Raw genomic sequence first — 104,532 nt, forward strand, 5'->3', positions numbered from 1 at the left:
ACAACCTTTTGAAAGATCACGATCACACACAAAAAGGTGGATTGAAAGATCAATCTGCTTTAGATAGAGCATTCACATAGCCCCTGCACTTTCAAAAGAATGGGCCAGAGACCAAAAATTGTAGCGCCATGAGGACTGGCTCTTTTGAAAGGAAAGTCCACAGAGCGTCTACGCTTTTTTTGTTTGAAAGACGTTAAAAAAACTGCACTCTTCCTCCCCTGAGAGAGGAAGAGGGGCTGCCAGAAAAATGGCCACATTCTTTCAATTTCAGATCAAGAGAGCACACTGCGCATGTAGGATGCTCTACGGGCTTTTTCAGAAAAAGGAAAGGACTTGATGGTGCCAGGAAAATGGGACGTGGCTGGAATGGGATTGCTTCTCATAAGAACATATGGAAAAACAAGATGGAATTAGCAGGGAGATGACAAGGTCTGGCTGAGGGCACTTCCCTATCTGGACCTATCACCTGAGCCTCTCACCCACCCACATTCCCTTAGGGAGGATGGGGGCAGCTAAAGCTCCGACTCACCTCCTGATTCATACCAAAATGTTGCTGGCTGTTCTACATCAGGGAGTGAAGGGAAAGTGCCCAGTTTGCTGCATTCCTCACTCTGGCTGGGGAGCACAGGGGACACGCCTGGACCTTCCCCAGCCACGGGACATGCACCCCTCTCCCCTGGCTGTGCCCACTGGAGGTGCAGCAGCCAGAGAGGGGCACTTCTTACTTGGCCCCAAGCTGCTTCAATGAGAGAGGGCTGGGTAGTCCCCTCTCCCTGGGGCAGCCCACATACTGAATCCCTCATTCCCAGCCCCACCCCAAAGCAATGATTTAAATAAAGCACACATATTTTTATTTTCCAAAAGCCAAAAATTTAGTTAAGGACTGAGTAAGCCCAGGTAAATCATTTACATTTATTGTCAAGCTCTGGGACAGTCAAGAGGTTGCACTGCATCACATACATCCAGAAGCTGCAGAATATTTGCAATTTCCTGCCTAACAAAGTGCGATTCTCTTCCCCAATTCTGAACAGAGCTTGAATGGTGCTCATGTGCATAAAGAAATGCCCTGAAGTCAACTAATAATATACATGGCAAGGATGGCTTTTCCCTCCTTCCCCAACAAGAATGTATCCAAGATTGCAGATGGCATTTGACATACACGTACAGCTCTCTAAGCAGAGTTTACATGTGTCTAACTTAATCTTCATGAGGCATGAGCAAGAGTTAGAGTTTTCCTGGCTCCTGTCTCAGCTACACAGGCTGATTTTTTTTTTTTTTTAAACCAGCGAACAAAAATCAGAGGTCTCTCTTTTAAAACTCAAAGGTGGTCTTTTTTTTTTTTTTTTAAACAAGAGGACTGTTGCAGATTTAAACACTCTGGAGGATGGGTATTGAGAGATTCTTTCTGTATCCATTACCTGCATGTTATATTTCACTTTATTTAGAAAAGGCTTGTCATTTATCTGCTGTGCAGGCAAATATAGTATGTAAAGTATGGGAATTTGCTGTATTGGACACAAAAGAAATGAAGGGAAATACAAATTGGAAATAAATATTTTGTTTTATTAACACTCAAAGTGCCATCATCTATAGTCATTCCATAGTTCATAAGGTTACATCCAGTAAATCTCTGCACCATAACCTTTCAAAAATGAATAAAAATTGGAAGAAAAAGCAATCTTTCATTGTGCTAATTCTTGCAGGTCCTCATGCATGATCAACCTAAACAAAGATGTGTACCAACCATATACAAATTTCATATAAACAAAGTCATTGGTCAAACAAAATATAAACATGGCTTCTTTTACATCCAATATTTAAAAACCCAACAAAACAAAAGTCATTTACTATCAAGAAAAAAAACAGGTAAATACATACAAAAAGTAAAAAAAAAATTTGTTTTTTATACATTTTTACAAGCACAATTTTGAGAATGTAACAAAGTCAAAATGTGCATGAAAAGTGGAAGCAACCACACCGTACCAGGCAATTAGATGGTCCTTTGTCTGACAGAGTATACTGGCTCTTTCCCTAAACTATGGACTTAGAGAGATTCAACAGCATGAGAATTTTTACTTGGTACCACTTTAAAAAATAAACAATTTTTATTTTTTAAGCCACAAAAATGTTAATCAAATTGGAAGTCAAAAGTTTGATTGGTATTCCTGAAAGGAGTAAGCCACTTTTTTATAGCATGTTCTGAACTTCTCACATGCCAATTAATCAGCAATATAGTAACCTGCTTTATCTTTTCCAATACCAGAAAATCAGAAAAGGAAAAGGGCAAAGAAAGAGAAGCATTAAAACTACATGTGACAGAAAGGACAGGAAATGGAAACATCTGACTTTTCCAAGATTAACCTTGTTTTCCCACATTTTTTCAAGTAGCTCTGAGAATTCAAAGATTGCTTTCCCCTTTTAACAACAGTATATTTTCTCAGTATCACTGATACTTCAAGCTTTTTGGGGGTTTGCTTTGTTTTTTACAAAATTCTCACAAGAGAAATCACACTGTTGTCCCTCCAGAGTGCTTTAACATACTTTTAAGTACCATTCATGCCCAATTTTGGAAATACAAATACATTTTGAATGATTAAAAACAAAATTAAAAAAATATTTTCTGAACATCAGCCAGCTGAAAATATATTTATCTAGTAAATTATCTCTCGAAGCTTTTATATATTTAATTATTCTAACTAAACATAGTACCCTTAAAAACAAGTTCATAAAAATGTAGAAATGAAACTGTGTAATAAGACTACTGGAACATATTTGCATGCACGCACGCACGCACGCACACACACACACACGTACACACCCACACAGAGAGTTTGTACACAAAATTACAAGTCTACTTTAAACTTGGGAAAGTTATGAGCTACATTATGGAACTAGTAAGCAATGTTCAACTCCTGAGTTCCTCAACCAAGATATAACCATATGCTAATACACTTTTACATTAGATATTCCATTTAAAGCAGCAACAGCAGCAATGCAGTTACTGATAGCAACATCTCAAAAGTAATAAAAAAACATACATCCAGACAGTAGTACATTGCACACATACGTGATTCTCATACATCCATCAATTGGTCAGAGTATTAAATCAGTGTACAAATAAAACATTTTCAAAAATGTGCAAAAAAGTCAACATCAATAGAAAAGAACACCTTGGTGTACATACATTATAAAGTGTGCCCAGCATTCAACTGAGAGTAAAAACATTTACAGAGAGAAACTGATAGATTAAATATAGAGAATTTAACAGTTACATAAAAATGTACATTAGATTTAAAGGGCAAATTTACACATATATTCATAGCATTGTGAAAATTAAAAAGCTTACTTTCAAACTTCTCCAAGTCTCCCATGTTTATTTACAATGATATTCCATTAAAAGAACTGTATGTCATCTGAGAGGGCAGACACATTATAATAAACCATGTACAAAGTATTAGGAAAAGCTGAACACTGAGAAACTGACACAAAACATGCAATGCTTGTTTTCATACCCATGTTTATATATTCACAGAGGGTGGGGAAATTTTTATCCAATTTTTTCCCCATTAAAAATAGAATAAAACCTAAGGGCTACTCAAAATGATTTTTCTGAATTCTGTCCTTTCAATATGAGAGCTCAACCTAATTATGTCTTTTGTTGTTACAGATTTTCCTGAAGATATTGCTAATGGTAGAACTTAAAATACGATGAAAAAGGAGTGAGATTTGGCTCTTAAATTAAAAGGATTGCTTCCCCCAACATCCTCTGAAATGTTGTTTGCTATGGCACTACGAGCAGTTCAGATCAATCTACTTTTTTTGTGGTTTTCGTTAAATGAACCCAAGCTCAAACTTGGTTATAAAGAATAAGTCATAGGAAAAGAATTTAGTCACCAAGTTTTGCATTATGTTACTGATGTCAATAAGATTGTGTAGAGTTTTGTTCAAAACTTATCATTTAAACACTGAAATGAATTTTGCGTCTCAGAACAGCAACAACAAACATCTAAATCTATCCTTAAAAATGGGCAGTACTGATCTTACCTGTATTAGTACCTGGTTTATTCTCGTTAGCAAAAGCTTTCTGGTAGATAACAAGGAGTAACAGTACTAACCTATGAAACACCACTTTTGGCTCTTGCAGAGGGGACAGAAAAACTTTGGTTTTTTACGTGATTTGACACTGCATACTTGTCATGAATACAAGATAGGAGTCCCCAGCAGTAAGAAATAGAATTGGCAGTAACACCTTTGCTAATCCAAAAACACCATATGGACTTGCATTAAACTACACAATATATGCTTTTTTATATTCATGATAATAGTTTAAAAAAACTAGACAATTAAAAAGCTAACAAACAGTTCTAAACAATCATAGAGCTTACCAAGTTGCTCAAGTCTCTGAAGCTGCAGTTTGATTTTGCTCAGTTTTGGCTGAAGGAATGGCTTTACTACACCGTACTGTGACTTCTGCTCCTAGCAGGAAAGCTTTCATTCAAGACAATGGCAGGATTAGGATTATTTAAAAGTGGAGAACACAATATCGTTGGAAACAAGGTAACTCATTTGAACTGTTTGCTAATATGTTAAGACACAGAAAATGCCACTACACATTCTTAGGCAAAACAACTTCCTTTATTTCAGTAGAGCACCACATATAACAACAAGTGGCATGTCTAAGCCTATGGTCTCTGGCAAGTCTGTCTTCAACCGGTCTCAGTTTTCCAATTTGTAAAATGGGGATAGCACTATCCTTTTTGCTGAAATGTTTGTACAGTACTCAAAAAATGGAGAGCACTAGAGGTGTTGAGTATTTTTATCATTTAAATATTGTAGTAAGCTCTCAGCCTGTAAGTCTGCTACAAATACTAGTTAAGCTACAACTTTTGATGCAGTTAGAAAGTTCTGTCCTCAAACCTTGCATATACTTGTAAAGACTATTTTGGTGGCACCAAATGATTAGACAACCATGTGGTTTAAATACGGTTTCTATATAAGCAGAATTAAGGCATACAGATAAAAAGGCACTAGCTGAAGTTATTTTGCAATATTGTAACCAAAAGGACAGTTTAACTCAATTAGAAACACACCCTGAACTAACAGACAAATCTTCCCTGAAATAAAGTGGAAGGAATTATTTATGCAAAAACAAACTGATGGCATTTGAGATTGAACCATACTGCTGCTGTATGTGTGCTGCAACTCGTCACAATTCTTCTTAAAATTATCAAGATCCCACCAATTTCTCCTCAGACAGGACTGAATTCGAACCAAAACCCACTGTTTGTTTTTACACCCAACGGAGTCTCTGCCAGCCAGCTATTATACATATTTTTCTTCATTTCTACCAGATAGAAACCAGCTTTTTAAAAAAAAATACACAGAAAACTGCAATTTAAATTAGTAAGCTTGTTTGACTGCTGAAGTACAAGCCTATCTGTTATACAACTCAAAAAGAATTCAGCCTGCCAAAACTGGAGTGATTAACTCTCTACTGAAATCAATTTACAGACAAGTGGTTTTTCCTAAAGAGGTACAACAGAAATAAAGACGGTGTAATAAAACGAAGTGCCAGATCAGTAGCTCCTGATTTGAAAATATGCATTTCTACTCTCTCAATAAACCCTGACACATTTTCTGTAAGCCCAGTCCTGCTTTGGTTTTTACAGAGGAAGAGACTATAGCCCTGTGACAACATTCTGTCCCACTCACATTCTCATAATTAGATGGAGCGTTCAGTTAATGATTCTAAAATGCCCTCATGTTGGTTGGTAGGTTATCCAAATTGGTCCAGAGAAATCTTGCTTCGTGACCCTCATCTTCCATGAGACTAATTATGCAGCTCCATGCACCTTTGGAATTACAGGCACAGATTTTATTATAGTGCTGGTAGCGTGCTGGATACTTTATGAACATGTAGGGATCTACTGTACCATTATTAAAAGCTGATAATGCAAAACCCATTTTACCCCATATGACCCTACCAGGTTTCCAAAAATGCAGCATGCAAGGGGATGAATACACAGGCTGCTTTTCAGAAGGCAGAATGTGACTAGCTTCAATAACTACTATTTCTGTTTCAACATATGTAACTTTATTATATACAGTAATTATTTAAAGGATGGTACGTTAAGTGGCTTAGGTCAGCTAGCAGGTTCTGCCAAGGGTAAAAAATAGTTCAGGTCTTCTCGTGATTCATTTGATGAGCTTTTAATCATAAACAAAAGTGGTGAAATTAGTCATCCTTAAAGGAGGTACTATATTGCCTCATTGGCTTTTGATATGTCCAATAATTTACAATCCAGGTTGAACTATATTTTAATGGGAAAGCTATGCCTAAAGGTTTTCCAAGCCTTACGTTATACTGAAAGCTGACTCTTTTCCTAATTTCAAACAAGTTTACCATTGTCAAGATAGAAAGCAAACTTTTTAAAAGGCACAAAAGCAGCAGTCCTATTTTTTTGTTTTTTTCCATTCACGGCTAGGAACTGACACTGCAGCATAGAAAAGCCAATTCTGCCTTGCAAACAGCATATATTTTTAGAAAATTAGATTTTGAAAATGATCATGCTTCAGAGTACCACTTCTTTTATAAGTACAAGAGTATCTTTAAAGTTTCCGAGTGGTGCAGTTAAACTTAATTAAATTTTCTCTTTGAAGTTCATTTACTGTACTTTTTGGTAATAATTTTCTTACATTTTCAGGTATCACTGTCCATGATTTTCTACAGATGTACATTTTCAGCTTGGTGTTTGGTACAGTCGTATATCTGAAATTCATTTCAAATGAATTAAGGTTTGTAAACCATTATTCCACAGCAGAACCTCAAAGTTGTAAACATTTCAGGAACAGTCCTTGCGCATAACTCCGAAATGTTCAAAACTAAGAACATGTTTTGGTGGTTATTTCAAAAGCTGACAACTGAACATAGACTTAATATAGTTTAAACTACTGTGCAGAAGAAAAATGCTGCTTTAACCATCCTAATTTCAACGAAACAAGCAGTTTCCTTACATTGTCAATTATTTTTTTAAAAACTTCTACTTTTTTAGTAGTTTACATCTAACACAGTACCGCGCTCTACAGTATGCTCCCATCAATGCTGCCTGACAGCATACAAATGACATGATTGGTTATAAACAAGTTGTGCAGTTGACAAATGAGTTCATGACTCTGGTGTTCACAGTTCTGAGGTTCTACTGTATTTTAAAGACAGTCTCTATATAACTCTCCCACGCTGTCTCACCTGTCACTAAATTTTGATTATGCCACCAAAGTTCATGCAGATTTTTTCGACCCGCTTCTTACACCAAGTGACAAAGAAGCCAAATAAGGTGAACACAAATTTACTTTAATTTTGGACCAGGAGTCTTCCCTGATTGAATGCTCTGTCTCATGCATGTAACCTTTACACTACTGCTTACCGTGACCACCAAAATGACCAACCAGATTAAAGCCACAATAATCAATTACATAACACAGACAACTGGAATAGGCCACGTGCCCAAAACATTGTGGTAGTGGTCCCAGTAGAAGAGTAACTGTTCACCTACTACAGGTAAATGGATTATGATAATTCCAAACTCCTATTTATGCTGCTGATAAAGAACTTGTCAACTAAATGAGCAAAATAAGAATTCAGAAAACTCTAGAGTCACTGTCTTGTGAGACAATTTCTCATTGTATGCCCAATACATTAATTCCTTATTTTTCATGCACCTCAAGCTTTTGATAGCCCTAACAAGGAAATAAAGAAGAGTGGACTCATGGGACCATTATAAAAACCTTGTTAAGCTGGCTTGACATCCAAAGCATCAAATCATTCTGTCTGTTGGTAAGGGGGAGGGAAAGAGGCAATCAGTGAATCAACCAAACTAGCATGAATCAAACAGCTACAGTGGTCAAAACTTACTTCCAAACTCTCTCACTCAAATTCTCTATATTATATACTTTTCATAAAGCTGAGAGGACTTGCCCTCTCCCTCTGAAGCAATGTCACCGTTCGATGCATCTCGCCAGTATTTTCCAATGGAGATGTTCAAGGAGTGTGTGACTGTGTGCCAGAATTTTAGTCTTTTATTGCCCTGCTGTAGGAAAAGATGGAAGAGATGAGTAAACTTTTTATGACTGAGACCCAGCATAATTTGATCACTGCGGACTGTGAAAATGTAGACAGCTATTGAGGTGCTCTGTTCCTTTTCTGTCTTTGGTCATTTTTAATGCAAAACTAAGCACAGCCTATTGTGCTGCCACTCTTTGATTAGACATCACATTCAAAATTCAGTGCTCAGGTAATATTTCTTTATCACACATGCAGCATTAAAAATTGCAGCTTTTCCTGTATAATCTTTCCCTGATGTTCCTGTGTTGATGGCTTTGAAGGATTTCCCTAGGGAAGAGACATTTTAAAGTTTTTATCTTCACTGTGCTTGAAAAATATGACCAAAGAAATCTCTCTCCAACTGACTTATCTAACACCATTGGAATTAGACAAGGAATTAAAATTTTATTTCAGAGGCTTTTCTAAGCATCCTAATAACTGGATTGTGTTTAAAACAATTTGAGAATAATTATTATATTCAAGTGCATGACCTTGGAAATACATTCCTTCTCAGTCTCTGGCAATTGTATTGAATCTCTTACTCCATGCAGTTCATACTGATAGTTAGATGATGCATACAATAGGCAAGGATTAGTCCTTTACAGTCCAGTGGATGATAAAGGACTTTCTCTCACCATTTTGTCTTACCATAATTAAAGGTAAGCAACCCTCACCCAAGTTAAGGCAGGCCTATCTTTCACATCTGCATGGAGTAAGGATACTCCTGACTTATTTCTTTTCAACTGCTGATCTTTGTGGGTTTTTTTTAATTTTCTTCATTATGGAGACTCAGGGGGGAGCTGTGCAGTCCCTAGGAGTTTGGATCCATAATCATTGATTTACCTGTAATTCTTGTTCTATGAAAATAATGGAATAACTCTATACCAGTTCCCACCATCTACTGAGTAAGGGTTATGTTCTTGCCTTATTTCCTCTTAGTCACATAATTTAAAACCTCAGCGGCAACTACCTACAGTAAAAAGAACAAATCACAGATAAGGACTGCCTTCTCCCTGCATCCTAGCTGCTTACGTATTTCTCCAAGACAGCTGGTGGTGTTAACAGTTACACAGTTCTTAACAGTCCACATCAGATGTCTGTTTCCCCCTTAGTTAAGGAATGAATATGTACTAAAGTGCTTTATCTTTGTGAATCACACCAGTACATTATAGAAGCAAAAGGTTCTAGGTCCTGGTGGGGGAGAAAGAGACCCTTATTCAAAATACAAAAATTTAGATTCTTGCTTACAATCTAAGTGAAACAAAGAATCAAGAGAAATATGTTTTCTCTCTTGTCTTTTTTCTCCTTTTTTGTAAAAAATAAAAGTGCAGTCAAATAGAAAATAAATGCAGTAGATGCAAGCTGAGTTGAGGCAGGCTGTTAGTGATAATGTGCAAATGTGTGTCTTAGCAGTTCATCTGCAGATGGTCGCAACTTGGCCTCGATAAAAATCCGCTTGAGGAAATCCCGACCATGGTCTGAGACATGAGGTGGCAGCTGTGGATTGGTTGGCTGGGTGGCAATTTTAAAGATGGCAGCCATTGCTTCATACTCTGCCCAAGGGGGTTTCTCAGTGAGCATTTCTACCACCGTGCAACCTACACTCCTGAAACAGAGGTGAAAGTAAAACAGCAAATTACAAACAGAATCATGTTCTCCCTCTGTTGTAAACACAAACTACAGCATGGCAGCTTACTGAAATGCCAGACATTGAAAGTTGTTTGAGTTGCAATATTGCAACTCAATTTCAATTGGGAAGAAAAAAAAAAACAAAAAACAAAGCAAAACTTATCACATGTATTACACATTATTTGAAGGTCATGCTAAGCACTGCAAATCACAAATTATGTTGGACTCCACATGTCAGCTAATCAGCTAACATCTCCTGTGGAAGTTGTTTATGTGATTTGCTCATGTGACCTTGGAAACCCTCTTGTGCCTATAATTTTCCACAAACTGAGAACTTTGTTAGGGACAGTAAAACTCCACCCACCTGCTTCCAGGTCTTTCATACCCTCTCCCATTTCCACTGCCTATAGCTGTCTTGATTTCTTACTTCATTTTTCTAGACTGAATTTCTAACAAGGAATCTCTAAACAAGAACACATGCTCCCTATGCTATATAGATATTAAACAGATAAGACTTTGGAAAACAAGTAGTTTATTCCATCATTGCTTTAAACCCAATATAAGAATTTATGCATGATTTTCTCAACTAGTTTAATTCACAATGTTTCTCTTCAAAAATAAACCCTAGGGGTATTTAATTTTTAGCCACTAACAGAGAGGCAACAGCATGATTATTGGGCAAGATCTGATAATGTGAGATCAGAAAACACCTTTGATGGAACTGGTTTTCAATTTCACCCTCATCGTAAAAATCTACATCTGAGTGGTAAAGTAAATGCTGGAACTCCTAAAGAGACTGAATTTTTGTCTTCTGGTTAGCCAGTGTGGTGAGATAGAAGCTTACTTTTGCTACTGTCTTGGATATGTTTTATGACAGAATAACCATCAATCTGGGTGTGAGTCTCTCCTATTTCTTAGCAGTTTGTCCTGAATCTGGCAACCTCAGCTGTTAAACTGTTGCTGTGTCTCAATGGGTATCAAAACAGTGGTTAATGTCTTACTTGGATATAAAGTATACATATGCGTCCAACATGCTAGCTACTAGTCACATGTGGCTATTTGGCTTGAACAATATATATACTTTCAGAATAATGTAGTCAGTTCACTACAGCAGTAGCCACAAGAGCAATAGCTGTGTCCACAACTCGTTGGACAGCACTGCCTCTGGACCCAGGGTATCACCTCCTGAATTTCTGTTCAGATGCAGTGCTTGGACCTGATTCGTGAGGGTAGCAGGGGCTGGGAACGCTACACTACAGAAGAGATTCATCCTGGAGACAGCAGGACAGCCTTGGGAGGATAGTGCTGGAGAGAATGCACTCAACCTTTCTTGGCTCTGAGAAGGCAAATTAATTTGCTGTAACTGAAAATATTCCTGTCTCTTTGCACTTCTGTAAGGCCCTAGCTTCTGTCAGAATCAGACACCAAATTATTTAACACAATGCCCGATACTTTACAAATGCTTAAGTTGACGACACTCATTACAATGCAGTAAGGACTACTTAACTAATGAAAATCATAACATTTAAAACCATGCTGCAATAGGCAGTGTCCCCCCATTTCCCAAGGGTATATAATCTGTGATGCTGGTCAGCTCATTAGCAGGTCAGTTTGCAAGGCAGTCTTGAAATTATCACTCCATAGCTTCATGCACATTAAAACCTAGTCTCAGAGGTGTAGCCATGTTAGTCTGTATCTGCAAAACCAACAAAGAGTCCTGTGGCATTTTAAAGACTAACAGGTTTATCTGCGGACGGTATGGGACGCCGGCTTGTAAACACTCGCCAGCCAATGTTGTAGCTTGCACATATGCAATCTGGCATTCTGTACCACGAACGTTGCCGCTGCCATGTGGCCGAGCAGCTGCAAGCACGTTAAAACTGGCACCGTGGGGCTGTATGTAATGACTTGTACCAGGGAACTGATGGCGCGAAAGCGAGCGTCGGGTAGATAAACCTTGCTGTGATAGAATTTATGCATGCCCCTATGAACTCTATGTCCTGTGTGGGGTCGATCTTTGACTTCGCAAGGTTGATGACCAGGCCCAGCGAAGAAAACGTGTTTGCTGTTACGCGTATCATGCGTAGTACCTCCGCCTTCGAGGCCCCTTTCAGTAGGCAGTCGTCCAGATATGAGAATATAAATACCCCGTCTGTGCAGGTAGGCTGACACCACTGCCAGGGTCTTGATAAAGACTCTGGGGGCCGAGGAGAGGTCGAACGGCAGAACCTTGTATTGGAAATGCTCTTTGCTGACCATAAACCGGAGAAAACGTCTGTGAGCCGGGTGGATCGTTATATGAAAATACGCATCTTGTAAGTCGAGGGCTGCAAACCAATCTCCATCGTCCAGTGCCGTGAGTATAGAGGCGACTGTGATCATCCGAAAGCGTTGTTTGCACAAGTACCGGTTGAGGCCTCGAAGATCTAAGATGGGCCTCCAGCCTCCTGTTTTCTTCTCTGTGAGGAAGTATCGTGAATAAAACCCTTTCCCCTGGAGTCGCTCCGGCACTCTTTCCACTGCCCCTATAAGCATCAGGTGGTCCACCTTGTGCTTGAGTTTCGCCTCGTGGGAGGAATCCCTGAGATGAGGCCTGGGCGGAGGTCTTGGCGGTGGGAGCGACTGAAAGGGGATCACGTAACCCGTGGCTATGATCTCTAGTACCCACTTGTCTGTGGTGATCTTTTGCCATTGTGAGTGGAACGGTCGGAGGCGATGATGGAACATTAATTGTGGATGACATTGCGCGATGGTAATAATAGTGCAGCCCTCGACCTGTCCGTCAAACTTGTTGCCTTTGGGCCTGCCCCGAGGATGCACGGCCTTGTTGGGAACGTCGCCTAGGAGTTCTATACTGTTGTTGCTGTTGATGCCGCCCTTGGTTGTAGCCCCGTTGGTACTGAGCACGCTGAGGTTGGTACGGGTATCGCCTTTGTTGAGGGTAATACTTTTTCTCTCTGTATGGAGGGGTATAAATACCCAGGGTTCTGAGTGTGGCTCGAGTCTTTACTGGAATGAAGGACCGAATCGGTCGACTCTGCAAACAACTTCTGCGTGTCGAAAGGGAGATCGACAATTTTTGCCTGCAGATCCCTCGGGATACCCGATGTCTGGAGCCAGGATTCCCTGCGCATGACCACTGCCGTAGCCGTTGAGCATGCCACCGTGTCCGCTACATCCAGGGCGATCTGGACTCCCGTCCTTGAAGCTGCATAGCCCTCTTGCACGATGGCCTTCAGCACCGGCTTCTTATCTTCTGGAGGTGAATCCATGAGAGAAGTAAGCCTGGAGTAATTGTCGAAATTGTGGTTCACTAGATGTGCTGCATAATTAGCCACTCTCAGCAGCAGGGTGGAGGAGGAGTATACCTTTCTGCCAAATAGCTCTAGCTTCTTGGCATCTCTATCTGTTCCCCCCGCTTTGTACTAGGAAGTCTTCGATCTCTGCTGAGACGATTCTACCTCCAGAGAATTTGGTTGTGGGTGACTAAACAGGAACTCCATGCCCTTCGCCGGGACAAAGTATTTCTTATCCGCCCTCTGGTTTATAGGTGGAGCAGAAGCCGGGGTCTGCCATATGGCAGTAGCAGACTCCATGATTGCTTCGTCAAGCGGGATAGCGATTTTGGACAAGGCCGGAGGCCTCAGGTTTTTGAGGAGCTTGTGGTGCTTCTCCTGCACCTCTGCTGTTTGGGATGCCTTGCGTGAAAGCCACCCTTTTAAACAGCTCCTGAAACTGTTTGAGGTCGTCCGGGGGTGCAACATCCCCGGGGGCTGTAGCCTTGTCGGGGGAGGACAAGGAGGAACCACTAGGGTAGACCTCCCTTGAACTCTCAGGGTCCTGCTGCTGGTGGTACACCCTCTCACTGGAGGCTTGCAAGGGAAAATCTCAGGGTTCCAAAATCAGCTTCCCTTGAGACAGCTGTGTTTCCGTCTCCATCCGTGAGTGCCCGCGGGGGTACTGGGTGGTCGAGGGGGACCTGCCCCTGGGTGTATGCCTGTGGTGTCTATGCCCAGCGTGATAAGGATGACCATGGCAGCACGGGCATGGTTCCTGGGATGGAGACCTGGACCACTCTCGAGGCGCATACCCCCGATGTCTGGGGGAGCGAGATCATCTGGATGACTGAGACAATGGTGAAACTGGTTTGTGGTAGTACTCCAGAGGGTCAAATCCCAGAAAGGGCGAGGGTGGCCCGAGCCATGGTGACGCTGGTTGGAGGAACGGAGGAGGCGGCTCTGGGTAGGCCGCGGGAGACCCATGTCTCCTGGTTGGTGTACGCAACATAAAGGGGAGGACTTGTTGAGAGCAGCCCTGTCCAGAGAAGGGCTGCGGTGCCGGGTTTTCGCTGCTGCCTTTCCCCTCCCCTGCGGGGCTGGCTCCGCCCCTCCCCGTGCCAGGGATCTCAGCCCCGCTGTCGGTGCCACACTCAGCACGCTCATCTGCAGTGCCGCGCGGGTGGTCTCCGGTGCCTGCAGGCTACGTGCCTGTTGGCCCTGCACTGTTGGTGCCGCGGGGGTCTGTGCTGCTTGCGGCGGTGCCACCGGTTCCGGCGCTTGCCTGGCCGCCGCTCTGAATGCGCGGGCCAGCTGCTTAGTAATTGGAGGCTCAGCCTCTGCCACGTGCGCTGCTGCACTGCCGCTTGCTTGTGACTGCGGCTGGGGGCTGTGTGCTACGCCCGTCCTGCTCGCTGTGACCGCCGGCAGGGATTGGGCTGGAGAGAGCTTCCTCCGTTTCTGCATCGAGGGGGTGAGGGACACCACCTTCCTTTTATGGGGCCCTGTGGGTCCCTCCAGTTGAGGCCTCTCCGGCACGTCTGGCTGGAGGGCCTTATCAAACAGCAGCATTTTCAGCCGCATTTCTCTATCCTTTCTGGCTCTGGCCGTGAGCTTTGCACAGAAGGAGCATTTCTGGGTGACGTGTGATTCCCCCAGGCACCTAATACATTGACTGTGCCCATCAGAGGCCGGCATAGCTTCGCGGCACGACTCACTTCTTGAATCTTGAAGAGGACATTGTGGTGAGTCTTTGAGCTGTTAATAGGGTACTTAACACCTTCTCTGTGCCTGTTCCCCTCTCACGGACTCCAGCCTGCCGCAGCAGGAGGCCTACTGGCCTTCACGTCCCCGGGTTGCCTCCGCTCCTCCTTCTCGTTATTAAGACTTTCTACTTATTTTTATATATATATATATTTTTGCAATAAAGAAACAAACAATTTAACTAAGAACTCTGAAAAGAAACTCAAACTCTAAATACGCTGACTCTGGCCGCAGCCTGAGCAGATTCCATCTGCAGCCGATGGCAGTTAAGAAGGAACTGGCGGGGACCGGATTGCGCACGTGGCCGGGAGCGTGCAGGGGAGCGGAGTGCGCCGGCGCATGCGCGGTCCGGCAGAAACTGCTGGAAAGATCCGATCTGCGGCGCCGGGGCGAGCCCGACACCTATCGTGGAGCACCCACAGAGACACTCGAGGAAGAACTTCTGTTAACAGATCGTGTCTACACACAAAAACAGATAGACCTTTTGACCTGTTCCGTTGACAAAAGGGCCCTCCCACAAGTGCATCTACACAGCTTTTTTTTGTCAAGAAAAGTGCCTTGTATGTGTAGCTGCTCCGCAAGTTTTGTCTACAAAACTCTCTAGTGTAGCCATAGCCCAAAAGTTTTGTTAGGAATTTCCTCATAATTGAAATCACCTGCCAATCATGCCCATTAAGAATACGCTCACCCTTTGAATCAAACTCATTTTATCTATTCCCACTTCTGAAAGTCATTTAATGCTTCCCCTTTGCTCCTCTCTCCCCCTACAAAAAGGTGTTTTACAATTGTTGGCCCTACATTATTCTCGTTCTTGCAAGAGAGTAATATTTCATCATATATTCTGCATCCCAAGCATGTAAATGGGGAACAGAACATTGTATAAATAAGTTACGAAACCTTTTGACCATCAGACATCCAAAGTACAATGCACTTGGAAATAGCTCAGTGTCATTTCATTTAAAGAACTCTTTGAATCACAATTTCATCTCATAGATGCATTGTTCTGAATGCTAACAGAGACACAGCTGTGTTAGTGTATAGACTATCAAAACAAAAAAGCAGTCCAGTAGAACTTATAAATTAACTAATAAATAATTTTGTTAGTCTTTAAAGTGCTACTGGATTGCTTTTTCGTTCTGAATACTGCAACTTTTTCTTTTTTTAAATAAAAGCTTCAGTATTAAATAGGTTGGTGCTTATATTTTATTCGATAGCTGAGTAAACAACAGGTAAACCACCTTGTTAACATATACTAAAGACCGTCTACTCTGAGCCAGGAGAAGGAACAAAACAAAACAAAACAAAAGGACTTTTTCCCTCTCAACATGGTAGTACTCATGAAACGGTTTGGGCAAATGCTAGAGGTAACTTACAGGTAACTTTTATTAATCACTGAACTGAATTAACTGTGACATTGTCATATGTTAGTGCCCCTCTAGTATTCACAAGTTTGCTAGATGGGCCTATGTTCATGTGCACTTGGTCCAGAATGTTCTTTTGTGGTTCTCAGTCAGCAGAATTGCTGATATACAAAAAACAACCTGTTTAGTGTTAACATATTCCTCCCCCCGAGCCAGAAAAAGAACTTTGTGCCTAAATCGCTTGTTTTCTCTTTGGACAACCAAAAACACGTGACAAGAGTGCTTACGCACACAATAATGAAACTTTAATTTTTGCTGTGAAACCATCTCCTCGGGAGTAGCGCAAAGCTATCTGCCTTGCTGTCCTTCATGAGACTAGCTCTTTGACATACCAGATATCTGCTTTTCTTCCATATCCTTCTCCACTGATAACTTCGGGACTCATCCAGTATGGAGTCCCTGTGACAGACTTCATTCCCGTGCCAGAGAGACAAATAGTCTGAAGTCGCTTGCTGGCACCGAAATCACCTAGCTTCACATTACCGGCAGAATCCCGCAGAATATTTGCTCCTGAAAGAACAGAAAAATCTCTGCTTTATATTCAGTAAAAGCCAAATCAACTGCATGAGAGTGAATGGCATCAACACACATTTGGTTTAATTAGTGCATTAAAATAATGGTCCAGTACATTCCATGGCATAGAATTTACCTCTCGCCTCAAACTTTAATCTAGATTGAGCTTTCATTTAAAAAAAATTCTAGCCCTTATCACTGCAGAAAGAAACCCTCAAAAACATAACATTGTCATTTACCTGCAGCTCCAGAGTCTGAAAAGTATAGTCCTGAGGCATACCTTGCCCTATTTTTCTCAGTGAAGTCTCCATGGATGCCACAACTCCATAGCTGCATAAAAAAGCTTTTAGCTTGCCTAGCTGCCTGCAGACTGCTGACAGGATGCAGTCTTCAGTGCCGTGAGTCAGCCATGTGTTGACTCTAACCCCTCCTCCTGCTGGCAGCTAGGCAAGCTAAAAGCCTTCCTTCCCCCTGCTTTCCTCTAGCTGCACAGCTGTCAGGGATCACAGAGTGGGGAAGGGGCCACAGAGCAGCTTCAAGGTGTGCTTAACTCACATTAAAGCAAGCTGCATGCAACTTGAAGCCACGTATTTTGGGGGTTTACTGTATAGTGCATTCTTCCTGCAGTGTTCCCTGGAGCCAGAGATAGAATATAACGTGTACCAAACTATCAAAGGAGATGGAAATATAGTTTGGTAAGCTAGGAAAGTAAAAAAAAGTTTCTCACCATGTGCTGCTCCCAGTGCTTTTTTTGGTAAACCACTCCCCCACCACCCCTGCAGTTAACATGGTTGGGATTGCCGGTGGAGCTCTGCACCCCAGGGCTGCTGGGGTTTCCCTGGCCCAAGCTGGGTCTGCTATAAAGGCTCCATACCCCAGCTATGGGGTTGGTGGGATTCCACGCCACCCGGCAGGGGATCCCAGCTAGAACTGCTGAGGTGCCAGTTCAGCGTACTGTCTCAGCACAAAAGAAGCCATGATTGCTCCTATCTTTTCAAATTAGGTGTATATGTGCGTGACTGTCAGAAAGTTTGACCCTAGCTGCCACCTGCTGGGTCAGCTGTGGAGTCCCCTGGAGTGGTGCTAGCGTGGAGCCCTGTGTATGACTCTGCCAATCCAAACCCCCTCAGATCGTTCTTACCAGCTACTCTGACATGGGGGGGAAGGAGGATGGGTTTTGAACAGACATTAGCAACACGTCTTCAAAAACAAGTTACAAGGATGATTAACTTTCTTCTTTGAGTTCCTGCTCATACCTATTCAAGTTGTGATTCACAAGCCAAACCCAAGAGGAAGGGTTAGAGTCAATGCATGGCTGACTAAAACACTCAGACACTGCATCTTGTCTGGATTGTTGTACAATAGCATAGTGTGAAGTACAAGTGTATACAGTGGACCATGTAATTTACCCAAAATGTCTTCTTAAAGCCCAGTAAGCAGTGCAAGTGTTGGTAATGCTGCTAGACAATACTGCCCTCCTGTGGTCCAGCAAATTCTCTCGTTTGGCATCAGTCAGGTCCCGAAGGTGCTGGACTAAAGAGGTTCAACCTGTACTCATTAAAGCAGATTTCTCCCCCTTCTCAGTTTGCAACACTAGCATTTATCAGATTTGCAAAACATACCTAAGACTGGACTACTGAAGGTAAATCCTGATGGAACTACTTGAAGTTAAACCAATATACTGGCAAACTTTGCAACCCCTTAATTGTGTTGCAATAACTTACTATTGGCTTACGAAATGTCAAATGTTTCAAGCTCATGCTGCTTATTTGCAGTAAAGAAAGTAAAACTCATTCATCTCCTTTAGTTACCTTTAATATCTCTATGTACAATCATATTACTGTGCAAATAGTGAACTCCCTCCAAAATCTGTCGTGTGTATTTTCGGGTCACATTTTCTGTGAGTGCCCCATATGCTTTTAACTGGTCCTTAATGGAACCCTGCGGCCAAAAAAGAAAAAGTATTAATTACAGTACATTTAAGTGTGATAGAATAATTTATCCTTTAATCATTAGTAAACAAGAACTGGATTGTAGGCTATTTGTACCAGAAATGTAGAAAGGTCAAATTCTACAGCTTCTCTGCATCAGCTAAATTCACATAAGCAGTTGTATCTCAAGCTAAACTAAATGATTCACCCTTTAACGGGAGCATAATGACACACACAAACATTACCTGACAATGCATTTTAAACACAAACAATCTAAATGCTGCTGAACTGCTATACAGTTAATACAGTATTTTCATTCTAAGCATGATTCTAAGTGATTTACTAGTTACATGACAATGTTGTATTTAAACACTGACATGACACTGTCACTGAGTGTACCCAATCCATTTTATAGTCCGAGACAACAAATAGAGAGGAACGCACTGGATGTGATCCAGAGCATGGCATTTAAAACACATTTGATAAGTCTTAGGTCTCACAACAAAATGCAGACACCTGGTATTAAAATACCTCAGCTTACAACTGATGTTGTTCCTAAATATCTTTAGACAATTTTTACAAACCCAAACCCTTTGAAATTATGCAAATTTAGTAGTTTAAATAGGAACAGTATCATGACAAACCACAAAACTATCAAGTTCTTTAAAACTGCGATATTCTGATGCTGTCACCTAGATTTCAGAAAATCTCACAAGTCACTAAAATGAGGTCCTCATCACATCTAAATATCATAATTTTTCTTATGTACAGCCTTATAACAAACTAGAATGCAGCAATTACTTAAGGACACTGAAGAATACATGAAACAACTGCATATCTCGCTATTCTCATTTTTGCTACTTGTATTTTGTGAATAAGTGAAAATCTGCAGTTTTCAGGAAGCAAACTATTTCCACAAGGAAGCCAAAGACACAAAAAGAGAATGAAACATCTGTGTCAATAAAAAGACAGCTGCAAGATTTAGATTTCAATTTCTCCTCAGCTAGTGTTAAGTAATTTTTGGCCTCACGTTTTTGACTGGCTGCCACAATGACCTTGTAATTGCACCCCAACCTCCCAGTAAGAGATCTAAATCTGAGAACTCGTGTCTGATCTCTCTCCCCCCAAGTCAACAGGACTCTGACACACAGCAACAGTAACATTCCCTTTGTCAGCTTGCTAACTAGTTCAATATGGATTTTTAAAATTGAAATGCATATTTAAAAGTTGCTTAAAATCTTACAAAACTCTTTTTAAAAGGCATTTATTGCAAAAAGTAATCAGCCAAAAGTACTCAACTACTGTACAATTTTAATTCTGAATTAATAAGTAATAAATATGGTAGGCAACAGTCAAATCATGGTATAATTCAGTTGTCTGTCTTTGGTCAACCAGTTAGACATTTCCCTAACATCTGTGTGCGCTCCTGAAAAATCGCATCCATTTATGCTTGGTGCCATTCACTAGAAGTAACTGCCAGCCATGACCAATATGCTTACCCCGGGCATGTACTCCATGAATATAGAGAGTGTTCTTTCTGGGGGATCCCTCAAGCAGCCATAATACTGGACAATTCTTTCATGCAGCAGGTTTTTCAACAGCTGAATCTCACATTCAAGTGCGTTTACCTCCTGAAAAGAAAATAAACAAAGCTTAATACAGTTAAAAGATAAATTATCTAACATAACTTTTAGATTTCTGTTAACAAGACTGACTCAAGCAATGTTGAATTTGTTAATACCTGTTAGTTTCATTGCGTTAGATCTGTACATATTATCAATTAGATATAATTATATTAGTGTAACAACACTAATCATTCAACCCAGTTATTTTCACAAATATTTTACTGAAACCAGATGTCTTTTTATCATACAGATTCATAGACATGTAAGTCCTCAAATATTCATAAAATGAAGTGAAGCAAAAAGCAACATCAGTTTAGACTATGCAGAAAAAAAAAATCACTTAGATATATCTTGCAGGGATTCTTACCTTGCTGGTCTCTGGACTGTCAGGGTCAAATTGAACTTGTTTCACAGCCAGTTCTCTTCCTGTGTCAGCATCATAACATAGATACACTCTGCCAAAAGCACCCTGACCCAACAGCTTGCCAAGTCTCCAGTTAGTTGGCGCTCGCGGTGCTGAAAATAAGCATGTTTTAGTTTTTTTGTTTTTAAAGAATGAGCTTGTTATTCAGTTGTTCTAGAAAAACTGGAAAACACATACATTTTTTTCAAAAGACAACAAGAAGCCCTGTGGCACCTTATAGACTAGCAGATATTTTTGACGAAGAGGGCGTTTGCCCATGAAAGCTTATGCTCCAAAAAATCTGTTAGTCATAGAATCATAGGGCTGGAAGGGACCTCAGGAAGTCATCCAGTCTACTCCCCTGCTTTGAGCAGGATCAACCCCCCACAGTCCCTAAGGTGCCACAGGACTTCTCGTTATTTTTGCAGATACAGACTAACACAGCTACCCCTCTGGTAATTTTTCAAAAAACTGAATTTTAATTAACATGAATTTATAAAATTTCCTCCAAATGCAAATAACAATCCTGTCACTAATAATCTCTATTTTACCCATAAAGTGTGTCCAAAATTGCAAGTATAAGATACTTAAGCACTTACTATGACCTAATCTGAAAGGGAGACTAATATGTATTTCACCACTCTAGTATTTTAAAAGCACCCTTTAAAAACTAAACTAATTATCTACCGCAACTATAAAGTATAATTTGGATTAACATATACACCCAGCCACCATGCAACTTAAGTACCCCATTTACCCAAACACAAAATTTGACCCATAGCAGCAAGAGTAAACAAAGTCAGGATTTGACTTGTAAACATTTTACTACTTCAGACCCAGACATAAAAGAACATAATTAAATGTTAAGAAAATCTGTGGTGATAAGAATTGTAACTTACTATATAACTAATGTAATTCTGTAATGCTATCAATGTGTTAATGTAAGAATAAGGTAGCATGTATTTTAGTAATTTTGTCAGTTCTGATATATTATCTATTTAACAAGATTTTTTTTTAAATTATTCTTTGAAGACCATAATGTGCCTTTTTAACTTACAGCGGCTAGGAGGGCTGATGTCCATTACTGACAGGGTTGGATTGTCTATGTCACTTCCCCTTCTTCTCGTTCGGTTATCCTCATACTCTGGAGTAAAGGTGCTGCTCCCACTGCTTGTACTCAGTGAGTGATCGGTAGGGCTGAAACTGACTGGAGACCGAAAGCTGTTCCCTTGGGTCCTTCTGGCCCGTGGAAAGGTTTTACGACCTGCAATGGTGCAAAAAGATCACCTATAGTACTGCACTGTACCATGAAGTACTAAAAATATATTTGTACATATACTGCATGAAAACATAATACAATGTAAACCTTCCACAGCATATGATTGAATGTTAATATCAGTTACTGATTCAGCCTGCTGAGAAGGAATGTGTGCACAATGTCTACACGGAGGGATCCGACTTATACGAGCTTAATAACCTACTCCAAGGTCTGCAGTTCCTGTGAACAGTTTCATAATTAAGAGACTCTCTTCACATCTGGCTTGAAGAAAGTGGAGAAAAGTTCTAAGGGAAAAATATTGTCTTCAACTGTGAGGGGCTATATTTACTCCAGAAAAGTGGATCAAGAATACATGAGAGTTCTAATGGCAGGGGTCCTCACTCAGAGGGTGTATTAAGTTCAGATGAAGACAAAAGATAGTTCAGAATGAACATTTCCAGAATTATCTACCTGTAGAAGTTTCCTCCTAGCACTCATCAGTTACCCTGTGTCTACACATGCCCCTTCCTTTCGAAAGGGGCATGTTAATGACTGGGTTTGAAAGATGCTAATTAGGCGCCGGAATGAATATGCACCGCCTCATTAGCATAATGGCAGCCTCTGTGATTCGAAAGTGAGGCTTTTCAAATCGCACGCCACCAGTGGAGACGGGATCTTCCGAAAGAACCGCCCCCCCAGTTTTCAAAAGCCCTTCTTCCGATCACCAGATAGGAAGAAGGGCTTTCAAAACATGGGGGCGGTCCTTTCAGAAGGTCCCGTCTCCATGGGCAGCAGGCAATTCGAAAAGCCACACTTTCGAATTGCCACGGCTGCCGTTATGCTAATGAGGCGCTGCATATTCATTGCAGTGCCTCATTAGCATCTTTTGAACCCACTCATTAACATGCCCCTTTCGAAAGGAAGGGGCACTTGCAGACCCAGCCTTAGCGGTTGACACGCCATGAAGAATGAGGATTTCCTGTCCTTTATCCTCCCTAATGTAATTCATTATCCAAACATCTAATCTTGTTTTGAAATACAATATCTTTAGCAATTAGATCCACAGATCAATTATGCATTAATTTAAACATGCATTATTTGAGTTTTAAATTTATTGCTTTTCCATTTCATGACCTATCCCTCTCCTCTTATTATGAGAGTCAGTTAACAGGATCAACAATTTAGCTACTCTACATCACTCCAGATTGACTCTTCTGGGTAGTAAAGAAGGAGAGTGACTCATGACATTAACAGTATGGTCTGTATAGTTTGTCCATAGGCTTTTGGCAGAGAGGTCTTCCATGTACAGCTAGTCCCCTAGCTCCCTAATCCTCAGCTCTGTCCTTTCAAAGAAGCTGAAGTAGCTCAGCATCACTGAAAATCAGACTAACACAAACTACTTTAATTTAGGTGCTTAAAAGCGGATTTGTAAATGCAGATCTGCGATTAACTTTCAGCATGCTTTATATTCATGTCAGAAAGAACCACCATTTGCTTTTCTTTTTTCAACATTTTCTGATTATATTGCAGACTCTTTCAACTTCATTTTGCAAAATGAATAAATGCTGAAAATGTTGCAGTGTCCCACACTCACCGTCATTGTAGTCTTGGTGATGATAGGAAATATGATACCGTCGGGGATAAGTACCACCTTTTCCAAATTTCTCAAATATTGGGATGTCATAATCTAGGGGAACAAAGAGAAAGTATTAGCCTATGTCGCTAACTTAAATACCAGGAAAAAATAATAAACCAAATTTTAATCAAGTCTAACACCACAAATTTATTTGTTTATTTGTTTTTTTTAAAGCAATCCTACATTTAATGCTTAAGTGGACTGTTTTATACAGAAACTTCTGCACTGGAAGGCTGCGTACATAGTAGCAAAATGGCTGGCCTATTACGGTGGGTCCCATGCTGCTCCTTTGTTTGGTGGTTCAAGGTGCCACCTCTAGCTCCTCTCCTTGGGTACTGACAGCTCCACTAGTGTCCTAGTGGAGGATGGAAGGGGAGAGCTCTCCACTCCAGAGTCCAGCCTAGGGGTCCTATGGACAGTGGCAAGGTGCCTGAAATCATGATTCTTTCCCCTAGGCTAGCTCCCTCTCTGCCTCTTCAGCTTCTTAGGCTTTCTGCCCCCTCCCCACTTGGGCAAGGTTTCTCTTAGCCCTCTGATTACCCTGTGGTAACCTCTCCTCAAGTCCACAGGGAATAGTGCTCTGATAATCTTGGGTCGCGTAGATCTTTCATCTATCACTTTCCTGCTGCTCTCTGTCCCTGCTGTGCCACAACATAAAAATCAGTGAATTAACATTCAGCCTAGTAACCACACTGTTGTAGTCCCTATAAATGATAAACAGTAAAACAATAAAAACTAAACACACTTAATTAGATATCACATCCACTCAAATACACTATCATCTGCTTCTACGAAGGCACAAAAAAAATCACAATACCAGTGAAAAAGAAAATCTTTGACTTAATAGATTTTTCCTTTAGTTGGCAAGTAAGCTTTTTATAGAAAAACCTTAGTAAACAAGACTGCTATTCCAGATAGTTTATGTGGGAATTTTCTGCATGAAATGTTAAAAGCAGTCTCCTGTTTACACTGAATGGAAAGAAGATGTATTTAACTTCACAGAAAGTTTCAGGAAAGGCATTTACAGACATGCACAGAAATACTGGACATCATTTAATGTTCAATATATAAAGGTTTGTCCCACTATCCATGGCTAAAATCTCCCATTTCCCCACAGGTATTTCCAGCTGTCTGCCTTCCACTACCCCACAGGTCATTTCATGATCCCTATCATAAGCAGAATTGGTTGTACCACCTATTAACATTTCCCAGTATAAGATTCTGGTTTTCAGTTTCTTACACCTTGCCAAACTAACAATTTTGAGCTGATTTCTCTATGCTGGGTGTCTGCCTCAGATTCAATTTGTCTGGAAAATTTCTTTCCAAAAGGGTTTAGATGTTTCTGAGAACCAGGCTGAGGAAATATATATTGTTTTAAACCTGGTGATTTTTTCTTTGAAATGCACTAGAATCTGCATGCTTTGGAAGCAGTTTCTGAAAGCTGCCATGGAGTACGAGCAGATGTGTTTTTTGCCCATTGTTTTTTAAAAAAAATTGGCTGTTATAATAAGCCTTCCAAAAACCCAGTTTTCATACATTCAGTTGAAACTAGTTAGCTAGAGCTTTGCAGCTAAATATCTCTAAAATTCTATCCTCACTGAGCATGCTCCAGCCTGTCAGCTCCCAAAGCTGACCATCCTCAGAGTGATTAAGCATGTAAGAGCTACAAACAGAAGGATTTTTTCTGTACTGGCCGCTCTACAATGGGTACGGAAACTGAGAGCAAGGAGCTGGTTTCTCATGTGCTCTCAACAACCCCCGCTTTCCGTCGTTTAACCAGTTAACCATTCTGACTCAGGTCCAGCTGTCTAGTGTGGCACTCAGTCCCACTGCAGCTGTGGAGAATTGACATGGACAGCCTGGTGTGACTGTCCACTGCCAGAGTTCACTGGAAAGGGCTGGTTAACTGCTAACCATAGCTTTACCAGTACTCTTACCAGTTAATCAGTTAACTTCTGTATTTCAGGCAGAGATAACAAACACCTATCTCCCCATTTGGCTGTATGTATACTGTATACCTTATGGGTATGCCTATACACATACAGAGGCAGGTGTCAGTTTAAAAAAATTGAAAAATCTGTAAGAGAAGAAATCCACAGGCAGGAACATATAGCAAAGGGATATTCTGGTTATGAATAAAAAGACAAAGGATTAGTTCAGTCTATTGTGGGAGTCCAAAGGGATAGTGAATTCCTCACCTAGGAGGCAAACTGACAGCATGCTTTTTCCTAAAATGAAGGCCACTTGCAGCCTGTAAAGCATGGGTGTCCAACCTTTTGGCTTGCCTGGGCTGCACTGAGTGAAGAGAAATTGTCTTGGGCCTCTCATAAAATATATAATATAGATAATGTATATAAATCACATAATAATGTTAAAAGTTTATGATCTTGTGGGGCCGCATTACTAGCTGTCCAGGGCCGCATGCGGCCCGCGGGCTGGACACGCCTGATGAAAAGTATTGCAAAGATTCTGGGTGAGCAATACTCTTCAAGATATGAGTATCTTGTTAATTTAAGTCTAGGCTCTACGGTATGTGCTGTGAATTTTTATGGCTATGTCTACACTAATCCCCACTTTCAAAAGGGGGATGCTAATGAGACACTTCGGGATATGCTAATGACACACTGCATATTCATTGCAGCACTTCATTAGCATATCCCAAAGCATCTCATTAGCATCCCCCTTTTGAAGCAGGAGGCAGTGTAGATGCCGCTTATATGTAACCAGTTGTTTCGCCTACTTCTACTTGCTACTACTTGACTCTGCTTTGTTAAATAAACTTGCACTTGGTTTCATGATAAGTAAATCTAAGTGCTATGTATTTAAATAAAGCAATGATCTTAGATGAAACCTGTAAGCAGAGGTGGTTTGATTTTTTGGAAGCAGCGATTCTACGAATACCTAGTGTTGAATGGATGAGGGGAGGATGAAAAAGACACTCAAAGGGTTGGGATGCTAACTATAGACGGACACTGGGTCCTCTGAGGGCTAGAGGTGAGTGCTTCTTTGGCCCATGGCTGCTAGACTGTGGAGCTGAACCCTGTCAAGAACAAACAAGTCTCCTTCACACATTGGCTGTGTCTACACTAGCCCCAAACTTCGAAATGGCCATACAAATGGCCATTTCGAAGTTTACTAATGAAGCGCTGAAATACATATTCAGCGCTTCATTAGCATGCGGGCGGCCGCGGCACTTCGAAATTGACGCGCCTCACTGCCCCGTGGCTCGTCCCAATAGGGCTCCTTTTCGAAAGGACCCCGCCTACTTCGAAGTCCCCTTATTCCCATCTGCTTATAGGAATAAGGGGACTTCGAAGTAGCCAGGGTCCTTTCGAAAAGGAGCCCCATCGGGACGAGCCGCGTGGTGGCAAGGCGCGTCAATTTCGAAGTGCCGCGGCCGCCCGCATGCTAATGAAGCGCTGAATATATGTATTTCAGCGCTTCATTAGTCAACTTCGAAATGGCCATTTGCATGGCCATTTTGCAGTTTGGGGCTAGTGTAGACACGGCCATTGTAGCAAAATGGTTGGAACTTCTACAGTGGGTCCCATGCTGCTCCTTCGTTTGATGGTTCAGGGTGCCACCTCTAGCTCCTCTTCTTGGGCACTAATTGCTCCACTAATGTACTAGTGGAGGATGGAAGGAGAGAGCTCTCCCACTCCAGTAGTAGTGACGTACCTCAAAACCGTGCGTACCCCAAGGTATCATCACATCTACTATGTGCATGAATCTTAAGACACATTACTTACAGTGGATATAGCTGATAAGACTAACTGGGCTCAGCAGTTTTACCTACCTGAAAATTCCTGGTGGTTATCTGGATAGCTCTGTGCTCTTGGCATCCGAGATTTGGGGTAGTTGTCCCTAGAAGCGTAAATCGACATTTTAGATACTCTTACATTATTGGAGAGTCAGAGTAGTCAGACAAGCACTTAAAAAGTGTTACTGTTGAATGACAGCACTATTCCATTCTGCTGCATTTGTAGACATGTATGGGACTCAACTTCTAAATACCAAAGCTTGTATATATCAACTACAATGGATGGAACTTGCTTTGGACAGGGAGCAAACAAATGGCACTGCTCACTATTACAGTCTATTTGGAGATATGTAAAGCAGTGCCAATGAAGCCATACAGTAGTTCATGCTTTGTGGTGAAACAAAAATCGAAACATCAGTTACAGATTATTAATTTATCAAGAATTTTGTGGCCTATTTAAATACTTTTGCCAAAGAAATGTAGAGTCTTGCAACTGTTGATTTCCTTTTTCTCTCTGTGAAGCTCAAGTGATTTAATTACAAAACTTTAAAAAGCAATTCTGCTGACTCATCAAGGGGTTTTGCATATGGTCAAATAAGTTTCTGACCTAGAAATCTGTCTTTATGCAACTCCCACCCATCAAACAGGAATGGATGGGATTCCAGTCAGACAGAACAACCAATTGCAGCAGAGCACTTCCATAACCATGCCACCCCAGCATCTTCCTTTTCCAGTTAAGAATTTCTCTAGTAGGCAACAGAAGCAGAAATGGAGACACAAGCCTAGGCTCCTGCCAAGGTTTCTCAAACAGAGACAAACTAAATGAAGATGACATGAGTCTCTGGACTGGTTGAGGCAAGTTACAAAATTTCTAAGCAAGAAATGTTTTCATAGGATATTTTGTCTACCAATCAGGGTTACATTGGTTCCTTAGGACAAAAAAATAGGGTAAAACCCCTAAATACCTAATCTTTTACACACCAGCTACAAAGTGGATATTTCAAACACTCAGTCTCTCCTCTGTACCATACAAAAGCCTTCTTACCTGTAAAATAGGATATAATTATATAAATATCCTCTGAATTACAAGACTAAATGAATTAATCTTCATAAAAGCACTTCTTAGATGAAAAGTTGCTATAGAAGTGCAGAGTATCCAGCAATTGAAAGCTATTTTCTTCTAAGGAAATAGAAGTGCACCGTTATCAGAAAACAAACACCATGAGGATACATTTTTGAAGAATGGAGAACTATAATACAACTTTTCCTGAGAAGTCTGATGAGTCTTGAAACAACTTCTCAAACAACTGCAGAACAACTAATCTTTCCTTCCATTGGAAAACCAGTAATTCCACTCTCATTGAATAAGCATAACTATGTAAGTTCGTCCTGTATGCAATCTTTTGCCCCTTAGTGCTTTCAAGCTTCTGGAAAGTTCAAATCTCAAAAATTTTCAAAGAACTCTTTGTGATAATTTGACACATTACTATTTCATGTTGTTTTCAAAAACTGTACACAAAGAGATCTTTGCTTCAACTCTGAAAGCTATAACTACAACAGAGCTTGTAGAATTCAACTACTAGAAAAAGTCTGCAGTTTAAGAAGCATTCGATCTTCCCTTCAACTCCAAGATGACCACATTCAGTATGCCACTGATGTCAAGCTATATTTCAGAGTGACTGATATACCTGTTACTAAGCCAGTATTTTGGCTCACGAGACTCAAGTCTAGTTCTGAGTCTACACTCTACCTAGCATGAGGTTCCTGGACACCGAAGAACTTTCCTTAATGGTATAAACACTTGAAAAACTGTGACGGACTATACACCCATTATCGCCATTCTCAATCCTTTGTTCCATAAGTACAAAACAAGCTAGGAACTGATGTGCTTTTCCACACTTTTTACTCTTTTCTATCCATCTCCTCTGCTAGAATAGAAAAGGAATGGTGCTGATGCTCTGAGGGTAAGAACAGATAAGAGGAGGAAGTTCCTGAGGTGTTTTGGACATTGTAGCTTAGCCTTTTGCAATTTTTGGCTCCTGGCAGAGTGGACTGGTAAGACAGCAAGATTTTTGAATTGATATTTGTAACTCCATGAGCTCTTCAGTCAGTCATCAACAGTTAATTGCTGGCATGATCACAAAACTATATAGAAAAGCCAATTAAATTACAAGATATCACAAAGGGAAAGCATGGATATGTTTAATTTCTGAAGACAACATAAGGAATTTTCCATCATCTGCTGGGTTGAAAAAAGTTGCGACTTATCTGATGTCTACTCACAGCTTTGATCTATTACCCAAAACATAAGTATATGTTAGGTTTAAAATATATCATTACAAAGCTTTGATGCAAACCTCCAATTTCAAACAGGTCAATTTATACTTTGCCACAGAAGAAAAACAAATGCCTTCTTCCCAACCATGCCAGCAGACCCTATCAGATTATCTTTCAGTGTCCATCCCCTCCACATATGCATCCCCAACAACTTTACATGCCAGAAAAGATGGATTTTGCAGCATGAGTGGAAAATAAATCCATCCACAATTATGTCCTTCTCCAATCAGGAAAGTTCTCAAATATGGCTACATCTACACTACAAGATAAAATTGAATTTAAGGCAGCTAGTGCGACATTACCACTTGACTGTCTTCACTGTAAATAGCATTAGCTTGATTTAGAGAGCACCAATACCAATGTCATCAGTATATGTTGGGTGTAGTGTGAGGCTAGAATGCCAAAGTTCGATTAAAGGCCAGTGGGGAAGCGCCATGTCTTAAATTAATTTGCCTTCAGAGGTGTCCCATATGTAACCCACAATGCCCCACAGTGCACTACTCTGGCTGCTGCTCTCCACATGCACAGGAATTAGGTAACAGGAAGACAACTTCAACTGGCCCTCCACCGAAAATATTTTCAGCAACTTTCTGCCACTGGGGGAAGTCTCCCCCAGAGGCTAAGATACTCAGGCTCTTGCTGCCACTGGGGGTGGGGCTGGGAGGGAGGAGTCTCCCCCCAGCAGATAAGATTTTCAGGGGAAGGGGAGCATTTCAACCAGCTCTGCAGCCATAGACCACAGCTGCTCCCTGCCCCCTGCCAAAACTATTTTCAGGGGCTTGCTGCCCATTGTAGATGCTTGCTGTCTTTTGAAAAATCTTTGACATTTCGTTTATAAAATCTTTTTCCTAACCTTTCCTATCCTCTTTCTTTATGCTTTTACCCTCCCCAAAAAACCACAGGGAACAGTGGGTGGAGGGCCAGTTGAAATTCCTGTTTCCGTTATAAGTTCAGCATCTGAGATTTCACTGCCATACCCCGTGTTGGCAATTTCTGTGCAGTGAAGAGGGAAGACAAAAATATTTTTTCCTAGCTTTTTCTATCATCATTCTTCTAACTTTGCACACCTTCACGCAGGGAAGAGTGGGTGGAAGGCCAGTTGAGAATACGGACTGTACACAGAAGCTATATAGTGGCCTGGGACCCAAAAACCCTTTCCTCAGCAACTCTCTTTTTTCAAAAAACTTTACTATCAAGTCTTTCTTCAAGCTTTTTATTGTCTCTGCGTTACCCTCAGGGATCAGATGCAATCAAGGGGAGGGATGGGGGGATGGTCAGTGGATGACCAGTTGAAAAGGCACACACTTGTTGATATTTAGGAAATCCTTGATAATTCAGTTACAGAAGAAAGATTTCAGTTAACCCTGCCATATTTGCTGATGCCCTACCTTTTCTTCCTTCCAACTGGCAAAATGGATGTTTGCTTAACATGGGGTGGGGATGAGGGCAATGCAGGAAAAGGATGTCAAAGACCGGCGAGCATACCCAGAATGCTACAGGGATGAAGGAACTGTGGGGTAGGGTTTCACAATGCACTTCTGCAACAGTTGATACCTGCCTATTGAGTGTGGCACCAATAAATTGACTTTGTGAGGCACACATGGTAGATGAGGATAGTAAAAAATCATATTAATAAATATGATTTTATCTCGTAGAGTAGACTTAGCACATGACTGTTCTGCCAGTCTAACTGGTTCAACATGGGAACAGCCACCTATTTCAAGTTGGTGGATCTGTAGCTGATGAAAGTGTATTAATAATTTTAATCAAGTATTTATTACCCCAAACCTCCCAGTTTCCAGAGTGGCACAAAGTTACAAAACCTAAGCAAATAAAAAACCAAGCCATAATAACAGTTGACTGTTTAGCTACTTGTTTCTCTTTTATACAATTTAGAACAGAAAATAGACTTTTTAAAAAAAAAAATCAGAAATAAAAACATCAGTTCATTTAGGAAACATTAAAATGTTGTTTTATGCACAATATTTAGTCATGTAGGTGGACCTGTAATGTTCACTACATTTGTGCCAACAATATATTCTTAGGTCTTGAATGGATCTTTAACTTCAGTGTAACTATCAACTTCCAATTTACATTTGACTGGTTGATTCACAATCTGTGCAGTAGACTTAAGCACAGTACTGGTAACTCATTAGCAAAATGGAAGCTTCTTGCAGATTATGCCAATATCTAATGTGTATGTTTAATGGAGCTGTTCATGGCTGTAGAATATATTCACTTCACAAACAAGACAACAGCGGCCAAATTTAAAATAAGTCTCTGCGTGCAATAAAAGCAGCAATAACAAATCAAATTAAATTGTATGCATCTTCAAAAACAACAGGCTGATGTGGTACTCTTTGCTTCTGTGCATCAGTAACCAATTAAATCCCCGTAAGTTATACTGCTCTTCATGTGCAAATGCAGGCATGCGTGTGTTTATGTGTGCACATATCTGAAAAAAACACACCTAGAAATTGTTTCTGATGGCCAGGTTACTATGTTCTACGGCAGACACTTTCATGCAATCTACTAGAAAGAACAGATGAATGTAAGTGGTTCTTACCCATCTAAAGGGCTGTCAAGTGAAGGACAGCTTCCTGAGCCAGAATTTTCAGGACTGCTCAAGGACAATGGATCTAGCATCTAGTAAGTAACAGTAAGAGTGATACTGAGACAATCTTTTTTATGGTTGATGATTCTTTATATCACATATAGCTCAAAATCCCAACATATTCATCATAAAAACCAACAGCTGTACTGGATGCAGGTGAAGTCGTATTGCATGGAGTCCTGTTTCTTGAAAAGCACTCTGCTGCCCATCTCCCACCTCACATGAGCACACTGTTTATATTTAGAAAATAGTAAATTCCAGAAGTTATCTTACAAGCAATGTACATAGTACACACACAGAGAGGTAGGTGCAACACCTACATTGCTTGGGCTATTTCAGGCTGAATTTTTTGGGAACTATGAGCAAAAAAAAATTAAGCTACTCAATAGCACTGACAATATTTCAGAAAAAATCTGTTTGTTTTTTAAAGGAACAGGTTCAGACTTTGAAGAAGAAACTTGAAATTAGAAAAAGATGGTCACAGGGTCAGAGATGTGCCTTTTGCCGCATCTCTGACAATCCAGGTTACATGCCTTTTTGAGTGGCTAGTCCAGAGAGGATAACAGTCTACTACTTCCGCCAACTAAGTGGTTTATTCGTATAGCATAAGTGGTAGAGGCATATGCTATTTAGCAGAAGGCCCTAGGTTTAAACACTAATGATGACTCATACAGGTAGTTGTTACAACCACATATATTTTTCTTACATTTTGAAGTCCACTTGCATGCAATCTTTGCTCTTGCTGCCAAGAATAATTCTCTGTGAGCACCAGTGTACTTAATTTCTGAGAGGTGTCAGCTGACTTTGTGCAGGCCAATGGTAATTATTTTTATAATGTACAGAAGTGGTCTGTATCTGATCAGCAGACTGGTAGGCAGCGTTATCCCGTGGACAGGGCCCTGCACCAATGATTAGGACTTAAGTTCTAGTCTCAGTTAAGAAACTGACTTGCTGTGCAACAAGGCACTTCAATACTTTGTCTCTGTTTTCTCTTGCACCCTCTGTTATCTACTTAGATTGTAAATTCTTCATAAGTACTGACTCTTACTGTTTGTACACACAACACTTACATCGAGGGGGTCCTGATCTCCAAAGGAGTAATGAGGCACTAACATGGTAAGACTAAATAATGGCCTATGTGTGAAAGAGCCTATGTATCCCACTTTAAATCTTCTGAGCTATTCGGATCCCAGACACTTTTCTATTGGTATCCACAGGATACTGATATTCACAGACCAGGAATTCTCAGGTTCTAATACTCAAGTCTTCTTCCCAACCATGTCTCCAAAGAATAGAATGCAATACACCTGCCAGAAGGTGATAGTCATGCTTATGATGTTTGCAGTACTCTGCTTTGTTAAACCATCATTTAATCAAATGGAAATAAAAAAAAAAAGCGTGTTTACTTGATCCATGCTTTCTGGAATGAACTCGCCTTCACTATTGATACTAGTGAAGGATCCGTTTCGTACCACCTGGTGCAGCTCATCTGGAATGTATCCTGGGGGAGGTGAACTTCTATCACGAGTGTTAGAACCTTTAAAAATACAAAGCAGTTTATTGAGAATGTTTTGCTTGTACCGGTAGTTAAAAACAATCCCTCCCACAAAGAAGTTTACCATGGTATTTTCTGTGTGTAAAGCATAAAGTTTGCTTCTATTTCTATGTATTTTAGTTTTTAAAAGCTGACTGCTGCTTTCATGGAGCCAGATGCTGAACTACCAACAGCCAGAGATTCAAAGAAAACCCAAAATAGGCACCATCAATTAATATTTTAATGTCCCCTCCTAAAATATTGTGTCATGAAAATTTTAAGTTGACTTTAAAGCATGTTAAGTGACAAAATTAAACCCACGTCCTGCTCAATGGAAGTGGTCTCTGCTTGTGTAAAGCAGCTTCCAGGATCAGAGCTGAAGACAACAAATTAAGAATCACTAAACATTTTGAACTAGGGCTGCTTAAGAAATTCAGTGTCTATACTGAAGGACAGAGAAAGTGTCTTGGGTACTTGAGTTTTCCGTAATCAAAATTATAAAGTTCCATTGTTTTCTATATCCAAGAACAACATCAGTGCAGTTTACTTAAGAGGATTTAACAGTGATTGCAAAGAACCCTCTATCACCACATCACTATGCTGAAGGCCTTGGGACTTTGGAGAGGGCTGCAAAGCAATTCTTTGGGATAAACCCAAATTAACCTACTCAGATTATCGAAAGTGTTTGAAAGAGATGAATCTTAAGGTGCTCCTCAGCTATCTGCTGCTACTTCCTTTCTCCCCAGAAACAAACTGATATCTTTAAAGGACAAACTTACTTTAAAAAAAAAAAAAAAAATCAAACCTCAAATCCTCTTTTACATGCCTCCCTGACAGAAAGTTAAAGACAGACATATGCTTCACAGGGCTCTCAGCCAGGTTTGATAACTTGCTCCTTCACAAACACTTCTAGACTTAGGCTTGACATTCTGCACTTCTGGAATTTTTGGTACGCTTAACACCATTAAAAGTGAGGCTATAAAATTCTAAACCTGTAATCTGGGAATTCTGACAATCTACATGTCTCTGTACAAAATCTGCCTTTGCCAAATTGCAATCTAATCCCATTGCACTGTGAATTTCACATTTAGAATGCCTCATTTTCCACTGCAGGAGGCAGACATATAATTCATTACTCCCTAGCACACCAGATGATTGGATTAAGATTTCATGAGCATGGAATATTTACGGATGAAAACTCTCATGGTTGTATTGAGAATCTCAAAGCTTTACTTAAAACCCCAGCTTCTGGGGTCTTATAAGTATGTGAGTATTGCAGCTTTCACTAAAAATAAAGTAACATTTTTCAACCACGACTGCAGAGAACAACCTGAAAACATGAACCCAAAAGACTTAAAATTAACTCAAAAATGTATTATTTTGAAAAATTTTAAGCCTCTAATTCTGTGGCCTGACTCATGATTTTAAATACTGCAATCAGCAATACTGAGTGTTGTGACTGAAAAAGCAGATTTCAGCTGCATCAAACTAGGTGTGACACTTACCTAACAGAGGCCTTTATATCATATTAATACTTGTATTTATAAATATGGTCACAGTTAAAAAAATTCAGAAAGATGTGTGACTATCCAATCCCAGAATAAACTAAGCAAGCATTTAATTAATCACCAACTACCTCCTTAACACAGAAGAGTTACAATGTCATGTTATTTTCTTTTCTTTGTAAAAGGGCTATATGCCCTTCAGAGATATGGTGACAATGTGCAGAATCAAAATCCCATTCACAATTAAACTGGATGAAGCAAATGTTACTTGTTCAATCAATTCTTTAGCAAGAGAATAAGTGAAACTGAGGAAGCCTCAATTAAATTCCACAAGTTAACCTCATAATTCAAACTGTGTATAGGAGAAAAAGTTAATTACTCTGATGCTAACACAGCTGCTTCTGTTAGAGTTACTTTAGAAGCATCCTGAACAATTTGAATTGGCAAACCATATTTAAAAGTGGAATCTTGCAGTCTGGAGAACGTACTGCCATTTAAAATAAATATGGCTTTGTTCGGAGACTGAATCCTGTGCTCAGTGAAGTCAAAAAGAGTACTGACGCTAACTTTAATGGAAGGAAAGGAAGAGGCTGTAAATGAACCAAAAAAAAAAAAATCTATAAATGAACATCAGAGAACAAAGAATTAATCTATTTGCTATAATCCCAAATCTAATTCTATTACAGGGACCTTTCAAATATGCATGACTTTTTCCCTTGTGTGCGTGTGCCCCTAAACATTTAGGCAAATTAAAAAAAGTAATCTTCAATTAAAGGTCTTTTATTTTAACAATTAAGACATCACCTGACTCCTTAGCCAGAATAAATTTCAGTAAAAGTAACATGGCAACAACCAATCAATCATGTTTAATACAGATACTCAAGTACAAGTGAAGGTAATTTAAAAGGAAAATTCAGACACTAAGTCACAGGAATATTAATCACTTCACCTATTACAGACAGCCTGTTCTTCCCATCTGACACTCCAAACACTGTATTATCCAAATCTTCTAGTGATGGAAGGGGTTCCATATTATTCAGTGTGGGAGCCTAGAAAGAAAAAGAAATATTTTATATATATAATATTATAATTATAATTATAAAAATATAATATATTTTTATATATATATATATATATATATATATATATATATATATAAACCAAGCTTAATTATGTAGTACTACAAGGAGAAGAAAAAAAATACACTGCAGTTCCAAAAGCTCTTTGTTAAGATAAATGTTTCCATGATATATATCCCTTTTTTATATTATAAGGAGAAGCAAAAGAAGCTGTTTTGCTTCAAAGTCCATATAGTCTATATGCTGTTTCAGTAGTTTAGTCAAACCTTCCACAACCAGGTTTTAAATTACACTGAAATAGCAACTTGTGCTTTTGATATAATTAGGATTTTCCTCACACTCGCAATTTTCAGATTATGTCAAAAATTCTTTTAGTTTATGAGATCTAATGTTTGGATTTCATCTTGAAAGAATCATTATATGGAAATTAGCACTTATAATGTGGTATAAATCAAATAATCAAATCAGAGCCTTACTGAGTTCACAGTGGGATATGCAACAAACCTGCTGCCTTCACTATTAACATTTTCTGTGACAAATGAATTTGAGCATTTATTTTTATTTAAAGAAATGACTGAAATGGTTATTTAAAAACAGTAAAAACAGACATTTCAAGTACTACTAGCCTCTGAAACTGCATGCCATGTCGGCGATATTACATCAGATTTTCCTTTTTAATAAATGCAAATTTTGCTGGTGTATGGAAAACAAAAACCCACACATGTACAGCGCAAGTCACACAGAGGAACAGAGTGAAGCTGACCAAATGTTAAATAACGTTATATTCATAAGTAAATAAACTGAGTAAACAGAAAAACATTCTCTAATCTGTAAGTAAACGTCGATGTTATATGTTAAACATTTTATATAGAATCAAAACAAAAAGCAGTCACGGCTCCTTCTCTGTTACTACTTTATACAGAAGTGTAATTTAAGCAGGCAACACCCCACTGAACTCTTTAATCTCACTAAATACACTAAATTAAATACCTGTGTATTTCCATGTATTACAAGCAATATCTTGAGGCTCTTCATGTGAACGCTACGATCAAGCAGTTCAACAGCTTTGTCCAAATCATCCTGTGTGGTTAATGGAATCACTAGCTACAGTGAGACAGGACGAATAGTCATGTTAATACAGAACAAAAGAGTTGGGTTGGAAGTTACATCCAATATTCGGTTCATTCGGAACTCCAAAACAATTTTTTAATCAATTCATGTAAAACATTCTTACAATGCACCACTGCCATGGCTCAGTCAGGAAAAAAAATGTTAAATTTGAATTACAACTGAAACTTTGCCTTCTAGACTAGAACAGTGTTTCCCAATTTTATTTGGCCACGGAATCTTTTTAAACTCAAAAGAATTTTGTAGAACCCCTAACAGTCATACATGGAGGTGAAAAAGTAGATCGCAAATAAGCAAGGATAACAATAAATGCTCAACAAGGTCATAAGATCAACATTTACTTTAACTGCACAAATTTAAAAACAAAAATCACATTTAACAGATTTAACAGTACAGGGATTTATGGTGGCATGTAACAGGCGATTGCACCATTGCCTGCCTGCATTAATAGCACTGAGTAGCGACATCATTGCCCCCACTCTCTGGCCAAGCTGGCATTATACAGGTGTACTTATGGCAAATACAAATGAAAATTGTTTGAAATAAGATTCATAAATGCTTAAATATTACTTATTATTTTTAAAATCACAAAATGTTACTGTACTGGGATTTTCTCGCAGAACCCTTATTTGGGGTTCTGCAAAACACCATCTGGGAAACACTGGGCTAGAGCTTTGCAAAGGGGGCATTGAATACAAAGTAACAATCATTTCAATGAGAAAATGAAGGCAGAAAATTACCTCGTTATTGCTGTAATGCAAGTCCATAGGCTGTCCAAAAGCAACTTTAGCTTTAGATGCAAGATCTTCTAGCTTGATAGGCCTGGGAAACTGCAGAATCCTGTAACACAAAAGTAATTTTTGGAGAATGTTTTCAGTATTTGAAAGGATCGCCGATTAATTAATTCATTCCCATGAGCTCCCTGTTATTACAGGATGGGGGGGAAAAAAGCAGTATACAAAATACCTGTTGTCTTTTTGAAACATCACTATGCAGAATAAACAAAAAAAAGCCTATTTTGGCCATAAAAATGATAGGAACACAGTTAATAGGCATAAAATTAGGCCCTGCTGTCAGTGTTTTAGTAACTTGCATATTGCTCCTTTCTGGTGAACAGTATGTTCTCTCTAACTTTTCCATCCATGGGCGGAATAAATTTTGTCATCTGTGCCGGTGGATGTTTCTCACCGATAGAAACACCTGCTTGTGGGAGGCTGTGGGCGCCCTCTTAATCAGCTGGGTGGCACCTGAATCTCTCCTGGGTGGCTGCCAAAGCACTCAGATTACAGGGAACACTACTGGTGAGCTTACACGGCACTAAATATTCCAGAATCCTGCTTCAAGTATTCCACAACAGGGGTTTCTGGTAAATTTCAATAACTTCTGTTTGACAGAACTCAGCAGAGCAGGGGAGGCAGCTAACACTGAGGCCTGAGCTACATTTCATTATACCTGTACCACTGAGGGGCCTGAAATCCACACCCCTAGCAAAGCAGTTATACAGAATGTAACCCCTCCCACCTCCATGTAGACAGTTTAAAGATGGTTTGAGAGCTTCTCCCCCTAGTATAGCCACCAGCTCTTGCAGAGATTGAATTATTAAGCGAGTGACAGATGATCTGCAGTTGCACTGACATGAATTGCTAGTGTCCACCCAGTCCTAAGAAAAACAGGATGGAAGCTAGGAAGGGGCTGACCAACACAGGAGTTACAGTAACATTACCACCTTCATTTTGGATAACAAAAATTTTCTAGAATCAGGAGTGCAGTTTAAAAATACCAACCACTGCCTTTTTGAAAGATGGGATATACTTTAACTGTTGAGACCATCAACATTCAGTTCTTCTTAGCGTAAAATTCCCTTACATTTCTAAAATGTGGCTTATAAACTCTCACTGAAGATTTCCCATTAGCTGAAAACTACCACAATTAAAGGATCCTAAACGTGTGCCACTCTCACAGCTTCCGTTACACCTAAATATCTTTCATGCAGAGGCTAGCAAATTGTTTCAGCAGAAATGGAACAAATTTCTGTTGAATGGCCTCCCTCTTTTAAATTACTGATGCAGATACAAACCACAAATCCTAATGAAAATTCTACTCCAATTTTATTGATATTGCACTGGAAAATTAACAATTGCCAATAGCCCCTTTTATTTGTGTGTTCATTAACCAATATACCAGTAACAATAGTGGTTTTGATGGGAGAAAAGAACAGAAGCTAGATCATTAAAAAAAGTGTCTCTTCTTTCTCGCCTTAATCAATTATGCATTCAGAAAGCTTGGAACTTCACCTACTACAATAGTCCCTTGGGATATGGGAGGGCTGTGTTCCATGCAACCCTTGCATATCCCAAATTTTGAGTAAGTCAAGGGGCACTTGGGCGGTGAGTTAGGGCTGAGGAGTTAAGCCTGGGGTGGGGTAGGGCTGAAGGGGAGGCAGGAGAGTGGAGTTGAGCCAGGACGTGCGCAGTTTGGAGCAGGGGACTGAGAGCCCCGTACATGGGTTGGGGCTGAGCTGGGGCCACAGGGGATGGTGGGGAATTATGAGGCAAGGTGGTTTTAGCTCCCCTAGCTACATGCAGCTACTGTCTGGTGACCAGTAGCACAGGCCTTTGTGTGTGGGGGTTTTTTTTTAAAAAAGGAAAAGAGAACTATTGCGTTTGCTATTGTTAAAAATGGAGCTCTCTTTCATTATCACTGGTTACACAGTTCTGTGGATCCACTCAATGTGCAGCAGCAGTCAAAAAAGCTAACAAAATGTTGGGAATCATTAAGAAAGGAATAGATAATAAGAGAAAATGTCATATTACCTCTATATAAATGCATGGTATGTCCACATCTGGAATACTGTGTGCAAATGTGGCTGTCCCATCTCAAAAAAATATATTTTGGAATTGGAAAAGGTTCAGAAAAGAGCAACAAAAATGATTAAGGGTATGGAATGTCTGCCATATGAGGAGAGGTTAATAAGACTGGGACTTTTTAAGCTTGGAGAAAAGACTATTAAGGAGGGATATGATAGAGGTATATAAAATCATGACTGGTGTGCAGAACGTAAATAAAGGAAATGTTATTTACTCCTTCTCACAACACAAGAACTTGGGGTCACCAAATGAAATGGATAGGCAGCAGGTTTAATACAAACAATAGGAAATATTTTTTCATACACTGCCCAGTTAACCTGTGGAACTCCTTGCCAGTGGATGTTGTGAAGAGCAATCCTATGGCAGAGTTTAAAAAAGAACTAGATAAATTAATGGCAGATAGGTCCATCAATGGCTATTAGCCAGGATTGGCAAGGAAGGTGTTCCTAGCCTCTGTTTGCCAGAGGCTGGACATGGGAAACAGGGAACTCATCACCTGATGATTACCTGTTTTGTTCATTCCCTCTGGGGCACCTGGCATTGGCCACTGTCAGAAGACAGAATACTGGGCTTGACAGACCTATGATCTGACCCAGTATTGCTGTTCTTATGTTCTTGACACTTCAAGCCCACAAATATGAAAATAAAGGTCCTTGCTCTAAAGAGCTCATAATTTACACAACAAATACGACCAGAACATGAAGGGTTGTGGTTTTTGTTTATTTTACTTTTAGTGTATTTTCAACAGTTCAATTGATGACCATCTCTGCAGGAAGGCCTAGGGAAAGGGTGGGCAATAATTTGATGGAAGCCATTCCAAGAATCTGTAAAGTAGTCAAGGGCTGCACTCTTCCATGATATCAATGGAGAAGGTATGGAGTCTAGCAGCATTAACAGGGAAATAGCAATAAAATCCATAAAACAACAGAAATGTATTAAAATAATTTTATCTTCTCCTGCCTTACCTTTTTTCACCTCGGTGTTCAAATTTGACTCTAACATCATTCTGTAATGAAAAATGAATTATACATATAAAAAGCCATAATAGCAACCAGTATAAATTATTAGTGTTGGTGACAATTCCTTACTCAAAAAACCCCCATGAAAATGCATTTAATATTATCAGACATTTTGTCTAATTTTTCAAGGGCCCATAACATTTATTTATACTCTCTTCTGGCTTACTGAACATTCTGGCAGAAACCAACACAGACAAACGGAAGACAGTTTCTTCTGCTAAGATATTCCAGAAATCCACAAAGATCAAAAGGATGGTTTTGGAGTAAACTAAATGTGTGAGAGAAAAAAACATGCTAATTACCAACAGCATGATAGTGATATCAACATTAGTGATGTCTAATTAAATATGAAATTGATAACCAAGCAAAAACAAGAGAGAATTTCCCGGACATAAAGATTGGTTCCCACTCAAGTAGTCTCTAAGATTACACACAGTTATGCTCTTCTCCTCTTTTAGTGTCCTGTACATTCAGGCTCCTAACTGAAGCACCTAGTGTTACAGATAAAAGGATACAAAAAAATAGTCTCCACACACTTTATGTTGCATAAACTTTCCCCTTTTCACAACTGTTAACTATCCAGACCTTTCATCTTCAGAGGTGAACAATTTAGCAGCTCTTTGAACCTCCTAGAGGCACACAGAAGCTCTTATTCTCCCTTCTCTACAGTGGGAAGTTTCCTCTATTCCCCAGTAGCAGTGCCTGTGCACTGCACAAAGTGCCCAGACAGTGAATGAGGGATTGGTCATTTCACAAAGTACACAGGAAAGAAGCTCTTTCTTGCAGATCCCTCCTGCAAACCATCTAATGTACATGGCACTGAATATTCTGATGGTATCCAGCTAATAATTCCCATCTATGACATTCTCTAGCACTATTACCCATTTTTGCTAGCCAGCAGCAGTGATGTAAAAGAGGACTGTGTTGTCATGCACACATGCAAGGGGGCAGAAGGACAACTGTGTAGGCACCCTTAATGTTTGATATTTCCTCACTTTTCTGCATTTCTGGAAGATTTAATGTTGTTTAAACAGTTTTTGTGGTTGAGCTTCCTAAGTCTTAAATAAGTGACAAAAATTATATAGTGTGGAACTATTTGTAAGATGGCACTAGAAATATTACACACACTATGAATTGAATGAGGCTGGCTGTCGGCATCTGTATTTCCTAAACACGAGTGATGTACATTAATTGTTAGTATTGACTTCCATAGCAGACAATTATCTTGCTGAGGATCAACATCAACCTAACAGGCCTATAATGCCCCGCCCCCCTTTAAAAAAAAAATCTGGCACACCACTAGTTTTCTTTTGCTTTTCTGGAACTTTGCCAGAACTCCAAGCCTTACTGAAAAATCAGCACAAATGGGCCTCATGAGCTCTTCAGCCAGATCTTTTAAAATTCTTGAATGTCAGATATTTGGACATTCTGATTTGAAAATGGTTTGCTTTAACACCCTCCAAAGATATCAGTGGATTGGAAAGTATTACTACATGATGAGACCACGTCATCTGTTGTTTTCGAAATGAGCAGAAATAGTTATAAAACATTTGGATTTTTTTTCCTGCATTATTGACAATTCTACCATTTTCATCTACTAATGGACCAATACCACTGTCAGGATTATTTTTGTTTCTTTTATATTTTTAAAAACCTTTTTTGTCTTTAATATAAAAATCACACACACAGCTTCCTTAATTTCCCCTACAAACAGAGCCATGTTTTTTAATCAGCACAGCCTACTTCCTTGGTTATGACTCTGGGCAACTATTAAGGTGTTAAATGATTCCCAGTAATCATTCAATTTTTTTCCCCAATTAAATTCTTCCTCCCAGTTGATTTGGCTCATAATTGTTTTCACTGTTGTCAAACTGGTTTGGACTGACTTCTGCTTGCATTTTATAGATAAATTAAATCAAAGCTACCGCTGATTTTTAATTCTGTACACAGTTCCTCTTTATCTATTACGACAAAGTAGAATAAAGAATTACCCTCATATTTGCTGCAACATCTTTTTTAGTAGGAAAAAGTTTTTTAGGAAACTGTCATCTATAATGTTAGGACTTACAATGCTGTTTTTTTTTTTTAATTCTGGCAGCATGAGAACAACAGCACTTCATTCAAACTGAAGTCCCACATGATCACACAGCTCTTTTCCCTACACACAGTAAGTAGGTGCATAAGGAGGTCACTGTCGTCTTCTGTAGTGTGATTGGGAAGTCTGTAGCAGCAACTAGTACACCATCTTGTGCTTTCTCCGGTAGGACACTGATCCTTAAGAACTCCGGTCATTTTCTTCCAAGCTATCAGTGACTCAGAAACAAATACTATCATTTATGACAGAAGGCCACTCCTCCTCCACTTTTGCCCATTCAGTCCTTCCTGCATCGGAATGCCCATTGCTTTTAACATTCCAAAATTGAATGAATTAAGGTTCCTCTGACAACTAAAATCACATTTATGTTTATAAATAGAGAATTCCAACCCCAGTTCCTCATTTGTTCCAAGTTGAAGACCTAGGCTTTCAATCCCCCCCGCCCTTCTTCCAAATCTCATCTCATCTATGTCCCATAACCACTTTTGAGGGTCGTTTGGGCACCGCAGATGACTTCCTGATCGACTCACTCCACCTCATCCTGTCCTGTGCAGCTCTCTGTGACTCGCTCACATTCAAGTTTGTCCACTCTTTGATGTTACCTTCCCATCTCTTCTTTTACCTGCCTTTCCTTCTACCACCAGGTACTGTGCCTTGCAAGATGGTCTTTGAAAGGCCTGAGCTGATGACGTGGCCGTACCATCTGAGCTTGCGCTTCTGCACCACAGTGAGCAGGTCATCGTGTGGGCCTATGACATGCCTGATCCTGTGTCGTACTTCTTCGTTCGTGACATGCTCGATATAAGAGATGCCCAAAAGCCTCCTATAGCATCTCATCTCCATGCTTTGGATCTTTTTCTCCAGTTCTGCTGTAAGGGTCCACGTTTCGCAAGCGTACAAGAACACTGAGATGACCAGTGAGCGCATCAATCTTACTTTCGATCTCAGACTGATGTTCTTGTCCCTCCAGATGGGTCTAAGTTTTGTAAGCACTGCTGTTTGCGCTGTTCTGGAGAGGACTTCTGGTCTGGACCCCTCATCTGACACGATTGCACCGACGTACTTGAAGCTGGACACACATTGAAGAGCTTGTCCATTCACCATTATATCCCTACTGATGCCATTGGTGTTATTGGTCATCAGTTTTGTCTTTTCTGCATTTATCTCTATTCCATAGGCTTTTGAGGTGGTATCCAGCTGTTCTACCAACCTGGCAAGTTCCTCTTCTCCTCCAGCTAATCCGTCTATACCATCAGCGAAGTGAAGGCTGGTGATGATTCTACCCGCTATGCTGACAGTTCCTTCATGGTCTTCCAAGGCGTCAATCATGATGCGCTCCAGAAAGATGTTGAAAAGCATGGGGGAGAGCAGACAACCCTGACAGATGCCCACTGTCGTTCTGAACCAGCTTCCAATGGTACCGTTGTGGAAAACTGCACTGGTGGCATTGTCATACAGGTGTTCAACAACGCGGACAAGGTTGGGACTGATGATGTACTTTCTCATCGTGGCCCATAATGCTGCCTGCCAAACTCTGTCAAAGGCCTTTTTAAAGTCCACAAAAACATGGTACAGGTGCTGTTGGTGCTGCAGATTTCTCGCAGAGAATTCTCAGGTTGAATATTTGTTCGGTGGAACTCCGCCCTGCCCTAAAGCCAGCTTCTTCCTCAGCAATAATCATCTCAGTTTGGGGCTTCAACCTGTTCAATATTACTTTCAGTAAAACTTTACTTGGATAGCTAATGAGGCTTATCGTATGATAGTTTCGGCACTGTTGGAGGTTGCCCTTTTTGGGAAGTGCAATCACTAGTGACTGGGTCCATGATGTAGGCCATTTTCCCGTCTGCCAGATCTTATTGCATATGTTGGTAAGGGCACTGATCATGGCTTCTCCCCCTGCTTGTATCAATTCTGCTGGGATATTGTCCACCCCAGCTGACTTTCCTGATGGTCTTGTTGATTTCTCTGTATTTCTCAGTCCCACCAGCTTCACCTTTCTTCTTTTTCAGTTCTCGCCGTTTGTCACAGAGGTCAAGCAGATCAGCCCAACTTAAATGTATACCCCAAATAAAAAAACACAGTAAGACCCCTAACAAAGAACCACCATGGCTTAACAGCCATGTTAAAAAGGCAGTGAGAGAAAAGGGCAGCTTTTAAAAAGTGGAAGTCAAATCCTAGTGAGGAAAATAGGAAGGAACATAAACACTCCCAAATTAAGTGTCATAACGTAGTAAGAAAAGACAAAAAAAGATTTTGAGGAACAGCTAGCCAAAAATTCAAAAAATGATAGTAAAATGTTTTTTAAATACATTAGAAGCAGGAAGCCCGCTAAAGAAGCAGTGGGGCCCTTGGACGATACAGATATAAAAGGAGCGATCAAGGAAGACAGAGCCATTGCAGAGCAATTAAATGATTTCTTTGCTTCAGTCTTCACGGCTGAGGATGTTAAAGAGGTTCCTAAATCTGAGCCAATCTTTTTAGGTGACAAATCTGAGGAACTCTCCCAGATTGAAGTGACATTAGAGGAGGTTTTGGAGTTAATTGATAAGCTGAATAGTAACAAGTCTCCAGGACCAGACGGTATTCACCCAAGGGTTCTGAAAGAACTCAAATGTGAAATTGCGCAGTTATTAACAGTGGTTTGTAACCTATCCTTTAAATCCACTTCAGTACCCAATGACTGGAAGACGGCCAATATAACACCAATATTTAAAAAAGGCTCCAGAGGAGACCCTGGCAATTATAGACCGATAAGTCTAACATCAGTACCAGGCAAATTAGTAGAAACACTAGTAAAGAATAAAATTGCAAGGCACGTAGAAGAGCACGAATTGTTGGGCAAAAGTCAGCATGGTTTCTGCAGAGGGAAGTCATGTCTAACTAATCTATAAGAATTCTTTGAAGGGGTTAATAAACATGCGGACAAGGGGCACCCAGTGGACATAATATACCTAGATTTCCAGAAAGCCTTTGACACGGTCCCACACCAAAGGCTTTTATGTAAATTAGGCGGTCATGGGATAGGAGGAAAGATCCTTCATGGATCGGGAATTGGTTAAAAGACAGAAAACAAAGGGTTGGAATAAATGGTAAATTTTCACAATGGAGGGGGGTAACTAGTGGTGTTCCCCAGGGGTCAGTCCTGGGACCGATCCTGTTCAACTTGTTCATCAATGATCTAGAAAATGAGGTAAGCAGTGAGGTGGCAAAGTTTGCAGATGACACCAAGTTATTCAGGACAGTCAAAACCAAAAGGGATTGTGAAGAACTACAAAAAGATCTCAGCAAACTGAGTGATTGGGTAGCAAAATGGCAAATGAAATTTAATGTGGGTAAGTGTAAGGTAATGTACATTGGAAAAAATAACCCAAATTACACGTACAACATGATGGGGTCAAATTTAGCTACGACAGATCAGGAAAGGGATCTTGGAGTTATAGTGGATAGTTCTCTGAAGACATCCACGCAGTGTGCAGCGGCAGTTAGTAAAGCAAATAGGATGTTAGGAATTATTAAAAAAGGGATAGATAATAAGACAAAAGATATCATACTTCCCCTATATAAAACTATGGTACGCCCACATCTTGAGTACTGCGTGCAGATGTGGTCTCCTCACCTCAAAAAAGATATATTGGCATTAGAAAAGGTTCAGAAAAGGGCAACTAAGATGATTAGGGGTTTGGAACGGGTCCCATATGGGGAGAGGCTAGAGAGACTGGGACTTTTCAGTCTGGAAAAGAGGCGATTGAGGGGTGATATGATAGAGGTATATAAAATCATGAATGGTGTGGAGAAAGTGAACATAGAAAAATTATTTACCTTTTCCCATAATACAAGAACTAAGGGACACCAAATGAAATTGATGGGTAGTAGGTTCAAAACTAATAAAAGGAAATTTTTCTTCACACAGCGCACAGTCAACCTGTGGAACTCCTTGCCGGACGAGGCTGTGAAGGCCAGCACCCTATTAGGGTTTAAAAAAAGAGCTCGATAAATATTTGCAGGTTAGGTCCATAAATGGCTATTAGCCAGGGGTAAAGTATGGTGCCCTAGCCTTCAGTACAAGGGCAGGAGATGGATGGCAGGAGATAAATCACTTGATCATTGTCTTCTGTTCTCCTTCTCTGGGGCACCTGGCATTGGCCACTGTCGGCAGACGGGATACTGGGCTGGATGGACCTTTGGTCTGACCCAGTATGGCCGTTCTTATGTTCCAGCAGTAACCCAAGGTTTCTTCTTTGGGCGGTGTTTGCCAAGAATCTCAGTAGCTGTTTCTACTACTGCTGTATTAAAGATGTAGGCCATTATGTCCTCATCTGCTTCTTCAGCACCAAGGATGAGCAGTGGTGCTAGTCTCCCTCCTATTTTTACTTGGAAGGCTTCTGCCACCTCAGGATCTTTGAGTTTTGCAAGGTCAAACTTGATTCTTGTGTGCCTTGATTTTAAGATCTTCTGCAAGCACAGGCGGAATGACATCATCACTAGATCATGATCACTTCCAACATCCGCTCCCGGAAAACTGCGTGTCTTTGCAATGTTAACGCTTGTTCGGAAGCGCTTCTTGACCAAGATGTAATCAATCTGACTGTGATGGTCTCCACTGGGGCGGTGCCAAGTCCATCATCTGGACGCCTTGTGAGGGCTGAATGTGATTAGCCAGCATGAAGTCGTTATAGCTGGCAAACTCCAGAAGTCTAAGGCATCTGTCGTTAGTTTCAGTGTTGCAGTATGGCCCACATGTTCCTTTCCAGTTACTATATGCATCCGCTCCAACTTTTGCAAATACCTTCTTCCAAATACTGAGGCTAAAATAGAAGAATACATTGACAAATGCACACATTCAAATATCTTGACAGACCATCAATTCAGGGCCCAATCTATTTAAATTCCATCGGATTACTCTGACAAGTGATGGTATTCTCATGGCCTTCTACAGAATGCACAGAAAGTGACCTGCCATACAAAATATGAAAAACTGAGGTATATGGCTTTTTTATGAAACTTACAAAAGACCTGACATTTTTTTTAAATATGAAATTTGACTATTCTAAGAAAAATATCCTTCCCCACATCCAACAGTACAGATGTATTGATCTCTTTGGGGGGCGGGGGGGAGAGAGCCCACAATCTCCACTAGTTCTCTAGCTGTCCAATGAAGTCTTTGAGAACAGCAAAGTTCACAAGATTTAGTATTTCTAAAACAAACAAAAAAATTTTCCTAGCTTCCTTATATATTTTTCTCCAGTGTAGACATCCTTTAAATCTACCATTTCAGAGCCTGGATAGTCCAATTCAGTTGTACCTTACTAAATTCAGTCTAAGGAAACAACTCAAAGAGGATGGCAGCAAACCTTACTGTTAATATCAATACCCTAAAAAAGTCAGCAAAAAAGACTGATCCAAACAAAACATGATCACAACAATTACTCTAATTCACAGACTATTGGTCTTCAAAAATTCAGTTCGTAAGTAGAAAGGAGATACGTTACCTTTACCTGACATATTTAGTGTTCAGGTGTTTATGGAGTATGTCCTGTAACATTACTCGTCACTTTTGCAACTACAAGCAAACCCCCCGTTATCCGACCCCCAGTTAACCAACATTCTGCTTTATCCGACATTGCCTAAGGCAGTGTTCGATGAAACAGAATGTTTGATAACTGGGGGTTGGATAATCTCCCCCAGCAAACCACAGCTGGCAGCACACCTTGACCAGCCAGCACAGGGGCCAGTAGTGGCTCCCTGCCTGAGTCAGGGGTGGCAGTGGGGCAGCTGGCAGCCCGCTGGGGCTCTGCGCCCTGGAGCCGGCAGCTGTCCAACCAGGAAGTCAGCTCCAGGGAACCAGCCAAGGGCAGCCAGCAGCCTGCCCCAAGCCCGGTGGCAGCTCCCCACCATGGGCCCACCAGCAGCTAACCATCAGGGAGGTGGATCCAGGAACCTGGCCCAGGGGAACTGGGGACCTACACCACAGGGCTGGCAGTGGCTCAGGACTAGCGGGGGCTCTGCACCCCGGGGCCAGAGGGGGCTGCCTGCCTAGAAATTCATGCCCCGGCCACTAGGGCTCTTTTTCCTAAGGGCTGGCTGTGGCTCTGGCCTGGGAGCAGCTGGGTTTCAGCTCCTTAGGACCAGTGGAGGCTATCCACCTGGGGAGCTAGCCCCGGGGAGCTGCTCTGCAGCCGTAGGCATCCCACAACCTGCCACAAGGAGCCAACCGCCATCGTTTCAAAAGGGGGTCCAGGCAGCCCCCATATCTGGCCTCACCCTCCAGTACTCCCCCATCCACCCCTGCTTATCTGACATTTTCAGGTAGCCAACCATCGGTCAGTCCTGATTTAGTTGGATAATCGGGGTTTTACTGTAATTTCAAAAATATGCAGCACCCACAGGGGAATAAAATCTCTCAGGCTATGTCTCCACTATAGCGACCTGTCAGCAGAAGTTACTGTCAGAAGAGATGTTCCGGCAAAACTTCTGTCAAATAGATCATGTCCACACACAAAAGCGGATTGAAAGAGCAATCCACTCTGCTGACAGAGTGATCAGACTGCCCTGTTGCTCTCTCAACAGAAGAGTCAACTGAAAGATAAGCAAAGATGGCTGCCTGGTGAACTGGAAGCCCTGTCTGTCAAGAGAGGACCCCGGAGTATCCACACAGCTTTTCTGTCAACTGACACTGTTGACAAAGGTATTATTCCACAACACGGAGAGGCAGAATGCTATCAGCAGAAGTGCTGAGTTTTGTCAACAGGCTGTTGACAAAACGCATTGTGCGTGTAGAGTCTCCACGAGTTTTGTTGACAAAAGCCGGGTTTTGCCAACTAAACTGTCAGTGTAGACATAGCCTCATTTAACACTATCTTTGAACTTGGAATTCGGAAATTACAGAAATCACAGTATGATGCACACTAGTGTTTCTTAAACTGTGTTCTGTCAACCACTTGTAGATGTGCCATGAGCATTTGGAAAAACAAACTGATGGCATATATTTTCTGTTATTAAAACCACGTTACTTCTTCATTGCTATGATGCCCGATTAACTTACTTCATTTCATTTTTGCTGTATATGTTGTTGTTTGTTGGTTTGCTTGTTTTCTTTTAAAGAAAATTTTCATAGGTTTTTCATATAAAAACACAGTAATATTAGGTGTTCCATGGTCTCAAAAAGTTTAAGAAACACTGATACACACTGTCCTCCATGTCACACAAGAATGCAGACAAGTTACCTGTTTTTTGGGTGAAGATGGTTTTGGTTTTCCTGTTTCCTGTACTGGCAATGCAGGACGACTGGACTTATGAAGTTCAACCAAATCTTGCATGATTGAATTCAAAGCTTGCTGCTCAATAGAATTCAAAGCTTGTTGATCATCTATTTGGGAATTAAAAACATCAAAAAAGGACATTTAAAAGTTCAAATAATTGGCATTTAAAAATTGACTAGGAAAGTAAACATGTTTCCTAAACTCTTAAAGAGTATACATATCACCACATTTAGCTTAATAAAACAATGCTTCATTCAATTCGTTTTGAGGAAGTATCATCATAAACAATACTTTCATACGAAGTTAATGGTTATCTTAAGTGCTTAACTTAAATTTTTTTCCAAAAAATTATAACTAGCTTCCCATAAAACTAGCACTGACAGTACAATTCACCTGGACAACTGCACGACTGCAGACTGTGTAACTAAGAAAAAGGTTCCAGAGGCTGCTTTATGTAGAACTTTTAGAAAAATGTGAGGAAGAGAGACCTTCCATTTGCCAAGATGCACTATTAAGGCAATACTTTTAGTAGCACAGAAAGACCGAAGTTTAGACTTTATTCTGGGTATCTTTTCTTCATGGAACTCTAATTAGAAGGGATTCTTGCTACTGAACCCTTGCTAACTGATCCTGAAGTAGTTTTTACAGTAGGTTCACTCTTCTAGCACTGCAACATTCTTGGGCAAAGCAGGCCAACTGAGAGTTCAAATACAAAATGGGTAACCTCAATACTTTGAATGAGGGGACAGTTAGAAGTGATCAAAGTCAGAATTAGTTCTACAGCCACATTTAAGATGAACGAACATTAGAGAATCAAAATATTTGGAGGTTTTGGGGTTGGTTGGAAGATGGATGCTTCATTACCCAACCCCACAGAGCAGTAGCTCTTCTACACACTGGTTTTGGCTCACTCCTGATGTGTCCAAGGATAAATCTACACTTGGAGGTGAAAGGAAAGAAATAATCTCATGTAAAAATATTAAAAACAGTGATAAAATGAAGAACTCCTCTCTGGATTTTCTTGATGCTGAACTAATGATCTAGCTTCAGAACAGATTCTACTACAAAGTTCACATAAATCAGCAGTGAAGAGCTCCCACTAAACTCTGAAGAGCTGCCTAAATGGACTATGGGTGCGCACAGACAGACATGCCTGAGTTCCTAGACAAGGTGGCAGCCGGGGGGAGGGGAATGGCTCTATGTTTCCATAAGGTGTGTGGCCAAGAGCAAAAGGACCCTCAGCACTGCTTGGAGCATGCCATGCCCCACACCCAGACTCCAGAGCCACACAGACTACTGTGCAGAGCTCTGGTGCCAATTTAAAGGACACTGACAACTATTGCAGCAGAAGAGGCACTGGCCGCCAAGAGTCCTGGGCCCTTTTGAACCACTGGGCAACTGCCTCCTTCCTGCACACCCCACCATGCCCATTGGCATCTGTGTATGCACGTGACTTTATATTCCAAGTGATTTAGCTATTTCAAATACAAGGAAAGGCCAGAAGATTGGCAGAAGGGAGAGAACAGTTGTATGTACTAAAGCTTGGTTATTCTTGGAAATTCGTGTTTTATGTGTGAATAAGCCCCTCTTCAGGAGAGGACAAAGTCAGACAATTGTATGAATGACCCCATCAGTCCTTCAAATGCAGAAACAGCTGAGTCTCCAATATTTTAATAGCATACCATTCATTGTAGTCAGTGCTGTGGAAGAACACTATGAAGTTATCAAAGTTAAATATTAATGGATGTATTGGTCCAATGCATAAATGAATGCCAGGTTCAAAGATTCAGTTTTATGGCCCCTGACAAGCATTCTTGTGAAATGCAATTTTGTTATAATGTAAGGAGGAAGCAAGCTAGAATAACTTGATCTTACTTAAAGAGGTTCAGGGTGAAGTCAGATGTCACCCACAAACATGAATGGTGACTCCTGAGCTACAGGATTTGCAACTGATACTCTTCATTTGTGTCATTTATCACCTTTCATCTAGATAAGTTCTCTCTTCTTTAAAATAACTTGTACTGGCATTTACAGCAGCTCAGCATTTCACTGTCACAGCCCTTTAGAGAAGTTGTGGCTTATGCTGAAAAGTAACAAGGGCTGAAAAGAGCAATACGCAAACTTGCATAATGTATAAACACTGTTTAATGTAAATGGTAGAATATAATCCAAATTTTTATTATTTAAAATTATCCAAAAGACCTTTGGCCATGAATGTCTAAAAATTAGTTAGGCAAGGTAGATGAGGCAATATATGTTATTGGACCAATTTCTGTTGGTGGCTGTGATACTCTTTAGAGTCACTGAGCTCTAGATAAATATTTTTTATTACTCATGATCACACTGAATTCAAAAAACAAAACAAGGTAAACTCTTCATTTATTTAAAGACTAGCATGTACCCAGCATTGCTCAGGAAAAATCAACTTATTGTAAATTCTTTATTTAACAATAAAAACACTGGCAAGTTCAAAAATACCATATCGCCTCTATAATACTACAAGACTTGTCATACAATTTCATATAAAAAGTACCATATCAGTGAAGTAACACCACGGCTACGTCTACACATGCCCCAAACTTTGAAATGGCCACGCAAATGAGCTCATGGGAATAAGGGGACTTCGAAGTAGGCGGTGTCCTTTCGAAAAGGAGCCCCGTCTGGACGCGCCGCGCGGCGGCAAGGCGCGTCAATTTCGAAGCACTGCGGCAGCCCGCATGCGGCCATTTCGAAGTTTGGGGCACGTGTAGATACGGCCCACAACTGCACAATTGCAAATGTTGGTCCACAATCAAGATGGTAAAAACATAGCTATCATTAGCCAATAGCAGTAATGAACTATCCCCAAAGTTTATGGGATGAGAGTGATGATTCGATAGATTCAAATCACTTAAATCTAGTTTATAGTCTTTACACTAAAGCAGCTACAACTAGGAAAAAACCTCCATTCCTAAAATTAGAAACATTCTAAATTGTATTTAGAATGAAAGAAATTAATTCACTTCAACTTTTCAGAGAAGCTCCTCTATCTCATTTTGTTAGTAATCACTGACAGATAATACTTCTGCAGTAACCTTTTTCTATTTGCATCACTACAGTTTAACAAGACCATCCCTACACATCACTCCTCCAGAACAATTCAACTACCAGTCTTCCCAAAATGTATCTATTTAAAGAGAGGAATCCAGGTAGACCACACAAAAGAGAGGGTGAGACCAACCATCTCTCCAGAACAGTCCATTTCTTAGACTAGACCAACATATATAGGAAAACACTGACACTTATTGTAATTCTGTACTTCTAATAAACCCATTTCCATTGTTCTCCATACAACCATTAAGGGGACACTGCCAAAATAAACAGGTCAAAAGTCATGGCCTGAAGTGCAGGACCTGCCCCTGCCCCCCACCAAAGGGGGAAATGGACGTGGATGGACTGTGAGCCATGGTTCAACCCAGCCCCCCCAACCCAGGAAAAAGTGCCACCCCCTCCACAAGGGCACCACAGGAGTCCCCGGTAAACCTCCCCATATCTACCAGCCCTGCTCCCTGAGCCCCCCCTACCCTAAATAACTTCACATATCCAATCCTGCAACCTCCACCACTACCCTCAATCCTGCACCCTCCACCCCGTCCTCAGTCCCCCTCCCCAACTGTTTCAGCCTCTGTCCTCCACTCCCTGCTTTCAGTCCTGCACACAACCTCCTGCTCTGTCTCCTCCACCCCCTCATTCACTTCCCTGAGTCCTACTATTTAAATAAATCACGTGTCTCTTTTTTTAAAACACTTCAGTTAAAGACCTGAGCAACACCAGGTACATCTGCTAGTGGTATAATACCATTAACATTTTCCTACTAGGGAAAAAAAATAAGATATCTGCATCTTACTACAGTACTCTCAAACAAGCCAACTGATTCACACTTGCTATTTACTATGATTTATGATGGAGTTTATGATGAGAATCCTGGATCTGGATCAAGAAATTTGAAGCACATCACTATTTGGCATAAAGTTTCCATACTGGATGTGGCCACCTGCAGTTGAAGACATCTCAGTACAGAGTCCTATTTCATAGTATGGCTCTTAAGGAACATTTTAGATGTCCTCGTGCAACGGAAGCCACTTAGGCTCTTCAATGGAACTCACTCTAAGACTGGAGGTCTTCAGAGCCTTCTCAGGTGATGACCAAGGCATCTTAAGACATCTAGCATACCTACTTTTTTGGCTTAGAAGCCTGTGTGCAGAGGGCTTCTTAGAACCTAGTCCTAGGGTTTATTCACTCATCAATATTTTGAACTCCTGGCTTTTCCAAGATCTGAGTGAAAATGTGGGATAGATTTTGCACTTATTAGGGAGGTGGGTATCTCCCAAATATAACAGGAACCAAGTCACTAAGGCTACATCTACACTAGCTGGCTACTTCAAAGTAGCCGGCACAACGTCGGAATAGCACCTGTCGCGTCTACACGCGTCGGGTGCTATTTCAATGTTGAAATCGATGTTAAGCATCGAGACATCGAAATTGCTGTTCCCATCAGAAGATGGGAATAGCGCCCTACTTCGACATTCAACATCGAAGTAGGTGTGTGTAGACGATCCGCGTCCGGCTACTTCCAAATAGCGGAGTCCTCCATGGTGGCAATCAGCTGAGGGGTTGAGATGCTCTGTCCAAACCCTGCGGGGCTCTACGGTCTCTGCACTCAGCGGCTCTTAAAGCTGCAGGGACCCAGAAACCCCGTAGCAGGAAGCTAGCAGCGTGCACGCAGCAGCCCTGCCACGCGGTGTCTCTGCACTTCCAGAGGGACATCATGGCAGCCAGCCAGCCTCACGAGCTCCCCCAGGGTTCCCAGGCCTCCAGCCGGCAGGGTAGGAAGCGGGGCCCCTCCTAGACAGGCCCTGAGCTCTGAGACCTGCTGGGGCTCTGGGGGGAGGAGGAGGTGCTGCACGTCATGGGGAGCAAGCGGCGCAACACTGAGGCATTCGCCCAACTGGCTGAGGGCCTGGGTGCCGGGGGTCACCCCTCCCGCACTCCCGATCATGTCAGGAGCAAGGTCAAGGAGTTGCGGCAGGGTTACACCCAGGCCCGGGACTCGGCCAGCCAGTCTGGGGGTGCCCCCGCCGCTTGCCCCTACTACCGGGAGCTCAGGGCTATCCTGGGCCCCCGGGGCATCTCCTCCCCCCCAGACACCCTTGACACCACGGCCGATGAGCCCCAGCTGGCCTCAGAGACAGGATCAGGCCCAGAGGCCAGCCCTGCCCCCCCACACCTACAGCCGGGACCAGCCACCCCAGCCACGGAGTGGTCCAGTGAGGAGGGGGAGCTGGTGGTGGACGTGCCATCCCGCAGCTCCAGCCAGGTATCTGCCTCATGGGCATCTCTGGAGCCTGGCAGTGCACCATCAGGTACGTACCCCACAGGGCACAGACCCCCTGAGCATGGGGCGGGGGCCCCCCTCATCCCCACAACACCCCAGCCTGACATGGCCCAGGCAATCCACAGCACAGGGATGGTGCCACAGCCACCAGTACCCAGCAGCACCTCCACCCATGGACAGTGCCGTGCCCCACCCCCAGTGGGAGGGGAGGACCACTGGAGGGGGCCACCCACAGGATCACTGCACGCACCAATGGGGGATGGATGGGGCAGGGACACAGGCCCTTGCGGGGATGGGGGTGGGCCACAGGTCAAGGCTGGGTACTCATGGTCTCCCTTTCCCCTTATTTCTGCAGCCGCACCATCCGTCATCCGCGACAGCCCTCCCAGACCACCAGCTGTCGGGGACACCGCCTGCCCCAGTCCGGGTCCACTCCTGGGGACGATACCACCGCACCACCACCTCCGACCCGGAGGTGGCTGCTGCCCTCCGGCACCAAGCGGACCTCACGGAGCAGAGGCTCCAATTCGAGGACCGGGAGGCCACCTGGCGCTGGGAGGCCTGGCGTGAATTCATGGCCACCTTTAACCGGGTGGCCGATACCCTTGAGGAGCTGGTGGCCTGTCTGCCTCCCCCCGATGTCCTCCGTCCTACGCTCCCCCACCACCCCGCCCGCTGTCATCCTGCCCGCTGCCCCATCCACCAGCTCCTCAGAACAGGAGCCACCCGGGGCCATGGACCCACCTCGGCCATACCTCCCCATGCTCCCAGCCCCCAGCCAGCCTTGCCGGTGACCCCGGCTGAGAGGGGGACCGGCCAGTCGGACACGGTGGGGGTCACGCCCTTCCACCCCCACCCTTATTTCAAATAGGGGGCTTGCGTGTGTGGATGCTCCGCATTTCCTTCCAGGGCGGCTCTTTTCGATGTTCCCTGGCGCTACTTCGACGTTGAACGTCGATGTTTGCCAGCCCTGGAGGACGTGTAGACAATAATCGTCGAAGTAGCCTATTTCGAAGTTCTTACTTCGAAATAGGCTACTTCGACGTTGTGTCCAAGTGTAGACCAACCTAATTGTAGACATAGCCTAATTGAGGTAACATGCTCACAGAAGAAAGGCTTACAGCAGGGGTCAGCAACCTTGCCAAGATGGAGTGCCGAAATTGACCTCTATGTACAGTCCTAGTGCCGGTGATACTACTTAAAGTCACTAACAGTCCTTCTTACAACAGCTTCATTAATAAATAAAGATGCAGCCCTTTACCATTTAGGTGGTGATTGGTAGCACTGGCCGGTCTTTGTTAATCCACAGGTGGCATGGATTTAACCAAGTTCCTGGCTGCATGGGGAAGGTGGTGAGGGGCTCAGCTCCCACCTCATGTGCCAATGCAAACTGACTTTCATGCCCACTCTTGGCACCCATGCTGGGGGTTGCTGACCCCTGCCTTACAGCTTGGGGATCCTGTCTATTCCAAAACAGAGGCTCAGAACCAACCCTCAACCAGAGAAAATGAACAAAAGGGGAACAACAAACTAAAATTATACTAGAAATTAAGTGAGTAAAGTGGACATGGTCAATATTCTGCCTGTTGCTGGGGGTAGCCGAGAAGGAACTGATGGCAGTTTACCTGTTCAGCCCTGTAAATCCTTAGTATGTGGCACAAAGATAACTATGTTGCTTGCATGGGCCAAATAGGCACTGCTCCCAAAAAACTCCTATCAAAAGCACATGGATGCGCACACAGTTCTGAAGCAGAGCACCCGTGGAGTCACTAGTCAAAGAAGAATGCTGACTGTGATGGGGTACCCCCCCCAACAAGCCTGAAAGAGCAAATTAGACCAATTAATTTTAGGCTGCACTGGAGGAAACATAGGGAATGCTAGGGCCTAACTGCAGATGAAGTCCAGCGGGCCCAGGGAGGGGAGAAGCAGACCCACCTTCACACCTCCAGAACTCTCCCACAGCTGCAGCAAGCTCTATGGTAGCTGCCTTAAGAGGTCAGCTCCTCAGGCAATGCCGAAGTGAAGATCGTAATCCCATAAACGCACACCATCAGTTTTGTAAGCACTACCATCACTTCAGCCCCCTTTTAGGTCAGCAACTCATGGTTCTAACACCATAAGATTTCCAGGTGCATTTCCAGGTGCACCATAAGATTTCCATCTGTAAACATGAAACTGAACAATTTAAGAATTTTCTGGCAATGAAATTGATCAAACTGGCCTGTGAATTTGATAAGGGCCCTATTTAAAATGAAGACACATGTTATACTACTGTACTTGATAAAAATAAAAACAACAACAAAAAATAACAAACCATGTTAATTACATAAGTGGCCTGGATCTTTCCACAAGGAAAGAAGTCAAGGTAACAGTTTAATTGGATTCCACTTATAACTATCTTACCCATTACGGCAGCCAGCCTGAAAACCCGAACTTCAGGGGAATTGTCCCGTTAGCATTCTTCTATTTTCTAAAGAGAAAAACAAATGAAAACACAGTGAAAAGTTAGAGTAAAGCCTTTACGCTTTAAGAAACGTACATGTGAAATAACTATTTTTACTAACTCCTAGATTTCTTGAGGGTTTTAAACCACATGTCTGAAACTCTGGAAGCTTTATTCTAGAAGTTGTAACCTTATGTATCATCATCAACAACTACAATCTCAAGACCTAATTGGGAATCTTCATTTCAGTTATTACTACCTCAACATATGGATATGAAAGGTGAAAAATCCACTATAACAGTGGTCCCCAAACCACTCCTGTTATACCCCTCTTACCCTGTCCACAATGACAGGTGGGAACAAGTCTGTGACTCTGGGGGAGGAGCCACAGACAGAAAGGGGACTAAGGCTAGGGCCACAGGTGGAGATGGGAACAGGCCAAAGTTTAGAAGAGAAGCCACCCCCAAGGATCAAGAATGGGTATGGAAAAAGAGCCACTGCTGGAAATGGAACATGGGAACAGCAAGGGACTGTGTGGCACTTCCTCCCCACCCTTTGAGAGGGCTGGACAAGGCCCTGTCACACACCCCTGAATGTTCTTCTATGCCCCCAAAGGTTGGAGACCACTGCACTAGAAGTACAGACAGCTGTATAAATGCCTTAGGAAAATAGTTGTTAAATGGAGTGAATTTACAACAAATGCCAAGATTTGGCAGAAGGTTCAGCAACTCATTCAGCTGGGACTTTGAAAGATCTTTTATATAAGGAACTTCAATTGTCGGCCTCCTTGATCACTCCCAGAAAAGTGAACAATTATATATAATATTTAATATAATATATATTACACACACACACACAAATTATAATCAAAACCTTAGATGCAAAAAAAGGCAGGAAATTCAGATTTATGGTTCACCTTAAATTTGGACCCACTACACAAATACAGTATTTTCAGAACCCATTTCTTAGCTTGTGCAAATGTGCTAACTTGCACAGATATGCAGCTATACAGAAATGTTAAAAGTCAGTCATACTAAAATAAATATTTATATTTACACAATTTCTTTTAAAAAATTACAATATAGACTCAACCTATAACAAAAATGCAAATGATCAGTTAAACACATCAAGTCAAAGCACTGAGACAAGTCAACTCTGATGGTGCTTGTACTCGTAAGCCAATTCACAGCCAAACCGTAATCCTTGTTACCTGGGAAGAGGCAATCCTAAAAACATAGAAACAAAGAGGAAGCTGTGCTAGTCTATACACTATCAAAACAAAAAGCAGTCAAGTAACACTTTAAAGACTAGCAAAATGGTTTATTAGGTGAGCTTTCGTGGGACAGACCCACTTCTTCACACTTCTTCTTCTTGGTCTGAAGAAGTGGGTCTGTCCCACGAAAGCTCACCTAATAAACCATTTTGCTAGTCTTTAAAATGCTACTTGACTGCTTTGTGTTCTAAAAACATAGAGGACTACTTTTAACTCTCAATAGCTGGAAAAGTTCCAGATCAACTGTTTATAGATACTATACATTCAAAATCACCCAGTCACCTCACAACATAGAAAAAGCCAAGTTAAGGTAATAGTAACAAATTAAACAATGCATAAAAAGTTGAAGTAAAGTATGCAGCTTCTGTTTAAAGGTATAATTATCACCACATCTTAGACCACACAAGGATCATGAAGGAAAAAAAATAATAAAAAAGGACACTTCCTAATAGATCTGCCAAAGTGAGTACCATCTTATACAATATAGGCAAGAAGTGCCTTTTTGAGTAGTGTTTATATACTATCACGTACTTAGGTGCTACAGTAACACAAAGTAACAGACCTCAATACTACAACGGAATTGGAAATCAAACATTCTTCAATATGTGGCCTCTCCCATTGATTGCAATGGCATCCATTGCACATGCACAGTGGTTAAAAGTTACAGGACCAAATGCACAAAGACAACTAACCACTCATTTTTCATTTTAATTTATGAAAACATGACACAAAATTGTATTTTTAAATGAAAAGTACAAGTTGTTTTAAGAAGAAATTTCTACACTAACTGAAAATAGCTTGCTCTCATATAACTACCTACTTCTAAATCACTCAGCTTGATGGGAATCAGAGTTCAAATGACAAGAAGAGACAAACAGAAGGACTGTGGATTTTAGGCAATGGGAAAAAAACAATCACTCTAGGGTTCTTTTCTCCCTACTAGCAAATGAGTATGATCACTGCAGAGTGGTGTTAGAGTTCTGAAAAGAACAGCCCCTTGAGCCCTTCTGCTAGGGCAAGAATCACAAAGGCACAGACTCTAGAACAGGGCTGGTGAACTATTTTTCGTATGGGGTGGGTCACTGACCAACAGGAAAAAAATCAGACAGGGACCACATAAAAGTAGGATGCAAAAAATAAACAAAACCACCTCACCACCCAGGCCCTTGAGTGAGAAAAAAAATCCTCACTGATGTGGCCCCAACTGTGAAGCAAGGAGGGGGGGGGGGCGCGGAGACTCTCCCCCTACTGTCCTCAAGCTCAGCCCCAGGTTGGGTGGGGGAATACCAAGGTTCAGGGCTTACCCCCAGGCCAGATTAACTCTTTTGTAGCCCCCCTCCCCCAACCGCAGGTTCTGAATCAATGGCAAAAATGAGGGGCTCACTATGTGGGAGAAGGCTACTGGGGAGTGCTATGGGGTTGGGAGTGCAGGGTCTGGGCAGCTGACAGAGTGGGCTGGGTGTGAGGTAAAATGCATGAATGTCCTGGGGGTGGAGTACTACCCCGCTCCCAACTGTCTGCTCACCCTGCTGTGGTGGGGGGAGACTGAGCAGGAACCCTAAGCCTTGTGGGCCAGGTCAAGGCAAGCCACAGGCTATCCTGAGGGCTGTAGGGGCTACAGATTCCCCACCACTGCAACACCTGCCGTCTACACTGCAAAATACTTGTAGCAGTTGGTGAGCTGTGCTAACTCAAGCCCTAGACTGTACTATCTGACAGGTTTGTCAAGTTAAATTAAAAGTACAAGTTGAACCTCTCAGGGGGTGGGCCAAGCAAGGGGCTGCTAAACCCAGGATTGTGAGTTCAATCCTTGAGGAGGCCATTTAAGTGTATGGGGCAAATAGACTTTAAAAAACAAAATCTGTCAGGGATGGTGCTTGGTCCTGCCAAGAGGACAGGAGACTGGACTCAACCTCCCGAGGTCCTTTCCAGCTCTATGAGATGTGTATCTCCATATATTCTATTCTCTCAAGTCCAGCACCCTCTGGACCTGACCAGTGCCTAACGAGAGAATTTGCTGTTGTCTAGCAACATTACCAATGCTTCCACAGTGTACTAGGCAAACATTTAGGTGTAAATTGCAGCTAAATAACAGCACAGAATACTGAAGAGCTAGGACTGGTGGCTGTAAGCAAGCTTTAAGGAGCCATGAGAAACTTAGCTACACAACAACGATAAGTGGTCATCCAGCTAACTAAAATCATGACTGATTACAGACATGGCCAGACAAGAGTGTGCTGACTGGAGAGGTTCAACCTATACTACCTTATAAAACTTGAGAGTATGTGAGAGAATGTCCATACATAATTTCCTTTCATTCTTTCGAATATTTTCTCTCTCCCTTTTAGGGATGCTAGAGTCCCCATACAGTTTACATGACAACTTTTTAAATGTTCAGTTGCTGGAGATATACAATTTTGTCTGCTTCATCACAGATAATAAATGGAATGACACAAACACTAGGCCAGCCTCTTTCCATAGGATCTCATGCAGCCAACACAACAGCCAAGGGGCAAACTCACAGAATTCAAGGCCAGAAGAAGCCATTGTGAGCTATGACAGGTCATAGAACATCCCTAAAATCATTTCTAGAGCAGATCTATTAATGTTTCACATAGATTTAAAAACTGTCAGTGATGGAAAAATCCATCGCAATACGTGGTAAGCTATTCCAGTGGTTAAATACGCTCACTGTTAAAAATGTAGGCCTTATTTTAATTTGTATGGATTCAACTTCCAGCCAATGGCTCGTGTTATAGTTTTCTAGATATAAAAGCCTATTATTAAGTATTTGTTGGCAATGCCGATATTTACATACTGCAATCCATCAAGATGACCTCTTGAGGTTCCTTTCATTTCTATGAAGTCATCCCTTAACTTCCTCTTTGTTAAACTAAGTAAACAGACCTCTTTGGATCTATCACTAGAGGGCATGTTTTTTAATTCTTTAATCACTGTCATGGCTTGTCTCTAAGCCCAGTTCATTCACATCCTGCTTGAACTGTGAACAACAAATCAGGACACAGTACTCCAGAAACAGTCAAACCAATGACATATTAGGAAGATGAACTCTCTAATCCTAACCCAAGACTCCCCTGTGAATGCGTCCAAAGATCACAATAAGCCTTTTGCTATCACCACCACCCTCAGCGATCCCATTCAGCTACTTCCCTCATCGTGACCCCCAACTCTTTTTCAGAATAATTCATTCCCACAATAAAGTTACTTAATAAGTATGGCCTACGCTGGGTCAGAGATTTATATAGTTGTATTTGACCATATAAAAATGCATAAAAAAATTATTCCTTGCATGTGGCTAGCCTGCCAGATCACACTGCATCTGAGACCTGTCCTCCACATTATTTAAAAGTCACCCATTTGTGTGCTACAAACTTTATCATATATTTTATGTTTTCTTCCAGGTCATTAAAATATTACACAAGAACTGATCTGTGTGTGATTCTACTGGAGATACGATTTTCCCATTTTTGAGACCAATCTGTAAGCAAGCTTTTAATTCATTTAATTTGTTCCATGTTAATTTTATATCATTCTACTTCTTAAAGTTATTCAATACCAAGTCAAATATCTTATATAAGTCTATTATGCTAACACTGTTACCTTCATCAACCACACCTGGTACCTTATTTTTTTAATGACATTACAAGTTAGACAGGATATCTTTTCTGTAAATCCATGTTGATATGCATCAACTGTATTATTTAGTTTTAATTTTTTATTAAGTCCCATATCACCCTGTCCATCGTCTGACTGGAATTTACATCAGACAAAGATACGTAACATTAGTCTTGTTAACAGTCTTCTGGAACTCATCAATTGTCCGATACCTAGCATCTTATTTATATTCACTATATACCATCTACTTCCTCTTGTTATGTTATATTCATATAGCTAGATCTAGTCATCTTGTCACCTTCACTTGCCTTCTAAACTAGTTGTTTGCCTCTTGACTGTGGCTTTTTGAGCATCTAGTAATGTATTCTTAAACAATTCTCAATCACATTTTTCTGATTAAGCGCTCCATCTCAGCTGACTTGGCTCATGACTGATTTCAGCTTTGTGAAACTGACCCTTCTAAAGTACCAAGTTCATATCTTACTGGTCTGGAGTTCATTTCATTTCCACACTATAAATGTGATCAAGTATGACAACATATGAATGCTAACATTTGTGACAGAGTTGAAAATGTTTTCATTTACTCTTTATGTTATTTGTACTTGATAAAATTACAAATTCAATCTAATTCCAACATTGTTCTTGGCCTGATTTACAAGCAAGGTCACTATGTTTGTGCTCAAATACTGCCAGACTTCAGAACACTTTTACAGAAAGGAATTCTTATTGCATATCCAAGTATGACATGGATTTAGTTTCCTGTGTCCATCATTGTCTACAAAACAGACGTTTCCCATTTTCTGCTGATGGGCAACATATTTTATTCTTAGTTTGGATTTTTGCTTTCATGATTTCGGCTGCATCTGAAAGCTAGTCAACAACATGCTGGTCTCATATTACAGAGCCTTCAAAGTAATAGCAGGTTTAAAACCAAGGAACCTCCCTCCCCACTTTCTGCCTCCCTCCCTCCTCCACAATGCAGTGTCAACCTGTGCAATGCCTTGCCGGAGGATGTTGTGAAGACAGACTATAACAGGGTTCAAAAAAACTGGTAAATTCATGGAGGACCACACAAAAATTATGGTATTTGGAGCTAAGGAAATAGTACGGACTATCAGTGTAGATGGGACTGAACTACAGAATGTAGAGTTCACATATCTGGGGAGCACCATAACATATGATTTAGACTGTGAGAAGGAAATAGTGACTAGAATAGTGAAAGCAAGAGCGAGTTTGAAGGCAATGGATAAGATCTGGAAAAGCAAAACGATTAGCTTAGGAACAAAGCTGAGTGTCTTGAAAACGTGTATTCAACAGCATGTTGTATGGATGCGAGACATGACTGACAATGAAGGATTCGAAAAGAAGGATATTGGCATTTGATAGGAGTTGTTATATAGAAATATCCTGAGCACAGAAGGGATGCTGAAGGTCGCCAGTGAAGAATTATATGGGAAGATACAGCCAAAAGAAAACCTGCTGAAGATGTAGAATAGTAACAAAGAGGAAGCCGTGCTAGTCTATACACTATCAAAACAAAAAGCAGTCAAGTCTGCTGAAGATGGTTATACAATGGCAGTTACAGCTATTCAGGCACGTTTGCAGAATGAATGATGAACGCAAAAAAATCAAGACCCTGTTATTCGGCATAATGGACAGTTTGAATAGGAGAGGCAGGCCCCACAGAGACTGGGTAGATGACATAGTAGATTGGTGTGGAGCTAGTCTACAGAAAGTAAGACAATCTGCACTGGACAGGGAAAGATGGAAGGAAATAGTGAGAGAGGCATAAGACACCAACGTGTGCTGAGCCCCTGGCTGTTGATGATGATGATGATGATGATGACGACGACGACTCTCCTCTGCCCCCTACTCCTCCACAACGCAGAGTCAATCTGTGCAATGCCTTGCCAGAGGATGTTATGAAGAGACTATAAACAGGGTTGGGGGAAAAAAAAAAACTAGATAAGTTCATGGGGGACATGTTCATCAATAGCTATTCACCAATATGTGCAGGGACAGTGTCACTAGCCTCTGGGCATGGACAACAGCAAATTCAACACTTGATTACCTGTTCTGTTCATTCCCCCCCGGGGACCTGGCATTGGCCAGTCAGAAAAAGGGATACTAAGCAAAAGGGACTGTTGATCCAACCCTGTAAGTCCATTCTTATGTTCTCATAAATATTTAATAGATTTACCTTTATCTTCACTAAAATCTTGTTTGATCACTTTGCTAAGATCCCCACCCATAAGAAGGTTTTTCTGTTTGTTTGCCCTTTGTTATTCTGCTTTTATTCTGTTTGGGCTTTTTTGTTTGTTTTTCTGACATTGCTGTTTTTTTTTCTTTTTTTTTAAAAAGCATTCTAACAATCTTGGGAAAGATGCTGAAACTTTCACTGGGTGGCACTTTTGCTAGCTCTAACTCAATCTCATGGCTGAAAGGTCAACCCATTTTTTGTGGTTTGGTAAACACGATATAATGAAAGCTCAACATATCTGTTATAGAAGCTTCAATGGATTAATTTTATTAATTCAAGAAGCTATAGCTAATGGCTTTTTAAAAACAAGCATCCTAACATTTTTTGTAAGATACTCCCAAAGTGTAAGTAAATACAGGATATTTCTGCTATTTAAATTACAGAACAACTCAGATGCACATCAGGACTGAGATCTAATTATACTATACTGTCTGAACAAAAAGTGAATACACTTCAACAGTTGTTTCTAGTTTTAGAAGCATTACTGATTGCAGCATATTCCCCATTTTTAAAACAAGAAAGCCCTAAAAGTGGCAGCATCTCTAAAATCAGAATTCTTTTATTTATTGAAAGGCAATTCCTGCCTCCCAAAGAGCTTAACATTTATAAATATTAATTTATTAATAAGAGTTAGAGTTGTTGATTAATCAAAATTAAAATATCTTGATTTAAATAATGAATCATGATTAATCACTGTTTAAATCATCCTGCTAAACAACAGAAAACCAAATGAAATGCCTTCAATATTCTGGATGTTTTTCCACATTTTAAATTATCACACAAGCTAACTTATACAGGTACTCAGTTTTTTGTTACAAATATGTGAACTGTAACTGATTAAAAAAAAAGTATTTCAATTTACCTCATACAAGTGTTGTAATGTGATCTTTTTATCATGAAAGTGCAAATTAGAAATAGAGTGTTACATGAATGCATTCCAAAACAAAACAATGTAAAATTTTAAGGACTCAAGGCCACACAGTCCTACTACTTGTCCTCGCAGACAAATCTGCTAAGACTTCCAGGAGATAGTACTGCTAGCTTCTTATTCACAATGTCACCTGAAAGTGTGAATGTCATTCCCATGGCACTTCTGTAGCATGCATTCGAAGGTATTTGCCTGCCAGATACGCTAAACATTTGTATGCCCTGTGCGTGTGTTTTGGCCACCATTGCAGAGGACATGGTCCCATTTTAAAATGATGCCCATTTGAAAAACAAAAAAAAATTGCATTAATTCAATTTGTAACTCAACGTGTTGGGAGAGAACTATATGTCTCCGATTCTGTTTTTCACCCGCATTCTGCTATATATTTCACATTATAGCAGTCTGGGAGGATCAGCCAGCACATGTTTGTTTTAAGAATACTTTAACCGCAGATTTGACAAAGGCAACCAAAGCACCAACGTGAGATTTCTAAAGATAGCAACAGCACTTGAAACAAGGTTTAAAAATCTGAAACATGTACCAGAAATCTGAGGGACCAGGTATGGAACATGCTTTCAGAAGTCTTAAAAAAAAGAGTACTGATGCAGAAACTACAGAACCTGAACCACCAAAAAAAAAGGAGAAAAAATAAAATAAACCTTCTGCTGGAGGCACCTAACTCAGATGATGAAAATTAATTGGAGTTGGTCTGCATTTATTTAGTATTATTCCAATTTTACATGAGGAACTGAGCCAAAGAGATGCTCAATTTGAGAAGCCTGTGGAAGGCCTGATTTTTCATATTATCAGCTCTTTTCAGGTTCAGAGCATAGCTCCTACTGACAGTTGAGTGCGCTAACCTAAGTGTCTCAAGTTCCCAAAACTCATTCTGAGAAACACTTATATCTCAGCCAAAGCTTTCAAAAAAAAATTTCAGCTCGAGGCAAACTCTTGGCAATGGAAATTTCAGCCTCAAGGGTTAAAGTTCGGCAAAGATAAAGGTACTGCAAAATTTGGGAAGCACTGAGCAACTTTTACTATTGGCATCACTACTAGCATCCTCAATAATATAGGCATGAATGAATTTCCTGGCCTTCACACATACATTAAGTTATGTTTATCCTAGACACATCGTCACAGAACATTCTACCACTTAACTGAATGAGGCCTACATGAGAAAAGACTCCTCCAGGTATATGTTTTGGAGAGCATTAGCCTTTTGCGTGGGACTTGATATTTTTAGAGGGGAAGTTGTATTAGCCTGTAGCTTCACAGACAAGCAGTCCTGTGGCACTTTAAAGACTAACTAACATGTTAGGTCATGAACTTTTGTGCATAAGACCCCCTTCTTCAGATTATTGCAGTATACAACTAGAATCCAGGGCTTATATAGCCAGGGGAGAGGAAAGAGGAAAAACAAAGGTTCTGTTAATAGTGGGACCAATAGATGAAGCAAATTAAGTCCTATTTGTCTACTCCAATATTCTGAAAAAGGGGGTCTCTTACTCACAAAAAGCTCATAACCTAATAAATCTGTCAGTCCTTAAGGTGCTAAAGGACTGCTTGTTATTGATATTTTTAGTCAGCTTGTTCTGGAATTGCAGGGGTAGATGCTGGCACAGCAGACAAGTCTTTTGCAGGTCTAAGAATGTCTTTGTCAGCAGGAGGGGCGATTCTATTTTGCGTAGATGGTTGAAAAATGTGTCTTCTTCTAAACCACCTCCAGAGGAATCTCAATCATAATCATCCTCTGAGAGCTCTTGGAAACTCTTAAAACCCTTTATGGCCACTGGTACTAATGACAAAATAGTCTTACGTGGAGATGTAGATGAAAAATATTTTTATGGAGATGATTCTGCCTGTTGTGCCTCTTCTTCCTCTTTGCTCAAATGTAACATTTCCAAGAAACATATCTTGAACATAAGAGGCTAGATCAGGGGTCAGCAACCTTTGAGCCAGAGTGCCAAAATTTGCCCTTTTGACCTCTACATACGGTCCAAGAGCCAGTGATACTTTTTAAAGTCACTAATTGTCCTGCTTACAACTACTTCACTAATAAAGCTGCAGAGCTTTACTGTTTAGGTGATAATTGATAGCATTAGCTGGCCTTTTGTTAATCCACAGACAGCCGGGCTTTGAGCAAGTTCCCAGCTGAATGTGATAGAGAGATGGGGCTGAGCTCCCGCTTTGCATGCTGATGAAGCCACTCCTAACAACCGTGCTGGAGGGTGGGGGTTGGTGTCCCCTGGGCTAGATATTTGAAAATCAGACAGATTTATCACCGTATGTTGAGGGAGAAGCAGACAGATCACCTAATGTTCTTGAATACATAAAATAAAGGTGGAGGTATCCAGAGAGCAAAGGGAGTTTCTCATATGAGATTGCTAAATAGTGTAGTTCAAAACAAACCTTTATTAAGCTGTCCACTACTCCTGAGTGGCACTTGTGTAAGTAATCGCTATTCTGATGAGGGGACTATATGAGAAGCAGCAAATGAGGTGAAAAGAAAACTTAAAGAAGCCATCCTCAGGAACATTATAATTTATTTAGTTAAAGAATCAGGTTATTTACAGTCAGACTGGGGATGCAAAATTCCCTTTACCTGGTTAACTGGTTAAACGGTAGATTTAACCAGTTAACCAATTAAATGAAGGGGTGGATGCTCCAGTCCAGCTGGGCTGGAGAGGCCTCCCCAACCACTACCCACAGCATGGCTGGGCTGCTCCAACTGTGCTGGAGCACCCCTGCCTGTTGCAGCCCCATGACGGTGAAGCAAACCCCTACCCACAGTGGGCAGGGGGCTGTTCCAGCCCCTAACAGGAGACCTAAGCTTACCCGTTAACAAGTTAATCATTGACATTCCTAATACGGCCACAACCACCACCAGGATCCTGGGTTAATCCTTCAGGGGAGATTTAGATGTGCACTATATTGAAGACTCGTCCAACAGCTGGGAGAGTCTATCTGTACTTCTGATCTCTTCTGAGTGGGTAAAAGGGTTGAGTCCTACCACAGCACTTTTAGCACCAAAGAACATGCTGCCAGTTTAGACAGCAGCGGTGCAATAAGCATCGCTATTTTCACAATTGGAACCAAATGCAAACTGGTGCCATATGGAGACTGGAAGTGGATCACTCAGCATCAAAGACAATTGTTAACCTGGTCCCTTGAATCAGTGCCAGAGCTTGCTGTTTCAGTGTTCCATATGGCACCAAATGGAACAATGCCCCTTAGCTAGTCTCTTGCTGACTGCTTGTGTGTGCCAAGAGATGACCCATGCAATGATTCTTTTCTCCATGGGCAGCTAGCATGTCTGACTACTCCAACAGTGTTTGATGCTGAGTTTTAAATACAAGTCTGAGGTCTTTATAATGCTCTGGCATGCCATAGTCACTGTTCTCATTGATGGAGAGCTGAAAGTCTGATTGACCTGGAAAGGGCTCCAAACTCCTGCCCCTGAGGCACCCCTCAGTCTGATACTAGTCTTACAAATTTCACCATGAGAAATAATGGCAGTCTTAACTCTCTTTTGCTTTCTATAGCTTTTTTAAATAAGATTTACAAGTTGCACACAGAGGTGATACAGCTCTCACGTAAACAAAGGCATGAGCCATGCCCATCATTTAGGCCAATTATCTCTCCTCTAGATGGACGAGACTTAAATCCCAGCTGACCAAGACTCAGTCATAATGGCCAAATATCAAAAAAGAGCAACTAACTCACTAAAACTAAATCTAGATATAATTATCTTTTTCAACTGGCTACGTGAAGCACTAAGTGTCTACAGTAACTATAATAAAAATATCAGCACTATAACTGTATCAGAAGGAACACTGTTGATCGAGCTCTCTATTAAGGGGTAGCCAAAACTAACTGAGTGGCAGCGGGGGTCATTCTGCCTTTTTTGATTTTAGGACAGGAAACAAAGGTGTTTAGGGTGCACGTACAAGATGTAATGCGCTCTACTCTGGAAAACTTTCAGGTTTTCCTGGTGCAGAAGGCACATGTGGACTATGAATGGGATCCATCCACCCACCCACCCACCCTTGGAGAAATTGTCATTCTTTAAACAAGGCAGGAGCATAACATTTAACACAAAATTAAATGGTTTGGTTAGTTAATGCTATGTCACAGTGAGCAGCACAGGGCCATTCTGAATCATCTAGAACCACTGATCAATGCAGCGCTGCTATCATTTCTAACAGCAAGCTAGCTTCACTTAGGTGAAAAAGAAGAGTGTACAAGTCCTTTCCAAGAGAAAGACCCTTGCACTACCTCCTTAGATGCAACAGCTGGTAACAGGATCATTGCATGCCATGGCAAATTCTACAAGGGAAGTCAGGGCAGCATGGGGTGCCAGAGGTGTGGTGAACCAGGTCAATATGCTGAACACACCTTGACATTCACTAGCTCATGTCTCTCATTACAGTTAGCAGAAAAAGCTCAGTGGTTTCTATGGCAGAGGATGTGGCACCACTCTATAACAGCAGGGCAGATGTAGGCAAAGCAGTTAGCCGCTACAACAGAGGGCACATAGAATACTTCCATATTGGCAGCCACAGAATGCACATTAATCCCTGAGTGTTGTCCTGTGAATGCAGGTGGTTCTCAACCTTTGTCCACAGACCCCTGGGGACTTGCATAGAGACTCAGGATTCCAAAAGGGTCCAAACCTCCATTTGAAATTTCTTAGGGTCTACAAATGAAAAAAGTTCGAGAAATACCTCATCAGAGCACACGTAAACAGAGTGCTGATGGGCCAATGAAAGCTCTCACTGCTGGGAACAACTTTTACAGTCATGGGTGCATGGTGAAGCGATAGGCATAGCGATGTTAGTGGTCACAATTCCAAATCTGGAAATTAGTGACCTATGACAACAGTTCTAACAGCTTTGTGGAATCAAACTCTATGCAACAACTATACACCACCAGCCAACCCAAGAGAGGCACAACACTTGTTGCAACAGAACTCGCCATACATACAGTGAAACCAGACTCGTTGTCAAAGAGAGCTCACAGTACACATTTTTTCCTGGAGAAACTGTCCATACTTACAACCATGACAACCAAGTACTGATTTTGACATTAGCAACTCCATTGCTTTCCAGCTTGAAAGTCTACCTACTGGCATAAATCAGGGATGGGGGACCAGTCCCAGTATTCCATCCCATCACTCAGACCTGGTCCACTACTCAATTTTATCCAGCCCTTGGGGCTGGAAGCACCAAGAACCTGCTCATTCCACCATGGGCCTAGAAGCCCCAAGCCCTGGCATGGGCTGTGGTCCACAACAGCTCTTTTGTGCAGAGTAGTGGGGGCGCGGAGGGGGCATCAATGGCCCATGACAGAAAAGAGACATAAGTGATCATCTTATGGTTCTGCAGCAGCCATTGATACATAAGTGATATGTAACACTATCAGCATTTATGTTCCTACCACAAAAAATGCAGAGGATGAGAAACAACAGTTCTACAGTGGCTTAGAAAAAATTCAGGTCTTCACTGGTGTCAAATACCTCCTTACCATTTAGAACTTAAATACCAGGGTTGAAAATGTAGTAGCCTGACAGTTTAGAATCAGACAGCAAAGGACTATGAAGAGGACTAGCAAGGGAACTTTTACTGAGTTAGCAATACAAATATGTTTTTCACATACCAGACAAAAACCAAAACATCCTGGATGCACTCAAGATCCAAATAATGGCATCTTAACTACATTACTCAACGAGCAGATCTATGGGACCGTTATTACATCAGCTGGAAAATCCTATTGTACACTTATTCAGCACTTAAAAAACCCACAAAGTCTTCTGCCTTTTGTTTTAGAGGTGGTATAAGCCTGGAATCTTTACATAACGGTTGTGTGTACACAACATTTGTCAACAAAAGCTGCTGTTGGAAGATATCTTCCAACAAAACTTCTGTCAAATTGTGGCCACACACGAAAGTGGTTCGCTCTCTCAATCCGCTCTGTCAGAGAGCAGCCAGACGGCCCAGCCACTCTCCCGACAGAGTTGCCAACCAGAAGCACAGCAGACTGAGCTGCCCAACCACCCAGAAGCCCTGTCTGTCCACAGAGGGTTGCCGAAGCAGCCACATGACTTTTTTGTCAAAAGTCTGACGAGAAAGGTGTTCTTCCTCGTGGGGAAGAGACAGAAGGCTGTTAACATAAGTGCCAAGTTCTATCGACAGTATGTCGACAGAACAGATATTTAGTGTGAACACTTTACAAGTTTTGTTGACAAAACCCTCTAGAGTAAACGTAACTCATGCCTTTATCATACCATGCCCCATATGTGGATTTGCCCTATTCCTCTGATACCCAGGATGCTCTGGAAAAAAAGCTATAAATGAAAGGCAATTTACCATTGATGACAGAGTATCTGCTGACAAAATTTGTCATGCTATTATTGCTTTCCAGAAGATAAAGAACAATTCAGATTATTCCATAAATTGACATCATGTCCATAAATTTCCCTTTTGTAATAGGCAACAAATATGAACCTCTCCTGATGATTTTCCTCCCAACACATATATACATAGTACACTGGGGACATATGCCTGTGAGGACATATACAATGAATTCCTTCACATGTAAAGAATCTTTGTTTTACTAAGAACACTCCTGTTAATACATCCCAAAATGATATGCACTTTTTTAGCAACCGCATTACACTTTTGATTCTCATTTAGCTGGTGGTCCACTCTGGCTCCCCAGATTGCTTTCTGCAGTATTCCTTCCCAGACAGTCACTTGCCATTTTGTACATGTGCAGCTGATTGTTGCTTCCTCAGTGGAGTAGTTTACAATTGTCCTTATTGATTTCATCGTATTCACTTCCATTTCTCCAATTGGTCCAGATCATTTTCAATTATAATCCTATCTTCCAAAGCACTCGCAACCCCTTCCAGCTTGGTATCATTTGCAAACTTTAAGTGTACTCTCTATACTATTCTCTAAATCATTGATGAAGATATTGAGCAGAACCAGACCCAGACACAATCCCTGAGGGACCTGACTCAATACACCTTTCCAGCCTGATTGTGAACTATTGATAACCACTCTCTGGGAATGGTTATCCAACCAGCTATGCACACGGCTCCATCTGACTTGTATTTCCCTCATTTCCCATGTACAAAACCATCACTTCTATTTAATGTTTCTGTTGTGGATTTTTTTTCTCTTTTTTCAAATATCACTATCTTACCTACAGTCTATACTGAGCATCCGCAACAGATACAACACCATCAAGATATGTCACTTCCTAGTTCAGCACTAATCGAAAACATGGAGATCACAGCACTCTACTATAAAATGCAGATGCTTCCTGTGGGCTTGAGGTAGCACAACATGGAAATATGTATCCTTGAGGCCTAACTAGCCTTGAGTCTATAAAGAAGGAGGTGAGAATTACTATTCATTCTTTGTTTTATTATAGTGCCAAGTAACTGCAGTCATGGACCAGGGTCCCACTGTTGTAGGTGCTTTGCAAACAGAACAAATCTAAGACCATGTATATAATTCATTAGTCCTTCCAGTTCAAGGATAGGACAAACTCTCCATCATTTTTAGAATAAGAAAATATCACAAACAGAAACCTTACTGCATCATTGTCAGAAATGATGCTTCTATGATTCCTAGGCAAGCAAGGAAGCCATTTTTTTCAGTTGATTTTTGTGAAAAGATTCCTTGAAGAATGATGGGGAAGTTGGTCGGCAGGACGCAGGGACTGGAATGGTTGAAAACAGTCTACCCCACTACTGGAATCTGAAGGGTTTCCATCTAAACACCAGACTATTATTAAATAGAATCATAGAACACTAGGACCGGAAGGGGCCTCGAGAGGCCATCGAGTCCAGTCCCCTGCCCCGACGGCAGGACCGACCACTATCTACACCATCCCTGATAGACATCTATCTAATCTGTTCTTAAATATCTCCAGCAAGGGAGATTCCACAACCTCCCTTGGCAACTTATTCCAGTACTTGACCACCCTGACAGTTAGGAACTTTTTCCTAATGTCCAACCTAAACTTCCCTTGCTGCAGCTTAAGTCCATTGCCTCTTGTTCTATCCTCAGAGGCCAAGAAGAACAAGTTTTCTCCCTCCTCCTTATGACAACCTTTAAGATATCTGAAAACCGCTATCATGTCCCCCCTCAATCTTCTCTTTTCCAAACTAAACAAGCCCAATTCTTTCAGCCTTTCTTCATAAGTCATGTTCTCCAGACCTTTTATCATTCTAGTTGCTCTTCGCTGGACCTTCTCTAATTTCTCCACATCTTTCTTGAATTGGGGTGCCCAGAACTGGACACAATATTCCAGCTGAGGCCTAACCAGCGCAGAGTAGAGCGGTAGAATGATTTCTCGTGTCTTGTTCACAACACACCTGCTAATGCATCCCAGAATCATGTTTGCTTTTTTTGCAACAGCATCACACTGTTGACTCATATTTAACTTGTGATCTACTAGAACCCCTAGATCCCTTTCTGCTGTACTCATTCCTAGGCAGTCTTTTCCCATTCTGTATGTGTGAAACAGATAATTCCTTCCTAAGTGCAACACCTTACATTTATCTTTATTAAACTTCATCCTGTTTACTTCAGACCATTTCTCTAATTTATCTAGATCATTCTGAATTATGACCCTATCCTCCAAGGTAGTTGCAACCCCTCCCAGCTTGGTATCATCTGCAAACTTAATTAGAGTACTTTCTATGCCAATATCCAAATCATTAATGAAGATATTGAACAGAACTGGTCCCAAAACAGACCCCAGCGGAACCCCACTTGTTATGCTTTTCCAGCAGGATTGCGCAACATTAACAACTATTCTCTGGGTGTGATTAGCCAGCCAGTTATGCACCCACCTTATTGCAGCGCGATTTAAGTTGGACTTGCCTAGTTTGTCGATAAGAATATTATGCGAGACCGTATCAAATGCTTTGTTAAAGTCTAGGTATACCACATCCACTGCTTCTCCCTTATCTATGAGTCTCGTTATCGTGTCAAAAAAAGCTATCAGGTTGGTTTGACATGATTTGTTTTTTGTTTTATCTATGAGCAGATAAATTTTATGTGCACCAAAGCATGTGCAGGTGTACACCACCAGTAGAAACACATTTTGACAGCTGTCAGTGGCTGTGGGCACTCAGCTGATCTGTTGAGTGGCACCTAAATCTCTTCTGAGCAGCCGCCCACATGCTCAGTTTACAGGGAGCTGGTGATACTAGAGTTAACTAGCAATAGTAGAGTGTCCATGGGTTCCTTTAGTGAATGCAAAGCCCCATCTGTTCAGCTGCTGAACAGGTCTGTGCCCTCTGATGTTCAGAGATTATGGTTTTTAATTCCTTCCTGGCTTCTGGAGGGTGCTTGTTAAAGGCAGACCCCTTGCACCTTGTAAAGAAATCATACCTAGTGACTAACTTAGTATATACTCGTTCGTAACTAGAGAGCAGCAGAGAAGGAAAGCCCTTCCCCTCCCCTTCTGTCACCACCTGGAGAAATTAACTTTTTCAGAGCTTCAAGAATGGCTCCTGAAAGGTTAAGTTTGTCACTTTCCCTTAGATATAAAACTGCTGATGTCCCTCTGGAGCACTGGATACATTTGTCCCCCCCTAGTCATTTTTATGGCTGCAGCAAGATAGATGGGTTTTGCCAGAGCTTGTTCACAGGCTCCAAAATCTCCTTAATAGTCATTACAATCCTGCTCAGGACATAGGAATGAAGATATAAAAAAAGTGCCTTTTCTTTGATTACTGAATTCTCTATTTCTAAGGCCCTAGCAATTTAAGAAAGCATATGTTAAAGGCTATGAAATAGTTATATGTTGATATCAGGAAAGATGAGACTCCCTTAAGAAATGAACTTGAATTTTTTGAAAGAGGTTGATGGACACTGGTCTGGGGTCTTACCATCAGTTTCTTGTCTTTCAGAAAACCATGATTTGAGGACTTCAGTAACTGGGCCAGAAGTTATGGGTCTACTACAGAAGTGGAAGTGGGAGGTTGTATGGTATGAAGTGTGCAGGAGAGCATACTAGATTATTATGATGGGCCCTTCTGGTTTTAAAGACCATTAATCTAATTCATTCTCTTTCCAATCCTGTTTGAAAAGTGGTGGGATGTCTAGAAACCAAAGTTGTAGGTAAGTGAGACCTTTCAAGGTTATACATATGATGAAAGGAGGACACAGTTGTGGACATTATTGAGGGTGGCCCCCAAAAGACCCAATGTGGTCATGTAGGACAAGGAGGACAGTAAAGTTGTTTAGGCTGATTCAGATATGGTGGAGTGGACTGCTGCTACAGCTAAGGATAACCTGGGGCCTTGAAATGCACATACATAGTTTGGAGTGAAGCACCCTCCTGAACATGGTGAGTAAAGAGCAGCTTCTGGACCAGAAGGAGGAGAGCAAAAAAGAGTAGGCCTCATCTAGAAGTGGTGTTGATCTGAGAGAATGCCAGTACCACTAGTTCAGATATCAGCGCAAGGCCCATCTAATAACTCTCAGTATTGAGCCAGTACTGGAGATAGTGACTTCTGCCAGTATTGAAACAGCTGGAATCATCTAGATCTGATGCTTCGAAGAGTTTACTGGCCCTGAAATTGTCTCGACTACGCTAGTTGTTAAAAAAATAGAAATAATGAATCTTACTTCACGACTGTCACCTGCAATATATGTCTTCAGTATTTTTATTCCTGCACGCCACATACAGAAAATCAACAAGATTTAGTTACAAAAAAAGGGAAAGTTATCTTCTACTCTCCCTTGTAGTTTGTTCTCAACAAAACACATACCTCACATTCTGTGCACCAAGCTGGGTAGTTGTGGCTTCCTCTGAGTGTGGAAATAGGAAGTGCTTAGGGCAGCAGCACTAAGCCTGGAACAAAATGCCTCTCAGTTTCTGCATGGAAAAAGCAGCACCAAAAATGTACACATAGAACTTTTCTTTAAATTTTACAAGTCTAAGAAAGTTCTGCTTCATAAACATTCAACAGCAAAAACATTTTAAAAACTAAATTTAGAGGGGCTGGCCACTTGAAACATTTACCATGTTAACTGAAGTAGTTTTAAAATACTCTGTCTGCAAGTCCTCCTGCCAATTTCTCATTTTACAAATACAGTAAACTCTCAACATAATGGACTAATGGAGGGAAAAAGGTTATCCGCTGTTACTGACAGTCCTGCATATGCCATGGTTTACCTGGCCACCCACCCTTGCCAGGCTCCCCCAGCCCCAGTCCCAGCCTTCTCCACCCCCGGCTCCAAAAAACAAAACCCTGCCACTCTCCAAAGGAGCTGCTGGACGCTGCCGCATGTGGCCAGAGGGGCCACTGAACGTCCTGGAGGAGCCGCCCCTAGAAATCCCAGGTACTCATGGTGAAAGAGGTGGCGGCTCCTCTAAGCTGCACCAATGGGAAGTCCTTTAATTTTGTTGAGGGGGGAGGGGCAAGGTGATTATTTTATGGGCCCCAGCTGACTTTGGGAACAAATGGACATCTCCCCATTCTTCCCAAAGTCTACTAAATTGGGGTCCACAAAATTGAGGGTTTACTGTACATTTTCCTTTTTTTTTTTTAAATAAATAAAAACACCTTTGTGTCTCCCTATTTCTGTCTGAGAAATCCACGTGAACTGGAAACTGAGTACAGAAAAGTAGTTGAACTGAATGTCTGAGAAATATTCTCCAATGTGAAAAGTCAAGTTAAAAAGGAAAAACATGTCACTAATGTTTCAGTACTAGTAATCTTTAGGGGATACTGAAGATTAAACAAAATAAAGACGGTCAACTGTTTCCTCTCAGTCAGATGACACTCAAGTATTAACATATGATTATAACCTATAAACACACACCAATTCCAAGTTTGTTTCCCCAATGATTCAGTACAAGTTGAACCCGTCTAGTCCAGCACGCTTGGGACATGACTGGGACCGAAAAAGAGAATTCACCAAACCACGAGAGGTCAATATTGTCCAGCACTTCTATTGCATACTGGACTCTCAGAAGATATTTAGGGGTAGATTAAAGGTAAATAACAGTACAGAACACAGAGCCAGGACTGATGGCTGTAAACAAACTTTATGGGACCACGTGAAACTTTGGTACCCACAGGATAAGTGGTCACCTGGCTAACTAAAATCATGACAGATTATGGATGTTGCCAGACCCTGCAAACTTATCTTGCGATTTGAAAGCCAAGTTTTGTTTTTCTTGCTGTATATATTTTCAGAAAAAACACTGCAAATCAAATTTTGCCCTCAGTTACACAGCAAGAGTTGACCGTGTCAATGTAACTTTTTGTTCGTATGAAGCAGAACAGAATCCATCTCTCTCATCTGTGTTGAGAAGGCACCTAAGGAATGGACAAGATCCATGCTAGTGACAATGCACAAGAAAGGAAGGGCACTGGAGTGTAAGAACTACAAAATGATTGCCCTAATGAGTCATCCAGGCAAGATGCTGATGATGATACTGATGGAGAGACTAAGATTGCAGATAGAACACTTAGTTGACGAGCCGGCAAGATTCAGGAAAGATAGAAGTACCATACAGCAGATACTGGCACTCAAACTGATAGTGGAGAAAGCCTGACAAAAGAACAAGAACATCTATGCTTGCTTCATCGATTTTCAGAAGGCATTTGACAGTATAGATCAGAAAGTGAGTTGGGCAGTGTTGGAGTCGTACGGAGTGGATAGCAGATTGATATGGCTGTTGAAGGGTACCAATGAATGTGGCGGCAGCAGTGAGAATGTATGGAGAGTGGGAAGTTGGTTTAGGATGCACAGAGGTACAAGACAAGGAGATCCAATATTTCCGAGTATCTTCGTCACACATCTAGAGAGAGCAATGGACAAGATCAAGGAAGAGGTAGAAGGGATATCTGTGCATGGGATAAGACTAGAGGTTTGCGGATGATATAGTTATCATTGAGGAACATGAGGAGAAGCTAGTGAGAACAGTACATGTGCTAAATGAGGGAGGTAAGTGATAAGGACTCATTATGAAAATCGATGAAACAAAAACAATGGTATTTGGAGATAAGGAAATAGGAAGATTAGCGTAGATGGGATTGAACTAAAAAACAGAGAAGTTCATGTTTCTGAGGAGCAAAATAACATATGATCTAGACTAAGAAAGAAATAGTGACTAAAACAGCTAAAGCAAGAGAGAGTTTGAAGGCGATGGATAAGATCTGGAAAAGTAAAGCAATTAGCTTAGGAACAAAGCTGAGCATCTTGAAAACGTGTATTCAGCAGCATGTTGTATAGATGTGAGACATGGGTGATAATGAAAGATTCCAAGAGAAGAATATTGGCGTTCGAGAGGGGTTGTTATAGAAAGATCCTGAGAATAGGACAGATGCAGGTGGTCACCAATGAAGAATTATATAGGAAGATACAGCTGAAAGAGAACCTACTGTGGAAGGTTATATGACATTAGTTACAGCTATTCAGGCATATTCTCAGAACGAATGACGAATGAAAAATTAAGACCCTGGTATTAGGCATAATGGATGGTTCGAAGAGGAGAAGCAGACCCCACAGGGAATGGGTAGATGATATAGTAGATTCGTACAGAGTCAGTCTACAGAAACTAAGCTACTCCGCACTGGATAGGGAAAGATGGAAGGAAATAGAGAGGCATCAGACACCAACGGGTGCTGAGCCCATGGTTGCTGTTGAGTATGAAACATGATGTTTCATTTAGGCTATTATTAATCATCATGTCAATTACTAATGTTAAAGTTATATATTTTCAGTCATGCAAAGTAGCATTCTGATACTAGCTCTTTGTTGACCACTTGTTCTGAACTTTGAGGTAGTTTGCCTCTTTGGTTTGAAAAGGTTGCCAACCCCTGATCTAAAGTCTAGGGGCAGGTTCCTTGTTTACGAATTAAGAGACATGTCTAAAACACTTTTGGGTGCTTTAGATATATTTTTTTTTCCTACTGATAAAAACAAGATCAACAGATAGTTATGGAACAACCCATCCACAGGTTTCTTCCTAATCCTATGCAGTTTAGGCACTGCCCCTATTCATAGTTATTAGTTCTAGAATAATATAAGCATTCTGGCTACTGTTGCAATTCTTCACACTGATCCATTGTTCCAGTATGTTTTAGAAGCCAGCATTCTCAGAGTCTTAAGGCTAGAAATTCATGCTGTACAATGCTTTAAGGCGGCATATAACACTGTTCTACTTTTAATTTATAGAGGCCACTAGAACAGAAGTTTAGGATAAGAAACAAGTTTCCAACAATGCACAGCATTAGTGGGTCCGGACCTCTCTAGTCCCTTGGCCCAGAAATATTATTCTGGCACTGTTTCACTACTTAAAGTAAATTCTGGACCAGTGTTATTTTCAATCCATACTGTGTTTAGCATTGCATCAGCAACTACCACACACCCATTTTTACAGAGTTAAAAAAATTAAATGAAGAAGCATTCTATGTATTTAAAATGTGCATTGCTGAGTTTTAACATCATAAATTAATTTCTCATTTGAAAGTTTTATCTTGTACCCAACATGAATGATTCCAAACTGATAGTTTGGGACTTTCAAGACTCTCATTCATGGAACTTATAACACGGGTCATAGCAGTGACTAAAGTAGTCTTAACCTCAATGTGAAGGGAATTATCATACATGAGATAGGGTAGTTCACAGAACTAAAACTTTTACCTCGTCAACAAACTATTAACAAAGATGCCACATTTGGAAATGGAAATTGTTTTTAAAGTGGACATCAGCCAAATGCAAAGTGGGCCAAAAATCACTACCCATTACCCCTAATCACACATGCAGGCCAGAAAATATCCACCATTTCTGCACAACAAATGGGGTTAGATTTTAACCAGGATCAAAGTTAAAACAATATACTCCCAATTACCAATCACTTGAGTACTGAAAACTATTTTTTAAAAATGTTGTAGAATACGTGTAGGGATCGTGCTTCCAAACAATTAAAAGCATCTAAATAATAAATAATAAGTTGGGGAAAGTCTTGTGCAATTCTTTCCACTTTCACATTGCCTACAAAACATTTCAATGCTCCATAAGGCTTTCTAACACATAATTTAAGGCAATATAACCCTCAACTCACATTTCAATGCAAAATCTTAAGTGCCCATATTTGCTTTTATATCAGTTATATCAACAGGTCAACATGCATAACTGTCAAACTTTCTTCGTATTTGGAAGCTGTATTTCTTTAACATTGCTGAAATTAGCTTGCTGTTCTGATTAAAAACTTAGAAAATACTTTATTGCTGTGTACTTTCAATACATAAGGGTGATTCCAGGAGTCAATATGAGGAATAATGTGGCCAAAGGATGGTGTCCAAAAGTATTTTAGATTTGTTACAGAAATTCTGCAGTACAAATAAAAGTGAGGCACTCCAGTGCAAAATAAACTAAAATTCTTAATTCATATTCTATTTCTATGGGTTCATTTTTCACCACACCACCATGAACATTTTAAATAGCGATCAGTTTATACTCTGTGTTTTGGATTTTGCCATTTCAATTTTTTTAAAATAAAATAAAGGATTAACATTCTGACAAAACTAACACAACTGAAAGATGTGCACTGACAGTGACATTAATTTGTCAATAATTGGACAGCAAAGTGATTTAAAAAAAGTATCTAAGCAGTCAGGTCTCACTTTTCAAAAATGCGTAGGGTAGTAATTCCCCAACACTCTTCAGTAAAAATACATCTGTTGCTTTCTTTAGATCCCTGAAGGAGTTTCAGTAGGGAATTCAACATTTTAATTTCCTTTCTATTGTGGTTGTCCGCAGAGTCAGATGTTCTAATTTTGTATTCATTAACTGAATGTTTGCCAGTCTCCAGCTGCTTTGTTGTAATATAGAATCTTCACTCCAACGTGACACTCTGGCTCTCATTTTCATAGATTTCCTTCATATTACTGAGAACTATCAGCATTTAGATGTGAAGCTAGAGTAACACAGCTACCGCTCTGAGAGCATTTAGGTGGTTTTCTCACGTAAATTCTTAAATTCTTTCTGCACCAGCAACCTGTCCAATAGTTTTATTGAGTACTCATGGTTTATCATCAGTGATAGCAACCCAAAACCCATTGGGGTTCCATTTGTTGCCCACAAGACATTTTGTTTACCATTGCCCATGCGCAGGATTGCCAGATTCCACTGATTCTGTCCACATAGGTTTTTTTTTCCTGCTGGTATTACTAAAATGACACACACACGTAAAGCTAGGCCATGTGAAGCATGGTGAATGTGCTGATTGTACACAACATTGACTATAAAAGCAGCATGCTTCCTCTGCATCTGATCAAAATACTGCTACAGTTCTATTGGCATACTCTGCCAATTCTAGGTTGGCAAGTGCAGTTAGCAAAACTAGTCTTCCAAGATAAAGTATCTTGGTTATGACAGTCTTGCAGCCCACTGAGATGGAGAGCCCTGCATACAGCCCATTCACTAGCCTATGTTGCCCATCACCAATTTTTATTTAAGATTATCCCACCACCTGCCCTCTTCACTTTCCTTAATGGCCACTGTTGGTATGTGGTTTGTTATTGGATACAAGTCTTAACCACTGCTGTCCCAATCTGCCCCAACAGGGGAACTCTTTGACATCTTATGCCTTCCACCAAAGCCAAGGTCTATATAGAAACTTTTGTTGGTATAACAATGTCAATGAGGAGTCTGATTTTTATGATTTGTATTATGGAAAAAACCCAATTTTTGGCACAACTATAGCCTAAGAAGTGTTTTGCCAGTATAGCTTGTTTGGGGAACCATTATAAGCTACACCAGCAAAAGCACTTTCCCCCAAGAGAACCTGTGTCTATACCAGGAGTGTTTGCCAGTAAACCTATACTGTACCAAGAAACCTTTTCTAGTGTAGACTAAACTTAAGTTCCACAAATAGGGTTTGCTCAGAAAGGGCTGCAGAACAGTAACAACTGTGTTCTCCCACATCATCATCCATGTGGGGAATTCCAACTCCCATTGCACCTGTTCTCTTGCAAAGTGGTGGTCCCTCCATAAGCACAGGCACTTTGAAACAAATTTAAATGCCATTATTCAAACCACTGCTGCTGTCTAACTGTTGTTACTGTGTTTAGCAGGAGAGCATTTCTTCTGTGTTCTTTGCTGCTGTGCATACTTTGCAGAGATACAAACCATGAAGAGGATGCTGAGAAGGAAACAAGAGACAAAAAACAAGGACAGCAAAGAAAGGTCTGCTAGAAGCAAGGCAGTGGCAAGAAGAGAAACAGATCCTCATGTAAGTAGACATTAACATACATAAAATGATTTCATACACATCTCATACCAGGCACTAAACAATTTAATCTCTTGACAAGTACACCTATTTTATAAACATACAATATTTGACAAACATGGACATGGTATAAAGGACTTCTAACACATATGTACAGGAGATGAGTTAAAGGTATGCGTGCCATATTCCTCTTGTAACCTGAGCACTTAACTTATGCGTGTGTGCTGTATTTTCAACTTTTACTGCTGTTTGAAGATAACTGCAAAATAGTTTTCAAAACCCAGAATCTTCTGGCTAGATGCCTCCTCCTGAACTGACTGACTCTGAGCATAGTCTTCCCAATAACCTAAGAAGCATACCTTAATATATTATTTGAAAATAAAGATTAGAGGACCAATGATTAGAATATCACACCTACCTCATAAGCACTTTACTTGATGTTAGTTGTATTTATGATATCGTCCTATTTGACCTAAAGCTAAAAGACTGTTGCTGAAGGTAAGAAAATTGATTAAAGCACCAAACTTGAGAGACAGAAGGGAGGTTAGAAGCAAAACCCAACTAAGAGCCCACCTCAACTACATAGTGAAAACATACTGTTGCAAGCCCAAGACGTAGGTTCTGTTGCAGACAGCAAGTCATTTAAACCACTATGTTTGAGTTTCCCTAAATGTAAAAAAGGTGTAATATTTATTAGCTGAGATACCCTGTTTGGTCCTACACAAGTCATAACAAGTACAATTTGCTCCAGAGCTAGCTTAAAAACTGGAAGATGACTTCAAAAAAAGATGCATGAGGAATATTTACTTAAGGGTCATGTGAGACCTCACAAAAGCACGTTCACAATAAGCAAAAAGTATTAAGGACAATTAGTCGGAAAACATGAGAAAAGCACTCCAGTCTTCCATGCTCTCAATCCTTCACTCAGTCCCATAAGACCAGTATTTCTTAACAAGGGTCCATGGACCAGCATCAGTATGTGAGACCTCCCCAACGCAGTTCAGGAGGATAACAAGCCAATCTCAGATATCAAAAAGGTTGACATACTGTGACCTAGGCCACGGTGGTCATTTTAGTGAGGACAGAAGCAACAAACAACTGATCATCAAGTAGTGGGATTTTCAAAACATTCACTATTTTCCTAATTCTGCTCCCCGCTGAAGTCAATAGAAGTTTTACCATTGATTTCAAAGACAGCAGAGTTAAGCCAACACTGAGTGCTTCTGAAAAATCCCACCACAGACTCCTGAAACATATGCAATGCAGTCCCTATAGGTAAGCTGAATTTAGAATCAGAAATATAAGGCTGGAAAGAAGCTCCAGGAGTCACTTAGGCTATGGCTACACTATAGCTTATGCTGGCACAAACTATGATGCTCAGGGATATGAATATATCAGTGACAAATTACACTAACTTAAGTATCAGCACAAACAGCACTAATGCTTTTTGTGGGGCTTGAAATTATTAAGCTCATAAAGCAACATTAGAGAACTTATAGTGATATAGCTATGCAACTGTGAAGTCCCATGAATGGTGGTAGGTCCAAATAGACCATCCCAGACACATTTGTCCAACCTGTTACTGAAATCTTCAAATGATGGGAATTCCACAAGACCTACTGGTAACCCTTTCCAGAGCTTAACTATCCTGATAGTTAAGAAGTTACTTCTCATATCTAACCTAAATCTCCCTTGCCGCAAATAAACCCCATTGCTTCTAATCCTACCTTCAGTTGACATGGCCAACTGATCATTATCCTCTTTATAAACAGCCCTGAAGACATATGAGGTCCCCTGTCTCTCTTCACTCCTCAAGACTAAACATCTTTTATTTAAAAACCACTCTCCTCACATTTTTGTTGCTTTCCTCTGAACTGTCTCCAATATGTCCAGATCTTAAACTTATAGCCAGAGAATTAAGGATTTCAGGGGATACTTACAGATACGCATACAAGATATTGTGCTGTGCCGCACACTCAAACTAAAATAAATAAGAACGGTCATAGCTATCAAAACAAAACCAATCTTTTCCAAAATAAGGTTTAAATATGGAATTATACCTCTCTCTTGAAACTAGAAGGGACCTTCAGAGATCATTGAGCCCAGTCCCCAGCTCCAGCCCTATCACTGGGACCTATCAACATCCCTGAGAGGTTTTTTCCCCTAATCTATTTGCCCCAGATCCCTAAATGGCCCCCTCAAGGACTAAGCTCACAACCCTGGGTTTAACATGCCAGTGCTCAAAGCACTGAGCTACCCCTCTTCAATGGCAAGTTTTAACAGTGAAAATTTCATGATTTTTACACTAAACCTACTCAGAAAAAGAAAGTTATATGGGCTTTTCTTTCCTCTTATTTTATCCTCATAAGTGGGGGGAGGGAAAAAAGAAAAAGCTCATCTAAGGGCAGAGACAAAGCTTGGAAAAATTTAAGCCTGAAAGGTAATGATGACTATTTGAAGACAGATTTATTACCAACTATGTTGCAACTAGAACCCTAGTAGTCATTCACCCATTGCTATAATAAAGTCCAATTGCTTTTGCCCAGTTTTTCCAAATTTAAGATCTCTAACATTAAGTGATAAATATATTCTACTTAATACACATGTAAGAAACACACTCTTTAATTTGCCCTCCATAAAATAATCTTTTTGTTGCTTTTTTGCTTTGGCAGGGGCAGGGTGAGGGATCTGAGTTTTAGGTTTGTTTGTTTTGTTGTTTTTTTTGGGTGGGAGAAGTTCGAAAAAATTCTGTTCACATATTATATAATATATTGCAACATTATATAAGCATAAGCCCAGCCATATTTAATCAGATCAAAGGCTCACCTAGCCCAATAATATATCTTCCGACATACTTTACAAAGAAGACTTTTCACAATACCGTGTTGAAATGTGATATAGCAAATATTACCGTTTTGAGTCAAAGGATGTTCATAGTTCACAGACTTGATATGCCAAAACAAGTCCCAGCAAAACACACTCTTACACTTAGTTTGTAACTGTAACATAATCCTATGACTTTTAAAAAACCAGCCTAAAGTCAAATGTATGGAACAAAAAAATATGGTTAACATACCACTTGAAACTATGAAATACACTGAACATTCCTCAAGAGGATTGCTACAAGCGTATGTATATAGTACGAAACTTTCGTATCACATAAGATCTGAGCCAATTATTTACAAACACCATAGCTGAGAAAAAGTTTGAACAGCAATGGCTACATGAGTGAAAAAATTTTACAGAGAGTGACTTCCTAGCCCTCTGAAGCATAAACTTCATGTTGACAAGACAACAAAGCACGCTTCTAGCAACAGCCATTTTTAAGATTCAAAGCTTTAGACTGACTTACTTTCCAAGAGATGACATGAGAAAAGCAGAGGTAATTATTACCAAACTTTAAAGTCTATGTGCCTTGCATTTTTACTTTAATAACTACAAATAAAAATTTGTACAAATATTAAATTGTGTAGGTATAAATTAAGTGTCTGTTTCCATAGCTTTAATTCCACAAGAGCATTAAACTTTTTAAAGGAAACCAGCATTACTGCGTTACTGTATAGCAACAAATTTTAAATACTGAGGAAGTTCTCTCAAACCTCAGTTGTCTCATTTACACACAATTTTGTTGTAGCCACATCAGTCCCATAATATTAGCAAGAAATTATGGGAGAGGTACAGTATCATCTCAAATTTAGAACACTAGAATTACCAACTGACCAGTCAACCACATGCCTCATTTGGAACAAGGAATCAAGGTGCATCAGACAAAAAAAATCACCAAGCAAGTACTGTGTTAAATGTAAATTACTTTAACGGAAACTTAAAAAAAAATATTTGACAAGGCATGGAAACTGTTTCTGCACTTTAACATAAGATGGCTAAAAGGAGCACTTTTCTTCTTCATAGTAAAGTCTGAAAGCTGGATTAAATCACTGTTCGCTTGCAAACTTTTGAAATAACCACCATAACATTTTGCTCAGACTTACGAATTCAGGTGTATGTAATGCTGAGGTTCTACCATAGTATCTGTGCTGAACTAACTTCTATTGGTGAGAGAGAGAAGCTTTTGAGGTTACACAGAGCTCCTCTTCGGGTCTTAGAAATTAAGTCTGACACATCCACGCACAAAAAAGAAAAACCTGTGGCTGGCTCATGCTAGCCAACTTGGGTTCACAGGACTTGGGCTGCTGGGCAGTTTCATGGCTGTGTATAGCCTGCCAGGGTCTTAAAGCCTATGTTCCAGCCTAGGCCTGGAAGTGTATACAGCAATGAAATAAGCACCACATCCCCACACACCCGCTGCCTCCTGAGCCCCATGAGTCTGAGTCAGGTGGCATAGACAAGCCATGGATTTTCTTGGCCCTGTAGACATTGACTCAGTGTCACTGTTAAGTACAAAGTGGCACAGACTGTTTAGCATAAATAGTTAATGTATTTCAAGGGGGCATTCAAGGTGAAGTGTCCCATTAGCACTCCTCCAATCATAGGAGGAAAGGAGCTGGGCAGCAGTTATTAGTGGGTTACATATTGTTGTAATAAGCCATAAATACAGAGTGCCTATGCAATCGAGAGCCATAACTAGGGAGGGGTGAGCGGGTGGCAGCTGTCCAGGGTGCAAGCCACTGCATCTGGAAATGCCACCAGAAACACCACACAGACAGTTCTAGTCTCTATGTCTACACAGATAGGCAGGCCAGAGATCACCACATGCCTTGTACTATAAGCCCCACCTCTGGCATTTCAATCCCTTGCTCTCCCCGCATTCCCAAGCTACATTCCCTCCTGTGCAGATATTGCTTGGCTCTGCCCCTGGCATCTCAAGTAAAGCCTGCTCCCACCCATGGCTAAGAGCCCTCAACTCCTCCCCACTTCCCTACACTTGTACTAGCTTCTTCTTGGTTAAGGTAAGTCATCAGGCCCCTGCTTACCCTGCCCCAGGCCAGGCCAGGCCAGAGCCAGGTGGTACAGAGTGGCTGCTACACTGGCTAGTGCCATGATGTTAGTGGCCACAGTGCTCCTCCATCTCCTTGGCGTGCTGCATCAGCTGGTACCCTTTCCACAAACATTTCCCATCCCAGAGTCTCTTTTCACATCTCTCATCTACTATTCCTGCAGCAACCATGTAATGTTTGGTTATATGAAGTAAAGGTATTATTTAAGATGCAGGATCAAAATAAGCTTGTTTTAATTCAACAGGTGAGTATGCACGGTTTCTTCCAGTCTCCTATTTAATTTTAAAATATTTCTAACTTTTATAGTTGTGAAAAACAGTCTAGATATAAATGTGATGCAAAGACGCCAAGCTGGGTTTAAAGAAAGCTCCATTGCCTCAGCGACCTCCCATAACTTTCCCAAGCAGCAGCACAATGAAACTTAGGAGATTCTGGCTATCGTCCCTGATACTATACAAAACTCTGTGGGTAGTATAATAGGGTCTCAACATTATTTGTGAATTCCAGTATTCGCTTGCCGCCAGTGGCCGCCACTTCCCTCGGGTAGGGAGCACCAGCAGCTGGGCTCCAGGAGGGAGCGGCTGCCATACAGTATAGGTGAACTTCAACATTCACGAGGGTCTCAACACGGAACCCTTGTGAATGTTGAAACCCTACTGTAGTGAAAATGAGCAACAAGGGACAGTTATATGAAGCTCTTAGCTTTGTACTTGTTAGCACCAAATCTTCCCCACATACCACTTCAATCTCTTAACATTTTCATGTCTTGAACCTCTCTTCTTGTTTGTTAGAAGACACAAACTCCTCTTGAAACCTGTCCATAGGGATATCCATTCTGAGAAACATGCACTGCCAGAATCCTATAGCAGTGGTTTTCAATCAGTGTCCTGCAACACACTGGTGTAGTGTGAGAACTCTCCAAGCGTGCCTTTAAGTGCATCACGAAATTTCTTCAATCTCCCCTGGCTGTGGCTCTTTGCAGAGCTGCTGCAAGGGGCAATGCTGACCCTCAGGAGCCCACTTGTGCCGGGAGGTAGCTGAAATGCTGCTTCCCAGCCTATACAGGAAGGCAAGGAACCCGCCCCCACTCCCTGCTCTGGCAAGAGGGGAGAGAAGGAGTATGACAGCCTGTTGGTGCTGGAACATGGTTTAAATGCCATGTACCGGCTCTAATGGGTTGGTGGGGAGGGGAGCTTGCTCTCCAGAACCACCTCCTCCTCCCACCCCCCAGCTGTGAGTAATCACTGAAGTATGTTATGTTACTGAAAATGTTGCAAACCACTGTCCTAGAGCCCGTGACCAATATGCTGTCTGTTCACATGTGGCAAACTGGGACAGTGCAGTATGGCAAAGAGGCTCATTGGAACCACACACGTGGACTGCCCTCCACCCCTCTGTGTACGTGCCCCACCACTTGGTGGGGCAAGTAGGTGGTGGGTGCAGCGAAGAAAGCTCCTCCTGCTGCTCGCTGAGGGCTGGATGGCTCCACTGAGTCACGAGCAGTTTGCCTGGGGAGGAGGGGAGTGTCTAGCTTGGGAGGCGGCACCTGCACAGGTCAGGGCCCGCCTGGTGAGGGTGGCAGTGATTGTTAAGTTTCTTTTGGACACCAATGCTCTATAGTAAGCAGCAGCTATGGAGGGTCACTAGTGCTTGTTAATCTGTTAACAAAAGGTATTCACATAAGTAGCTGCATGAAGAACCGTTATTTACTAATATGGATCCACACTCCTTGAGCACGTCCCACTGCAGACCATCTTCCGGAGTTCAATTTTGCACATGTGGCAAAATTGACCTCTCTGGGCTCAGCCCATGACCCCTGAACTCCACATTATCACATGGAGTAAGGGACATTGGTGCAAAACTAAAGAGAGACAGATTACAATTGGGAAGAAGGTCGATTGAGATGTTGATTCTAGCTGCACAAATGGTGTAGCTATAATTGCATATCTGAAATCGACGGTAATGCATAGTGTAGACCTAACCTCAGGCACAAATTAGATCCCTCTTGTTCTCAAAACCAGAGGGAGGGTGAAGTATGAAAAAGCACCAATTCATAGCCAGAGTGGGGTAAGCACAGCAGCCACCTAGTGCACGAAGCCAGGGGGCTAATGGAAGTGCAAATATGCTTACTTGTGCTGGGTGCTAAAAAGTTTCAGATGATATCCATAAATTGTAGTGTATAGTGAAATTATGAATTGTAGTCTCAGGGACTGAACATCTGCCCCACCACAAAACCTCAAAGGAATTCTTTCACAACGATGATACTCTACTCAGTTATGTCCTCACCAACAATCATAACAAAAAAGCATCATCGGATTGGACACCACAGATAAAAACCACACTTTTGATCATTACATTGATTGAAATCCCTATAAAAAAAAAAAAAAAAAAATCAAATTCACCACAATCTCTCTATCTCAGAGAGGACAGCTATACAATCCCTGAAAGCTTATACCAGAGGGCGATCAAACCAGAAGACAAAAGCAGAAGCCACCAAAGTCCACAATTATGATGACTACATTAATGAGGCCAGGCCAACTAACAACTCTCCAACACCAGCTACTGCAAAGAACTAAAGGTGACTTAATACCATAATTTACCCAGGAATTTAAGGATATTATCAATTCCTTCCCATACCAAGTCCAAGAGAAATTTTACAAGCTCATCTCCCACCAATCAGCTTTAGGGACCTTTTATATGATTCGTACGATACACAAGAAAGGGAATGCTAGCAGATCCATCACATCTGACCCTGGAACTCTTACCGAAGGACTATCAGGACTCCGGAGGCTATGTTCACACTTGAAATTGAGTCATGAGCTTTTGTTGTTCAAAGTTATAAATGCTCTCCTCAGCACTAAACAAACAAACAGTTTTCATTAGTAGTGCTGGTGTGAATAGTGCTTTGATCTGCCCGCCAACACTGTGCATGGTGGGTCAGAAGTACTTTATCCGCAAAACAGCTGAGGAATAGTGACTACACTGTTCAGCTTTTAATGAAAGTGCTGTCTCAACACAGCCTTGTTGCTTAAAGCTGTGTAATATAGTCACAGCCTAAGAAATTGTCCTCAAACCACTCATCTCAGAAAGAGACAACTTCGCCTAAGACACAATTGACTTCCTCTGCTAATTCCACCATACTAATAACTGTCCTCGGAACACCATCCTTGTCACTATGGATATCACCTTCCTATATATTAATCACTGTTCAGATCCTTGAACACTGTAGTTATCCCTAAAACAAGTTTCCTTTCACACTTTCATTTAGAAATCATTGAAACAAGCTGAGACAAATTCTGTTTTTAAAAATTGATATTTTCTTTACAATAGCCTACAATTAATGTCACATAAATCAACAATAAAGATTTTTCCTAAGACATATAGTGTATGTTCATTTTCTCCAAATATAAGGCAATTTGAAAAATACCAGCTTGTTATTTTGCTTTATGAAAATATAGCTGACTCTTTTACTTCCTCTATATTTAGTGACACTAACAATTGACTGTAATGTGTGCATATGTACATATACATGACAGAGAGGAAGAGGAGAGAGAGAGAGAGAAAGGGGAAAAAAAAGAACTCAGCTCCTGTAAGACATAGCGTATATCAAAGTAAATTTCAGTTTCCCGTATGTCTTATTATGCTGCTGTTAATGAGGGAGAACACTGTCCAGTGTCTTTCCTAATACTTGATTTTCATTCCCTCCAATAAAATAAATAAATCAGAATTTTCTGCTATTTTTTCCTTCTCTCTAACAAATGCTGAAGACAAGCATGTAGACATTCATCTTACAAATACTTAGTTTTGACACACATAAAGTGGTGAATTTCTGCAGGCCTCCTGTATTCAGCAAAATACTACATTGCTTTCAGAAGAATTTCACAATTTAGAGCTATTTGTGAATACCATAAGCCCCCTTTCTTTCAAAGATGCAAGACAGACTTCCTTTATTCCCTTCAACACTCCTCACAAAAAACTTTGATGATACAGTGTCTATAATTGCTGAACATCTTTCAAAGCTTTGATCTTTAAAACCACCAACTCTGTGACAAACCTTTAAAAATCTGTTTGCCCAAAAAAGGCAGAAAACCTGGAAATACCTTACATGTACTGAAATACACTTCACAACTGAGGGGGAAAATAACCTAATGTTCTCTCTCTTTTCCAACAAAAATACCTGGTGATGTCCAACCCACATAAACATCTCACAGTGGTGCCACCATCACAGAACACTTTGAAGGAGAACTGTAAACATCCCAAAAGCCCAAGTGACATGCTATATTTTTATATAAAACACCAATTTAATCAAGGCTTTATAGTTATAAACGCTTCTATTATCTCCAATTAACATCCACAAAAGCCACAAACAACTACTGTCTTGTGCTATTTCATTTAAACAGCTCTGTAACTTGGTCTTGGGGAGCACTACTCCTGTTTAGCTGTTCCGGGTAACCCGCAAGGCACTCGTCACTTTCCCGGCATTCAGAGAAGGAAATGTTTTACTGTGAAGTGTTTTGCTCAAGACCCACATGGCCTGCACCAACATGCTACCCTCAGGCGAGGTCTCCAGACACTCCTGTCCACATCGGCTTCCCCACCCACCCCCAATGGTCAGCGTCATCCCCCAACCACCCTCCACCAGTTCCCCCTCCCCCACACCAGCTCCAGACCCTTCCCTGACCCACACCTCAGCAGCCTTCCTTCCCCGACTCCTCACAGCTAAGTGGCTCCCACTGGCTCACCCGCATCAGCTCCTCAGGCTCTGCCCCCACCTTGGCAGTTATGGCTCCCCTACTACACAGTCAAGTTCCCCTCCCCCACACACTCAGCCGCCCCCCCCACCCCCGGCTTCATACTCTCGCCACACACCTACCTAGGTCCCAGCCGAGCCCCCCGCGGGGGTGAAGAAGCCGCTGGTATTACCCGAGCCCAGGGAGCCCCCCCAGCTCGCTGCCCCAGTCCAGGCCCGGGGGATGCGGGTGGGGTGCAGACTCAGGGGTCGCAGCCAGGTTTCCGGGGACAGGGTCGCAGGCACGACCCTGCAGCCCGCCTGCCCCCGGCGCGGCGGGACGGTGGGCCTGTCGGCGGAGGTGACGGGAGACGAGGCCGGAGAAGCGGGCGGGCGGCAGGGAGGGAGGCCGGAGCGGGGCCCCGAGGGAGCGGAGCGAGTTGCTGCACGGAGGGCGCCCGCCACGCTCACGAGGCGCGAGAGGGGGAAGGGGGGGGGGCGACCCTTCAACGTGAGGCGCCCGCCGCCACCACAGCCGCCGCCGTCCCCGCTGAAAGCTCCGCCTCCTCCACGCAGAAACCCGTGACGTAAACCGCAGGGGCCGTCAAAGCCGGGACTGCCGGGGCGGGGCGAGCTGGGGGGAAACGTCACCCCGCCAGACAACGAGGGCCGTAGGCGCGCGCACAACGTCCTCCCTCGCGCTCAGCACAGCACAGCACAGCGCAACCAACGGCCGCCGGCAGGGAGGAAAGGCTGCCTCGCGCAGGCGCATGCGTAGGGGAGAGCGGGCCCCTTCCCTCCCCGACTTTGGGTCCGCGCATGCGCCTGAAGGGCGGCGCCGCGGCTTTCCCACACTTCTTTGTATGCTGAGTTGTGGGAACCGACCTACCGGGTAGCTCGCCGTGCGCATGCGCAGGTAGCGTGGCTCAGCCTGACGCTTATGACCCTTGAGGGACTTGCTACAGAGCAGGGAGGGAGCGGGGCACAGGGATGCTGGAGTGGGGCTCCCACTAGCTGCCTCTGGACGCTCCTGCTCCTAATCCCAATGCCTCTGCACACCCTAGAGCCATAGGGGACTCTCCACGAGCAGTATAGGGGCTGTGACACAGCAGGGCAAGGATGTTATCAGGCATCAGCATGTCTACTGCTTAGCTGATAGCTGGTTGGAGGGGCAGAGGTGTTCCCTCATATTACAGAGACGCTCCACAATGTGGGGGAGATTAGGGGAGGAGAGTCAGGCGGGACCAAAGGTTCAGGCACCTCTATTTCTCCCTCTATGTAGGCACAGTTTGAGGTCTAGGCACCGTAATATGTGTCCCCTCCTGTGTCACGGGCTCAGGAGTGCATTGTCATTAGGCATTGAACAAGTAGATTTTTTCATCAGTACACACCGGTTCCACCAGACATGCATCATCATCATCATCATCATCATCATCATCATCAATAATGGGCTCAGCGCCCGTTGGTGTCTGATGCCTCTCTCACTATTTCCTTCCATCTTTCCCTGTCCAGTGCAGAGTGGCTACTGTAGACTAGCTCCACACCAATCTACTATATCATCTACCCAGTCTCTGTGGGGTCTGCCTCTCCTATTTGAACAGACCATTATGCTGAATACTGGGGTGTTGATTTTTTGTTCATCATTCATTCTGCAAGTATGCCCAAATAGTTGTAGCTTCCGTTTTATAACCTTCTGCAGCAGGTTCTCTTTCGGCTGTATCTTTCTATATAATTCCTCATTGGTGACCTTCTGCATCCATCCTATTCTCAGAATCTTTCTACAACAACTCCTTTCGAATGCCAATATTCTTCTTTCGAATCTTTCATTATCTCCCACATCTCACATCCATACAACATGCTGCTAAATACACACGTTTTCAAGACACTCAGCTTCATTCTTAAGCTAATTGCTTTGCTTTTCCAGATCTTGTCGATAGCCTTCAAACTCGCTCTTGCTTTGGCTATTCTATTTCCTTCTTACAATCCAGATCATACGTTATGTTGCTCCCCAGATCCGTGAACTTCTCTACATTTTCTAGTTCAATACCATCAACACTGATCTTCCTTCCTATTTCCTTATCTCCAAATACCATTGTTTTTGTTTTATCTATGTTCATAATCAGTCCATACCGCTTCCCTTCTTCATTTAACACCCACACCATTTTCACTAGCTTCTCCTCATCTTCCTCAATGACAACTATATCATCCACGAACCTCAAGTTGTTAATTCTTTTCCCGTGCACAAATACCTCTTCTACCTCTTCCTTAATCTTGTCCATTACTCTCTCCAGATGTACGATGAAAATACTTGGCGATATTGGATCTCCTTGTCTTGTACCTCTACCTGTTTTAAACCAATTTCCCAACTCCCTGCATGTTCTCACCGCTGCCGCCGCATTGTCACTGATATCCTTCAACAACCATATCAGTCTGTTATCCACTTCGTATGACTCTTAACACCACGCAAGTCACTTTCTGATCTATACTGTCAAATGCCTTTTGAAAATCGACAAAGCAAGCGTACAGATTCTTGTTCTTTCATCTTTCATCTTTTCTTGTGCTATCAGTCTTAATGCCAATATCTGCTGTATGGTACTTCTATCTTTTCTGAACCCCTCTTGCTTGTTGGCTATATGTTCTTCTATCTGTGATCTTAGTCTCTCAGTCAGTATCATCATCATCACCTTGCCTAGATGACTCGTTAGGGCAATCATTCTGTATTCTTGCACTCTGATGTACTTCCTTTCTTGGGTATTGTCACTTGCACAGATCTTGTCCATTCCTTAGGCGCCTTCCCTTCTTTCCATGCTATATTACATAGTCGGTGTATTTCCTGAATCATGCTTTCTCCACCATATTTGATCATCTCTCCCATGATCTTATCATTTCCAGGGCTCCCACTGCTTTTTCTACTTCCTCCTTCGAAATACCGGTCTCAACCTCAATCCTCAGTGGAGATATCTCTTTCAGTTCTTCAATCAATCTCTCTGAGACACTCAGGTCCAATTGTGCTTTGTATAGGTTGGTGCAAAATCTCATCCATCGCTGCACAATCTTCTCCTTGTTCATGAGCACTTCTTCATTTTCATCTTTGATCGCCATCTGCTTTGGTTGCCATTTCCTATTAATATTCCTAATTGTCTTATACACTTCCCTGGTCTTACATTCTCCATAATACCTCTCTATATCTTCACGTTGCTCCTCTAACCGTTTCTCCTTATCCTTTCTGTCTGCTTTCCTTACTTCATTGCATTTCACCCTATATTGCTGTTCTGCCATCTCAGAGTAATCTCTTCTGACCTTCAACGCTCTCTTCTCTTGAACCAACTGCAGTGTCTCTGGGGTAATCCACTTCTTGATTTTTTCTTCTTCTGGAACAGTCTGCTCAATTGCCTCTTCTATAGCAATGGCTATCCCTGCAGCCCTCTTACCTAGGTCTTTCTCTGTGGCGACATTCTTAATCTTCTCTTTGAGCGCTGCTCTGTATGCATTCCCTATTCCTTCCTCACATAGCCTCGCCACGTTTCTTCTTTTCTTCAGCTGTGTCTTATATTTTCTTTTGAGTTTTATCTTGATGTTTGCAATCACTAGACTGTGGTTTAAGTCTATATCCACTCCTTGGAAAGTTCAGCACTGCTGTACCGATGTTATCCATCTTCTTCTCATCAAAATCTTATCTGTCATGTTCTTGGACTTCCCATCATTCAATTGCCACGTCCACTTCCTATCGTCCTTTTGTTGGAATCTTGTGTTGCAGATCACCATCTCATGCTCTGTAGCAAACTCAAGTAGTTTCTCACCTCGTTTGTTTCTTTCTCCATATCCAAACCTTCCCATGACTCTCTCCCAACCTTCATTATCTGTTCCAACCTTCGCATTCCAATCTCCTCCGATGATCAACACATCTTTCTTTGATATCTCCTCCACCGTCTTTGTCAAGTCTTTATAAAATAGCCCAATCTCTTCCTCCGTACTGTCCAACGTGGGTGCATACACCTGAATGACTGAGATGTTGAATAGTTTTTCTTCGAATCTTGCTACCATCATTCTTGCACTCACCAGTTTGTATCCTAGTAATGCTCTTCTAGCTGTTTTGCTAATAAGGAATCTAGCTCCTGCTTCATGCTTCATTTCGTGTCCTGACCAAATGACTTCGCAACCACATATCTCTCCGGATCCCATCCAACGCATCTCTGCCAGTCCAAGTATATTGCATCGGTATCTCTCCATCTCCTTCCGAAGCAGATGTCCCCAAAAGCAAGACAGAGACACAGATTCCGCCACACTGAGAGCCAGCCAACTTTCCACATTTCTCTTTCACTGTATTTTCTGTGTGGTTCACAAAAAAGATGATTATCATTATGACTGTATTATCGGATAGTACAATAGAAAAAAGGAAGGTGATTCAGGCTTGATGTCATATATTTGTCTAGTAATACCAATACTGCCAGTCTCTGCACGGACCCTATGCCCTCTTATTTTCAAGCCACAGGAACAAATACCGTTTTGGCCAGAAGTAGCATTTTGTGAGCTGAGATGTCAAGTGTTTGCATATTGTGATGAGCAAGTACCACATTCAGCTGCAGGTAACCTGAGGTCAACAATTAATTCACATAACCAATAGCTGTTCTTTCTGGACTCCTTCAGTCAAATTGTGCTATCTCAAGAGACAGGATTGTGACAAGTGCATGTGAAATCATTACGGGAAGTTTTCAATGAGCTCCGAGCACTGACTTCCTCAAAACATGTTGTTGAGATTACATGGCTTCAGATGGTTATTGCATCATTATTTTGGTACTTATGTACTGTATCTTCTGATCCTTCTCACTTCACTATTGATTTTTGAAATGGAGATTAATTTGTCAGCTCATGGCAGAGGGCGTGTTTAGGGGGGTGTACCTAGGGGTATGGGAGGCAAACCCCCAGCCCTGCCCTTTCTAGCTCAGGACCCCCGACCATGGGCATCATGGTAGGGACAACCCGCATTCCAGACTCTCCCCTTTCTTCAAGCAGACTGGGCATGGCCCTGACCTCCAAGAGTACAGGGAGGGCAGGCAGTCCCAGCTTCCCTAGAGCAGGGGAAGGGTGGGCAGCCCCAGTCTCCCCAGCCTCTGAGCATGTGCTGAAGCAGGGTCGGGGGGTAGACAGAGGACGGAGTGTGAGTGAGGCATTCCATTGGGAATGCATTATGTCCTCTGCTTTAGATGTCCACCACCCATGATGGAGGGGAAGTTTTTGAGTAACAGTGAATTTAACCTTCTGCAGAGAATTTAACCACAAGTTTTACCTCATTTGAAAACTTAAAGTCAGCCACGAAACTACAAGTGTCAGAGCACATTAGTACTGAAAAATTGCTTTTTTCATTTTGACCAATTAGTTGTAAAATAAATTAATTGGAATATAGTGCTCATACATTTCAGGGTATAGTATACAGAACAGTATAAACAAATAATTATCTGTGAAATTTTACTTTGTAATGACTTCGCTAATGCTTTTCACGTAGTCCCTTGCAAAACTAGGCAAATAGCAAGATGAGTTGATGTACCCCCAGAAGACTGCCGACAACCCCAACAGTACACGTACCTCTTGTTGAGAACCACTGCCATTGACTGAACCACAAGGGTAAGCAGTTACCCAATGAGTTGCTTAAGCTATCCAAGGTGGGACACTGACCAGAGAGGTGTATGCTTGAACCCTACCCTTTTCTCAGAGGTAGGGGCTAAAGTCCAGCCGTGAGGAGATGCTTAGTATTGCCAATGATCCAGGAGACAGACCTCAGCTGCATTTGGGGCCTGAAAGAAAATGGTGGGGAGGGGGTAGGAAGAGGAGGACATCCCTTATAGCCTTTAGCCTAGTGAATAGGGTACTCAGCCTGGATGTGGGAGACCCCCACTTAAGTCCCCTCTCCTGAAAAGAACAGGGATTTGAACAGGGATGTGCCACCAGTCAGGCTGAGAAACAGGATCTGCTGGCCTATTCTGATGGGGATGTGACAGATTAGATCACATAAGTCCCCATGGGATTGCACCCCAGTATGCTGATTATGCCACTAATGCCCATTTTCCTGCCTTCTGGGCACCCTCTCCTGCTGGACCAGAAGCTCTCATCTCACCCATGCAAGGCACAGAGTTGAGGTTATGGCCGCACTGCAAAGCAACACAGACAGTGAACCAGGTCAGCTCCAGGAGGGCACAGCGGTAACAGCTTAACACCTAGGAAACCCCAACTCCCACAAGGGACCAAAACTCCATATAAACTTCTTACGTTGTGTAAAAGTTTTACACAGTGCCATCACAAGCTTATAAGCTCTCCCTCTTTATCAACAGAAGAGAGACATGCACAGAGGTTGCTCTCCCCATCCATAATAATTATTTACACTGGGCTTGCTAATAAATGTTTTTATTAAGTACAAAAAGTAGAATTTAAGTGGTGGCAGCTGAAAAGAGATCAAAGTAAATTATTAAATTAAACAAAAATTCCAGCTAATTCTAATGCACTAAGAAACTTGTTTCCTGTAAACTCTTACCCTAAACAGTTGTTCTATGCACCTCTTTTGCAAGCTAAGCAGCCTCCTAGCTTGGGCCCAATCCTTCCCCCATTCAATCTTAAACATTTTCAGCAGGCATCTTAGCCCATTTCTACACATGCCACTTTCTCTGAATAAGGAATAATAAACAGCCTGAAATATGCTAATGAGGCACGGATGTAAATTCCCAGCACCTCCTTAGCATAAGGTCACGATTTGGAGTCCGGAAGCTCTTCTGGACTCCAAAACAGCGTGTAGAAGCATGGCTCCAGGGGATCTTCTGGAAGGAAGTCCTCCTTCCAGAGGCCCCTTCTTCCCAAAAATTTTCAGGAAGAAGGGGCCTCCAGAAGGCGGACTTCCTTCCAGAAGATCCTCCAGGAGCCATGCTTCTACATGCTGTTTTGGAGTCCAGAAGAGCTTCCTCTGGACTCCAAATCATGTGACCTTATGCTAATGAGGTGCCAGGAATTTACATCCATGCCCCATCATCATATTTCAGGCCATTTATTAGCATGCCACTTTCAGAGAAAGTGGCATGTGTAGAAACGGTCTTAGGTGGTAAGGCAGGAAGTCTCCTGGTATCTGGCAATTGCCCCTATTATTAGTTTTCATTCCTCTTATATCCTTTTGCCCAAGTCGGGAATTCTTTGTACTCAGGTCATACTTTGCTCATCCTGAATGGAAAAGTATAAGATGCAAAGTGGGTTTCAGCATCAGGTGGCATGACTGCATGTCTTTCTAAGACCAACCACAGTTTGAGCTTCCATAACAAAACTATTCACAGGACATTGGTGTGAATACTTAGCCCTTATGTTCCTAAAGTATCCTTAATAGCCCTCACTAGCACAATCAGAATTAAAACCAGATTCACATTTTATATTTCTTATTGCACATGCAAGAATGACAGTCACAAAAATTAGATATAAAGCATCTGAGTTATGCATATTCATACGCCAATTTTCATAAAGCATGGGAGGTGACCATGACAGCGGGTCTCCCTCATTCTTGGTTATTGAAGTTGATCCACTTTAATTAAGAATGATTGTATGGCTTAGTGGTTAGGGCACTCACATATGAGTTCAAATCCCTTTTTCTCCATGGCTGTTTTATGTGATCTTGCTTGATGGGCCCGCTCCAGCTGGCAGTCTCTGACCACCTTTTCCAGACTGAGCACCCGTACAGGGTTTCGGAGATTGAGCATCTGTCTTTCACTGTTCGGGACTCACTCTGGGGCTTAGGCAGGAGGGCCTCTGGATGCCAGTCATGAGGCAGTAGTGTGCACGCTCAGACCTAGAGTGAGGTTACAAACCTGCATGTCCAGAGGCAAAAACTCAGTTGCCATGTTTTAGGCACCGACAGGGTTTGCTGGGAGTTGAGCAGTTTTATGGTGCACAGTGGTGCCTAAAATTGGACTTTGGTGCACAAGTTCCTTTGTGGCACTCAGGCACCCTCAGCTATTATCATGATAGCCATTGTAGAGATTCATATTTGTTTTTATAAACATTTATGTTATAACTCCCACATGGGGCTCCATTGTACTAGCATCGTATACACAGATGAGAGGCAATTCCTGCCCAAATTTCCAATTTCCAAAGCAAGCTTAAGGCAAAGCCTGATAGCTTTCCATTGCTTAAATAAACTTTTTTCAGGGCATGAAACCTTTGTTTACCATTCCTGCTCCCCCACCCATAGAAAAACATTGGGTCAAGATGGCTTTCAGTAGCAGGTGGTATGGTCACATGCCTTTCTATCACCACCCACCTGGACAATCAAGGCTGATAGAAGTTGTTAAGATGATTGCTTAGTCGTTAGGACTGATTACCCAGTTGCTGGGATCAGGACACGAGTGAGGGCCTCCACTAGTACATGTAAATTACAAACAGACATACTTGCACAAAAATAGGATATACAGAATCAGCAGATTATAACATTAAAATGATAGGTTACATGAGGCATTTTGTCCAAAGCATCTCCAAGCTATGCATATTTATAGTCATAAGCCAATTTTCATAAAGCATGGTGCGGGGGAAGTGATCTATGACACCAGTGTCTCTGTTCAGTCCACAGTTCTTTCCATCCAGGAAAATTATGAATTTAACTTCCTAGGACTGTCTTTTGAAAGTGCAGTGCAAGTTTCCTGTGAGGGTGAGAATGGAGAGGTCGGCCCTGGAGTGAGCACTTTGTGAAGAACATTCACCCAAAGGAAATAAGATGTTTTGGTCTTTGTCATTTTCCTGTGTGAGTTCAGTCGAGAGTTTAGCTGTTGTCTGGTTTCACCCGTACAGTTGCTACTGGAGCATTTAATGCACTTAGTGAGACATACAGTACTACGTGTTGGGAAAGGCATGTGGAGGACCCATGGATATTGAAAGATGCACTGGGCCGGGGGAGGCACATCTATGATAGCAGTAGTGCAGGTAGGTCTGCAGGTTTTGCATCTGTTCTTCTGCTACGGTTTGGTGCTGCTTTGATTTGGTTGGTTGTGGTCAGTATGGTGCTCACTTCTGATGATGAGCTTGGAGAAGTTGGAGGAGGGAGGTGTTCTTTGAAGGCCAGAAATCAGTTATTAAATTGATCTAACCAGTTAAGAACAGCAAAATTCCTAAAAAAGTTGCAGGTTTAAATGAACAAAATGTTGTGGGTTTTTATGATTATTTTTAAGCTGTTAAGTCTTTCTGGTAAAAACACATATACCAAAATAAGAAAAAAATATTTAGAAACTGTAACATCTTCTATCAATGCATATGAATGAAAATATCATAACTTCTGCTAAACTCCTAAAAATATTACTGTTCACACATGATATACATAGCCTGCTGGTTGAAATTAGTCCACCTAACCCAGGGGTTGGCAACCAAAAGAGCAAGAAGAGCCTTTTTTTTTTTTTTCAAATTTGGTAAAAAACAAAACGAAACAAAACCTCAATAATTCAAAAGCCACAATGCATCTGAATATGAGATGGTCCTTAGTAAATAACGTCAAACCACATTTTTGTAACACCTATTTTAAGAACAGCACGCCCATATATCCCACAATGCACTGCACATATTAAACAGGGAATGAGCCAACATTTCGAGATCACATATCATTTGCTATTTAGATGTGAGTTGTTCATTGTTGGGCTTTTACACGTTCACTGACATATCAAAAATAATCAGTTTTTTTGTTTGTTTGTTTTAACTTTGCAATTACAGTGGTGGGAGCCACAAGGATGTCCTTAAAGATCTGCATGTGGCTCCAGAGCCACAGATTGCAGATGCCCGACATAGCCTAACTCTATGCTATTTTAAATTTTACATTTTTGGCTACTTTTTATATTGTGATTTTCTGTCGCATTTGGTACTGTACATTTTTTAGTGTATTGAATTTTTGCAGATCTTTTCTTCTTGGATTTTATTGGGAATATAACTAAAAGTCTGGTTCATGGTAATTATAGTTCCAACATTTGCCTCAAATCAATTGTACATGAATACTGAATTTTAATGGACCTTACTATATGATGTATAAACAGGACGTTCCCCTATTTAAACTAAACTACTACTGAATGTTTCCAAAATTTAGTGGGAGGTAGCTAGCTTCACTTTCCCTCTCCACCCCTGCCAATAAGTTTGCATTGCTACTAATTATTTGTTGGGTAATGTTAAAAATCCCACATCCCTTTGACCAAGAGTGATTCTTACCAGAATGGCATAGCCGTAGACCTCCAGCCTCATTTTTAACCTGTGAAACTATGACACTATAATTATGTTGGTACATTTCCCCATATAGACAAGCTCTTTTATAAGGGCCAAAAGCCTTCAAATCCTTGCACATGGCAAGTAGTCTGTCAGGCTATATCTGCACTAGGGAAAGGAAGTTGATTGCAGATATGCAATTCTAGCTACAGCAATTGCGTAGCTGGAATCAACATATCTTTGCAATTGACTTGCTTGGTCATCCTCACTTACGAAGATGGAGTTTCTCCCATTGACCTCCTTTACTCCTCGCTATACACGAGTACAGGGATCAACAGATGACCCCGATAGGTCAATTTTGTTCAGATCTGTCAGACTACCCGAATGAGTCAATCTTCCATGGTGGTATAGAGGTAGCATCAGTGGGGTTTGTCATTTAAGGGCTACTTGCATGCCTTGGAGGACTACAGGAAAAGACCAGTATCTGTTGAACATAGCTGTTTTATGTGCCTAGAGATCCTTTAAAGACAAATGATGTAGTCAAATTGAATTAGTTAATACAGATGTCTATTGCGGCATGGAGAATGACAAATAAGCTCACAACTGAGTAGCATCCAAATGAGAGTCGTGGGTCTGTGAATAACACTGAGTAAGAGCTCCATTTAATGCTATTTTATCAGGACTGAAAAACTAACAAATACAGTCTA

At 41.5% G+C, this 104,532-nt stretch overlaps 1 protein-coding gene across 1 annotated transcript; it reads right to left on the reverse strand.

The window, feature by feature from the left end:
- Positions 1 to 898: 898 nt before the first annotated feature.
- On the reverse strand, positions 899 to 94,159 carry MAP3K2 (mitogen-activated protein kinase kinase kinase 2). The gene is made up of 17 exons (XM_075001316.1): positions 93,770 to 94,159; positions 58,531 to 58,597; positions 50,718 to 50,860; positions 41,346 to 41,386; positions 38,254 to 38,353; positions 37,376 to 37,489; positions 36,256 to 36,355; positions 33,674 to 33,804; positions 32,220 to 32,299; positions 27,353 to 27,420; positions 23,515 to 23,607; positions 21,720 to 21,926; positions 20,627 to 20,775; positions 20,134 to 20,265; positions 18,515 to 18,644; positions 16,523 to 16,700; positions 899 to 9,707 (listed from the first exon to the last, which is right to left on the reverse strand). The coding sequence occupies exons 2-17, from the start codon at positions 58,532 to 58,534 to the stop codon at positions 9,482 to 9,484; spliced, it is 1,896 nt and encodes a 631-aa protein (XP_074857417.1). The 5' UTR covers positions 58,535 to 58,597; positions 93,770 to 94,159; the 3' UTR covers positions 899 to 9,481.
- Positions 94,160 to 104,532: the final 10,373 nt, after the last annotated feature.

This window comes from Carettochelys insculpta, chromosome 8 (genome assembly GCF_033958435.1).
Source record: "Carettochelys insculpta isolate YL-2023 chromosome 8, ASM3395843v1, whole genome shotgun sequence".
NCBI lineage: Eukaryota > Metazoa > Chordata > Testudines > Carettochelyidae > Carettochelys > Carettochelys insculpta.

Excerpts from the sequence above, each read along its gene's own strand:
- MAP3K2 (XM_075001316.1), bottom strand. Across the intron at positions 36,356-37,375 it reads TAATACATGGAAATACACAG|GCTCCCACACTGAATAATAT; the intron begins GTATTTAATTTA and ends TTTTCTTTCTAG. Across the intron at positions 9,708-16,522 it reads GGAAGAAAAGCAGATATCTG|GAGTGTAGGTTGCACGGTGG; the intron begins GTATGTCAAAGA and ends CCTCTGTTTCAG.